This window comes from Oryctolagus cuniculus, chromosome 9 (genome assembly GCF_051225735.1).
Source record: "Oryctolagus cuniculus isolate XC-2025 breed Fujian yellow rabbit chromosome 9, ASM5122573v1, whole genome shotgun sequence".
Lineage (NCBI taxonomy): Eukaryota > Metazoa > Chordata > Mammalia > Lagomorpha > Leporidae > Oryctolagus > Oryctolagus cuniculus.
In genome coordinates this window covers 122,262,189-122,406,367 of record NC_142875.1, presented here as the reverse complement: position 1 = coordinate 122,406,367, position 144,179 = coordinate 122,262,189, and the positions used below count along the sequence as shown (strand labels likewise).

General features: G+C 40.8%; 1 protein-coding gene across 13 annotated transcripts; it reads left to right on the top strand.

Moving 5' to 3' along the window:
* Positions 1–37,738: 37,738 nt before the first annotated feature.
* Positions 37,739–114,808, top strand: LOC149124746 (uncharacterized). 13 transcript variants are annotated; one of them, XR_016213021.1, is made up of 4 exons: positions 37,739–38,397; positions 66,125–66,180; positions 67,156–67,275; positions 98,329–98,616. XR_016213021.1 is itself a non-coding variant. In XM_089303936.1 (4 exons), the coding sequence occupies exons 1-2, from the start codon at positions 38,081–38,083 to the stop codon at positions 66,098–66,100; spliced, it is 327 nt and encodes a 108-aa protein (XP_089160062.1). In that variant the 5' UTR covers positions 37,771–38,080; the 3' UTR covers positions 66,101–66,180; positions 67,156–67,275; positions 98,329–98,616. The 13 variants fall into 13 exon arrangements, 4 of the variants coding, with proteins under 4 accessions (XP_089160060.1, XP_089160062.1, XP_089160063.1 ...); XM_089303936.1 differs by having other exon boundaries at positions 37,771–38,397; positions 66,091–66,180; XR_016213018.1 differs by lacking the exons at positions 66,125–66,180; positions 98,329–98,616 and adding an exon at positions 88,963–89,270 and having other exon boundaries at positions 37,747–38,397.
* The last annotated feature ends 29,371 nt before the right edge of the window (positions 114,809–144,179 follow it).

Sequence of the window (144,179 nt, the reverse complement as noted above, 5' to 3'; positions counted from 1 at the left end):
GGATTCTGTCCCGGCTGCTCCTCTTCCAGGCCAGCTCTCTGCTGTGGCCCGGGAGTGCAGTGGAGGATGGCCCAGGTGCTGGGGCCCTGCACCCGCATGGGAGACTGGGAGGAAGCACCTGGCTCCTGCTTCAGATCGGTGCAGTGCGCCAGCCACAATGCAGCAGCCGTAGCAGCCACTTGGGGAGTGAACCAATGGAAAAAGGAAGACCTTTCCCTCTGTCTCTCTCTCACTGTCCACTCTGCCTATCAAAAAAAATTATCTGCTCTTAAAAAAAATGCTTATTTGAGATAGAGTGCTGTCACTGGCTGTTTCACTCCTTGAATGCCGCGCTTGGGCCAGACTGAAGCTGGGAGCTGGGAACTCAATCTGTGTCACCCACAAGGGTGGTGAGGGCCTGACTCCTTGGCCCATGACCTGCTACTTTCCAGGATGTTGATTGGCAGGAAGCTGGAGTTGGAAGCAGAGCCGGGCAACACACCCAGGCACTCCAACATGGGATGCAAGCATCCCAACTGGTATCGTAACTGCTAGGCCAAAGGCCTGCTCCTAATTAATTTTTTTTTGAGACTGTGTTTTAAAATCTATGATTGCAGCTCCTAGACTGATTTTGAAGTTATTAAATCATGCAAAGCGTGATTAATACACCAGCAGCAGCAGTGACCCTGGGTACTTTGTAGAAATGCATCATGTCAGGTCCTCGTAAGATCTAAGTCAGAATCTGTCTGCAAACGAGATGGTTCACCCACGTGTCCAAATTTGAAAGTGCTGATCTAAGAATTGGGCAGCCTAACAGAGCCAGGTCAGAGGAAAAACCACTAAGAAACTATGGTGAGATAAAGAAACAAGACTCATTTGAAAGCCAAGTTAGGTTTCTACCTAAGAAAATTCTGACATGGAAATGACTTTATATCCCTCTACTTAAGATAGCGTTGAATTTGCGCAAAACCCAACCTAGGCAAGTTGGGTTATGAAATCTTCCTCCTAAGTGGCTAAATTCTTCTGAGCTTTCTTCTGGCACTTCCCTTCAGTCTCAGTCTCTTGTGAGCAAGTCATCATGGTGGTCTGTGAAAAATTACCACACAAGAAATAACAGGAGACTCTTAATTAGTGAATTCCTGCACACTATTTATTCGTTGTATTTTGAGAGCCTCAGGGCGTATATACACAATTAGGAAGATCAACATGAGTCCCTGCCAAGTTGCAGCTGTTAAGTCTCTTGGAATACTAACCTAGATAAGTGCTGCCTTTTATATTAGAGTGAGTTTTCTGCCAGTGACGGTTGGTTGGCTGATGACTTGCCTCAATAACGGGGGCCCTCTTCAGAGGTGCCACAGGTGCAGTGCTGGACCCAGATGCGCCCTCTGAGCTATCCTTCTCCAGTTAGGAGTGCTCTCGTCTCCCTAGAATGTGGAATTAGGATCCTGAGACTCAAATCAGTCGGGTTTAACTACTACCAGATTCAAATGGGGATGCTTCAAAAAGTTCACAAAAAAAGAATTAAAAGATAAGTTTGGCAGCTGACACTTGGCTCAGGGATAAAGATGCCACTTGGAATACCTGTGTCTTATCAGAATGCCTCAGTCCTCTGCTTCTTATTAACATTCATGCTAATATGCACCCTCAGGAGGCAGCAAGTGATGGTTCAGGTCCTTGGGTCCCTACCATCCATGTGGGAAACCTGGATGGAGGTCTGGGCTCCTGGCTTTGGCCTCACCCAGCCCTGGCTGTTGCAGGTATTTGGAAATGATCCAGTGGTTGAAAGAGCTTTCTCGCTCGCTCGCTCACTCGCTCTCTCTCTGCCTTTCAAATAAAAGTCATAATTTTAAACAAAAAAAGCTTATTTGGTGCAACAGAAATTGAAATCGTGCATAGGTGTTTTGTGTGTGTTCCCATGTGTTTCTGTGGTTTTCATTTGTTTTTGGAGAGGCAGAGAGGGCAAGGGAGCTCCCGTCTTCTGATTCACTCCCCATGTACCTCCAACAGTCCAGTAGGAGCTGAGGCTGAGAGCCAGGAACGCAATCCAGGTCACCCACATGGGTAGCAGGGACCCAGTTACTTAACCCCTCGCTGCTGCCTGCCATGGTCTGCATTAACAGGAAGCTCAGTCAAGAGCCAGAGACAGAACTCAAGCCAGACACTGATACAGGGTGCGGGTGTTCCAACGTTGCTTTAATGACTAGGCTAAGTATCTGTATCATTCACAAACATCTGAACAGCCTTCATATGGATGAATTAAAAAAAAATTTTTGCATTAAATAATCTGTACTTTACACGAACTTTTTCACCTGTCCTTATAATGTGCAGAAACAGAATCGGGAATCCATGCATGCGTCCTCATAGGTAAGCAAGGGATTGTTCCATCAGTCTGGATTATATCTAAATCATCACAGATGTGAGGATTTTTTTCCTTCTTAACTGTCTCAGAAGTGGAACATGCATCTTTTCAGAAGATCTTTCTCACATCTAAACTGCTAAGAATTTTTTTCTCTCATTTCTAAACTCAATCATTTTCATATTGCATCTACAAATGAAGAAAAAGTGATTTTCCATGTAACTCCCATCTATTCAATTTAGTAATCCTCACTTCCCAGTGAACATCACTTCTAGATGGAATTCCAAGTTCTCTTGGTGACTTATTCTTTGTCATTAGTTCAAGGACCTACTCTCTTTTGTTTCAGGTTTGTTATGCCATTGGAAGTGATTTGGGATCTGTGCTCTTAACCTTATGCTCAATGCTCTCAGCTTCTCCCACCCTTCAGACTTCAGCAATGCACTTTAGTAACGTTCCAGTCACTAAGGAGGAATACAGTTCTCCCATGCAGCATTTTCCATGACTTAAACAAAAATTTTAATTAATTATTTGAGAGAAAGCCCCCACGTGCTGATTTAGTAGTCCCTTGGTTCCTCCAATGACCAGGGACAGGCCAGGACCCAAAGCCAGGAGCTGGGAACTCAATCCTGGCCTCCCACGTGAGTGACAAGGACCCAAGTACTTGAGTTATCGTGACAGCCTCCCCAGGGTCCACATTAGCAGGAAGCTGGAGTCAGGCGCTAGAGCAGGGAATTGAACTCAAGTTCTCCCGTGTGGGACAGGAGCATCCTAACTGGAGGCTCAGCCATCCCCAGATACCCACCGCCAGCAGTCATTTCGTCCTGGGCACAGTGCTCACTTTTCCCAGGCTGCTCTGCACCTCCTGGATAATCGGTTGTGATTCTTTCTCTGTGTCCTTTGCTTTTTAGCTGTAAGGGTGGCCTCTGTTGCCTCTAATCATCTTCATTTCAGGTACTTTCTCCAGTTTGCTGGCAAATATAATTTTGAGGATTAATTCTAACTTCCATATGTTCCTCTTGTCTCTGAAAGCAACTCTGGAGATACCCAGGATGAAACAAAGTGGAAACTCAAGGAGGTGTGTTGTAATGCTGAGCTCCAGGCTGGAGTCTGCCTCCCTCCCTGCCCCACTAGTTCTTGTTGGTGGCATGACCTTGAACCAAATAATTCCACTGAGAAGAAGGACTTGGGGCCGGCGCTGTGGCTCACTTGGTTAATCCTCCACCTGCAGTGCCCGCATCCCATATGGGTGCCGGGTTCTTAGTCCTGGCTGCTCCTCTTCCAGTCCAGCTCTCTGCTGTGGCCCGAGAAGGCAGTGGAGGATGGCCCAAGTGCTTAGGCCCTGCACCCGCATGGGAGACCAGGGGGAAGCACCTGGCTCCTGGCTTCGGATCGGCATAGCTCTGGCTGTGGCGGCCATTTGGGGGGTGAACCGATGGAAGGAAGACCTTTCTCTCTGTCTCTCTCTCTCTCTCACCGTCTAACTCTCTGTCAAATAAACAACAACGAAGAAGAAGAAGAAGAAGAAGAAGGAGGAGGAGGAGGAGGAGGAGGAGGAGGAGGAGGAAGGAAGAGGAAGGAAGAGGAAGGAAGAAGAAGGAAGAAGAAGAAGAAGAAGGAGGAGGAGGAGGAGGAGGAGGAGGAAGGAGGGGGAGGGGGAGGGGGGAGAGGGAGAGGGAGAAGGAGAAGGAGAAGAGCTTTAATTGTTTGACCTCTGAGGTCCCCTCCTTTATTAAGCTCCCTCAACTGTAAGAAATCTGTCACTCAGGGGCTTAGACTGTCAGTTCCAGGACCTTTTCCACCTCTCCGCTAAGTCATAATTTACCTCATTAAAAGTTCTCATGATTAACAGATATTTGTTCTTTTTTATCTAAAAATTAGTTTTTGTTAATACGTAATGTATGTACATTTTTGTAGGTTCAATGCAGTATTTGAACACATACGTATAGCACAAACTTATCCAGTCAGGCAGTTGGCATTTGCGTTTCCTTATCTTGGTGTTTGAGGCCTCCAGCTCCTGTCTTCTGGTTCCTAATACAGTACATATTACATTACTTTGCACTTCATTTGCCCCACTGTGCTACAGAATACTAGAACTTGTTACCGATACCAATTATGTTTTGGCACCCATTATGTGGCTTTCTTCTATCCTTCCACCACCACCCCCACCCTTCACTTCCCAGCCTCTACTAGTCTCCTTCTAAGCTCAGGACTTTTTCTTTAATTACTGTAAATGAAAGAGATCATGAGGTATTTGTCTTCCTGTGTCTGGCTTATTTTCATTTATTCATTTATTTTTGAAAATGTCAGGATTTCATTTTCTATGGCTGAATAATATTTCATTGTGCATATATGTGTACATTTGTAAGCCCCATCTTCTTTATTATTCCATCATTGGATACATAGATTGATTCCATATCTTGGCTGTTGTGAAGAGTACTACAATGAGCAGAGGAGTGCCGGAATCTCTTTGATAGGCTGACTTCATTTCCCTCATTGAATACCCAGATGCAGGGTAACTGGATGATGAGGTGGACCCCCATTTCAATGTTTGGGGAACCTCCATGCCATTTTCTACAATGGTTATATGAAGATGTGTGCTCATGAAAGAATTTGAAGTTAATTTTTTAAAGAGAAACTAATGAGAAAATCATACAAATCCGAAACAGTTTGATGATCAATACCTTTATCTTTCACCTTACAACTTCAGTAAAGTCTCACCTTCATGATGCAGTCCTCTGAATGTTCTCTTAACATTTGTAATCCTGTGCAGTATTGTCACTCAGTATTTACTGTAAACTTAAATCACAGTGTTACCCCTTTAGGGGTATTCAGTGCTTATCTCTAATAGTAAACTAAACAGGCTGTGTACACCTTGCATAGTCTTTTGGCAGATGGAAAAGATAAGGAAACATCACTTTCCAGTAGTAATAACTATGCTTGTGGAGCATATGCATACATTGTATCACATATGTAGCATCTACATGTGTTTCTCTATTGCCTGTGCTGTTTACTGCATATGTAGGACTCTAACAGTAAGCTCTAATTCCAACTTTGCTTTCCCATTTTGTATCTCTTTTTTTTTTTTCATTTGACAGATAGAGTTAGTGAGAGAGAAAGACAGACAGAGAGGTCTTCCTTCTGTTGGTTCACTCCCCAAATGGCTGCCATGGCCAGCGCTGTGCCGATCCGAAGCCAGGAGCCAGGAACCAGGTGCTTCCTCCTGGTCTCCCACACCGGTGCCGGCGCCCAAGCACCTGGGCCATCCTCCACTGCCTTCCCGGGCCACAGCAGGGAGCTGGAGTGGAAGAGGAGCAGCCGGGACTAGAACCCGGTGTTGATAGGGGATGCGGGCACCGCAGGCGAAGGATTAGCCAAGTGAGCCATGGCGCTGGCCCCCACTTTGCATCTCTTTAACTTCTTTGTTCCTAAGTTTCTCATTGGAAACTGAATATTGAACAATGGTGGAAACAAAAATGATAGATGCAGTAGAGACAACGAGTCACTGCTTTAAGTTCTGTGAGTTCCATAATGAATTGATTCTGTCAGAACATACATCAGTCATCATGTGAGCTGCAGCTGACAGTCCTATCCCCTAGAATGACACTTGAACGTCTCTCTGTCCATAGTGTTTCCAGTGTCCTCCTTGTCTTCTGTGTGAACCCTTTACCAGACTTCCTTTCCAACTTCGAGATTCTCACATACCTGGGGCTGCACCTCCCTCCAAGGCCTTCTGCACATGCTGTTCATTCTGCTCAGAGTGATCCCATCCTTCTCCCAGCGCTACTCATTTCTCCTCCTTCATCTCCCTGGAAGGTTCTTCTTGACCTTGTCTAGAGTAGTTCCCCACCTCCATTAGTCTCATCTCAGCACTCTCTTGGTTTTCCTCAACGCATGCATCACAGTTATAATTCTTTTATCTGCTTGTTTATCATTTCAGCAATTAAAATATAAGCTGTGTGTGGGCAGGCTTCTTTTTTGTCTTTTATTTAAAAATCCATTGCTTAGCATAGTTTTTAACTATAGCAGAGTTTCCTAAGTATTTTTGGAAGGAAAAGGGAAAGAATAAAAGAGAGGAAGGAAGGAAGGGCAAAAGAAACAGTGAAAATAGAAAATCAAACTGGCTTTCTTTATACATGAATCTGTTTTTATTATTTGATAATCAGTAAAAATCTCCCTTGACAATGGTTCCAAGTGTTTGCCACCTTGATTTCTATTGCATGATAAAATGGGATTTTTTTTTCCTTACCTTATTGGCTTGAAAAAGAATCTTGGCATTTTTCAAATCTTTCGAGAGATTTTTTTCTAGCACCAGTACTGGCATTCAACCATTTCTGAAGGGCAGTTGTAGGGTTTTCAACAACTTTTTACCTTGAGAAAGTCTGAGCACCATGGTGTTGGCTGTGTCACTCTGTGGTGGAAGGAATGATGATGGCAGAGTTTGTGCAAAAGGGAAAGATCAGTGGCAAGAAAGGAAGCCAGAGAGGGACCAGTATACTACAAAAACTGTGCGACAGCTTAAGAAATAGTCAAGAGTGAAGACATAGGCTGTGGAACGGGACAGAATACTTGCAAATGATTCATCTGACAAAGGATTAATATCCAGCACATATAAAGAACTCCCAAAAGCTCAACTAAAAATAGTTAAAAATAGACAAATGATATGACTGGACCTCTCACAAAGGGACATTCCAAACAGTCCACAAATTGATGAAAAAATGCTCACTACCATTAGCAGACAGAGAAATGCAAATCAGAACTACAGTGAAGGGCTGGTGTTGTGGCAGAGCAGGTTAAGCTGCCATGTGGGACCCTGGCATCGCATATGGGGAGTGCCGGTTCAGGTGCTGGCTGCTCTGCTTCACATCCGGCTTCCTGCTGCTAATGTGCCTGGGAAAGCAGCAGGTGATGGCCCATGTGCTTGGATCCCTAGGAGACCAGGCCCAAATTCCTGGCTCCTGGCTTTGGCTTGGCCCAGTCCTGGCTGCTGTGGCTATTTTGGGAATGAACCAAAGGATGGGACGTAGAAATCTCTCTTTCAAATAAATAACTAAAATATTAAAACTGCAATGAGAGATCTCCTTATGCTAGTTAGAATGGCTGTTATCAAAGAGGGAAACGTAACAAATGCTTATGAGGATGCAGAGAACCAATCTCCTGTGCACTGTTGGCAGGAATATAAATTAGTATAGGCATTACAGAGAGCAGTATGGAAGCTCCTTAAAAACTAAAAACAGGTCTGCCATGTAAAGTGACCTAGTATATATATACACATATTATATATATATACACACACACACACACACACGTCAGGGTCTCAAGCCCTAGGCTGGTCCCTGACCAGCAGGGGCCACTACAGACACTCCCCAACAAGGTGAACGGGAGAGGTGAGGTTGACGGGTGATGAACACACCACAAGCACCCGTGAGTTCTGTCGAAGCAGGAGCCGCTTTATTGAGGAAGTGTACAGGCTTATAAAGCTTACAAAGGACATGCTCAGTAGGGGAGCCAATCAGCAAAAAGGTCATGCAGGCATGGGTGGACCACGCACTGGGGCACCTTAAGTAAAGTATAGGGATCATGCACTGTCCACGTGTCCAGAACCAAAGCGGACCTATCCCTGCTGGTGGTCTGATCTTAGGTAGCTTGACCGCGGCAGCCGCAGACACGCCCCTCGAACATCCGCCAGGCGCCATATTGTAATGGAGGTTTTAGGCAATGCCCAACACATATACACATATATAATATATATATACTTCAAGGTATATATATATGTATATATAATATATATTGTATGTTATAATATATATACATCTCCAAAAGAAATGAGATCAGCAAATCAAAATGATACCTGCACTTTCATGTTTCTTACTGTGCTATTCACAATAGCTAAGATACGAAATCAACCTAGATTGATTTTACAGATAAGACCCCTGAAGCACAGGTGACAAAAGCAAAAAAAAGTGAAGGGATGAAGTGATAAAGAAAAGGTTATGCAGGCTGGCACTGTAGCGTAATGAGCTAAGCTTCTGCTTGCGGCACTGGCATCCCATATTGGAGCCGGTTTGTGTCCCGGCTGCTCCACTTCTGATCCAGCTCTCTGCTATGGCCTGGGAAAGCAGTAGAAGATGGCCCAAGTCCTTGGGCCCCTGCACCTGCATGGGAGAGCTGGAAGAAGCTCCTCGCTCCTGGCTTTGGATCAACTCAGCTCCAGCTGTTGTGGCCAGTGGATAGAAGACCTTTCTCTCTGTCCCTCTATTTGTCTGTAACTCTACTTCTCAAATAAATAAGTAAATCTTAAAAAATAAAAAGGTTTTGTTGATACACAATGGAATATTTAAAAAAAAAAACTGTGCAAGGTCCTTCTGAGGCCATGTCTCCAGTGGCCTCATGACCAATCCTTAGGCCCACCTCATTTTGATAAAAATTCATTTAGTTACTTGAAAGACAGCAGTGAGACAAGGAAAGAGAGACAAGAGGAGAGAGAGAAAAAGAGAGAGAGAGATCATCCATCCACTGACTTACCTCCCATAAATGCCAACAAGGCTGGGCCAGGCAAAAGTCAGGAACCAAGAACTCCATCCTAGTTTCCCACATGGGGAACAGGGACCCACGTACTTGGGCCATCATCCACTGCTTTCCCAGGCAAAGAAGCGAGATGCTGTATTGGAAGCAGAGTAGTCAGATTTCCCACCAGTCCTCCGATAGAGGACATTGGTGCTGTGCCACAATGTGGGCCCTTAGCATCCATCGTCCCCCTTCTCTCCACCGCCCCTTAAACCATACTTGGAACCAAGTGTTCATGAATCCTTGGGGGATACAGGTATCCAAACCACAGCACCATCTTTTTCCAGAAAGAGCCTGAGGTAGTTTAACAAGGACGAATGTAATACCATTAATATTAAATTAATTTTAAGAGTTTATCAAGGTTAAAAGCAGGTAATGAAAATAAGTTAATTTGGGGGGAAATTCAAAATTTCTAACCTTATTCTCTGCAAAACATGTCAACTCCTCAGAGACAGATTTCCTTAGTTAAAACAGTACTAGCTTCTCATGAGGGACAACCAAGGATATCTATGAGAGACACCATTGTATCATCTTTGTTGGGCAACAGTGAATATGACAAGTACAGATCTACGAAGTTAGCTCCTTACCTATATATTTACCTCATATTTGACCTTAAGCCTTATCGTACACCTTCAGGGTCACACCCATGTAGTTTACACTCTCACTGCTAAGTTCTCAAAATCACCAAACTGCATTGTATTGTTAGGCTCCTCTGGGTCCATCACAGGATAGTGTGGTCATAATCAGAGCTGTTCAGAAATATTCTGGTCTCCTCCTTCTGACACCCTGCTGTGATTTCCTGACCCCTTGAAGTGAGGGCCAATGACTTCCTTTAACCCCTGAAGTATGAGTAGAAGCATCTAGTTGGTGCTCCTCGCCTGCAAATTCCCCTTTCTCTGCTTCAGTGCTCACAGAGTCACCAGTTCCATGAAGCCCCTGCTGTCCTGAGTTCATCGGTGACTAAATTATTCAGGGCCCCTGCTTATCTGTGTTGGACATGTTGCATGACTAAGAAGAGAACCTGAACGGAGTCATCGAAAGTTGAGGGTTATTCATTATGGTAAGTTAACCCAGACTATCTTGGTTGGTATAGAAAACGAGAAATTTCTTATATACTTATTATTCGATCAAATCAAATTCTGTTCTTGAAGGTAGGTATGCCCATTTCTTCCCCTGAATGAGTGTGGAAAAGACTGTTGGCAGTATCTACAAAAGCATTTCCCCACCAATGTAGCGTTGAACTTAAACCTTGTTTGCTCTAAAAAGAAATCCACTCATGACATTCTACATACAAATGACAGTTGCAACACATTGAAGTTCTGGGAACGCTTCATGAGTAGTCCAGGGACAGCCAGTTCATTAGCTTAAGGAGAACAAAAGATGATTAAAATCCAATTCTAGAGGATTAAAGGAGTCGGGGTTCTATAGAGAGACAGAATCCTGGAAGGGGACTTACGACAGGACTTGGTTCATGTGGCTGTGGCAGCTGAGAAATCCCACCACAGCCACCTGTAGGCTGCTGCCCTGGATTGCCTGTAGCATGGCTCAGTCCAAGTCTGGGGGCCTCAGAACCAGGAAAGCTAAGGGTGTTAACTCTCATTCATGTCCAAAAGCCTGAGTACAGGCAGAAGGAGATGGGGGTGGGGAGGGAAGGGGGTGTGGTGCGTCAGGGTAAGCCCTGGAGTCCAGTAAGCCTGGAGTTCTGACATCCAAGGCAAGAGACCATACTGATCTGTATTGATTCTCCCCAGACCCCCAGGCATTTGAGGGTATTGCCCACATGGACGGCAGGTCTTCCCTATGTAGTCCACTCTGACTCACACGCTCACCTCATTTGGGAACACCCTCACAGACACACTGAGAATAATACTTTCCCAGCTTCCTCCGTATTCGTTCAGCCCAACTGACAGCTGAAATTAGCCATCACCAGGGGCGCGTTACAAAGTGGCCGGGACTCTGAGATGCAGGGAGGGTGGTGGTGTTTGAAGTTGGTGGGGACTGCTTTTCACATTTCACTCTTATGGTTTGGTTCACTCTTTAGTGACAAAAGAAAGCAAGGGAAAGGTACTCACGTGCACATTTTTAATTCTGTGTTAATTGGAGGAAATGGCAATTAAAGTGCCTAAAGGCCATATGCATATTCATAGATTGTCTTCAAAGGGTACAATTTCCAAAGCCAATGAAAAAGATTATGAGTTAATATTGCATTGTGATTTGGGGCGGAGGGGGCCGAGGCTTGCTCAGTTGTCTTCCTCCAAATAGCTGCTAAGGTTAATTTGTCTCCCTGGTTTGTATATGCTGATGTGTGGTGGTACAGCTTGCCAGAGAGTGTAGCACAATTGTCAAAGAAACACCTTCCACAGTGGGTGGTCATGGGCCATTTTCCTGATTGCTCTGGGTGTACAATACTCCTGAGAGGCAGGATGGATTTTTCTACCCACTCTAAAAGTTCAGATCATATTTTCCATGATATTCATGTCTAATATTATTTCCATCAGAAATAATTATTTCTGCTTGTGGTAAAGATTCAATACAATGTCCCCTTTGTAAATTTCCATGGGGACATGAAAACAATATGTATTTTTTAAAGCAGTAGCAAAATTTTCCTTCAGACCTACGAGAAAGAGTATGGAAAATAGATTTGGGATAGGATGGTGAAATCCTTTCTCTGCTGTGAAGAGTATTTTGACATTTAAGGTTTAATGTTCAAGTGACAATGCAGTAAGCTTAAGTTCAAATTCCACAAGACCTCCTGGATGAGAATTGCAGACACTTCTCTCCCTGTCTGGCTTTTGCCCTGGGGCTGAGGTCATTACAGGGTAAGAGGTAGGACAAAAAGCCGCACACATCTCCAGCACACCCCCTAAGTGCCTGCCGTTTTTTGTCACTATTTTTCTGCCACTTCAGATTCTGCGTTACCTGGTGAAGCACAGATGAACAGTGACCAAAGTTTGGAGGTTTCCCAAGATGAAAACTTTTTCAGTTACTTTGTAAGTTGGGCTCATCTGAAAGAGCCTTTTATTTTTTAAATCTATTTTTTAATTAATAGACTTTCTTTTTAAATGCTCTTTTAGGTTTATAGAGAGATTGAACAGAAGTTACTGACAGTCCCCTTCTAGGAGGATGCTTTAAAAAGTTTGTAGAAAACAAGCGGAAATAAAAATGGGTTTTATTTTGGTGTAAAAAGAATTTCGAAACCCACGCATACATACTTTCCTCCCACTCCCACCACCCCCACTCCACACACCTGGTCCCCCTGTTATTAACAGATTGCAATGATGTGGTACAGTTTTTATAAATGATGAACCAATACAATACATTATTGTTAAGTAAAGTCCAGTAGAAACGTAGCTTATGGTTTATACTAAGGTTCACTTTTTGTGCAGTATAGTTTTATGGGTTTTGACAAATGCATAATGTCATGTGTCCACCATTAAGTTCACTACCCTAACAATCTCCTGTAAGAGTCATTGACTTTTATAGCAATTTTTGAAATGTGTTGCTAGCCTCATTGCCCTGGGAACACAGTCTAGCTCAGATGTAGTGACAGGCTAGCAGTGAAATGGATGGGCCCTACAGTAGCAGTGCTCTGCCACCCCCAAGCCGGGGAGACGCTCTGTAAAATGGGGATAGGAATATTCACACCAAGTTTTAAGTGAGATGATACATGTAAAGAACTTGGAGCAGTACCAGGCAGATAGCAAGCACTAAATTTGCTTTTGCTCTAATTACTACTACTCAAAATCAATAAACAGAGATAGAACTAAATGCACACAAAACATATATGTAGGCCAAATGAGGGCCGGCTGAATAAGATGGGTAGTTACTATGCTATGATTTTGCAAAATGTACCCTTGGAGGATACTAGGCCAAGTCCACACAGGATCTCCCTGTATGATTACTTAGAGCTACGTGTGAATCTGTATTCTCTCAACAAAAATTTCAATGAATAACAAAGCCACAGTTGGGGGAGAGGTTGGAGGAGATTTACAAGGATGTTATAAATGAGCAATTGCTGGGTGAAGTCATCCATCGCACCCTGACTGGGATCCAAAACTTTTTTATACAGTTGGGGAAATTCGAATATGGAATGAGAGTTTAATGATCTTGAGGAAGTTTCTCCTCCATCTTCATTGGGAGTGGCCTAGGTGTTATGGTTATAGAAGATGGAAAAACTGTGTAGTTAGTACCTCAACTCTCCCATGCAAATCTGTGACAAGCTGACTGTGAGGGAATCCCCTTACACAGTGCATCACCTTATTTATTTATTTATTTTTTGACAGGCAGAGTTAGACAGTGAGAGAGGGAGACAAAGAGAAAGGTCTTCCTTCCATTGGTTCACCCCCCAAATGGCCGCTATGGCCAGCGCATTGCACTGTTCCGAGGCCAGGAGCCAGGTGCTTCCTCCTGGTCTCCCATGCGGGTGCAGGGCCCAAGCACTTGAGCCATCCTCTACTGCCCTCCTGGGCCACAGCAGAGAGCTGGACTGGAAGAGGAACAACTGGGATAGAATCCGGCGACCCAAATGGGACTAGAACCCGGGATGCCGGTGCCTCAGGCAGAGGACTAGACAAGTGAGCCGCAGTGCCGGCCAAGTGCATCACTTTAGAGTTGTAACCACAAACACAAGCTCAAGGTCTGCTCAGAATTTCTAGAAGAGAGGGTTAATCACCCAAAGTAGGCCATTATTTTGTCCAAGCCCTAAGCCTTTAGACACAGCATACAAAAAGTTTCTCTAAGACAATCCCCAGCTCTGCAGGACACATTCTCAATAAGAGCTTGAGAATGACATGACAAGAATACTTCAATGAGTTCATGGAAAAGTAAAATTAGAGGACAGATTTATTTTGGTATGAAAAATTTTTGAAATCTTCGCAGACAAGGAATCTTCAAAACCATGAAAAGTTGAGTATTGTAAATATAAACGCACGGATTTCAAACTCTTTTGCAATGAAATAAAAGTATCTTGCAATTTCATCTTTCATGAACTTTTGAAGGTCCATGTGTGTGCAGGATTTCTCCCCAAATGAGTTACCCAGATATAAAACATAACAAGAGGTCCTATTATTTCCTTGTTTCTAAATGCCACAGACCTATTTCCAACAGGAAAGGTGAATGAGTAATTATTACTCAACACTGCGATGGCCTGTATGTCTGAAACAATTTGCTTTCGTCTTACTTCAGCAGGCATATTTAATTTCCCTGTTTGTAAAACATTTTGTTCACATCAACAGCTGTATCCTGGGCACTTCCTCATTGTCCCACTTTCTACTTCTTACAAACCCAAGTGCTTTTCCAAGTATGACAGTTTGGGCAATGCCTTTTCACCTCCTGTAGATATTCATCCTGCTTAGAAGGCTTATATAAAGAACTGCTCCATCCCAGCTTCAAAGAATTGTAATAATACACGCGTTTCTCCTTTCTATAAAGAGCTTATGTCGACCAAGCTTCGCTCTCCTTGATCATTTCTGACAGACACGTTACCAGTCTGAACATGCTTGTGGTATTCCTGGAACGGCTCTGTGAAATCAAAGTTTTAGAGGTATTTTGAATTCAAATATTATGAGAATAAGCTCCTGTGGGAGCTTATTTACTAAGTATAAATATAAGAGTGCACTTCAAAACATTCATGGAAAAATGGAATGAAAATGTTTACTTTAGCATTTTTTTTCCCACAAATGCATAGTTTTTCCACAATATGCATGTTCCATGAACTTTCTAAATACCCCTAGAATGTACTTCTACTCATATGGTTAAAATTATAAAATTTGTTTGTAAGTATATAGTTCACAGGTCGAATATTTAGATTTGTACCACCTCCACAATATTAGCTGTTAAACATTTAGGGAATATTTCTAAATTGACAAAATTACACAGTGAAATGACAGAGGAGAATCTAAGGCCATGTAAACTTAATTTTCTTGCTTAATATTGTTTCTTCCAGCAGCTTTATCCATACATTCTGGATGATTTCTTGATTATTTTCAATGAGAATAGTGCCTCATGAATTCAAGTTGTTTTGTTTGTTTGTTTGTTTGTTTGTTTTCCCATGCAAGAATGAGAGGTAGTTGTTTAACTGACAATGTGACCATCAACAACAGTTCTCTCTTGCAAAAACCAGGGTAGGGGGAATGTGTTAGCAAGGGATCTGTGTCTCTCCTTCAGGCTCCCTAGTCTATGAATTCATGCACCATGGGCCCATTGCTCAGGGAGCCCATGGCATTTAATATCGGCCTTAAAATAATTTATGTTTTCCTAATTACACTTCCTAATTTGAAATGGCTGGGCTGGTTCATCTTCCCCCAGATTTAAATTTTTGTGGCACAAAATGATAGCTTTTGAGTGATTTTCACTTCCTTTGCTTTGCAACACATTGATGGCTTGAAGGTAGTTATTTTCAGATAAATAAAATGGCCATTTTTACCTATGAATAAACAGACATGAAAGTTAGTCTGAGAGGTGGAAAAGGTGGCTCTTATAATTACATTAAGTCCAAATTTGATGAATTCTTGAACAATAGTACCCTTATTTGGTATGCTAGAAAAATATGACTCTGAAAATAAATCTCCTTTTTTTGGAAGTTGAAGGTAAGGAAAGCTCTACAGTTTTCTCTTAGATCCTTCATTTTGTAAAAGATTTATTCATTTATTTTGGAAGTCGAAGTTACAGAAAGAGGGGGAGAGGCATACAGAGTGGGATCTTCTGTCTGCTGGTTAAGCTGAAGCCAGGAGCCAGGAATATATCCAGGTCTCCCACGTAGGTACAGGGGTTTGGGTCATCTTTGCAGGCACATTAGGAAGGAGCTGGATCTGAGTGGAGCAGCTGGGACAGGAACCAGCATCTATGTGGGGACGCTGGCATGGAAGGCAGTGACTTTACTCACTATGCCACAAGGCTGGCCCATCTTAGATCCTTTAGTTTGAGGGTCTTCCCTACATAGACATTCACACACACATACACATACACGCGCACTTCTTAATATTATTTAGAAACTAAAAATATTTGAATTAAAATGTATTTCTAGATAGATTCTAATAGAGTTTTGTTTATAGTTTTAAAACCAGGGGTCAGCTTGTGTTTAATACTATTTTATGGCTTTGTTGAACTGCTTAGTCTTATTTAGCATTTGTTATATAACAGTCATATATGAACTTTCTTAGGTAGGCCTCTGCCCCCTTGAAGTGTCACTTTAACTGAATTACTTTAGTTTGATTTTCGATGGAAACACCTGCAGGCTGGGGACCATACTTAGTACCACTATTGTTGAAGTTTGTCCCACAGTTCACCATTTTTGGCACATTTTGCTCTCTTCACAGAGTGAATCTGTCAGAACAGAGAATCAGTCCTTTATGGAGAAAGCTACCTTCTTTAATGTGGGGAAGGTGGTGAATACTGTCATAGAGGACAGTTTCTTCACAAGAGTTTAAATCAATGCTTTGTTTTTTAAAAAGATTTATTTTTTATTTACTTGAAAGGCAGAGTTACAGAGAGAGGAGGAGAGACAGAGAGAGGTCTTCCATTGGCTACTTCATTCCCCAAATAGCCCCAAGAAGCCAGGAGTCTGGAGATTTTTGTGGGTCTCCCATGTGGGTAGCAGGGGCCCAAGCGCTTGAGTCATTCTTTGTTGCTTTTCCCAGGTCATCAGCAGGGAGCTGGATCAGAAGTGGAGAAGCCAGGACTTGAACCTGTGCCCATATGGGATGCTGGCATCGAAGGCGAGGCTTAACCCACTACACCACAAGCTCCTAAATTAATGTTTTAGTCTGTAGCCTTTCCAGGCAACCTTCATTTTGCTTACTTTTTAATCTTGTTCTCGTTTTGACTTTTCTAAAATACTAGAATCTTCATGGCTTGAGGAGCTGTAGAGTACATTCCCAGATGAAAGGCACTACCTACCTCTTATTTAACTTTCAAAATGTGTCTTGTCTGCAGTGACTGGACAGGTCCTAAAGTCTGTTGGTTGCCAGCCTTGCTCCAGGTTATTCCTTATAACTGTGTGTGGGTTTTGTTTTTGAGGCCAATACAATTACTTTTTAGCTCCAAAGAGCCACTTAGACCATTTCTTCTTCCTATCTGAGCTTTGAGGTCTGACTTGTTTCTAACCAATATAAAGAAGTATTGTTTCTGAACCTGTTTTCACGCCTTTTGATCAGTGACTTCCCTCAACATCCTTTATCTTTAATGTTCTAGTCCTTGACATCAAGTTTCTGAGAGATTTTACTGTCCACTAAGCAGAAAATGGTCCTTTCCCCAAGAAAGTTATCATTTTGTATGGGAAAGAAGGAGAGGGAAAGGTCAGATAGGAGTTTATTAAGAGTGGACAGAATTAATTTGGAAATGCTTCCTAGATTCTGTGGGTTTATAGTTAGAATTTAAGACCATCTGGATGAAAAACTCTCCAGAGATTGCTGGCTTTCTTAGAAATATTAGAAGAGTTGTTAAGCCTATGTCTTATATTTATCAACCTTGACATTTTAATTCTAACATGGGAATGGAGATAACTGAACTGAGTATCTATTGCACACCAAGTGGATTAAGCCCCTGGTTCATAACCCCATGATCACCGTCCTGAAGCAGTCTTAATTCTGCTTTAATTTTATATATTTTTTTAAAATATTTATTTTATTTATTTGAAAGTCATAGTGACAGAGACAGAGAGGGAGAAATAGAGAAAGAGATCTTCTGTTCTCTGTTTACTCCCCAGATGGTTACAACAGCTAGGGCTGGGCCAGACCAAAGCTAGGAGACTGGAACTTCATCTGGGTCTCCCATGTGGGTGGCAGCAGCCCAAGTACTTAGGCCATCATCTGCTGCTTTCCTAGGTGCATTAGCAGGGAGTTGGAACAGAAGTGGAGCAGTCAGGACCTGCACCAGCACTCATATGGGAAGCCGGCACTGCAGGCTGGGGCTTAACCTGCTGTCCTACAGTGCCTGCCCATTCACCTTAATTTTTTAAATAAATAATTGGATCATGGAGGAGTTTATAAAACATTTCAGCTAAAAACTAGGAGCAGTGATTCATTTGTGGAAGCAGATGCATAGGACCCATGGGCTATTGTTAAGGAAGGATTAAGATTCCCCTTGATTACCAAGAAGTGTTGTTCATTGCTACAGTATAGCCACTGGCCCAGCTAATGTAGAAATGAATGAGAATTCATTTAAAATTGAAATACTATGTCATATAAATGGTTTCATTTATGAGTTTATTATTATTATTATTATTATTATTTTATTTGACAGGTAGAGTTATAAACAATGAGAGAGAGACAGAGAGAAAGGTCTTCCTTCCGTTGGTTCACCCCCCAAAATGGCCGCCACAACCGACGCTGTACCGATCTGAAGCCAGGAGCCAGGTGCTTCTTCCTGGTCTCCCATGTGGGTGCAGGGCCCAAGCACTTGGGTCATCCTCCACTGCCTTCCTGGGCCACAGCAGAGAGCTGGCCTGGAAGAGGAGCAACCGGGACTAGAACCTGGTGCCTATATGGGATGCTGGCGCTGCAGGCAGAAGATTAACCAAGTGAACCACAGCGCCGGCCCTCATTTTTATTATTTTTAAACTAAAGATATAGACACTAACTGGCAGGCTATCATGATACTTAAAGAAGGGGAAAAAAGCAAATTCTGAAGAACAGTGGGAAGAATCACTATATTCCTAAAGTTGTACTTATGAAACGCATGAAGTTTATATTCCTTAAATAAGGAAAAAAAGCCCATATGTGTGTGTGTGTGTGTGTGTGTGTATAAAAGCATGTTAATGTACTTCATATTTGATTCAATAATGCTTACACTCTAGGATGAAAGCAAGGGCAACTTGTCCAAAGAAAATGTCATCACCCATCTCCTTTGAAGCCAGCAATGATTAAATGCAAATGAACAGTATTCCTTGAGTTTAGTTAAAAGAAGCTGCAGTTGTTCTTGTTCTAAGAAGTGAAACGTTTACACCTGGACATAGGAGAGGAGCCTAGCAGTTAAGATGCTCCTGGGGATACCTGCATCCCCTATCTTAGTGCCTGGGATCAAATCCCACCTCCACCTTCTGACTCCAACTTCCTGCTAATGCACACTCTGGGAGAAAGTGATATGAGCTGAACTGATTGGGTTCCTGCCACCCAAATGGGAGACTAAGATTCAGTTCCCAGCTTCCAGCATCAGGCAAGCTGTTGCCAACATCTGGGGAGTGAACAATAAGAAGAGAGCTCTCTTTCTCTCCCCACCCCTCTTCTCAAATAAATAAATAAATAAATACATTTTTAGAATGAACATATATTTTTATTTGCTCACACATAGGAATTATATGCTCTGAATTCTCCCCTTTGTAGCTAGCTTTCAAGATAAGAGTGTTCTCTCTTATTGTTTCATTATGCAGTACTTAAGATATCTTAAAGTTGTTATTAAATCTTTTTAACTAGATGTGACAGTATGAAACATGCAATTTTTGTTGGTAGGTTTAATGTCCAGGCTCCATGTGCACACTATTCTGGAAGTACCTTCTATTTTTGAAATATTTAGTGAAAAATGTTTAGAAAGAAATATATCTTGCGGGGCCAGTGCTGTGTTACAGCAGTTGAAGCTGCCATTTGCTGGGCCTGCATACCATATGGGTGCTGGTTCCAGTCCCAGCTGCTCCCCTTCCAATCTTTCTCCCTACTAATGCATCTGAGAAAAGCACTGGAGGATGGCCCCAGTGCTTGGTCCTCCGCACCTATGTGGGAGGACCAGATGAAGCTCCTGGTTCCCGGCTTCAGCCTGGCTCAGCCTTGGCCATTGCATCCATTTGGGGAATGAACCAGCAGATGGATGATCTCTCTTACATGGTCGGTCTCTCTCTCTCTCTCTCTCTCTCTCTCTCTCCCCCTATCTCTGTGGTTCTGACTTTAAATAAATAAATAAACAAACAAACAAATAGGTCTTTAATAAAAAGAAATATATCTTGGAAATTCTTTACATGGATGCTTTGTACATTAAAGATCATAAGTAGATTTCAAATTGTTTTTAGTATAGGCATGGTTTTGTTCACTGTCTCCTGTGGTTATCATTATTTATACATATACTCTAAAATAACTATGGGAAATCTGGCATTTCCAAAGAGGACATAATTACCAACTAATTATCTGAGTACAAATTTAACTTGGCATTTTGAGTTCTTGGATTGTTTTTAAAGTCCATGGTACTGTGTGTCGGTTAGTATAGCATCCTGTTCCAAAAGGATGGGGTATACATTTAATCCTAACCTCACCTCTTCATTTTTTTTTTTATTTTTTTATTTTATTATTATTTTTTTTTTTGGACAGGCAGAGTGGACAGTGAGAGAGGGACAGAGAGAAAGGTCTTCCTTTTGCCATTGGTTCACCCTCCAATGGTCGCCGCGGCTGGCGCACTGCAGCCGGCACACCGCGCTGATCCGATGGCAGAAGCCAGGTGCTTCTCCTGGTCTCCCATGGGGTGCAGGGCCCAAGCACCTGGGCCATCCTCCACTGCACTCCCGGGCCACAGCAGAGAGCTGGCCTGGAAGAGGGGCAACCGGGACAGAATCCGGCGCCCCGACCGGGACTAGAACCCGGTGTGCCGGTGCCGCAAGGCGGAGGATTAGCCTAGTGAGCCGCGGCGCCGGCTTCACCTCTTCATTTTTAATAGGAAACCAGGGACAGAAAAGAATCCAAACTTACTTTAAAATTTTTATGAAATATGTAGTTTTTAAAGATTTATTTATGAAAGGGCCAGAGTTGTGACGCAGTGTGTTAAGATGCCGACAGAGGTGCCGGCATCCTGTATTGGAGCACTAGTGTGAGTTCTGGTTGCTTCAGTTCTGATCCAGCTCCCTGCCAATGCACCTGGGAAGGCAGCAAAACATGGCCCAGGTGCTTGGACCCCTGCCACCCATTTGGGAGACCTGGATGGAGTTCCTGGCTCCTGGCCATTTGGGGAGTAAACCAGCAGGTAGAAAATCTTTCTCTCTGTGTTGCTCTTTCTTTCTGTACCACTCTGCCTTTCAAATAAAATAAATTTTTAAAAAAAAACCTGATGGCATTACCATGTCTCTGTCATTTCCAAAAATAATTGTCTGGATGTGTGTTTGTTTAAAAATGGAGGGCATAGGGAAGTGAGTGAAGTTAGTAGTACCAAGGGTACATGATCCAGGAACCATCAATTCTTGCCTCAAGTGGCCCAAGGCAATGTTGCTATGACATTTTCTCAAAATGGACTTCTTTTTGCCTAATAAGAGTAAAATAATGTCAGAGGAGTCAGCTGAGGCAATTACTTTGTGCTTTGGCGCCTGAGAAAAGTCAGGTCCTCTTTCCAGAAATCAGGCAGTAATCATGCAACTTTCCATGATATTTGTTGCCTTTTCATTTTGTTCTTGCCAGACTCGCCACCTTCATCTAGTAGGCAAACGACAAACATTTGGCTATGACGAGGGCCAGGCTCTGCATAGCCTGGCAAGAGCCAGCAGCCAGAGATTCTCTGGTGGTCAAGTTGACAGGGCGACAAGATGTGGGAAACACGTACTGGGGTCCTGGCTTGTCTGTCAGCAACTCAGCATCATCTGTGTCCCCTCTGCTTTCATCTCTGCAAGGACAACACTGGAAATGTCATTGTGACAATCTCTTCCCGATCTTTTAATTTTATTTATTTGAGTGGAGAGAGAGAGAGAGAGAGAGAGAGAGAGAGAGAGAGAGAGGCGCTCATATCTTCTGGTTCACATCCCAAATGCCTGGAACAGCCAGGGCTGGGCCAAGCTGCAGGCAGGATCCAGGAACTCAGTCCTGATCTCCTATGTGGGTTGCAGGAACCCAATTAGTTTAGCCATCACACCTTCTTCCCAGGGTCTGCATTAACAGGAAGCTGAACTGAGGAGCCAGGACTGGGTGTCAAACCCAGGAGCTCCGATGTGGGATGTGAACATCTTAACCAATGTCATAACTACTGGACCAAATGCTCACCCCACTAACATGTTTCTGGGTTAGATCCTGCTCAGTGATAGACGTTTACACACAGTTTGAAAGATGCAGAAAGGGAGAGCCATCATTCTCCACTAACAGCCAAGATCATCCGTGGGGCGTCCCTTGGCTTCCAGGGTCCTACTAGGAGTTGCTTGCTGTGGTGCTACAGGTGGCCACTGGCCACCAGTGGGAGCTTTCTCAGAAGCCCTGTGCTTCCTTATGTCCTGAAAGCTGCAGTCTTTGCCTTCGCTCCTTCAGCCCATGCATGGGCACTGTAAGTCTAATGGATGCTGCTGGATGCGTTTTTCAGTATAGAGTGGTTCTGTTTTCCTAAATAAATACTTTTTATATCCAAAGTGTGTGTTCCTTCTACTAATCCTCTATTTATTCTGCTTAGGTTCAAAGAAGCTGCTGATCTTCGTGACCAGATTCATCCCGAGACAACTGATAGAAATCAGTGGTTGAAATGGAGGAGTGGATCCTACTACCATAAACTTCACTGTATGTCCACAGACATACACGGGACACTGACTGCCTTGACATTTACTACAGATTTCAGAACCTTGATTTAGGCACCAGCCTTGACAGAGAAATAAGGAATTATCTGTAACGTAATCACATTTCGAAGAAGGTAACTAATCACGTTGAATAGTTCTGTGTTGGGTTATATAAGTATCTAATTTGATAAATAGCTCCTGTTCTAATTTCTAATCTATTTACTTTCTTTGTTCGAAAAGCAGAGAGACAGAGAGAGGGAGATACACAGATCTTCCTTTGACTGATTGACTCTCCAAATGCCTGCAACAGTTAGGGCTGGGCTAGGCCAAAGCCAGGAGCTATAAACATAATCTGAGTCTCCCACATGGGATGGCAGAAACCCAAGTACGGGAGCCATCATTGCTGCCTGCTGCAGTGCCCATGGACAAGAAGCTGGAATCAAAAGTGGAGTGGGATTCAGCCCAAGCACTCCCTTGTGGGATGCAGGTGTCCCACGTGGAGTTAGCTGCTGCACCAAACACCCACTTCTGCTGTCCTAATTTCTGGCTGTTAATGAAGAAGAAGACTCCAAAATGATGCCCATGTGTCTGGCATGAAGCAGATGCTAAGTTTAGGAGTACAAGTAGTTTGTGGGCAGTGGGGGTGGGGAGTGCTTGTGAAAGGGGAGGGTTTAAAATTGGACAGGAGAGCTTCGGGCCATAATGTAATCTAAGGCAGCCAAATTGGGTGCTCTGGAGCTAAGATTTCCCACGACAGGAGTCTTGGCTGGGGCAGAAATGGACAAGCCTCTGTACCCCAGCCGTGCGTCTGTCTTTTCTGGGGGTTGTTCAGGAAGCTAATGGCCTGGACTGAAAAGTTGAGTGTGAGCATGGAGGTGGTAGGGCTGGAGCGCCTCAGCTGGGCGTGCTCTGTGGACGTGGCTGGAGATCTAAGTGGCTCGCCTGGGTGGCTGCCACCACTCTCCAGTTGTTTTCAAACGTCAGCTCTACAGCCGTTTTTGTCCCTTCATTCTCATACCTAGTTTTAATTTATTTGCAAATCTTTAAATATTTGGGGTGAGAGCCCTTGTTACATGGGATCTGCAGCAATCTGCAACTAAAGGAAAACATTTTCAGCCAGAACATTCATGGTCTCTTTAGTTGACAACACCAACAGCTTCTCAAATTTAACACTGAAGGCTGGCACTGCAGCTCACTAGGCTAATCCTTTGCGTGTGGCGCCGGTACACCGGGTTCTAGTCCCGGTTGGGGCGCCAGATTCTGTCCTGGTTGCTCCTCCTCCAGTCCAGCTCTCTGCTGTGGCCCGGGAAGGCAGTGGAGGATGACCCAAGTGCTTGGGCCCCGCACCTGCGTGAGAGACCAGAAGGAAGCACCTGGCTCCTGGCTTTGGATTGGCGTAGCACCGGCCGTGGCAGCCATTTGGGGGGTGAACCAACGGAAAAGGTAGACCTTTCTCTCTGTCTCTCTCTCTCACTGTCTAAGTCTGCCTGTCAAAAAAAAAAAAAAAAAAAAATTAACGCTGAGGAAACATCTTTCTGCATCTTCTAGAATCACGGTACTGCTGTTTTCCTCTACTTCTTAAGTAAGAAATTGCGAAACTATCTTGTTTCACACTATTTTTCGTTCTGTAACAATAAGAACAATACATGACGTTTACTGAGGCAGGACTGGGTGCTAGGTCTGTTTTTTGGGTACTTTTTTTTGCTAGTTTATTCCCTTTTACAGAAGAAGAAACTGAAATCCTGAATCGTTAAATCTTATCCAAGGTTTCACAGCCTGTAATTAGAGATGCTGAGATACAAACCCAATCATTCTGATGTTAGCCCCTGTAGGTATTATCATGTAGAATTTTTGAAAAAGTTTTATGTGCCTCTTAACAATTTAATTCATGTTGAGGCCGGCGCCATGGCTCACTTGGCTAATTCTCCGCCTGCGGCACCGGCATCCCATCTGGGCACTGAGTTCTAGTCCCGGCTGCTCTTCTTCCAGGCCTGCTCTCTGCTGTGGCCCGGGAAGGCAGTGGAGGATGGCCCAGGTGCTTGGGCCCTGCACCCGCATGGGAGACCAGGAGAAGGCACCTGGCTCCTGGCTTCGGATCAGTGCAGCGCCGGCCATAGCGGCCATCTGGGGGTGAACCAATGGAAGGAAGACCTTTCTCTCTGTCTCTCTCACTCTCTAACAAAAAATAAAAAAAATACTCTTCCCCCAAGTTTTAAAAAAATTTAATACATGTAATCCTCAGAACAGTCTAACAAGGCAATAACTATTATTCACCTCCTTTTAAAGAGTTAAATAATTTACAGATTAGCAAACTGATAACTACATAGAGGAGCATGAATTCAAGCTTGGGCGCTTTTAGCCACACTTCTGTAAAAGTCATTCAAAATCAATGAATTAATTTGGAGTGCCGAATGCGAGAGAGAAAGAGAGTGAGAGAGAGATCTTCCATCTGCTGGTTCACTTCCCAAATGCCTGCAGTGACCAGAGCTGGTCCAGGATGAAACCAACAGTGAAGATCTCCATCTGAGTCTCCCACAAGGGAGGAAGGAACCTGAGTACTCGAGCCACCATCTGCTGCCTTGGCCCAGGTGCATTAGCAGGAAGCTGGATCAGAACATGGGGACAGGACTCAATCCCAGCTGCTCCAATATGGGATGCAGGTGTCCTGAGTAGTGGCTTAACCTGCTGCACCATATACCTACCCATAACCATCCTTTCATTTTGTTAAAAAAATTATTTATTTATTTATACTTATTCGAAAGGGCCAAGTGACAAAGACAGAGCAATCTTCCATCTGCTGGTTCACTCTCCAAAAGCCTGCAACAGCTGAGGCTGGGCCACGGCAAAACCAGGAGTATGGAAGTCAGTCTGGGTCTCTCACATGGGTGACAGGGACCTAAATTCATGAAACAGCACCTGCTGCTTCCCAAGGTGCACGTTAGCAGGAAGCTAAGACTTGGAGCTAGGCATGTAGGCATCCCAGGTGACATCTTACATGAAATGCCAAAGCCCACCGCACTGTTAGTCATGCTCATTGGTGGCTACGTGAGAATTTAGGCTGCTCTCTTTGGGAGACGCTATGGTTTCCATGCTGAATGTCTCCCACCCACCCACCCCTCTCCTACAAAAAACCATATGTTAAAGGTCTGGTTCTCAGGGTGGTGCTGTTGTAGGCTGACGGAACCATTAGGAGGTGGGTCCTGATGGGAGATGGTTAGCTCATTAAGGGTGCCCTTGGAAGGTTGTTCTTGTGTGACCTCATGAGTTCCCTTAAGAGGGTTGTTATGAAAACCTGAATTCAGGTCCACCCACTCTGGTCGCTTCCTGGCTCTCTGTAGGATCTTTACTCTATATGCCCTCTCCCATCCACCATCCACCATAGACCTCTCACCAGAGCCAGAGCCAGAGCCAGAGCCTATACCATACCATCTAACCTCCTAGACTTGGACCTCCTAGACTGTGAGGTTAATAATGCTTTCTCTTTATAAGTTAGTCGCCTCAGATATCTTGTTGAACTAGCAAAAACTGACTACAACAGGTGCGTTTGTATTTTCATTTTTGAAAAAAGATTATTTATTTGTTTATTTGTTTATTTGAAAGGGCAGAGTGACAGAGAGACAGGGATGAGTGGGAGGAGACAGAGAGAGATCTTCCATCCACTGGTTCACTCCTCAAATGGCCACAATAGCCAGGGCTGTGCCAAGGTGAAGCCAGGAGCCAGGAACTCCAACCAGGACTCCCACTTGGATGGCAGGGACCCAGCACTTAGGCCTTCTTCCGCTGCCTTCCAGGCGTATTAGCAGTAATTTGAATAAGAAGTGAAGCAAGGAGGTCTCCAACCTGCATTCCAGTATAGAATGCTGGCATCACAAGTGGAGGCTTAACTTCCTGTGCCACGATGCTGGTCACCTTTTCATTTTTGCCAAATCTTTAAGCCAAACTTTGGTCATAACTAAACGATAGAACTTGAACTTTATCCATTGCCTCCATTATTCTGTAAGGCTGAAAAGAACAGCAAATCCACCTTTTTTGTTAGCCACATCAACCTCTAACATGGATTTGCCTTGTTAAATACCTGAAAAGGCAAAATATTTGCAGAATTTATTCAACCATGTTAGCTTAAAGGGCCATCCTAGTTTGCTTTGTTGGGACTTACCAAACCTTGTTTTATGTCACACTCTCTGGAAGGGCATTTCAATAATAACCATTCCCATTTTTTTTTCTTTGCTATTTGTTTATTTTGAACGTTAGAGTTACTGAGAGAAAGGGGAAGAGAGGGAGAGATCGATCATCCATCCTCATGTTCACTCCCCAGATGTCTGCAGTGACCAAGGTTGGGCCATTCTGAAGCCAGGAGCCAGGAGCTTCAAGCGGTCTCCCACGTGGTTGGCAGGGGCTCAAACACTTGAGCCACCTTCCACCTCTTTTCCCAGGCGGTTAGCAGGGAGCTGGATCAGACATGGAGCAGCTGACCCATGAGCCTGTGCCCATATAGGGTGACAGCATCACAGCTGGTGGCTTTACCTGCTACATCACAACACTGGCCCTGGCATCTGCATTTTTAACAAGCATGGCTGGTGACTGTTACATATTCAGTTAGGCTCTGATCGCCAAACAGCAATCTGAAGGCTCAGGTTTCAGCAGAGAGAAGTTTATTGGATGAGGGTCTATGGACCCTTGCTGCAAGCCTAACTGGTACATGCACTGACTTTCTGCTTGATCTTATTCAGTGAGGCTGTCGCTGTTTACAGATGGAGAGGCGGAGTGTGTGCTACTGCTCTACAGTGAGCAGTTCAAGGACTTGAAACATAAGAGAACTATACAGGGCAGATGTTTGGCTTAGTGGTTACGATACCAGTAAAGATGTCACATTCCCTATCAGAGTGAGGGGTTCGGTGCCTGACTCTACTCTGGATTCCAGCTTCCTGTTAACATGGACTCTGAGAGGCAGCAATGATTCTTTAAGTGATTGGATTCCTGTCCCCTGCTTGGGGTACTTGGATTGTGTTCCTGGCTCCAGCACATTTGTGGGATTGAACCAGCAGATGGGAGTGCACTCTCTCTCTCTTTCTGTCTCTTTCTGTCTCTCTTTCTCTCTCTCAAATAAATAATTCATTAAAATGTAAAAATGAAATGTTGAGGAACTCGTGTTGTGGCACAGTGGGTTAAGATGCCACTCACAATACCTGCTTACCGTATTGAAGTGACAGCTCACTTCCTGGTTGCTCCACTTCTGATCCAGATCCCTACTAATGCGCCTGATAAGGCAGCAGAAGATGACTCAAGTGCTGGGAGCCCTGTCATCCACAAGGGAGACCAGGACAGAGTTCCTGGCTCCTGGCTTCAACCTGGTCCACATCTGGTTGTTGCAGCCATTTGGGGATTGAATGAACAGATAAAAGGTCTCTCCTCTCTCTCTTTCTTCTTTGTCACTCTGCCTTTCAAATAAATAAATAAATAAATTTTAAAAAGAAGAAATGACAAGGAGATGGAAATGCTAATTATTCTGATTTTATCATTAAACATTGTGTCCATGTATTGAAATATAACATGGCACCCCAAAGATATGTTTAATTATTTAATATTAAGAAAAGAATTTAAAGAGTTGCACTACATTTTTTTAACCATTATGATTCTCTAATCTAGTACCTCTTCTCAGCTCTATTTATTTTCTTGTCAAACTCTCAGCAGCGTCACAAAGCTCTCAGTCTTTTGCTTCTCCTGCTCACCAGGATACTTCTTTCCATTGCAACCATAATCTTTTCATTCCATCTCTTCCTAATTCTACAGACAACTGGAATTGCACTGGAAACACCCCTAATTAACATATCACTCTGTACCTTTTTCTCAGCATGGAAGTCATTTCATGCATATAATTCCAAAATAGAAACACTGAAGAAAAAAAAACTCCTTAATTTTCCTTTGAATAAGTATTTGTGTATCTATATGCTTTGCTTGTGTTTTCTCTTTATATTAATATATTTGGTATACATAATTTGCTTAATATAATATTCAAAATCTGAGTCACGTGGCTTTGGAATCTGCAATCACTGTTTTAAAATAATGATTTCTGCTACTGAATGGAGCTAGAAGTTATTTTTTCTACATTTCATGATTATAGACTATGCTCTTAATATTTCATGTTGTAACTCTGGAGAATTTCTAAGGAGTATCTAGTAAATGAGAGTAGGCAATAGTAATCACAAATTTCTCAATATTCCTGAGATATGATTCAAAGCACACACTAATATCACATTCACCTAAAAAAGACACAGAAGTTTTCAAAATTTTTATATGGGCAAAATGGTATGAAAATGAAATACAATGTATGATAATATAAAACTATAGCTTGACATATATTTATATCACTTTCATATTGGCCAATATATCTCTGAGAAAAGTGCAATTGTCCTAACTTCTCAACTAGAGGCAGCTGTTGTCACACTCCCCTTCTTTGGACACAAAGTTAGGTGCTTTTTAACCCTCTACCTGGGAAGCACTGTGCGAAGCTCCTTATGTGCATTATCGTAAACCATCTTCAGTATGACTGTACGATGTAGCTGTCAATTATAATCCCATGCTATGGATAAAGCAGCCAAGGCCTTGAGATGTCAGGAAACTTCCACAAGGCTGTACTGCTAGGAAGCAGGAAAAGCTGTAGAAAACCTTAGCCAGCTGACTGTAGAAGCCAAGTGCCTACCATGAAGCTACTTTGCCCAGATCTCCAGCTCACCAGCCACACACTGGGTCTCTGTGATCCTTGGCCTTTGCCGATTCCCTTCTTTCAAACTTAAGGAGGTGGCAAGCTGTGGTGGGGTAAGCACTGCCTCTACCACTATTGCAGATACAGCAACTTGGGAAATATAAGAATTATTTCACCTCTATAAATCTTAAAATTTCTGAAAAAAATGAGCACATCAGCATTATGGGATTGCTGTGAAGATTAAATGAAATACTATGTAAGGAAACACTACATCCAGAGATTAGTCAAGGGTATTTGGGAAACATAAGCTCTCTACCTGCCTGTTTCCTCTTCTTATCTTTGCTATTAGCTCCATAAATGCAAGTAAACAGAAAGATACAAAAGCCATAAGGAGCTTTTTATTCTGTTTGCTGAGTGTCTGTAATTGAAGGTGTTCAAGGAAAGATTGTACGACTCTTTGATTGAATGATGTACTGGAATCCAAGCCATATAGGTGATTGGCTTAACAAATCCTTGACTCATCTTAATGCTCCAGTTCTATAATTCCATGGAAAGTCACTGATCAGAAAGTGTCATTTTATTTTTTAAAAGATTTAATTGCTAGGTGAATTTTCTCCTCCTCCTTTTTCTTTCACATCTTACAGTGTTGGAAATAGAGATGTGAAGCTGCATGACACTAACCCACCAGACAAATGTTGCAGTGAATGAACAATAGTGTACTTAACAGCCTGGGATTAAAGTGAGTGACATTAAATACGAAGTAGGAGCATTCCACATGTTCTGCCTTGGCTACTGTCCAGATGTGATCAATAACTCACCTAAAGGAGGTCTGTGTTGCAATAAATTCATTTAGCCTTATTTGAACTAATTTCTCTATCATTACACATGTAAGGTTTTATTAAAGAAAGATTTATTTATTTGAAAGGCAAAGTTATAGTGAGAGAGAGAGAGAGAGAGAGAGAGAAGGGGAGGGAGAGACAGAGAGAGAGAGAGAGATCTTCCATCCAATGGTTCACTCCCCAAATGATCACAATGGCTGCAGCTGGCCATCCAAAGCCAGGATCCAGGAGTTTCTTCCAGGTCTCCCACATGGATACAGAGGCTGAAGTACTTGGGCCATCTGCTGCTGCTTTTCAGATGCATTAGCAGGGAGCTGAATTGAAAGTAGAGTAGCCAGGACTTGAATCAGCATCCATGTAGGTGGCTTTAACTGCTATATCATAGCACAGACCCTTACACATTTAAGTTTTGTAGAAGGGTAGACTCTGCTGTACTTGGTCGAAATTAAAATGTCAGCACTTTACCCAGTAAACATTTATCTGTTGTTTATATGAAGCATAACGTATAGGTTCCTGGTCAGGGGGAATCTTCCAAGATAGCAAATTCAGGGAAATCCAAAGTCCTCCACGATATGACAGTTTTTGAGCCTGACATGACACAAAGTGGAAAATTCCACCTCTTACTCCATGTGACAGGTGACTGTCAAAATGCAAAGGCACAGTAAAAATATTGTGTACAGTCACCCTCAGGCTATGTGTATAAGGGGTGTGTGAAATGAATGAATTTTGTATTCAGATGTGGGTCCTAACCCCAAGATATCTCATTGTGGATTTGCAAATACTCCAATTCCAAAAGAATGAGAAATTAGAAGCACAAAAGGACCATTTCGAATAAGGGAACAACTGTGAGGTATACCCCACTTGGTGCACATTCTTCAACTTTTCCTTAGAATGCATTCAAGTGGAAATTTTGGGTCAGAGACTTACTCTAAGACATGTTGCAACCTTTTCGTATAGGCAAAATGCTATCCTGAAAACTGGATCCATTTCTTCTCCCACCTGTGTTGTACAATAGTACTCATTTCTCCAAATCCTAACCAACCAGTAGGCTCTTTCAGAACCTGAGTCTATTAGACTTACTTGTTGGCCTCTTTGACGGTAAATTGATACCTTTCTCCCAGGACTGGTGTAATTAAGTAACATTGTTATGAATGTGACTTATAAATTACAATCTTTGTACCTGTTGTAATTATTATTTTGAGCAGGAAATCTGAATAGACCTTGAGCAGTTGACTTGCATCTTCAACTCCTTTCAAAAGCTCAATGCCTGCCAGCACTGTGGCTCACTAAGCTAATCCTTCGCCTGTGGTGCCGGTACCCCGGGTTCTAGTCCCGGTCGGGGCACCGGTTCTGTCCCGGTTGCTCCTCTTCCAGTCCAGCTCTCTGCTGTGGCCCGGGAAGGCAGTGGAGGATGGCCCAGGTGCTTGGGCCCTGCACCCGCATGAGAGACCAGGAGGAAGTACCCGGCTCCTGGCTTTGAATCGGCGCAGCGCTGGCCGTAGTGGCCATTTGGGGAGTGAACCAACGGAAGGAAGACCTTTCTCTCTGTCTCTCTCTCACTATCTGACTCTGCCTGTCAAAAAAAAAAAAAAAAGAAAGAAAAAAAACTCAATGTCTTTAGTTTATTGCTAAATTGAAGAAATTTATAAAATGAGGCTGCTGTTTTCCAGAATGTATGCTCTTTCTAGCCCTCAGTGAGAGTGTATGTGGCCAGGGCAAACTTTTTTTCTATAGATTTCTCTTCCCCAGAGATTTTATTTTTTTACATTAATTAATAATTACTTAATTTTAGAGGCAGAGAGAGAGACAGAGATCTCCCATCCTTTGATTTACTCCGCAAATGCCTTCAATGGCTAGGTCTGGGCCAGGCTGAAGCTGAGAGCCAAAAACACAATCCAGATCTCCCACATGAGTGACAGGGACCCAAGTACTTGAGTCATCATGTGCTGCCCCCCATGTACATTAGCAGGAAGCTGGAATCAGAAGCAGAGTCGGAACTTGAACATAGGCACACTCAACTGCTGTGCCAAATGCCTGCCTTTCCTCCAGGAATTTTGAAGTAATGGGAAAAGGTTATCTACCAGTATGGACAAAGAATTATGCTGTCAGCCAAAAACTGCCTCCTATTTCTGGTTACCACCTGCATTTCCTGGTCAGGAGAGTGACGGAATTTAACATGGAGCAAGTCAGCTTGGCTGTCCACTGGTAGCCGCTCTTTTCGTCTTCTTTGGCTTAGTTAGGAAAAGCTGGCAGCATCCCGAGTTTGGTAGCTCATGTGTCTGCATTGCTGTTATAAATGAAATAAAACTGGAGACTGAATACAGATCAATAATACATAAATAGCATTGCTATAGGAAGGAAATAAAAAGAACTCATCACAAATGGCATTTTCGTGTTGTACGGTGGGCGAGAAAGGTGTCCACACGTTCTGGAACAATCAATGCTGAACCTCTTGGTAGCACAGAAATGAAACATCAGGCACTGACAGCATTCACTGAATGTGTGAGTGTGTGTTTGTATGTTTGAACGTGCACACTGATGACCAGGTGGCAGGTGCTGCAGCTTGGGACACTTGCATCCCTTATCAGAGTGTCAGGGAGGGAGTTCAGCCTCTGCTTCCTAGTTGGCTTCTACTGATGTGCACCCTGGGCAGCAGCAGATGATGGCTCAAGTACTTGGTTCCCTGCAACTCATGTGGGAGACCCAACTGGAGTTCCTGGTCCAGTCCAGACGCCGCTGTTGCAGGCATTTGGGGAGTGAACTGGAGGATGGTTCTCTGCCTTTTGATTAAATGAAAATTACTAAGCAAACATTTTTTATAAAAGTGAAAGTGTACAGACCCATTGCCTAAGACATATTAAACTTCTTTGGAATGTTCTTAAGAGATGGCCAATGTTACAAGCACCATCTGGCAGCTCTCCTCTTTCCTGTCCCAAACATGCTCATTTACCACTGCCCACAGACGGACTCACTGAAAGCCAGAGGCTCAACCATTGGGCTATTTGTACCAGTTTTTAATGAATGTGCTGTCATATCTGGTGATAGAACCTGCAAAATGTCTGTGTCCTAATTCCTGATTCCTGGATCCACTGTTACTTGACATGGACAAAGAGACTTTGCTTGTCTCATTAAGTATTTTTTTTTTTTTTTTTGACAGGCAGAGTGTACAGTGAGAGAGAGACAGAGAGAAAGGTCTTCCTTTTACCATTGGTTCACCCTCCAATGGCCGCCGCGGCTGGCGCCCTGCGCTGATCTGATGGGAAGAGCCAGGTACTTCTCCTGGTCTCCCATGGGGTGCAGGGCCCTAGCACTTGGGCCATCCTCCACTGCACTCCCTGGCCACAGCAGAGAGCTGGCCTGGAAGAGGGGCAACCGGGACAGAATCCGGCGCCCCGACCGGGACTAGAACCTGGTGTGCCGGTGCCGCAAGGCGGAGGATTAGCCTAGTGAGCTGCGGCGCCGGCCCTAATTAAGTCTTAGGACCTTGACAGGGGAACATTATCTTGGTTGCACTGGATGGACAGCTTAGCCTCATCACGTGAGTCCTTAAAAGCAGAGAAGCTGTCCCAGCTGAAGTCAGAATAGGAGGGAGACGTGACCATGAACGAGTCAGAGAGAGGCAATACGGTTGGTTTGGAAGATGAAGAAAGAATTCCATGAGCCAAGGAATGTGAGTGACCTATAAAAGCTGTGTGTTCTACAGATGAAAAAAATGCAAGAAACAGATCCTCACCTAGGAGAGAGCCCTGCCCTGCTGGCACCTTGATTTTAGAACAGAACCCAAATAAAAAGACATCTGTGTTGTTTTCACAGAGTTTGTGATACTTTGTTACAGCAGCCATAGAAAACTAATACAAATCCTCTCTTTAAAAGTCCTACTTCTAGAACCAGTTTCCCTTTATTTACCACATAGTTGTTTTGTTCTTGAACAATAGATGGTGCTAAGAATCCATGTTTCTAGTGCTGCCACCAGCTCTTCTAATTTAAAATAATTAGAACCATATGACAGTGGTTAAGACAATTTTTCATGAAAACCTATAAATCAGATTGCTACGGATTCAAAAAACCTGCATCAGAGTAGTGATGAACAATGGGAAGTTAGAGATTTTGTCACCATAATTCAAAAGTAGCCATTTACTAAAAACCCAAACGAACAAGGAAACCTATTTGCTGTTCACTGTATCAAATTGCTTGCATCTCTTAAAAATATGAAAATGTGGACTGCAACTGCCCTTCAAAAACACAATGTACCCTGAAGACACATGGCGTATGAAAGTGAATTGGAGATTAGAAACGACTACAGGGAAAAGATTCTGCACAAAAAAGTTCTGTGGCTGCTGTTTGTTTTTTTTTTTCACATGTGGTGTGGTGTAGCACTCTAAGGAAAGGCAGCAAAAGATGGTATTTATGTTCTTCTTGCAAATTATTCATGGTATGTTTTCCTATTAGTTACAACTTTCCACAAATGCAACATTATTTATATTTAGCTCCTAAGACACAAGGTTATGTCTGTTTGACTATTTTTAACAGTATAAAATATGTGTAGATGTTAAAATATTTGATTATTGTAGCTTTTAAAAGCATAATGTATACTATGATAGTATGAGGGTACTTTCAGAAGTTGGTGGAAAACAGAATTAAAAGATGAGTTTTTTTGTGTACAAAAACTTTGAAATCTATGTACACAGGAGTCTTCAGAAATTCATGGAAAATGCATATTTGAAAAAAAAACATGCACAAATTTCTTTTTCTATTTTTGTGACAAAATAAGCATCTTTAAATTCCACTTTTCAAAAATATTTGCAGGTACTCATTGTTTTTGACTATTGTTCTATTCTCAATTCTCTTCATCCAATTTAATGAAATGGGTGGTTGATATCTAGAGGTTGATGACTAGTGTTGTAGAATGTGGTATTTTGACGCTCAAGCAAATACATTACAGTAAAATGGGAAGATGGCACATACTGAGCATCTGGGGTGATATGTTTGCTAAGGCTTGGGAGCACTCAACGAGCTCAGTATCAGCACAACAACTACTATCACCCTTTCCTTTTCTAAACAGTACATTAACTACACTCATTTTCTGAACAAAAGCAAAACAGCCCTGAAGGATGAACATCTTTCAAATGACAGTGCAGGCAGGAAATAGATCTGTAGTCGGAAAAAGCACAAACTCATAGGAAGTGAACATTAAATTTTCCGAAACACTAAGACCAAGTAGAACATAGCCAATGACAGAAATGTCAAGGGGACAACACACAATGTCAAGCAGAACATCTCGTTTCTATCTTGGTAAATAACTTCTTAATCTCCTCTAAGCACATTTCAAGACTCTCTGGAAGGTCCCTCTGTCACTCAAGGGCCAGTTCCCAGAAGGCTTCACTCCTATAAGGTAACACGAAAGAATCAAAGGAGTGAGTACATTTACAGAGTGCCCCAAATCACTGTTTATTCTAGAACTTGGGTTCTTGGCTTAGTGACGTTTAAGAAATTTTTAAATCATGGGACTGAAGAGACACACACATTATTAAGTGCTACATGCAAGTAGAAATGTATTCTTTAAAAAATAAAACTAATCTCTAAAATCTATTTACAGAAGAAATAAGCCAGTGCTATTTTTTCCAGTTAAGGAATCAAGGAACTGGCAATTTTTTTTTTTTGCAGTGAGTCTATATTATTATTAATCTAGCCATGGGCAAAATATCTCCACAATCAAATATTAGGAATTTGTAGAAATTATTCCTATTGTATTTATGTTCTTTTTAGGAATTTGGTGAGGAATTTTGTGTGAGGGGGTAGGAGTGAAGCAGGGTGCATGAGAGTTAGGGTAAAGAAATAAGAGGTCATAAATATGAAAGTGGTTGATAAAAGAGTCTAAGAAATCAGTTTCACTTAAAATTGACTTAAATGACCACCAGAGGGACTCCAAAGTTCACTCATTGATACTATACTTCAGGGAAGCACTGTTTGAAAAGATTCAGGAGATTCATACATGGTCTATGAACACACCATCCGAAACAGTTAAAATGCAGATGAAATACAGCAATAGGGGTGAGCCATTAATTCAGAGAAAGAAACTTGGTTGCTTAAAATGGACAGCTTTCATGCAAAGCCAAGACACTATGGCAACAAATGACTAACATCAAAGATCTCTGTGAGTGAGACCCCGGTGGAAAGAAAGGACCGTCAAAGAAGGGAGGAGAGAAATTTCAGAGAGACCTCTGAAGGGAGGAGAGAACTTCTACTTTGATTATGGCCTTCTCTAGATAAGGTCGGAGTTTGTGGACTCAAGAGGCTTCCATAGCCGTGGCCCCTCATGACAAGAGCCTCAGGTGATCACTGACGTCATAAATAAGAGTGTCAATTGTTAAACCAACAACAGGAGTCACTGAATTTGCTCCTCATGTAGGACCTCTGTGCTTAATGTGTTGTACTATGAGAATTAATGGTAAAACTAGTCTTCAAATAGTACTTTATACTTTGTGTGTCTGTGTGGGTGCAAACTGTTGCAATCTTTACTTAGTACAGAGTTGATCTTCCGTATATAAAGATAATTAAAAAGAAATCTTAATGATGAAAAGTACTTACACAATTTATATTTATTAAATAAAAGCTTTCTATAAAAATAAATAAAATAAAAATGAGTTTCCAAAAAAAAAAATGACAGCTTTCAAAGATGAATGGGATGAAGTCAAAAAAGGCCCTGAGAGCTTATATGAGAGGTTTGTTAAACGTGTAAATGTAATGTGTCTTCCTCCTATTAGGCAGATGCTGTTGTATTTTTCTGGATGTTCAGTGTCTCTGTTCTGCCAGAAGGTGTTGCTCTGATATTGCTGGGTTTGTAGGACAAGGTTATGTGAAAGAAAATGTGGTCATATTGGATAAAAACGTGCACTGTATAAGTATATAGAATTCAGGCACAAAGCTATCCATTATATGGGGAAAAGAGGCCTTTACTGTAGTATGTCCCCACTATAAATAGTTCAGCAAAATGTAAACATGAAATATTTCCCTAGTGATATTTGCAGCCATATAAACAGTAGCTCTACTTTTCTTTTCATTAACTCTCATATTTTAAATAAAGGGACTTCTGTAGGGTGAAATTTGGGCAAATTAGAATGATCTTTAACTTTTTTTATAACAGGGTGTACCATACATGGAGTAAAATCTGGAATTTAAAATCAGTAGTTTTTTTTTTTAAATACACACAGCTTTGCTTTTATGTTTTAAATCCCATGTATTATAGAAATAAGCATAGTGGGTACATCAGGGGAGTCAAACTAACAAAGCATTAAAAAAACGGAAATACAGTCTTCTTTTTTAAAAAGTTAGAATTTATTTAGATTTTGGTAAACAAAGTTCAAACTGAATACTTGTTAAAAAATCGTGCAGTCATTCAAAATTTTCAGACTGGTTGTAAAAAAAAGAATATCTTTCAACTGAGTAAAAAAGTAATTTTACTCAGACTTAATGCACAATATATTAATTTTACTCTCAACGTTATTCAGACCAGGACAACAGATTTTTATTGTGAAGACCACAGAAAGGAAAATAAATCATCAGTTTTCAATGTGGAGCTACAGTTTACTCCAAGTTAACTGGACAAAGGAAAACCCATGAAGAGTAACCAAGACACACTGATGATCTAACCTCCTTTTAGCTACTAGGATCGACCTTCTACCTTTCTTTCTTTATTTTATTTTTACTACATTGGTAAAAAAGGATTGGCGGAATTTGTAAATGCCCTTCCCTTTTAGTTTTGTCCAGCTTGCGTTTCACTTGTATTGAACACTGGGCAGGTATGATTTTTCCCTGAACGTGTTCTCTGTCTCCTAGGAAGAACACTTCATTCGCATTAGAGTCCCCGCGCTTATATCCACCATAAGGCTTATTGTATTTACAGGCTGTGCCTCCCTGACTTGAAGTGTTTGGGACCAGAAGTGTTTTGTATTTGGGGTTTTGTCAGATTTTGCATATATGCGTATACAAAGGAGGCACCTTGGGAATGGGACCCAAGTCTAGACACAAAATTCTTTCATGTTTCTACACATAGCCTGAAGGTCGTTTTATACAAGCTGTTTCGTTCACCGGTTTTGTTTGTTCCCGGGTTGTGTCCCGTTTTCAAATGTTTACTGTGGACTACAAGGGAGGGACAACAGGAACCTTGGCGGTCAGGGGACGGCTAGAGCCCGCGGGTAACAATGGCGCAGCTGGGCACGCTGGGTTTGCTCCCAGCATCCCGCGGGGCACTGGGCGGTCCTTCCCATCGTCCCGCGCGCGGGGCAGTAGGGCGTGGGCTGGTGGACGAAGCGAATTCGGTGTCAGAGTCAGGGCGGGGTTACACGTTGGCGTCGGGGACTGACGTGCTGGGAGCCCTGGGCCGCTCACACACGTGGACTGGACGTGCAGGACGCGACAAGCAGTGGCTCCTCAGCTCAGGCGTTCCTGAGGGCAGTCTTGCGGCTCCCGGTCTCCTGGGGGCTTGCCCGAGAGTTTGCCCCGCCGCCCCTGACGTGAGGTAACTGTGCAATTTTATCAGGTTCAGAGAGTTTGGGATTTGGGAGCATTTTGGGTTTCTGATTTTCAGATTAGCGATGTTCCTTCCACCTGTGTGAGCAGCAGCCCGCCTCCCTGATGTAACGCTTAGCACCTGCCTGCAAGGTAGCTGGTGAAGAAACGTTCGTAGGTCAGAGCTACAGTGAAAGGAATTAAGCCTAGATAATCCACAAGTGCGTCAGTCTGTTCTCGGGCGATCGTTTTTGAGTTTCCTTCAATTACCAGCTGTACAGCTTGGTGGAAAATGGAGCATGCTGCTCCCTGCGCAAACTCCGCAAGGATGCACCTGGCCAAGGAAGTGTTGATCCGCTGTGCTGTGTTACCAATCAGGTAGCTGCAGAAGGACTTAGTAGGATTGCGCCGAGGGTTGGCAATCTCCTTAAAGGTGTCTTCTTCAAGGACCAGTAGAAGGTGGAAAGTGGTGAGGCTGATGTCCAGCTTTCAGAGTTCTGAGAGATCCGTGGAGGAACCGTGGAAGAGTGAGAAGAGCATGCTGAGAGTAAATTCATTCAAGTGTATGTCAGATATGTGAGTGACAGGAGGTAAAGGGGAAAACTGTGCTTTGAACTCTGTTCAGGAGTGTTAGTCAAAAATACACCAGGAAATTTTGATAACAGTTTTTGATTGGTTAGAAGAATGATGAGATTTCAGGACAATAATCTTTAAAATCGAAGTCACACGGGTAATTTATTGTCTTTAATGTTATTTCTCCATTTTTTTCCACTAATCTAAATTGTTTCTTTCCTATGTGCATTGGTTCAATAAGAAAATCCCTATTCCTGCGATCAGCTCCAATATGTATGGAAAGATTCTTGATTGAACCACCGAAAATTCTGGTCCAACTACCAACTCAGAAAGCATTTTGAAAAATATTTGTATCCCATTTTCTATTTTATAGGAAAGACTTAAAAGCTGGTATATAATCTCATGATAGCTTTCATTGATCCAAGAAGAAACTCGATAGTAGGTTTGATTGTGTTTGGGAATGAGTAAATTGCTTATTTTGTTTATTTCATAACCATTTCTAATCTGTAAGTTGTGGTGAACCAGTGGAAATGGAAATGATAAGCAAGTGATATTTTCCTTAGTGTCGAGCTTGACTCCTTAAACTGAGAAGCAGTCAGTAGAGCAGCTTTTCCAGAAATGGGAGATTAGGAAGTGGATACATCTGTGCTGTATATAGTGAAGTAGAGTTCACACCTGTGGACTTTATTTAATGGAAAACTCTCTTTAATAATTAAGATTGTGATGTGATTTGGTAGAACTTTATACTAATTGTACTAAGTGAAAAGCAGGCAGATTGACTGTTATTTTAGGCTTAGTGTATTTATTCAACAAATAAATATTAAATACCTACTATGTATTTATATTATGTATGTAGGCATGGTTCCGGGTACTAGGGATACATGAGTGAATCAAATAAAGTGAATGATCAGTAAAGTGATCAAATAAAAAATCAATAAAGTGAATCAAAAATACCTTTGTGGAGCTTCCATTCTAACAGAGGGGGCAGAGGGTAGAACCTCATGTTGCTAGAGCTGAGTGAATAAGGAGGAGGGAAACAGGAAATGAGATCAGAGAGGTCTGAGAGGGCCCAATCATGGGAGCTGGTAGGCCAGTGTTTGGACTTGATCTCAGCAAGATGAAAGCCACTGGAGTTTTGAGCAGTGGAGTGATGAGATCTGGCTTACTTCTGAAAAGGATCCTGTTGGTTGCTATACTGAGTGAGCATAGGCTGTACCTACTGATAGACCTTTTAGGAACCTATTTTCTAATCCACATGAAAGATACTGGTAGTTTAGATCAGGTGTAGATGTAGATAGTAAGAAATGTTTGGATTCTGGCTATATTTCAAAGGTAAAGTCAGTAGGATTTCCTGCCAGAATAGATAGGGAATATGTGAGAAAAAACAGGATAACTTGAAGGCTTTCATCATGATCAGCTGGAAATATGGAGATTATCAAGAATGGATAGAAGTGAGTTGGTAGCAATATGTGTGAACAACTCTTGGAGAGTGTTAATAAAGAGCAAAGTAATGGCATTCTAATCACAGAAGTCTGAAGGTCATGAGATTTTTCTTTTAGCTGGGAAAATAATAGCATATTAATAGACTGATGGGATGATCCAGTAGAAAGAGAAAATTTAAAGAAGGAAAGAATTTCTGCAGTGATGTCCTTAAGTAGAGTGATGGAGTCTGAGTGTCCAAAGGGAGGGTTTGGCTTTAATAAGAAACCACGCAGTTCATCTGAAGTAACTGGTGAGAAGGTAGCATATGTAACTGAGCTAGGACTGGAATTCAAATAAAAGTTGGACCTGGAGCTTAAGCTTTATCTGCTGTGGCATACATAGACAAGCAAAATCATGTATTACAAAGCATGGGAGTCAGAAGACTTCTTCTGACCCTCCATGGGGTGTGTGATTTATCATTTGTAAAGTAAAGATAATATTATCTCTAGTGCCCACATTCCAGAATTGTTTCGAGGATCAAAAGAAACAATATACATGAAAGTGGTCCAAGCTGTAAAGATCTATACACACGTACTTTAATACTCAAAGTATTAGCTGTTCCTAGTCCTTTGAACTTCTTGTTCCCTGTGCTGGGAATACTTCTCAACTGGTTCTTTACATATCTCCTTTTTATCATTCTTGTCTCAACTGAGAGAAATCGTCTTTGACTACTTTAAAGAGGTCCCCACTCAACATACTGATTCAGTCATCCTCATCCAATGACTGTCTTGTTATCTTCCTATCACTCATACCTATTTGAAACCATTTTGTGTAATTATTTGCCAGTTTTTACATTGGTTGGCTCTATTCCCCTGCTGAAATGTAGATAATTTTCTCCTCAGGGTATTGCATGTAGTGGATCTTCAATAAATATCTATTGAATGAATGATTGAATATTATTACTGTACTAATTAGAGAGAATGTTACAAAAATAATCAATTTTAGAGAAATAGTCAAAAATTGTTGCCATTTTAAATTTCATTACATGACTCTGTGCAGCAATAATGACTCTTATTCAGTGCAAACTTCCCAAAATACTTATCTAAGAATTTTCTTCTGTGATTTCCCTTAAGGATCTTATTTGATATATTTAACAACTGAATTAATTCATCACTGTGTCAAACATGAGAGAGTTGCAGTAAATTGCATGTCTTAAGAAACATTCAGTAAATACTAAGTAAAGAAGCATGTTAATGCCCCCCATCTCTTTTTTCTTCATTATCATAAAGAAATGCTGTAATTTAGGAGAAAATCTAAGAGAGAGATACTTAGTGCAAGATAAAGTAGCCCCCCCCCCCCTTCTGAAAGGGCTTTCTGGAGATAGTCTTTAGCTCTCCCTAATCCTTACCAGGAATTCACATGATTGTGGATGACTTCCACCATTTTATGTGAACTTAACTCTCCAGAATCAGAGAATTATGTGTGCTTGTTGTCAGGCCTTCGCTTGAAAAGATCCAGATGCTTTCCAGTAAGCATGTTCCACCCACTATAATTTGTCACAGAAAAATTAGCATATAAGTTTTGCTAATGGGTAGACAGGAAGGCAAGGTGAGAATTGACCTAGTATGTTTAGTAATAGGAGACTATCATGTGATGGAATAGATTTGTGGAAGGACTGCAGGCTAGCTTTTTCTCCTTATCGCTTTTTTTTTTTTGACAGGCAGAGTGGACAGTGAGAGAGAGAGACAGAGAGAAAGGTCTTCCTTTGCCGTTGGTTCACCCTCCAATGGCTGCCGCGACCGGCGTGCTGCGCTGATCCGATGGCAGGAGCCGGGTGCTTCTCCTGGTCTCACATAGGGTGCAGGGCCCAAGGACCTGGGCTATCCTCCACTGCACTCCCTGGCCACAGCAGAGAGCTGGCCTGGAAGAGGGGCAACCGGGACAGAATCCGTCGCCCCGACCAGGACTAGAACCCGGTGTGCCAGCGTCGCAAGGCGGATTAGCCTAGTGAGCCGCGGTGCCGGCCTTATCACTTTTTTAATTCCTATGCTGGTTGATGTTATGGGATTTGTGATTTTTTTTTTCAGCAGAAAAATAACATTCTAAATACTGTAACTTTCTTGCTTGCTTTCCTTCCTTCTTCCTTCCTCCCTCCTTTCTATTCTATCTCAAATTCTGTCTTTCTGCCTAGTGAGGCCTTCCAAGATGACTATAGTGTATCCATCCTGCTTAGAACTTGCCAAAAAAGCAGAATTAATCTAAAGTAGTAGAAAGTTCATCTTTCCTACATTTCTGTTAGAAAGAGATTTCCATCATCTGTTTGCTTCCCTGTGTGAGCATCCAGAGCCCTGTGTGCAGCTGCAGAGATAAGAACTGTGAGTTATGCTGTGGAGTTGACTCTGACCATGATGATGGCCCATCAGGCAGTCATGTGAGCAAAAATCCATCATTTTCCTTTTCTTCCCTACACTAGGGTATTAGAGTTTAAAAAGATAAAACTCTTACTGAGTTCTCTTAACTTACTGAGAAGATAGTTCCAAGGGCAGCCACGTGGTTTTGAAGCAGTGAAAATCAAGTTCATTTTCTCAAGGAACTATAAAATGCAGTTGCCTCATAATCCATCATCCATATTTCTAACCTTTTGTAACCCTATACCAGCCTTTATCTCTCTCATTGTAACTGTTTACCTGCCTTCCTCACTAGTTGGTGAGTTCTTAGTAGGCTGTCTTAGTTACTGTGAACCCCCAGGGCTGACATAGTATGGATTACGTAGTAAGTGGTAAGTAAATAGTTCAGCACTGACTGAATCATAGAGTTAAATCAGAACATACCTTCTATTGAATTCTGTGACTTTAAGCCATGGAATCTGTCACCATGTCCCAGGAAACGGCCTAGCCCACTACTTCCTCCGTGGATTGGCCTAGAAAACTCTTTACCATCTTTTAGCAGAAGGTGATATTTGAAAGGTACAAACTACACTCAGATTCACTCAAGTAGGCTTGCAAGAAACTTTAAGTCATGACCTGAAAAAGGCAGTGAAAAATTTCAGAAACAAAATTACAAGTACATATACATAGAACATTACTGTTTTTAAGCTTCTTTTCATTCAGAAAGAAAAATGTGGATGTTCAGGTGTCTGACAATATGAATGATATAATCATGCACAAACGTTGAGATTCTGGTCTCTTTGTCTTAGTTTTGAGAAGGAAAAGAACACTCAAATCTATATAATTTTTCCTGGTCCAGGCAGCTGTTGATGCGTTCAAACTAACAGAACATAGTTGAACATTGTTCAGTAGAGTTTACCATGTCAGCATTTCTAGTCATCCTCCGTATTTGAAAAGTCTCACTACTTGGTTTCCTAATGAAATGGAAGGTCTGTTGGAAGAAACCGATGGATGACTTGCAGTAGGGTAGCTGTGTTTTTCTTCTCATCAAATAATAGTGTTTGGATCCAGACTCTGTATCTTAAAAGAGGAGGGGACAAAAGCAATCTGGCACTAATTTATAACAGACTCACAGAACACACGTAATATGCTAATAAACTGTCCAATAGTTTGTTCTCTGACCTCAGTAATGGGAGTTGATCTGATTTCACCACTAAGCCCTCCACATTCAGAGGAGACAGGAGGTGGATACATTTATGGCTTTATAAGGAATGAAAGTAATGATGTTGGCTTTTTAAAAGACAATCTGTTGTAAACTGTTACTTCCTTGTTACTGTTGATAGAATATTTTGTTTATTTGCCATCCCCCTCCAAACAAAACAAAATCCAAGCCAGCGAGGATGAGGATGGCAGTCTTGTACAAACAGTACAGCTTTTCTTGAACTTCACTGGGGCAAAAGCAACTTAGAGCTTCATGCAAAATTAGTACTTAGGTTTCTCTCACAAAACTTAGAGAAGATCCTGATTTATATAAATGTGGATTATAAAATTCATTGAAGGATTATGAGTCTGGCACAGGGCATCCTGGGAAAGAGTTTAATAGAATTTGAATTTATAGCGCATGTTTAAGATTTAAAAATCACAGATAGGATGTCTAAATTCACTGGATCTATTGTAGAAATAGTGATTACACTTAATGATGTGTTCTTGAAAAATGCTGAGAGTACATGTATTTTCACCAAAAAATGAAAACTGTGTGAGGTAATACTTATGAATATGTTAATTAGCTAGGTTTAGTCATTTCATAATGTATATACTTCCAAATATCATGTGTCCATGGTAGATACATACCATTTTATCTGTCATTTTTTAAAAACAAAGTTAGAAATGAGCCACTAATCTCCTCTTATTCATTTTCCTTCTTTAATTTCACTTTGAAGTAACAGCAACAATATATAAATATTGTGTATAAACCCATATTTTCTGAGGACAAGTGATCAATAAGGGAAAGTGTCCAAATGCACATATTTAACCAGTTTGGATGCATCAAGTGTTTTTCATCTTTAGGCACAGCCTTGATTTTAATGGTAGTTTTGAAAGCAATGAGTACTGAAATCCACAGCAGAATAGTGACATACCTTGTGTTATATAGACTTCTTCAAATCAGATTTGCAAGGTCAAATGAGCCTTTGAAAGGAAGTTAATTTTAGGTTAATGTGACTCATATAGATACTGTTATCCAGGTTGCTGAATCTGACTTCCATTTTCTTTTGCATGAGAAGTAGGGCAAATTCTCCCTATTACGTGGTTTCCCTTGAGCCTTACGGTAAATGAGGTAACTAAGTGAACTAAACGTTCTCCAACCTGCAACTGCCAGATGCAGTTTTGTAGAACATGGCCGTGGTTTTCAGTTATGGTTAACTTCTAATTGGTCATGTGCATGGATAATATGGATTATTAAGGTTAGAATTATCATAGTAGGCATTTGGCGTAGAAGTTAAGATCCTGTTGAAGATGTCCATGTCCCATAACAAAGAGCCTGGGTTTTATACCTGGCTCAGCTACTGCATCTAGCTGCCTGTTTTTGTCGACCCTTGGAGGCAGTGGTGATGAATCAAGTCATCAGATCACTGCCATCCCATGGGAGATCTGAATTGAATTCCATTCTCCCAGCTTTGGCCTGACCCAGCTCCAGCCTTTGTGGGCATTTGGAGAGTGAACCATTAAATGTTGTCTCTCCCTCTGTCACTCTTGTGCTCTCTCTGTGTATCTGTCACTTCTCTTGATTTTCTTACTCTCAAATAAAAATTTAATGAAGGATTAGGATTATTTTATTTCATCTCATTCAAGAAGCTTAATCACAGGGAAGTAGATGGGAATGTAGAAGCATGGGCCAGAGTAGCTACCACAACTGAGAGAAGTTCTTGAATTTTTTTTATTCTGAATACATGAGAATTGTGCTTTCAAGTCTATATATGAAGGTGAGAGAGTAGGTAGAGTGAAGACCGAAAGGGGGAAATCCAGTGACGTTTGCATTATGAACTGCTTACTGTTGTGGGCCCATGGGACCCAACTCTCCAAGGTTTATTGTTTCTCAGAGTTGTTCTGCTGAAGGACATGGATCCAAGGCATTTATTCATCATTTCTTGTGGATTCTCCTCAGGGGCAGTAACTCTTCTACACTTCTAGGTCTGCCATACACACAGGCTAATCAGCTCTGAAGCGACCTCTTTGCATGGGAAAGGCCTTGACAGAGAAGTTAGCAGACATGGTGGACACTCAGACTATGATACTAATGGCTTTGAATGAGAACTACCCTTCACTGTTGTGGGTGAAATCCAAGATGAGTAGAGAAGTTGTATCATGAGCACCAAAAGCATGTACTTCATCCTCCTGTATAGAATTTTTGAGTCATATGTGAGTCAAATTTAAGATACTTTCTTCATGAAAATTTGAGTGAAATAGATGCTCCAGGAAGCATTTAACCTGCAGGCTTGAGTAGTCCTGGCATACTCATTTAGAAGCCTAGACACAGATCCTAACTGGGAAACTGCAGTGGGAGACAAGCAATTTTCCTAGGAGTTGTCCAGTGACATCAGCAACAGGCGACCTTCAGTGGTGCCAGAAGAAGAGGTAGCTTCAAACTTGTTTTAACCTGTTGCCTTAAACCTTCCCTAGCTTCCTCAGTTTATATTATCCCTCTCTTTCTGCTCCTGCTATAAAATTTATACTTTTCTTTGGTGATGTTATTGATGTTATGGGTGACTCTAGGTTACACAGCTCCTAAAAGAACAGAAGCCTGACTCAGGCTCTCTAATTCCAAGGCTGGTACATTTTCTGTAAACTAAGGTTACTCCAGGGAAACAAAGATTGGTTGAAAGGTGGAAAACTTTTATCCGAATGAAAGTTTGCTTGATCTAATAGTGTATTCCACACATTAAAATTTACGGTCTGGGGAGCTCCCTCAAGAATAAAGAGCCTGGGCAATGAGTCTGAAGAAGACAGTTTTGGTTTGCTTTCTATTGCTTAAGAATCCAGATAAAAACATATGCTGAGTACATGTTCTAAGAAACAGGTTAGCCTAGGCTTTTTCTAAGCAATTCATTCTTGTTATTTATAGTATTTTTTTTTTTTATAAACTTGCTGCAAACAATGAATTAGTGAGTGTTGAGCCACTGCTCCTTGGGGAAATTTGCTAGGTTCCTGAGCCCCCAGTCACAAGTAACTGACCAGTACATAACCTTGTTTTATGTATGTTTCTGTTTAAAGACACTTTATTTTGTATATATTATTGATTCATTCACATCACATTCCTGGTCAACAGCACTCTAACTCTTGCCTGAACAAAGCTTATTTAACACATATATTTTCTATATGGGCCTCTCATAGTCTCCCTGGACTTAGGATTGCTTCAGCACCATATCTGAGGGGACATTATAAGTAGTGACATCATCAACACAAGCCACAGAAATGCAAAAACCATGGCACTGTTTAGGACACATGCTCATAGTATGAGAGCCAAAAGAGGAAAAGAACCTCAGCTGAGAACATTAATGTCAAGTGATTCCCTCTGTCTCCTCTCTGGAAATGGCCACAAAGTCCCCACAAATATTGATTTGGGAGTTAGAAATAAATTATGCCAAGTATGAGAATTTGCAGACGGGGAATCCAAAAATAATGAAAATCAACTGTACAGATCTTATTTAATTACCACACAAACTCTGAGCACATACTTGCATTTCCCCCCAGTTAATAGGAGAAAAAGTGTTAACTAATATGTGTGCAATAGAAACACTTTATTTATGCTATTTTTTATTTTTTTATTTTAACTGTAAGTAATTCCATATGTTATAGATATTAATCCTTTTGAAAATATAAATGCATTACTTTTATCACACCTAGAGTAATTAGCAGTCTCTTAGTATAAAAAATTACTGAGATTTCTCCAAATGTTTCATAAAGTATTTTCTTAGAATTGGCTTCTCTAAGGTCCAATAAGATGCACAGATTTTTGATACTTTAATTAATGAGTTCTTAATTCTTTTAATCCATGAGTTCTACTTCTTTCTCTCCTACCCTCTTGTAATTTTTCATTGAAAAACCATCATTATTTTTTCTGTTTTCATTTTCCCCACAGAAACCACAGATCTCATAAAAAATTTGAGACTCAGTTTTAACAATTGTGAAAGATTTTAACATAGTTAACATAATGGATTTCTTTGCTGTTCTCATCTTTCTGTTCTAGTCTGACTGCTTCTGCATTGAATGTTTTTAACTCATTTACAATTTTAACCTGATTTAATGCTTATATTATTGTATGCCATCTCAGAAAATTTTTGCATGTACAATATATTCCTACAGCATACATAAACAGAAATAAAATTGAGTCCATGTGCCTCCAAAACCTAGGTTTTTGTATTTTACTTATTGTCTACCTTTGGGCTTTATTTTATATCCAAACTCATCTGGTAAATGGGATGCTAGTGTTACTTATTCTCCTCTCAGAATTGCATTTGGAAGAAATGTGAGACTGACACACATGGTTAAATAGTGTATGATTAATGATAACCTAAATGAATGATTAATTGGGAATGCTTCATAAACCGAAAGAGTTACATAAATGTTATTAGAAATTATAAATAATCAGATAAAATAGTCTGAATAGAGAAAAGCATTTTCTTTTCAGGCTGATTTTTTTGAAATTTTTAAAAAAATATTTATTTATTTGAAAGTCAGAGTTACACCGAGGAGAAGGAGAGGCAGAAAGAGAGAGAGAGAGAGACAAACTTCCATCCACTGGTTCACTCCCCAGTTGGCCTCAACAGCTGGAGCTGCGCAGGAAGCCAGGAGCCAGGAACTTCCTCTGGGTCTCACACACAATTGCAGGGGCTCAAGGACTTGAGCCATCTTCTACTGCTTTCCCAGGCCATAGCAGAGAGCTGGAGCAGTAGTGGAGCAGCTGGGACTTGAACCGCTGCCCATATGGGATGTCGTCAATGCAGGTGGTGGCTTTACCTGCTACACCACAGCGCTGGCCCCAGGCTAAGAATTTTTATAAGTTAAGATTAAGGGAATAGATTTCATCTATTTCATAGGTACAGTTCTAAGATGATAACCATACATTACTCCTTCCCCTCCCTCCTTTTTATTAACTTTTCAGACTTAATTTTAATATACTGCTAATCACAGGCTTAACTTCAACAACAACACAAATAGTCAACAAGTAAAAAGTAGGAACACCACAGTTCTACAGGAGTATAAACAAGGGCTAGAAACGACAGTCATCACAAGATGGCCATTTCATTCTTATAAATTTTTTTATATTCTATATTAACTGTCACTTATTGGTGAAACCATATGATATTTGTGTTTTGAGACTAGCATATTTCACTGAGCATAATTGTTTCAAGTTGCAACCATTGTGTTGCAAAACAAGATTTCATTCTTTTGTTTTACTGCTGAGTAGTATTTCATATTGTATATATACCACATTTTCTTAATCCATTCATCAGTTGATGGACATCTGGTTGATTGGTATCTTTGCTATTGTGAATTGAGCTGCAATAAACTGGGAGATGCAGATAACTCTTTCATTCACTGAATTAATTTCATTTAGGTAAATTCCCAGGAATGGGATGGCTGGGTCATATGGTATATCTATTTTCAGCTTTCTGAGGAATCTCCATTCCATTTTCTTTAATCGTGTACTGGCTTATATTCCCACCAACAGTGTATTAGGGTAGTTTTCCACCCATGTCTTTGCCAGCATTTATTGTTTTTTGATTTTTGGATGTTAACCATTCTAACTGGGTTGAGGTGAAACATTATGGTGGTTTTTATTTGCATTTCCCTGATTGCTAGTTATCCTGATCATTTTTTCATGTGTATGTTGGCCATTTGAATTTCATCCTTTGAAAATGCCTGCTCATGTCCTTTGCTTATTTCTTAACTGGATTATTTTGTTGTTGAGTTTCTTGAGCTCTTTATAAATCCTGGGTATTAATCCTTTATCCGTTGCCTAGTTAGCAAATACTTTCTCCCATTCTGTTGGTTTGCTCTTCATGTTGTTGAGTGTTTCTGTTTACAATGCAGAAACTTCTTAACTTGATATAATCCCATTTGTCTATTTGTGCCTATATTTTTGAGGTCTTTGTCAAAAAGTCTTTCTCTGCCAATGTCTTTCAGAGTTTCCACAATGTTTTTTCTTTAGTAATTTGATGATATCAGGTTGTAGATTTAGATCCTTGATCTGTTTTGAGTTGAATTTTGTTAAAGGTATAAGTCAGGGGGTCTTGTTTCATTCTTCAGCCTATGTAGATCCAATTTTTCCAGCATCATTTGTTGAAGAAACTGTCTTTTCTGCAGGAATTAATTTTAGCTATTTTGTCAAAGATTAGTTTTTGTGGATTAATTTCTGAGGTTTTTCTTCTGTTCATTGGTCTATATGTCTATTTTTTATGCCAATAACAGGCTGTTTTGATTATAACTGCTCTGTAGTATTGTGATAACTCTGTTGTGTAAGATTACTTTAGCTTTTTGGTATCTCTTGTGTTTTCACATGAGTTTTTTTTTTTTTTTTTTTTTTTTTTTTTCTGACAGGCAGAGTTAGTGTGAGAGAGAGACAGAGAGAAAGATCTTCATTCCGTTGGTTCACCCCCCAATGGCCACTATGGCTGGCACACTGTGCCGATCCAAAGCAAGGGGGCAGGTGCTTCCTCCTGGTCTCCCATGCGGGTGCAGGGCCCAAGCACTTGGGCCATCCCCCACTACCTTCCCAGGCCATAGCAGAGAGCTGGATTGGAAGAGGAGCAATTGGGACAGAATCTGGCACCCCGACTGGGACTAGAATCCCGGGGTGCTGGCGCTGCAGATGGAGGATTAGCCAAGTGAGCCGTGATGCCAGCCTTCACATGAGTTTTAGCATCATTTTTTTTCTAGAAGTGAGAAGAGTGCCATTGGCATTTTGATTGAGATCTCAATCTGTACATTGCTTTGAGGAGTATGGACATTTTGATGATATTAATTCTTCCAATCCATGAACATGGAAGACTTTTCCCATTTGTGTCTTCTTTGTTTAATGTTTTGTAATTTTAATTGTAGAGATCTTTGAGGTTCTTGGTTAAATTTGTTCCAAGGTGTTTGAATTTTTTTGTGGCTATTGTAAATGGTACTGATCATACAAGTTCTTTCAGTTCTTTCTCAGCCATGACATTGTTTGTGTATACCAAGGTTTTTGATTTTTGTATGTTGATTTTATACCTTGCAACTTTACTAAACTATTTTATGAATTCCAATAGACTGTTAGTGGAGTCTTTTGATACTCGAATATACAGGATCATGTCATCTGCAAACCTGGATAGTTTTTATCCCTTTTATTCCTTTTTCTTGCCTGATGGCTCTTGCCAAAACTTTCAGAACTATATTGAATAGCAATGGTGAAAGTGGACATCTTTGGTTCTCTGGTTCCTGATGTTATTGATAATCCCCCCCAGCTTTTCCCAATTAAGTATACTGCTTACTGTGGGCTTGTCAAACATTGCTTTGGTTTGTTGAAGAATATTCCTTCTATACCCAATCATGAAAGGATGTTGTGTTTTATCAAATGTTCTCACTGCATCTCCTGAGATAATGTATGGTTTTTATTCTTCAATTTGTTAATGTGATGTATCACATTTATTGATTTTCATATGTTGAACCTTCCCTCCAAACCAGAGATAAATCCCAGTTGGTCTGGGTGAATGATCTTTCTGATGTTTTGTTGGATTCAGTTAGCTGGTATTTTGTTCAGAATTTTTGCATGTATATTCATCAGGGATTTTTAAAAAAGATTTATTTATTTAAGAAGCAGACAGAGAGATTGATAGACTAACCATTGGTTAATTTCCCAAATGTCCTCAATGGCCAGGGGTGGGCCAGGATGAAGCCAGGAGTCCAGAGCTTCCTCTGGGTCTCCCACGTGGGTGCAGGGGCCCAAGGAATTAGGCCATCTTCCACTATTTTCCCAGGCACATTTGTAAGGAGCTGGATCACAAGTGGAGCAGCCAGAATACAAATCAGCACCGATATGGGATGCTGGCATTGCAGGCAGCAGCCTTACCTGCCACACTACAGTGCTGGTCCCTCATCAGGGATATTGATCTACAGTTCTCTTTCTTTGTTGTATTTTTTTTCTGGTTTTGGATTTAAGATGCTGTTGGCCTCATAGAAGAAATTTGGAAGGATTCCCTCCCTTTAAATTGTTTAGAATTTTTTTGAAAATAATTAGAATTCGTTTTTTAAAAGTTGGGCAGAATTCAGCAATGAAGTCATCTGGTCCTGAGCTTTTCTTTGTTGGGAGGATCCTTACTGATTCAGTCTCTTGTCTTGGTTGTTGGTCTACTTAGATTTTCTTTGTCTTCATGACTCAGTTCTGGTAGATTTTATGTGTCCAGAAATCTATATATTTCTTCTAGGTTTTCCAGTTTGTTGGCATGTAGTTTTTTTTTAGTAATTTTTGCTGATTCTTTATTTCTGTGTAACATCTCCTTTTTCATCTCTGATTTTATTAATTTGGGTTTTCTCCCCCCTCCTTTTTTGATTAGTTGAGCCAGTAGTATATTTATTTTGCTATGTTTTAAAAAAGATGTATTCATTTATTTGAGAGGCAGAGTTACAGAGAGAGAGGGAGAGACAGAGAGAACTTCATCTTTTGGTTCACTCCCCAAATGGCTGCAACAGCCAGGATGGGGCTAGGCTGAAGACAGGAGCCAGGAGTTTCCTCCAGGTCACCCACATGGGTGCAGGAGCCCAAGGACTTGGGTCATTTTTCCGCTGCTTTCCTAGGCACATTAACAGGGAGCTGGATCAGAAACGGAGCAGTTAGGACTCAGGGCTTGAATTGGCTCCTATATGGATGCCAGCATTATAGGCAGTGGCTTAATCCACTATGCCATAATGATTTCACTGGTCTTTTTTATCACTGGTGGTGTCCCCATTCTCGGCTGTCTTTTTGTATGGTCCACAGTGCTCCACAATATCTTCTTTCTATAGGGTTTCTACTGCCAACTTTTCTCCAACTCTCCACAGGGAATTCTTTTACTCCACTTTTCTTCTGTTATCTTTCCGTGGTCAAAATCAGAATGCCTTTTCCCTATTTGGCTATCTTGGATCATCTCCCAGGCTAGGGTTTTTATAGCTAACTTTATTAAGGAAGCAGAATTGATTAAGGTTTTAGATTTTTAACTTTCTCATCTATGTTTCTGATCATTTCCCTGCCTACTAATACCACCATGAAAGGAATAGTGGAGAAAGTAGGTTTCAGGTCAACTTCCCTTTTTCTTTAAGGATCTGAGAAGTTTTAAAAGGGAAAATGCATAAATTTATGGAGATAGTTGTTGCTGTCTTTGTATATTACTTCTGTCCTTCACACTAGAATATAAACTTCATGAGGGCAGAGGTTTTTGTTATTTTACTTATTGCTCTATTTTCTTATATAGAATAAAACCTGATTAATACATGCTGAAGGAAATTAGAATGGCACTCAAAATATATGCATCTTTGACAAAAATATTGTGAAGATGAAGGCACTTGAGAAGCAGTAGTTATCAAAAGGATCATCTGAGCTTTTTTTTTTTTTTTTTTTTAATGTATAGTAGCCATAACATTTCCTGTGAGAAGGGTAGGTGAGTAACTCTTTGGTGGTTAAGATTCTGCTTGGAGTGACTGCACCCCATATCAGGGTGCTTGGATTCAAGTCCCAGGTCTGCTTGCAATCCCAGATTCCTGCCAATGTGCTTGCTGCGAGGCAGCAAATGATGGCTGAAGTAATTGGTCCATTCCACCTACATGGAGAACTGAATTGAGTTCATGGCTTCTGGCTTTAGCCTGGCCCAGCCCTGGCTATTACAGGCATTTTGTGGAGTGAACCAGCAGATTTCTCTCTTTGTTTCTGTCTGTTTTTCAAACATATTGAGATATAACACAAATCCTGTGGGGAGCAACCCGGACTAGACTGTTACTGGAATTAAGACTTATTCTATGCATCTGCTCTCCCACAATATGGCGCTGGGAGAGGAGAAAACAGCTTCTACACAGCTGCCTCCAGTTCAACCAATAAACTGTAGGACCTGCTCCTGATTGGAGGAGAGCAGCGTACTCAGCATGTGGGTAGCAGAGTTGGGATTGGTGGAAGAGGACTATAAAGGAGGAGAGAGACAACATGCACCGGGAACATCTATCTGAAGGAACACCTGTGCAGCCCCCGAGAGAGCCGGCCGGCGGTGTGCCGCTCCCCCGCGGAAGTGGGGAATGTGGCAGGGGGAACCGCCCTTCCACGGAGGTGGAGGGACGGTAGCCAACCCGGGAAGAACCAGCAGCAAACCCGGGGAGGGCCGAGCAGACAAAAGAACAGCACAGGGTCCTGTGTTGTTCCTCCACGAAGACGGGGAACGACATAATGGTGCCGTGACTCGGATATGAAGCCTAGGCAGGATTCAGTGTCGTTCCTCCACAAAGAGGGGGAGCGACATAATGGTGCCGTGACTCAGATAGGAAGCCTAGGCAGGATTCAGTGTCGTTCCTCCACGAAGAGGGGGAGCGACAAAATCCTGTGAGAAAACGGCTCTCCATGTACCAGTGTGATAATATAACAGTCATTGCCAGTAACTGAGAATTGATGCTGCAGTGTGTGTATAATAAATAAACTGGCTTAAATAACCCGATCCTCCACTAGCTTTACACACTTCCATATTTCTCCTAGTGACTCTAATTAACCCATACTCCTTTGTCTTGTTATTTCTTTATAACACTTACCATTGTTTATTTAAAAAATATAAAAGCTTTCTGCTTTGGCCATTTTTTGAAGTTTCCAATCTTTTGAGAGTCCCCATGTACATGCAGATAGTAATAAGATTTGTGCACTTTTCTCCTGTTAATCTGTCTTGTGTTAATTTGATTGCTATACCCAAAGAACTAGGGTAGGTAGAAATAATCTATGAGAGGGCTTCAAAATCCTGATAGATTATGGATATTATGAAAAAAGCTATGTATGGACTACAAAATTTATTTGCAACAAAGGAAATTTAGCTTTTTTTTTTTCATTTTTCCTTGAACTTTTTGAGGTACCATCATATAGCCTCCTCTATGGTACTCAAAAATATTTGTTGGATTGAATTTCTAGGTATCACTGACAATGTTGATTTTAATTAAGTTTAGTTCAAGAATGTAATGGAGAGGATAGTCAGAGTGCCAGCCATGTCTGTCTCCTCTTCTAAAACAAGTTGTCATACCCAAGATTCCCATTGCTAAGAAAGACGCCTTGAGATTTTTTAAAGCAAAAATGGACATGTTATGTAACTTTTTAATATAAATAAATATTTATTTAAAAGAATTACACAGAAGGAGAGAGAGAGACAGAGAGAAATAAATTGGCCTCCCATCCAGTGTTTCACTCCCCAGTTGCTGGAGCGAGGCCAGGCAGAAGCCAGAAACCAGAAGTTTCTTCCATGTTTCCCAAGTGAGTGATGGGCCTGAGCACTTTAGCTACCTTCCACTGCTTTCCCCAGGCCATTTGCAGGGAGCTGGATCAGAAGTAAAGCAGCCAGGACTCAAACCAGTGCCCAAATGGGATGCTGACATTACAGGTGGTGACTTTACTCTATATGCCCACAACACCAGCACTGTATTTTGCACTTTTAATCTCCTCCATCTTCTGTCAAGGTGAACCATTTATAGAGGTATGTGAACCAAAATTAGCCAAATCCATAGCATTGCCAAAGATAACAACACGTAAAACAGAGAAAGGTGGAGTGACTCATGGCTAGGCTTTGATGAACCTCTGTGCCTTCAAAAATGTCTTAGGTTAGATTCCCTAGAGGCATATTGAAGTGAATGAGTGGGGACAGTGCTCTGGAAAATTAGCTGTAAGTAGAAAGGGAAAGCAGGATTAGACAGTGGGAGAGAGTGAACTCTGATGCAGAAGAGCTTTATGCAATCTATTCGGAATTCTCTGATTGAGATGGGCACCAAAGTGATACCTAAGTGAGACGGATATTGACCAGTCCTTGTATTTGAAATGCTTCCTACAAAGATGTGTAAACTCAAGCAAAGGCAACTTGCTTTAGCCAAGGAGATTCAAAAAGAGGGTCTCAATGACCAGGCACCAGCAGCCAACTTGCCCTCAGGAAGAGGGAGATAACCTCAGTCCTGAAAGGGAGTTCTGAGCATTAAACGGTGGTATCCATATCAAAGACAAAGTGATTCAATTTCTAGCCCTATCTTAGGTTCTTCTTATTTTTGAATTACGCCTCCATCTCTGCAAAGCCCAGATGCATAACTGTTTTCTGGAGCCCTAAGGATTCCTTTCTTGGTCTTTATATATATATGCGTAGTATAACTCTGCTTTTGTTTCTTCATTCTGTTATCTAACATGAGAAGAGAATCCAGTTTATCAAGCACTAAGGATAACAGTATGGACATTAAAAGGACTATTGCTAGAAAAATACAGTTAATATAATCAGCTTTAATGTTAATGGAACCACTAATGTTAAATTAATATTGAGCCTACCTATTTATGAATGAATTCACTGAAATGTATGCAGCTTGTACTTACATAATGAATATTGATTCTTTGTGAGATTTCAGAGTGGATAATATCCATGAGGGCAAGGTTTGGATTAATTTCTATGAGTAAAATATAATTCTAAGAAAATCACCAAGGACCTGAAGAAAAACAGACTGAAGTGACAAACTATTTTTAGGGGAAATCCGTTTCTGTGATCTATTGGTATAAGGATAACCTTTGGAACTGGAAGGCCCAGATGTGACCTCTGCTACTTTTGGCTATGTAGCCATGTTACCTTTGGCAAATCCCTAAACCACTATGAATTTTTGTTCTTTGTTTTTAAAATAAAGACTCAAGTCTACTTGAATCTCCTATGACAATACTCACAGTGTGTGTATCTGTGTGTGTGTGTGTGTGTGTAATTAGCTAGTCTAGTATCCATCCTTCTGTTTTTGTGATAGCCTGCTCTTACTGACTGCCTGGAATCCTTATTAGTCTTGCCTAGCAATTGTATGCAAAGAACACTCATGGATGTGTTACTTCCTTATCCAGCAGCCGGATTCCAAGAACTCTAGAGTTGCTTGGGAAACATATGGGAAAAAAACACCTACGTCCCAAATAGAATCCTTAAGTTAGTGAGAGCCTTTCTAGTAAATAATAGGGGCCCAGTAACTTCCACGCCTGGAGCAACCTATTGCACGTGGATCAGACCGAGTGCCTCAATTCTGGGAGGGTTTTGTGAATTTAGCATCTCTTATGGCATGTGATAAGTGTTCACTTCATGTTTTTCTCCTTTTTCCCTTTGGTCCATGTATATTCCTGAATTTTTCACAGTCTCAGTAAGATTCCTAGGAATTCACTGAACTCACAGGAAGTTCCTCAAAACACTATAGCAACAATTGAAGGAAATTTCAAAAATTGCCAGTTTCTTTGCTAGGCCCTTTAGGTGCTAAATTATTACAGTTCTGTAGTGAGAGCTGGATCTCAAGGAGGGTAAGATTTTGTCACAAGTTTAGCTCCAGGGAATAATCTTCCTTGTTTTAGGTCTGCCCTGTAACAAAAACTATAAAATCCCCAGCAGAATGTGGTGGCAAACCCCAACACTCTGGGGACCATTCCAATGGCCTGCATTCAAGTCTGTGGTCTCCTAGCACAAAAAAATAATCCTGAATTAGATGTGTTCTTATAATCTAGGGAAGGCCTTTAAAAAATGTTGGAACAAATAGTGTCCCAAATTGGTTCCGTAATTAAGGTATGCAGAGCTCAGCTTCAAAGATCCCTTATGTCTGTTTTAAGAGATGCTGTTAGTGAGCAAATAATTGTATATAGTAGCTGTAGCACCATTAGAGGAGCTTAATCTGTACGGAAAGCTTGGGATATTAGGTGCTTTTGGGACACTGCTTCTACGGTAATGTCTCATCTGCAGATATTACCCCAAATGTGCACTTTTCCCCATTATATTTTAGTTTTTAAAGCCAGAGAGTTTGCATTTGGGTACAGTTTTGTAACAGGATGAATAGGTACCCAAAAGATACTTTGATAGCTATGAAAGGTGAAAACATAATGAGAAAACTAATAAAGATTCCAAGGATACAATTCTTATGACCTGTTAAGCAGTGTGGGGTGGAGAAGCACTACCAGGGTGGGTCCAGAGAGGGAACATGATGTTGCGTGTAGCGTCACCCATTGGCCATGCACTGGTTTAGGCACTTTATCTTATCCTGGCTAAGTCAAGAGAGCAGAAAGTTCAAAGTCAAAATAAGTCTGGGAGTTTTGTTTTCCCTAAGGGTTTTGATAGAGAACAAATTAAACATGGGACTATGGCTAGGAGAAAAAAAATTGAGGACAATTGCCCCTTCTGGTCAGTCAGCCTCCAGGCTTACCAACTAAAAATCTTCCTGCCTCAGTTGTAATAAATATGCTGTTAATAAGTACCAATTCTCAAACAGCTGAAGAGTGAAACCAAATCACTGCTGGAGTGACAGGGTTAATGAGAAAAAGAATCCATATTCCTTGCTCAGCTACTTTAGTAAGGATTATTATTATTATTATTATCATTATCATTATTATTATTATCTTCTCATGTTCAACTCCCCCCCAAGCCCCCTCCTCTGCTACCCTTAACTTTTACAGTCTATTCCCTTGCATAATAGACCACATGCAAAGACTTGGTTAAAACCTCCTCCCAGCCTGTTGCAATATTTATAAAGCCCTTGCTTTTTAACACACTGTGAGAGAGGCTTAATAAAACAAAGGGCATCATAATTTATTGTTTTAAGGTTATTGATTCAATAAATTAACAATAATTTCCACGAAGGCTAGGAACCCTGGTGCCATAAAAGTTTATTTATTCCTTCTTTAACTAGCATTGATTAGAGTATTCACATTGTTCGTGTGCTCTGTAATCACTCTTTATAGGTGAAATGCCCTCCACTGAGCAGGAGACAGTAAAATAAACATTCAACCAGAAGCGACAATGGCTCCTTTAAAAACCAGAAACACTAGCTGTTTTTTCTTCAGAAGGAAAGGAATAGTTCAGGTAGTGCTTTTAATACATGCTGTGTGCATATTGGACCCTGGTCCCTGACATATTGCAAGAACAAAGTTTTAAGAGGTGATTGCAATTGTTAGCAAACAGGTAGGATTTAAAAGGTGATGTTTATATCCCATGCCTCAAACAAAGAGATATTTTTGCTGGTGGTGTTTGGGTTTAAAGTATCATTATATATTGCATTTAAGAACCAGGTGGATTTTTTGTTTTCACACATGTATTGTTTCAGCTTTTTTGTTCTTCAAGTGGTGACTGAACTTTCAAGGTGATTTGTTGAGAGCATTGTAAAACTGTTAATAATTTGAACAAGCAGGTACTGCGTTTTATTCCACAGCCACAGGGCCGATTAGTTTGAAGTAACCATCTGAAGAGATGAGAACAATGGACAGCATAAGCCTGCACTTGGGTTTCTCCTGTCTTTAGGGTTGATCTCTCTTTATAGCATACTAATATGATGGGCCGTCTTTGGCTTTCATACATTCACCCACACTCCTTTCCCTTCTCTCTTTGACTTCTGGGGAATGTGCTCTATTTTTGAGCCTGAATGCTGTATTTTCCAATGTGATTTCTTTTCTTTTCCACCACCAAGAATTCCCATGCTGAAATATGATTGAGAACCAAGCATTGCAGTAATTAATAAAATGAAACAAAAAAAAAAATACAATAAACCTCTTAGTAACCAAAGGCTTATGATTTACATAGGCTTTAAACGATTGTTTGTGTTAAATTGTTTCTTAGAATGCAACTCAAGAATTTGAAGTTGTCAGATTAACTGCTGTATTTACTGGTCTGTTTGATTAGGTGAGCATAGTTTATATTCCCTCTTGGAGACCTAAATAGCAACCATTTCCTACCAAAACAGCACTGAGAACAAAGGCCCCATTCACAGGGCAGTGGGCATTGCTCTATAGGCCTTTGTATCTGAAACAACATGGTTACTAAGCACCTCTAAAAGGAAAAGGTGCAGCTAATTTTTTAAATGTACACGTAACAGGCAGAAAAAGAATCAGATTGCATACCAAACAAATATGTTCCATCAAAAATGAATGGAGTGCTTTTTGTATTACTGGCCTTCTTTCCAAGGCTGCAATAAAAAAATGACTGTGGTCATTTTTGAAGGACATCAGACAACTGAAAAGCAATATTGGCAGGCATCATCTGGTCTCATCTCATCATTTTAGCTACTTGCACATACTTGGAATTGACAAACTGTTTTGTTTTGTTTTTGTCAATAAGCATCTTTTTGAAACCTTCCCTAGACCAGGCCGTGTACTGAGCTTTAGGGGCATAAAGACCAATAAGCCCTTTCGCTCCTCTGCTCCTTTGTTTGATAACTCACATTTTAGAGCTTGGACAGTGTCATGACATTGGTGATTTCCATGTTAACAATGGAGTACAGAGGAGGGATGGCTCATTCTTGGGGAAGATGACATCTAAACAGAGTCGTCAAAGCAAGGGCTGGGGCACTTCTACTTCTCAATAGAATCGATTACACCAGCAAAGATTGGTAATATTAGAGTCTGTACAGGAAGCTACAAGAGGTTTCTGTTGGTGAATCAAGTGTAGATTAGGATAGAAAGATGATAAAGTGAGAGAAAGCTGAATCTGCAGAGTTCCTCATATGCCATGCAAAGTAGCTTGGACTTGATCCTGTGGAAGCCTGCAAGCCTATGAAGGGTTTTAGAGGGTTAGGACAGCACATAAAGCCGGCAAGTCTGCACAATTCAAACTTCAAGGTGATTCATTGGTTCATTGTACGTTTGGGGTCCCAAAGCAGATCTCATCACAATGATAACATGCTTCATTGTCTACATTGTTTTAATTCACCAGATAGTAATTCAGTATTTTCACATTTCTTGGAAAGTTAATGCATCATTCATTAAGAGAAATCATTTGTCATCCACAAAGACACACAACAATTGTATTATGGAAGCATTTTCCTTTTTTTCTTTTAAGATTTATTTAATTTGAAAGAGTTATACAGAGAGAGGGAGATACTGATCTTCCATTCATTGGTTCACTCCCCAAATGGCCTCAATGGCAGGGGGCTGGGCAAGGTAGCAGCCAGGAGCTTCATCCAAGTCTCCATGTGGGTGCAGGTGCCCAAGCATTTGCAACATCCTCTGCTGCTTTCCTAGGCACACTATCAGGGAGCTGGATCAGAAGTGAAGCAGCTGTGACTTAAACTGATGCCCATATGGGGTACCTGCATCACAGGCAGCAGCTCAACCCACTGTGTTGCAATGCTAGTCCCAAAGGAAGAATTTTCAAAAGGATTAATGTGTGATAACTCCAGCTCTTTTGTTTCTGGAGAGTGGTAACCCTGGGATTTTAAAGGAAATTCAAAGGCATCCTCCAAGGGTAATGGGGTAATGGAAAATTATGCTATAAGAATTTCCAGAACTAGACAAGAACACTCTTACCTCTCCTATCTCAGCTGCCATATTCTTGCCATTATTTTTCCTTTAAAATGCATGAAGAAAAAGGGGCTATTTGGGAGAAGTGAATGTTTTCAGTTATATATATTAGAAAAACACTCTTTCTGCATATCTGGTGTATCATTTAGAAGTAAAGTATTTCAGTTTCGATCCCAAACTGATCACTTCAGCTAGTCTCGTGGGTTGGCAGGGACAGTTGTGTGTATTTGCCAAGACTCCAAGTTTTTAACCTCTCAAGTTGAATCATCATCTTATACTATATGTGAGTGTAGGTTAGAATGGGAAACTGGCATGTGCTTTGAATCTGGAGGCAATTACCCCTGTCCCATTGTTTCTGCTACTTATAGGAGAATAGGAATCTTTGTGGGTTCTTGCTGTTTGTGGAGATTACCAGGTATGTCCCATGTAAGTTTTGGTTCCATGAGTCTGTTTTGGGGTCCAGGAATTAGTCTTTGCTAAGTGCTCCAGGTGTTCCTGATCTTCAGGAAACGTTGGGAAACATTATGAAAATGATTAAGTAAACTGAGTAAAACAGCATTCTTCAACTTACCACATATGATTAAGCTTTAAATGGAGTACTGTAACATTGGACTTACTGAGCATCAAAATAATGAGGAAATAGTTTGGGGTTACACATTCTGTAATTTGCAAGCCACTTTAGTAGAAGGAATGATGGCAATATAAAAAGCAACTGTGCCAATTTTTTTTATTGGGTCTCCAGATTATTTTACTGAAGTAAGTACTGCCTATTAGGTTGAGGTTAAAAAAAATTGTGGGTCAGGCTATAATATTTTCCTTTCATTACAAAGTGAAATAAAATTTGTTATTGGACCTTCACTTAAGAAAAATAAATTCTTTGTTTCTTTCAAAGACACTTTATTGCCTGCTTATGATAGTAAATGTCATTGTTTGGTTCTATGGCACCTGCCATATAATCTTCCTCTTCACTATCACTCTATATTAGCCATTAAAAAGTTAAACTCATTAAAGATGCAAAAGCACACTTTCTAGCAAACTTTTCCTGCTTTTCAAAGTGTTTTTGTAACTGAACACTTTTTCAAAGACCCCAAGATAGAAATAGGTTAGACACCATTGTTAGCAGAAGTTGAGGTTGGGGGAAAGCATTGGGGCTGGGAGAGTTGTTGAAGTTCATTTAGAGTGGTATCCCAGCTTTGACAACACCGCTCAACTAAATCACCAACTTTCTACTTCACTAGAGTTACTGTGACAAGAGAGGAGAATTCAGGACATCACAATAGCAGGAAGTTGATGTTACATGAAAAACACAATGCTTTAGTAATCTCGAAACACCTCCATAGAATGGGCAGAACAGAGTTTGAAAGCCTTTGCTGGAGTTTTTTCCTCAAAGCCTTGCTTCACTCATATAGCACAGTGCCAGCTGCATGCTAGGTGCCTATAAAAGGTTTACTGTAGGGTGTTTTCAGAGTGTGCTATCATGGAATTTTTAGAGTTTATATTCTCTCACTAGAGTTATTGTTGTTCGAATAAAGCATGTGAGGTCTGTGGATGGAAATGGAAGAGAATGTTTCTGCTCAGCTGATAAAGTGTGCATGCACTTTCAGAATAGTGTCCCATCGGTGATGGTGATATCCTAACTTTGTGTGTGGGCAGCCTCCAGTGTGTAGCAAGATGGACTGGAATTAGAAGGCATGACTGTTTTTGTTTAACTTGCTTTGCACAGTGCTGTCTGCAGGTGGGCACTCAGCAGAAGCTGCCCGTCTTGGCATCCAGAGATGTGGTTGTGATCAGTCATCATATTATTAAATTATTTGTCTCATATTAAGTGACCACCATCTCAACATCAGCTTGTCTTGATGGATGTACAATTCATATAGGCTATTGGAACTATATTCAGCGCGTGCTGTGATTTCATTTGCAGAGCCACTCATAGTGGAAAAAATATGCCACACTTTTTTAAGCAAACAGGCTTCTTTTCACAGTGGACAGAGAATACTGTTAAACAGAGGAAACACAATATCCCTTTTCATAGCAAGAGATCAAATGTCTGCAGAAGAGTTTAATTTATACTTCTCCATGTGCCAGAGCCCAGTCTGAGACATAGCAGTATTTCAGTACTTTCAATCAGGTCATAGTTTCCACCCTGGATGACTTCATTCATTTTAAAATAGAATAAATGGAATTCCACATTATACTATGGGTAGGGATTATAGGAAATTAAAAGACATACCGTGTTCAACACGCTTAATAATTGTGACTTTGAGTTGGGAAAATAACACTTCTGTGGCAGGTACTTCTTGGGTGTTATTTGTCCAAAAGGTTTCACTCCAGCTTTCTAGAAGAGTGGAAGAGAAGTATTGCAGTGTGGGCCAGGAAGTAAATTGTACACTGTGCTTGCTTGAAATTTTCCCTGTTGAAAATACATGTAAGCACTAAGTTAGGTCAGGGTGTGGCTTGAGCTTATTGTCCACCAAACTTGTGATGGGGACCATGCTAGCTATTTGTTAATTACACCCATCTGGAGTTTGGGTTGGATGTAGTGTGAGGGTTTAGGAGGAATCTTGTTTAGCCCAAAGAAGGCTTTGAATTTAAAATACAGCAGCACACACTGTGAATGCCCTAAAATGTAATCCTCTTACTGCAGACATAGGCTGAATTATTATTATAAAAATTAGAGTTTGTTTTTTGTATATATAGAAATTACCTGGGAGCTATGATGGCCAAATAAGGGAGGGGTAGAAGATTGTTCTCTGGGTGACCCTTTCTTTGCAACTTGTGCATTGACTAACTTTTGACCTTATTTATATGGTTTTGTCTGTGAAGTAATTTGATGTGCTTCCTTAACAAATGAAGATACACACCAGACTTGCTTGCAATGGGTATATTACACATAAGCCTTTTGTTGATGAATGATGAAAATGCAATATTTTCATTCTGTTGTGCTCTCTTTACAATCACATTTGCAGCATTAAATGGTTGCAGTGTTGAGATTTGCACGCCTTTTAAAAAGAGCCCAGTGAGTAGGCCTTCCCTTTGGGAAGGTTACTGCCAGAAAAATGGGGGCTTTGAGAGAGAGTGAGTACAAATCCATTGCAGGTGAGCCAGCACAATTTAATCACATAATATATATTATAATATATCCCTAGGAATTCATGTTTGCTTTGAGTCTGCCTACCAGATTGGCCATAAGGAGACAGCAGTAGCATATAGTGGTTTCTAGTGCCTAGAGCTGAGTGTGTGCTGCATTTCTTTTCACACATAATCAACAAGAGAAGAGGAGGCAGTAGCCACTCAACGCAGTACTAGGGAGAGAGATGTGCAGGTGGGAGTTTTAAAATCTCGACATAATGATAAGATTTCAGCATGCCTTCAAAGCTTGTTCAAAAAAATGACCTACATTGCTAGTATTTCTTTGAAAATCCTAATCTGTTGCTAAAACAGAACAGTCCAAGTACTCTTTTGTGAACTTGAGTAAACACATTCTTCATCACCATCAAAGATTGTGGCAAGAAGAGGGAAAGACTTGCTTTTGTGATTCAAAAGTCCTCAACGTGAGTATTTTTGCACATATTTGTGGGTACAGTCATAACTTTCAAAGAACAACCCAAACTAAATACTTCTGGTAATCTCCAGGCTTTGAATAGCTGACAAAGAAGGGTAATGGGTTCAGGCATGTTAATTGGAACCTTTCTGTGGCATAATATCAGATCAATAGCTACATTTGCTTTTTTGGGACACCAGCTTATGGAAGGAGCTCAAAATATAGGCACAGTAAGCATTACACAAGCAGATGAAGAAACTAAAGTAATGAAAAGTGATTGATCTGGCCGAAGTCAGTAAGACTGGTCTGTAGAGGAGCAAGAGAGTAGGGAACTTGCGTTATTGAGCTTCTGGTAAAATGTCACTTACAGAGTGCTATGCATTTGAATTGGTGAAAAGGGTAATCTAAGTGAATCTTGAGGTCGTAGAGACTTATATACTCGATTGTAGAGAGCAGAGTCCTTCTGGTGACCCGAATCACAGTTGTTCTCACTCTGTGAATATTTGAGATAGGAAAAAATGAGACTCAGCCTTGTTAGTGGCTTCTATGGTATTCTTTGCAATTAAAAGCAAATGGGTTGGTGATGGAAACTATGTAAGAGAAAAAATAGAATATCTATAGATACTGATGTGGATCTATAGGTCTGTTTGCCTATTTCTATATAGTTTTCTATCAAGAGGTTTTAAATTTGTTTTAAAAATTAGAGTTATAGAGAGAGGGAGAGAAAGAGGCATCTTCCATATACTGGTTCAACTCCCCAGATGGCTGCAATGGTCAGTGCTGGGCCAGGCCGAAGCCAGGGATCCAGGAGCTTCATCTGGGTTTTCCAAGTGATGGCAGGGACCCAAACACCTGGGCCATCTTCCAGTGGTTTCCCCAGGTCATTAGCAGAGAATTAGGTTGAAAGTGGAGCAGCCGGGACACTGATAAGAGTGCATATGTAATGCTGGTGACACAGGTGCTGACTTTACCCACTGTGCTACAACACTAGCCCCAGAGAGGTGTATTTTAGGACTCATGAGATTGTGGAAGCTTGACAAGTCCAAAATCCATAGTATAGACTGTCAGCTGGAGACAAAGGGAAGATGTGATGATGCAACTTAAGTTGAAAGCATATTGCTGGCAGAATTCTCTCTTCTTCGGGGAGGTCCGTCTTTTTCTGTGAAGGTCTTCAGCTGATTGGATGAGGTCCACTAACATTATGGAGGGTGATCTACTTTACTCAGCAGTCTACTGATTTAAATGTTACTCTCATTAAAATTATTTTCACAGAAACATCTAGGATAATGTTCTACTCCATATCTAGGTACCATGGTCCAACCAAATTGACACACAAAAGCAACCTTCAGGGAAACTAAACAGGTAAATAGCTGGGGATGCTGGGTACTAAAGACTTGACTGTAGCAACAGCACACAACTTGTAGGCAAATATATTTCCTAGTGGCAACAGATAATTTTCATTTTTCATTGATTACAGTGATAAGTTGTCTGTATATACAAAAGAAAGTATTATCATGGAAGGAAGGAGCACTGGAAAATTACCATCAGAAATTGATCATGTACAATCACTTAGCATGCAAACATATATAAATCCACTAAGTGTTGGCCCCAAATTTAAAGTAAGCCATTTCCAAATAAAACCAATTGACTGAAGAAACTAAGTTCAAATAAACACTAACTCATGTTCAATAAAATCTACCAAACTTTTCAACACTATTTCAATGTTATAGATAGAAGGATTAACTTTGTTTTTTTTTTTTTTCTTTGACTTTTTTATTAAAAAGGTCCAGGATAGTTTCCTGGAGAAGAGGTTGGTCAATAGAAAAACAGATATTATGGTAAAAGAGCTTTTCAAGTGTGCTCCCTAGGTTACCCAAGAAGGATTAACTTTGGAAACCATCCTTTAAACAAATCTCATGGGTAGATAAGAGAGAGTTTCGAGTGTATGTATATGCTATATCTCTATTGTTTATATGTAAGAAAATTGCGCATGCCACAGACACTGTCTCATGAGTATGGATATGGGTAGTTACAAATTTTATGAACTTTTATTTTTCTCAGTTACATACACATACGTAAACAAATGCATGAGGATATGAACTTCATTTCTATTGTGATAATACTAAGCAATCAATAGGTATTTTTTAAAGATTTATTTTATTTATTTGAAAGACAGAGTTACAGAGAGAGAGGTCTTCCATCTGCTGATTCTGTCCCCAGAAGGCTGCAACGGCTGGAACTGCGCAAATCTGAACCCAGGAGCCAGGGGCTTCTTCTGGGTCTCCCACATGGGTGCAGGGGTCCAAGAACTTGGGCCATTTTCTACTGCTTTTCCAGGCCATAGCAGAGAGCTGGTTCTGAAGAGGAGCAGCTGGGACTAGAACCAGAGCCCATATAGGATGCCAGAGCTTCGGGCCAGGGCTTTAATCCACTGCGCCACAGCGCTGGCCCCAATCAGTAAGTATTTTTAAGTTCTGTATTCTAGCTCTTGTGTTACCCTGCAGGAATATAATAATGAGCATGATAATTTGTCAACTGGAATTCATATTCTGGTGAAGGAGACAAGTAATATAAGCACATAAATAAAAAAATTATGATTACTCTAGTGTTATAAAGTTAAGGGAAAGGGCCTTAAGAAAGAAAATAAAAGAAACCTACTTTAAATAGAAAAGTCGGGAAGACAGTTCCCAAGAAGTTGATGTTTAACCTGAAGCCTAGAGAGTGAGAGCATTCCAGAGGAGACAGTCACTTGAAGTATTTGTAGAAAGAGGCCTTGGGGGTGGGGTGATTGCATGCTTGCTTTTCACACCTGAGTGTCTTAGTTCAAGCCTGGCTCCTCTCCTTATTCCAGCTTTGGCTTATGCATACCCTGGGAGGCAGCAGGTGATCATTCAAGAGTGGGTTCCTGACATTGTTTGGGAATAAGAACTAATTCCCAGCTCCTGGGTTTGAACTGAACAAGCACTGACAGTTGCATTTATTTGAAGGGTAGACTAGTAAATGGAAGCTTTCTCTTTCTCACTGTTTCTGTGCCTCTCAAATAAATTGATACATAAGTCAATGAATCTTAAAAGATGATTTAAGAAAAAAGACTTAGTGTATTTTAAAACCTAAGATAGTAGAGTGGCATAAATTGATCAAGAGCAGGGCTAGTATGTTTTGAGACTGGGAAGGTGAACAAGACCTCATAGACTGTGCTAGAAGCTTTAGTTTTCTTGCAATGAAGACCTTGAAGCAGTGGAGTGACATTAGGCAAAGTTTACATTTTTATAAATTACTTTTTTAAAAGATTTATTTATTTGAAAGGCAGAGTTATAGGGTAGAGAGACACAGAGGATGAGAAAGAGAAAAAGCAAAAACCTTCCATCTGCTTATTCATTCCCTGCATGGTCACAATGGCAGGGATTGGTTCAGGTTGAAGCCAGGATCCTGGAGCTCCATCTGGTTCTCCCACAAGGGTGACAGGGGCTCAAGTACTCAAGCCATCTTCTGCTGCTTTCCCAGACACCTTAACAGGGATCTGAACTGGAAGTGGAGCATTTGGAACTCAAACCAGTGCTCATATGGGTTGCTGGTGCTGTTGGCTTAATGTGTTAGACCACAATTCCAGCCCCCAAATTCGTGTATTAATATGGTTATCACTGTTACATTGAGCATGGCTTGGTGAGGGGTAAGAATGGAAGAGACGAGAACATTTGAATTATTTTAAGTCCATGTAATGAGATGAATGTGAACTAGTCTAAGCTGATGGTAGAAGAGATACAGAAAAACACACAATCTGATTAGAATGAATTCTGAGCAGCTGAGTGGTTTGATGGTGCCATTTGCTGAGAAGAAATTTGCTGATGATGGAGGAGCAGGTTTGAGGAGAAAGTCAGAATTCCATTTTGGATTTATTAAGTCTGAAATGTTTGAGATCCTATTTATATAAAACAATGTTGCATGTGAGTATGGAGCTGAAAAGTGAGGTCAAGATTGGGGATAAAGACTTTGGAGCTAGCAGAAATAAAATGATGCTTAAGTTCATGGGAAGGATGAGATACCTGAATTCTTCATACAAAGCTTCCCATTTCAGCCCTGTGTTTTGCATAATGATTAGTTACAGGAGAAGAAACCAGAAGAGATTGAAAAGGAGCATCCAGTAAAGGAAAATGATAATATAAATACCAAGAAAAGGAAGATAATTTCAAGATGGAGAAAATGTTTACCTCTAACCAATACTGCTGCAAGATTATCTATATTGAAAGTAGAGAACTGACCATCGAGTTGGGAATCTTAGAGGTCATTGGTGGTGTTTACAAGTGGTCATACCCCTCTACTGAAAGTGATTGGGGTAGAAATCAGATAGAAGAAGATTAAAGTCCAAGTGGGAGGCAAGAAAGTGGAGAGTGATATACATAAATCATTCTTCGGAGAGATTCAGACATGATGGAGAACAGAAAAATGGAGTAACTGCAGGAGAGAGATCTGACTTCACTTTAAGTGATAGATCCTAAGAATGTATGTTTCCTGATGACCTTGATTTGTAATGCATAAGAAAGTATACCTAAAGAAACCAGGAAGCAAGTCTTGAGATTGAATAGGAGGTAGAATCAGAGTACATATGGATAAATTGGATGGCAGTTTGTAATATGAATCTTATGGAAAAAAACTATAATAAACTTTCTAATATACTTTTCCCCATTCTACCTCAAAGCCATTCTAAATACATTATTCAGGGTTTACTAGAATACCACAACTCATGAAATGACTTGATGTCATAATAGTGTAACCTTCCAGGGAAAGAGAGATCATTATTGAAGAAGTAATCCAAATTGTAGTATTTCTTAAAGATAAAATATAAATATCTTTTAAATTTCCTGATTCTTTTCTTCTGAATTTGAAATGTCCAGTTGATCTACATTGAAAGGCGTAGATGGAAGAAAAAATTTTCTCTATGTTCTGGAAAAAACCAGCCCACTGTCGCTTGTGGCATTCAGGACCTCAGGTCTCATGATTTCCTGTGCTAGTTTTCAAATAACCCCATATTAAATAAAATTTCAATCTCTAAGCTCAGTCTCAATCAATGTAACCTTCTTCATTTGTTTAAAAATGATCTTGATCCTTCATTTAGACAAAAGATAAAGACTTTTCAGTCAATACAGGGTTTCCTTAACTAGCTTTGGCATTGTTTTTCAAATCTGGTAGGATTTTTTAGTGTCAATATTTAGAGATGGAAATGGCCTGTGCTCTTCTCCTTGCAATGTATCCGTTTTGTCATCTGCTGGAGTGCCCTCATTGATATCCTGCCTTCAACCATCTTTCTACCTAGATTACTGCTATAAACTCATGGTCCCCTGTGGGTCCCTGAGATTTTTATGCCTATCTGAGTGTCTCTTGGATACTCCAGAAACATTTCACAGATCCTGAGAACTCCAGATTGCAGCAAACTCAGGACACTTATACAGGCCTTTTTTTTTTTTTTAAGATTTATTTTATTTATTTGAAAGGCAGAATACAGAGAGAAACAGGGAGAGACAGAAAGAGAAATATTCCATCTTCTGGTTCACTTCCCAAGTGGGAGCAACGGCCAGGGCTGGGCCAGATGGAAGCCAGGAGCTTCTGGGTCTCTCATGTGGGTGCAGGGGCCCAAGTATTTGAGCCATCCTCCACTGCATTCCCAGGCATATTAGCAGGGAGCTGGATTGGAAGTGGAGCAGCTGAGAATAGAACCGGCATCCATATGGGATGCTAGTGTCTCAGGTGGTGGCTTTACCTGCTATGCCACAGCACCAGCCCCTACACAGTCCTATTTTCACTCTGGAGTTAAGCTACAGGGAAGCAAGAGGAAGAATTCTTTTTATTCTTACTTCCCCAGTATCTATTCAGAAGTCTCTACCCACCATCTTCTTAGAGTCAGCTTGATGTCAGATAGGTGGACAAGCCAGGTACGCCTTTCTCTAGGACTCCTCTCTCATAAGCCTTGGGCCTAGGATTCCTCTCTTTCCTGAATCAGAAAAATATGTATTTAATATGAGTGGAGGATTGCATAGCATTTTATTTCTCTTCCAAATATGTAGTTTATAGCTAGATTTTAACTTTGTAACTTTTAAAAAACAATTTTATTGGGTTATAATTATGAAACTATATAACTCACTATTCAGTATATAATTCGATTTTTAGTATACTTGTATACTTATACAACTATCACAGTTTATTTTTACTTATTTTATTTGATTTAAAGATGACAGAGAGAGAGAGAGGGGTCTGCCATCTCCTGGTTTACTCCAGATGCTTGTGACAGCCTGGGTTAGAATAGTAAGCCAGGAGCTGGGAACTGAAGCTGCGTCTCCCACAGGGATGGCAATTCCAGCGGGAAGCTGGAATTGGGAGCACAGCCTGAAATCTAGCAAAGGCACTCCAGTACAGGATGCAGACATCCCAAGCTGTGTGTTAACTGCTGTGCCAAATGCTCATCCCGTCATCACAGTTTCTAATTTAAAGTTTTTTTTAAAGATTTATTTATTTATTTGAAAGTCAGAGTTACACAGAGAGAGGAGAGGCAGAGAGAGAGGTTTTTCATCCGATGGTTCACTCCCCAGATGGCCGCAATGGCTGGAGCTGTGCCGATCCGAAGCCAGGAGCCAGGAGCTTCCTCCAGGTCTCCTATGCAGGTGCACGGGCCCAAGGACTTGAGCCATCCTCCTCTGCTTTCCCAGGCCATAGCAGAGAGCTGGATTGGAAGAGGAGCAGCCGGGACTAGAACCAGCAATCATATGGAATGCTGGCACTGCAGTCCAGGGCGTTAACCCAGTGCGCCACAGTATCAGCCCCTAAACTTTTGAAATGTCTAAAGCCAAAGGATTGAATGATTTCTGTGTGTTACCTCTCCTGAGACATTGGAAAGATATCTGAAGGGGGAAAAAGGACAAGCAGTAAAGAATATGCATGTAGGGACCCTTAACTCTGTATGAAAATACGATACTGCCAACAGTGTACCATTCTCCAATTCCTAAGCCAGTCATGCAGGTCTTCTTCCCTGTGGCAGAACTGTCTGAAGTGATACGGGTGATGAGTGCTGTATAAACCATGATTTGGCTTATTTGCAGAAGATCTCCTTTGCCTCATTCCATCTTATTTAAATTTATGGGCTTCCCTTTGAAATGGGGTATCTCAGTTCAGAAAATGAAGATGCTTAGTGAAGTAGCATTTGATCATCTGTTCTATCTGCATTTTTATATAATATTAGTCTTAGTTTCATCTCATAGGGAATTTGTTCCAAATTCAATTTTAACCTATTTTTTCTTAAATATCTGAGTGTTGCCATCATATTGGAATAGCAGCACAGCTTAGGGTAAATTTCACCTCTTTGGGATGAATTTGTGGGGGTACCACTGGATCATAGTATTTCTGCCGAGATAATAATGGTTACCACCATTTGTTTAGGCTTGCAAATTGCTAGGCCTTATCATTTTTGCACTTGCAGTAAGACTTCAGGAGCTTATGAGCCAAGAACTCAACGACGTTTGTATGAAAGATATGCCCAAAAACTCCAACACGTTGTGTTCAACTGAGAAATTTCATATTATGGCATAATCATGACAAGTCATAGCAGGAGATCTTGACTTTTCCTCTATAATTTGTTAAGATTCATAGATGAGGGCAAAGTTGACTATGGATATAAACTATCTGGACCTCTTTATGGCCTAAAACTAAAGAACTGAAATCTTGTCACTATAGCTTGCTTACTGGGTTTTACATAACTCCCTGCTGTCCATTTCTGTGTGGCTAAAGAAGGGAAAAAAAAAAAAGAGCAACTTTCTTTTCCTGGAGCTCTGGCACTTACATTTTTCATTTTGCTTGAGAAAAGGAAATGTAGAAAGAAGTGAAAGGAAATATTGGAAAAAAAAGTGCCAGCCTAGTGATTAGCATTTTCTTGGATCCTAAGGAAACTCCTGGCCACATTCAGTTTTTTGTTTTTGTTTGTTTTGCTTTTGTCAAAGGTGAAGGCTAGTGTTGCAGGTAACATACTTTACTCTTTGTTTTGCCAATATTTATTCCTTATGCCTGTTGTGCCTTTCTGTCATATCTCAGGGTAGAAATTCCCTTATGAGCAACATGATTAGAAATGCAATGAGGACTATTAAATATATTTGAATACAGGCTGCAAAATTGCCATGCAACCCATCTCAGGAGACCATCCCAAAGTATTATGTGTGTGCATGAATGAATCCTGCTGATACACGCTCCCTTCATTTAGTCCCCTATTTCGTTCTTCCTTTCACGTCTAACTCCTTTAAATTTAGCCTCATAGTCCCCCAGCAATCTGACTCCTAGACTTATGCTAATACCAGGAAACAAGCATATATGTGAAAAGTAAAGTGATGAGGGGAAAGAAAGGAAGAGACTAAAAGGAGCAAATTCAAAACAAAAGGAAAGCTGAGATATGAAAGGCTTCTTTTCTGTGGTCTCTTTGGAGACAGACCTCCTACACATAATTGCTCTGTCACAGTGGTTCTGCCTGGGTGTTCATCTTGCACCAATGAAAATAATTGCTGGCGTACCTGTGGTTATTTGAAGATTATACATAATGTTTGGTGACCTTCAAATATGGGAAGCCAGGATTCCATTTTCTCAAGCCCCATGCAGTGGAAAAATTCAGATATTAAGTTAAACACTTCTCAAGAGCAATAATAGCTAACATTTATTGAGTGCTTACTGTGCTTTGTGCCAGAATATAATGGCCTTATAACTCTACTGTTATCTTATTTAATCCTTACTATGATCACATGAGGAATGCTTTATCATCAGCCTCATTTCCCAACTAAGAGCTAAGGCTCCTGGAGATGAAGTATTGTGCCTGAAGTCATACAGTAACTTAGAGGCGAGTGCCTATACTCTTTACTACTGGTCCCTCACCACTTTCTCTTCATGGCTAGCTGCTTCTCATTCTGAAGAATGATGGGGGGTGGGGGGGGATTAATCCACTGAGTCCAGATCCTTAGAGAATGAGTGGTATCAACTCCTAGAACAGAATTTTTTTTTAAAGGTTTATTTATTTATTTGAAAGTCAGAGTTGCACAAAAAGAGAAGGAGAGGCAGAGAGGGAGAGAGAAAAGTCTTCCAACTGCTGGTTCACTCCCCAGCTGACTGCAATGGTCAGAGCTGTGCTGATCCAAAGGCAGGAGCCAGGAACTTCTTCCAGGTCTCCCATGCTGGTGCAGGGGCCCAAGGACTTGGACTATCTTCTACTGCTTTCCCAAGCCATAACAGAGAGCTAGATTGGAAGTGGAGCAGCCGGGTCTCAAACTGGCGTCCATACGGGATGATGCAACTGCAGGTGGCGGCTTTACTTGCTGTGCAACAGCACCGGCCCCATGAATGTTTTTTAAAGCTCTCATTTAACTCTCAATTTATCGAACACTTGAATGCCCCCATGGAAATCCATGTGAATGGTTAACTCTATGTTTTGTTGGGAGAAGCAAGGGATCTCTTGTCCCACCTCCACCTGCCAGTCCCTCAGAGCCCCTCATGGTGCCATTAGAGCCAGAGGCAATCTTTCTGCAGCTGAAGAACTCTCTCTACCTATGCACACTCTTCTTGTAGGGTGTTAACAAACAACTCCTTGTAGTCCAGAATAGTTTCATTATTGATATAAGAATATTTTATTATTTTTTTCTTGTTGCCAGCAAAGTCACAGTTACTGGTGGCTTTCGGGAAGCTGAACAACTGAATATGTGTCTCCAAAGTTATTATAAAAATTTAGGTAACTGGAGTTGGAAATGTACACACATACAGTTTGCCTTATAAAAGTAATCTCTTAGAAATGTCAAATGATTTGTGACCAAGACAAGCAGCTGTGAAGGGGTATCTACAGCAGACAAAATTGAGGTGATTACAGTGGAAGCATGGATACATCTGTAGTGAAAACTGCTCAAACCACCTAAAAGTTCTGTTTTTTTCTTTTTATGAATGTATCATATACGTGGAGAAAAGTGTGTAAATCATGAATATTTAGCTTGACAAATTTTTGCAATGAACACATCACTGTAACAAGTACCCCGGTGAATAATGAAATCGTTACCAGGACCCCAGAAATCTCTCTTGTTCTGCTCCAGTCATTGCTCATCCCCGAGGTAATCAATCTCTTGTCTTGGAATCCATAGATTAATTTTTTCCGTATTTGAACTCACATAACCAGGATCATACAGTATGTGAACTTTTGTTAGCCTGTGTTTTTTGGCTCAACATTGCATCTGTGTATTTGCATATAACAATTGTTTATTCATTATCATTTTATAGTATTTTATTTCATAAATATACTTTAACTTATTTTTCAAGTCTATTGCTGAAAGACTCTTTGGAAAAATTTTTTTAACAATTTATTTATCTGAAAGAGTTACACAAAGAGAGGAGAGGCAGACAGGCAGAGAGGTTTTTCATTCACTGGTTCACTCCGCAATTGGCTGCAACGGCCAGAACTGTGCCAATCCGAAGCCAGGAGCCAGGAGCTTCTTCCAGGTCTCCCATGTGGCTGCAGGGGCCCAAGGACTTGGGCCATCTTCTACTGCTTTCTGAGGCCATAGCAGAGAGCTGGATCGGAAGTGGAGCAGCCGGAACTCGAACTGGCACCCATATGGGATGCCAGCACTACAGGTGGTGGCTTTACCCACTATGCCACAATGCCAGCCCCAGGAAAATTTGAGTTATGAACATTTTTTGTACATGTTTTTCATGAAGCGATTTCTCTTTTTGTTGAGGTAACATAGGTATCAAAATCAGATTCCTTACCTGCCTTATACCATCTTTTGGGTGATACCACTCCCCTGCATTTCTGACTCAATTGTTAAAGTGTTTCAGTTGCATGCTTTCCTTTTTAATCTTGCCTCTTTCTGAACTGTATTTCCCCTCTTCTTGAACATTCTTTCTTCCTAAAACAAAATTGACCTCAGACACTGGGAAAATCTAAAGTGCATAGCTCCAAGCTCATCATCTGAGGATGTAATAATGAGTGTGTTGTTGTAAATTGCTTTTCATCATGGTCCTTGCTGCCTTCAAAGGTCAAGACTTCATCCTTTGTGTGTTCTGTGGGAGTACTTGGGGGCATGTGATCAGAAGTAGTTTCCAACAAAATACAGAAAGATTTCTGATCTCCTGACAAAACTTTTTTCCTTTAAGGTAAAAGAATCTACATTTGATTCTCTGAATCTAGCTCATTTCAATATGAGCCAGTTTTGTATGCAAAGGAGTGCTGACACCAGCAAGTTTTATAGTACTGATTACTATGGAAACATTTATCTATAAATATAAAATCCTTTAAAGCTTAGCCTTTTATCTTTATAGAAAAAGGCTTGTTTATGTCACTTCTAAGATTCCAGCTTTAATGTAGACATGAGCTATTCTAATGCCAAACAAGATAACCTCTGTGTTAAAGCTGTGAGAGCTTTGAAAAGTGGAATTTGTGCAAAAACTATTATTTTTTGATAAAATATTAATAATGAAATAAAAATATTTAAAGAAGCTCATTTAAGCTTGGCTTGTTGAATTCCTTTCTTTGAGTTTAATGTTGTGAAAATGTCTCATACTTTTTCCCTTCTAATTGTTTTCTTCTATTCTTTGTATAAAGTTTGTGACTTTGTGTGTGTGTATAACCTGTAATGATGATCTACATGGAGATGATTTGTTCATTAACCGTTTTCATGGCTACATTTAAGCATTTTTCTTTTTAAAAGTAAAATCAGATATGATATAATATCTTTATATTACCCTTTTTTATTTTTTCTCTTTTATTGAAACATCACTTTAAATAATTAGGGCTTTAAAAGATACAGTGAAATAAGATGGAAGAGATTACCGTTTAGCGCGAGTCAGAACACATGATACTTTTCTGCTCAGTGGTGATAGGCAAATGAATTGAGATTAAGTGATAGGAATCAGCCATGGAATCTGTTTCCTTCTAGGCACATCTCTACCTGGACAGGGTAGCTTTTGCCCTCATAGTTTTATTTTATTTTATTATTTTTTTTTTTGACAGGCAGAATGAACAGTGAGAGAGAGAGAGAGAGAGAGAAAGGTCTTCCTTTGCTGTTGGTTCACCTTCCAATGGCTGCTGTGGCCGGCGCACTGCGGCCCGCACACTGCGGCCTGCGCACCGCGCTGATCCGAAGCCAGGAGCCAGGTGTTTCTCCTGGTCTCCCATGGGGGGCAGGGCCCAAGGACCTGGGCCATCCTCCACTGCCCTCCCTGGCCACAGCAGAGAGCTGGCTTGGAGGAGGAGCGATGGGGACAGAATCCGGTACCCCGACCGGTACTAGAACCTGGAGTACCAGTGCCGCAGGTGGAGGATTAGCCTATTGAGCCAAGTCCGGCCCCTCATAGTTAGTTTCTTTAATTTAAATTGGAAAATCCAGAAGTTCAGAATCTTGTACCATGACAACGTATGTCTTTACCGCCATACAAATATCAAAATGTCTTATTTTTCAGATGCCTTCATAGATGAAATTTGTCTCAAAGCCAACAATTTCAAGTTGCAGCCAAGTAACTACAGTGCTGTGGGTTCAGACCTCTGAGATTCTTCACATCCCCCTTCTCTAGCAGCACGACGGCATACATCCTTGGCACGCTTTGAAACAGTACCTTATCAATGCAGTCTCACAGAACCCTGAAAATGATAGAAATGAACAGGAAGACAGGGATGGGAGCAGGGCGTGTTCTGTGATCTTGTGTGCATACCAGTTGTCATTGAAGAGTTAAAGTGCTACATGACAAAGACCAGAGGAGCTGCTTCCCACCATTGCTTCCAGGATGAGAGTGAGGTGCCACGAAAGTGGGCCATCACAGCAGACCAAATTAACTTTTTAATTGCCAAATTCCCACTTAATTAATTACTTGCCAAATTCCCACTTAATTACTTGGAGGTGGAGAGATGGAGGTTCAGAATCAACAGTTTTGGCGCTTTAAATATTGTTAGATACACCTTCAGTCTGAAGGGAAGTAAGGGCCCATTGACAGAATACAGCAGAAATTAGTGGCAGTACAGAATCATAGACTCAGAGGATTGGAAGAAACCCAGAGACTTATCTCTTCTGACCACCCTTGTTAATGTTAAGACGTTTTATAGATGTGAAGAGAAAGAATATATACTAAATAATAAGGGCTATGGGTGAAGTATCTTCTCAACATTTTCCTCTGATCTACTATTTTCTATTTCTTTTGAGAAGCAGGAAAAGGATTCAATTGTGGTATACATGGTTAATGCTGTAGACAGCAGCAACCCGTGTGCACTGCTGTTAAGTGATATAGACAGGACTGATATAAGGAATGTTCACTGGCACACTCCTGTCCTCACCAGGTCTCTTTTTACCTTTCTCTCCACACTCCTTACCAACCCCTCTTTGCTTACTCCGCATCAAGATGTACCTCGTTGCTGGCACTGTGGTCCAGTGAGTGCCGTCTGTGGTACCCGCATTCCAAATGGGTGCCACTTTGATTCCTGCCTGCTCCACTTTTGAATCAGCTCCCTGATAATGCACCAGGGGAAGCACTGGAGGATGGCCTAATTGCTTGGGTTCCTGCACCCACATAGGGGACCCGAAAGAAGCTCCTGGCTTCAGCCAGGCTCAGTCCTGGCCATTGTAGCCATTTAGGGGGAATGAACCAGTGGATGTAAGATCTCTCTCTGCCTTTCCCTCTTTCTATCTGTAACTTTGTCTTTCAGATAAATGAATCTTTTTTTTTAAAAGATGTACTTCATACCAAGAATTAACCCACCCTTTATTTCCTCACCTATAATAGAAATAATAACTTTATACACTTTGTAGTACCAAGATTACATACAATAATTTCTCTGATGTCTTCAGTCCCATGTACAGCACATATTAAGGCCTCAGTAAATGATAGCTTTAATTATTTCTTCTATCTACGAAGAGTATAATTCATCCAAAGGTGTTTAGAATAAAAATGGTACCTGAAGATGGGAAACCCAATTAATGGGTGTGTTGACTATTTGCAAGTAGAGAGATGCCAATTTCACAATTATTTATTGAGAATTTGCTCAATATAGCCCTCTGGCCATGGGCTGGAAATAGATGATAAAAAAGCATTCATTTTTCTTAACCTCATAGAGAAGAACAGTCTAGTAGAGGAAACAAACTGTGAGCTATAACCACAGATATTTGTATAACTAAAATTGTTATACAATTTGAACAAAAGAAAAATAAAAGGGGCCTTCACAAAGATAATGGAAAATGATTGTTATGAAAGAACTACTGATAGTTTTTGAAATTTTTGTACCCAAGCAAACTTACCTCTCACATTAACTTTTGATGACCTTTTGATAGATTCTGATTCAGGAATCCATGTATAATATGAATTCTCATTTTAAAAGATCCATGGAGACCCTTTTGAGAATTTACATGTAAGTTGAGTTAGGCAAGACAGAGGTAAAGGGGAGGAGTAGGAAGCTCTTTGTGGCAGCAGAAATGGGTATGTCTCTGGAGAGGCTGGTACTGCGTAAGATGGGAGGAGTTGTAGAGAAAACTTGACCTGAGTGGGGAGACTGAATTCCTACTTCCTCTACCAGCCCCTGGAATTGTTGGCTCAACTGCCAGGAACTCATGTTTCCAGTTGGCAGGGGAAGCCACATTACAATAACTTCTCAGGTTGAATGGAAGAGGATTGGGCACTTCCTTTACTCTTCACAAAGCACATAGCCACTCCTTTTTTCATCCCTGCTTTGAAAGGCTCTGCATAAAACCCAACCTGTTGTCTCACTGTCCACCATCCCAAGTGTAGCTTCTGGGCCTCAGAAGCCAGGTTTGGTCTGAACACATCTTTTAATCTGAAACCATAAGACATTTCAAGGTTTACTACACCTGATATGGACCTGACAATTTTTTTTTTTTTTTTTTTTTTTTTTTTTTTACTCAACTGCGTACTGAACTTAAACTCTTTCAAGGAAAACCTAGGGAACTTGTTTGAGCCAGAACTAAGCTCAGGTGTTAAAAAAAAAAGCTAATAAGCTAGAACTAAATCAGAACATTGAAATATTTTACAACCTGAATGTAAACAATTATTTCATTTAGTTGGAGCACCTGTCCTGAAGAAGGAATAATAATTACAGGGCAATTGAAAGATTTTTATGTTTGTATTCATTTCATTCAGAATTGTGCTAATTTCAGATTTGTTTTTCCTGTTTCTGAAGAAGTTTTTTTGGCAAAGAATATGCATTTCTTGTTGTAAGCCTAAGCCTAATAATTCTAATTTCTCCCTGTAATTTGAACATGCCTCTAATTCCTGCAAGAACTAGAAAATTGAGATTTATGTGAAAGTTCAAAATAAAAATCGGGAATAGATATTGTTACACATTGGATTAAGCCCACATCCCATGTTGGAGAGCCTATGTTTCAGTCCTGTGTTCATTTCCGATCCAGCTTTTTTGCTAATGTGTACCGTGGAAGGCAGCAGATGGTGGCCCAAGTACTTGGGTTCCTGCTGCCCTTTAGGAACCCAGATGTAGCTCTTGACTCCTGGCTTTGGCCTGATTGTTGCAGGCATTTGGAGAGTGAACCAGCAGAAAAAAGGTCAGTCTTTTTCTCTCCCTGTCACATTGCCTTTCTAGCAAATAAAATTAAATAATAAACATTAAAATTAAAAATTTATTTCTTGGGGTTCCCTCTTTTCCATCATAATTATTTTAGTTTAGTAAGGGAAAAGGGGATTCAGGGATTTTATTTCTAATCAAGATTGTTTTATGTGAGGAGACATGGAAAAACCAGGTAACTGAAAGTGTAGTGTTATGCAAAAAAAAAATGTTGTCTGTAGATGAACGTGTTGTGTGGGGAGCAATCCGGACTAGACTGAGTTACTGGAATTAAGACTTATTCTATGCATCTGCTCTCCCACAATATGGCGCTGGGAGAGAAGTAAACAGCTTCCGCACAGCTGCCTCCAGTTCAACTAATAAACTGTAGGACTTGCTATTGATTGGAGGAGAGCAGCGTACTCGGCGTGTGGGCAGCCGAGTTAGGATTGGCGGAGGAGGACTATAAAGGAGGAGAGAGACGGCATGCACCAGGAACATCTATGGGGAACATCTAAGGGAACCCGTGCAGCCCCCGAGAAGAGCCGGCCGGCGGTGTGCCGCTCCCCTGCGGAAGTGGGGAATGTGGCCAGGGGGAACTGCCCTTCCACGGAGGTGGAAGGGATAGTAGCCAACCCGGGAAGAACCAGCAGCAAACCCGGGGAGGGCCGAGCAGACGAAAGAACAGCGCAGGGTCCTGTGTCGTTCCTCCACGAAGAGGGGGAGCGACATAATGGTGCCGTGACTCGGATATGAAGCCTAGGCAGGGCTTAGTATCGCTCCTCCATGAAGAGGGGGAGCGACATAATGGTGCCGTGACTCGGATAGGAAACCTAGGATGGATAGGAAACTTAGGAGGGAAGAAATGACTCGGATAGGAAACCTAGGACGGATATGAAACTTAGGAGGGAAGAAACGGGAAGAACTGGGAAAATACCGGAGAGAGAGACTAGCAAACAGCCTAGGGAAAAGCCGGACGAAAAGGGTGCCGGAAGAAGCTATTGAAAGCCTAGGCATAGATTCGGATACGGACTATGGGGGGAAGCTGGGAGAAATCTCTAAGGTTGAAAGCGAAAGTGAAAGCTAGAACAAACAGACTCGGATGCGGACTGTGGGGAGAGGCCAGGAGAAATGAGGGAGGAGTATTGTTGGAGGAAAGCTTGGGGAAATATACCGGGTAGAGAAAAATGTTAGGGAAAATGAAGCCGCGGGGGGCAGGCCAAGGCGGACACGAAAGCCACTTTGGGATTCTCAAGTTAGCCCGGGAATAGGGGGCGAAAAGTTGAAACCAGAAGCTGAAACGGAAGCCAGATCGTGGGGCGGAGACGTATGCTGGGTTGAATTCGCCAGGCTAGCCCGGGGAACTTAGATTGAATGCTAGTGGCGGACACGTAAGCTACGCTGTGTTACTCGCGGAAGCCGCCGCGTGCAGAGAGAGCACGGGGCGTGAATAGATAGGGAACGGGGCTGGCGTGAGGCCGTGGTGCAGACGCGAAGGGCGTGGAGACCGCGGAGCGCGCGAAGCCAAGCCGCGCAAAGCCGGGAAGCTGCGCAGATGAAAGAGGCGCGGGCTGAAGCGGCTCAGCCGGGAAGCCGCTGAGAAGTAGCCTCGGGGCGGGCAGCGGGAAGCTGCAGGGATAAGAGAAATAGAAGTTTAGAAGCAAAGTGAGAGAAATAGGAATGCTGGAAGACAGAAGTAAAATGGGAGAAATAGGAATGCCCGGAGATAGAGAAATAGAGAAATAGAAAGGCCTCCCTACAACACTGCAATGTGAGAGCTTGGATTCGGTCTGCCTGATTAAGTGAGGCGATGAGCACGATGAGCACCTGGGCGGCTAGCAGCTTATGCGCCGCAGGTCACCGAAGACAGGCACGAATTAACATCAGTAAGGCCTCCCCACAAAAAGGCAATGAGAAGGCTTGGATTCGGTTTGCCTGATAGAGCTTGTAAGCCCCTGCAGGCAGAGCAGAGCATGCGCTGCGGGGCACCGAACACAGGCACGCATCAGCGCCTAAAAACCTCCTCATAACATGGCGAAGAGAGGACCCGGATTCGGTTTGCCTGATTGTAAGAACCTGTGGCAACTCTAGCAAGTAGAGCAGAGTGTGTGCTGCGGGACACCGAAGACAGGCACGTATCAACGCCAAAAATAAAAAGAAAGGGGGATCTGTGGGGAGCAATCCGGACTAGACTGAGTTACTGGAATTAAGACTTATTCTATGCATCTGCTCTCCCACAATATGGCGCTGGGAGAGAAGTAAACAGCTTCCGCACAGCTGCCTCCAGTTCAACTAATAAACTGTAGGACTTGCTATTGATTGGAGGAGAGCAGCGTACTCGGCGTGTGGGCAGCCGAGTTAGGATTGGCGGAGGAGGACTATAAAGGAGGAGAGAGACGGCATGCACCAGGAACATCTATGGGGAACATCTAAGGGAACCCGTGCAGCCCCCGAGAAGAGCCGGCCGGCGGTGTGCCGCTCCCCTGCAGAAGTGGGGAATGTGGCCAGGGGGAACTGCCCTTCCACGGAGGTGGAAGGGATAGTAGCCAACCCGGGAAGAACCAGCAGCAAACCCGGGGAGGGCCGAGCAGACGAAAGAACAGCGCAGGGTCCTGTGTCGTTCCTCCACGAAGAGGGGGAGCGACAGTGTTGCATCAATTTGAGGAAACTATAACTTGACAGCACCTTGTATTAAATCGGCTGAAAGTGCTGGTCATATCAGCTTTACAAAGTCAGGGATTTTTCCCTCTAGGCTTCATCACTTGGCAGGTATTTCATAACTTGACTGAGTTCTGGACGCTGAATCTTAGGTAATCACTCACAATCTCCCTTTCATTTGAGCTCCAGCTGAACTGAGTCATATTGCTTAGTGATAACCTCCAAATTAGTAATGCTAATAAAAAACATTTAACTTTAGTTACTTTACATTCCTAATGACATGAACTAGTTTTTAACTTTTGAATATAAACAGAGTTCTGTGTAGTATCTTTTTTTCAGATAAGTTTGAATTCAATCATAAAGCAACAAATCCAGTATACAACACAAACCTCAGAAAAATGAGTTTTTCTGTGTATTAAGTCCAAAATATTTTTATATTTTATGATTTACTCATAATCATGTGATAACATGGGTCTTGTTATCCCAGTTTTTTAGATAAATGAACTGTACTTGGTTTGGACACAGTGACTCTGTATCACAAACCAGTAGTGGCAGAGCCAAGATTTGGCATGTTTTTACTTCTCTCCAGTTGATTTTCTATGATGTTATATACACTAAGTCTAATACAAAACAAATAGCATAGAAAGTCCTTGCTCAAAAGCTTGCCACCAATGCAACTGGTTCCTCCGTCTGTGTAGGAGGTGGTGGTTGCATTGCACCTTGTGTTGAGTTGGCTGAGAGTGATGCTCAATTGGAATTGGATGTCGTGTGTCATTGACTGTCCTAGAAAGGACTAGAAAGTGTAAAGAATAGGTAAAAACAATTTCCTCCCTATCTTCTAACTCTAGTATGAACTCTTGAACTGGTGATATGACACAAGAGGCGGATAATCAGATCGGAGCATCACTGTTATGAAGCAGGGAAGTCTGTGCCTTCTCTCCCTTTTGTCCCAAGTATCTTGAAATATGCCATCCGCTTGTTGTCTCACCTGATGAATCATCAGTTTCTGGTTCTCTTTTTCTTCAGCTTTTAAATGAGAGCCATACTTTCTAGGTCTTCTTGCACCTCAGAGAAGCAGTGAGCTTTAATTAGCTAAAATCTGCTAAGTCTATGAACATCTTAGGGAGAACAAAGTGCTAAACAAATCCAGCATTTTATATAAATATTAATACTACTCTAGGGAGTAAACAATTAAATGCAAATCTCTAATACAATGATCTCATGGCAATATTTGCTCACCCATGTTAATGAATAAAAATATTGGTATAGACTTAGCATTAATTTTGCAATTCTGAAATAAAATAAGTTTAACATTTGCATTTTCTGGTCTTTGTTACATTTTTAAAGTTCTCAGTCTTAGTTATGTTTTGGTTAAAATCTTCAGAGACTTTGAACTTACCACCTGCTTTAAATAAGTAAACTGGAAGGGCAAATTGGTATTTCTGCTATTATAATGGCAGCAATGTTTACATCAACCTTCTTGAAGGATTGTTCTAGAAATTATAAAGTGTTTAATATGAAGTATTTATAATATCTCTCAAATGATTTATCTATAGCTTATAATTTTTAAAAATCTGTTTTCATTTCATATAGCAGAGACAGATGGAGAGAAATTTTCCTCCTGCTGGTTCACTCCCCAAATATTCACAGTAGCTAGGGTTGGACCAGGCTAAAGCCAAAAGCCTGGAACTTAATCTGGGTCTCCCATGTGGGTGACAGAGTCTCAAGTATTTGGTCATCATCTACTGCCTCCCAGGGTGCACATTAACTGGAGGCTGGGACAGAAGCAGAGTAACTGGGTCTGGATATGAATTCAGGTGTTCCAGGCAGCAACTTTAACCACTGCGCTGAATGCCTGCTCCCATCGGTGGTGTCTGAACAGTACTTCTGAGATAATCAAGAGAGTGGGCCAGCATCCCCTGCTTTCTTTTGCATATTAATCCCAGTAGAATACTGAGGAGACGGAGCCCAGTAACTTAGGAAAAGGCGAGTGGTACAAGAGCATTGGCATTCCTTTGGTGTTGTCAGATATTTTTGCGATATCATATATCTATTAGAATCTATCCAAAGTACAGAGTTTAGTTTTTAAGGGTCAAATATTCTGAATTCTCATTTATACATCCTGTCACCTCCCCTTCATCTGACTTCTAAAGTTCAGAGATATGTGGTCATAAGACAGGAAAACAAAAACGATAGTGCTTTACATGTATCACATACTCGGTGAAAGTTTGTTAACTTAAATTGAATTAAACAGTGACCAAACTAATCCAGATTAAGACATTCCATCCTTTCCTTTAGCAGTTTCATTTTTCTGTTGTTGTTGATTTTGGATTCACTTCAGAGAAAAAGAACAAAGTATCCTTTTAGAATTTATTTTTTAAAGTCCTTTTTGGTTTATTTTAAATCAAATGAGGAGCCTAAGGGAGTCTCTGAAATTATGCTTTTATTGCCTTCAGCCCAACAAATGACAAATCACCTGATGAGAAATTTATCGAAACCAACAAAGAAAAAAATCCCCTCCTTTTATCATACTTCCTCTTTCCACATATTTCTCCCTCACTGCAGCATGTCTAGTCTTTCTGGAAAAGATGTTTTTTCTTTCGAGATACTTTAGGTAGTTTTGGCTTTAATATTAAGTAGAAGAAACACAAAATATTTTCTGAGGAAATTTTCTTAAGGAGATGAAAATAAAGAAGCAAAATGACTGGAATTGGTAATGTGCATAAAAAAAATGAGCCTCAGTTTCCTCATCTGTGAAAAGAAGAAGTTACAGTAAGGTCTGTTCCAGCCTTAGCATTCAGTGAGGTTAATTCAAGATTGTGAAACCCGAAAAGGCTGAAGTTCAAAGGCTCCCTGGGGAAAATAAGCCAGAGGAAATGCCACTTAGTATCCAGGAGCACCATACTAGTAGAAAGGAGCTTGCTGAGGTATTATTTATCATTGGAAAGATTCTGAGACTGTAGAAATATTCTACACACACTTTTTTTTTTTAATTGCAAGATTTTTTTTGTTAGTATGATTTTTTGTTATTTCATTGGTCTACTGCGCAATTGTAAATCTACTGTTCGGTTGAAATCCTCAACTTCCTAATGATTAGGTGCCTTTGTCTGGACACAGCCTTAGACCTGGCTAATTTAGATGTACTTTACACAAACAGGTAAACTTTTTGGTTTATCCTTCACACTGTGTCATGTAAGAATCTTAGACTGTAGGAGTTGGAATGTACCTTAGAGATTTATGCCAATCCTATCATTTTCTGGTTGAGGAAATTGTCAAGGAAGAGAAATAGAACTTAGATTTTTGTTTCACACCAGTTTTATACTTGATTTTGTAGATGATTCTGGCAACATGCCTTAAGTTTATGTGAATATAATAGTGGGAAGTTCTTGTATCTTCAAAACTGTCATATTTTTAAAAATAAACATCTATGCTTTGAAAAAATTGAAATAACCTTAGTGGGCTCTTTTAGTTGAAACATTCTAACATTTAGTTCTAGTAATTATCTCCCTATCTATCTGTCTATCTCACTTGGAAGAGTAAGTAGGATCACATATTTAAAGGGTATAACTGGTACTTAGTAGGCACTTTAATTCATGTAAGTTCTTTCTTTTCTGTAGTCCCATTCATCCCATCATGCCCAAATAAGTGTATGCCCTCCCAACCTTTTAAAAAATTGTTTCTTTTATTTGAGAGAAAGAGAGAAGGAGAGAGAGAGAAAGAGAATCTCCCATCTGCTACTGCAGTCCCCAAATGCCCACAACAGCCAGGGTAGGGTCATATCAAAGCCACAAGCTGCAAAATGCAACCCAGGTCTCCCATATGGGTGGTAGGCATCCAAGTGATTGAGTCATTATCCATTGCCTCAAGAGTGTGCAACAGAAGGAAACTAAAACCAGGAGCAGAGCCTGGACTTGAACCCAAGCATTCTGATAAAGGATGTGGGTGTCCCAAGCAGTGTCTTAACCATTACATCATACACCTGCATCCCAACCTCATTTGAAAACACAAGAGGTCTTCTAGCTTCAGTGGTAGCAGGCAGAGAATGACATTTGTGAATTGATCATTTTTCTCAGATACCTAGGGGCTTCATTTCATCTTTTGTTAATCTTCTACAGTGATGGTGGCTTACTCAAAGTTTAGCATGTATCTTTTGATTCAAATGAAGCATCATGTTTAATTGAGGAGCCTTAAATTATTGAGGAATAAATAAAACAGTTTTATTTTATCAAAGCTTCACTTGTGTTATAGCAATTGCTCTTCTCATCCCTAACAGCACCTTGGATGTAATGTATAATTTACCAGTCGCTAGTTAAAAATTAGTCAAGACTTCTTTAAAATGTGGATCTCATATCTAATTAAAAACTTTTGCCCTGCCTTCTTGTAGTCTGGATATATGTATTTAGGAGTTTGAAGTGGAGAAAGCAGCAAAGTGTGGCACTTAGAACAAGAAGGGAAGGAACCAACTTCCGTGCACAGTTCTTTCTATGAGTTTAACTGCCCATACTCTCCCTTCCTTATGTTGACCAAAGTGGGGAGGTCTGATATGTATCTATGGACTGAAGGGCACTTCTGCTCCTACCCTCATCTTGGAAACATGCTGTATTCTGAGCAACAGAAAAGTTCCTCCCACTCAGTATCTTTATGGTAGCAAAGTATTTCCAGAGAGAAATTCACATTTATATGTATATCCTGTGTGTGTACACGTTTATCTGTGTGTTTGTGGCATATTTTCTATAGGATGAAACAATGTAATTGAGAGGGGCTGGCACCATGGCGTAGCCAGTAAAGCTGCCTGTGGTGCTGGCATCCCATATGGGCGCTGGTTCAAGTCCTGGCTGCTTCATTGCTGCTCTAGCTCTCTGCTATGGCCTGGGAAAGCAGTGGAACATGGCCCAAGTCCTTGTGCCCCTGCAACTGCATGGGAGACCCAGAAGAAGCTCGTGGCTCCTGGCTTTGGATCAGCAGAGCTCAAGCCCTTGCAGCCATTTGGGGAGTGAACCAGAGGATGGAAGATCTCTCTGTCTCTCTCTCTGCTTCTCTGTAACGGTGCCTTTCAAATAAACAAATGGGGCCAGCGCTGTGGTGCAGTAGGTTAATCCTCTGTCTGTGGAGGTAAATCCTCCAGCTGTTGCTGCCACTGGGGAGTGAACCAATGGAAGGAAGACCTTTCTCTCTATCTCCCTCTCATTGTCTGTAACTCTGCCTCTCAAATAAATAAAATATTAAAAAAAAACACAAATCTTTTTTTCTTTAAATTTACTTGACAGGTAGAGTTATAGACAGAGAGACAGAAAGGTTCTCCTTCTGTTGGTTCACCCCCAAATGGCCGCAACAGCTGGAGCTACGCCAATCCGAAGCCAGGAGCAGGTGCTTCTTCCTGGTCTCCCATGTGGGTGCAGGTGCCCAAGCACTTGGGCCATCCTCCACTGCCTTCCCGGGCCACAGCAGAGAGCTGAACTGGAACAAGAACAACAGGGACTAGAACCCCGCACCCATATGGGATGTCAGCGCCGCAGGCGGAGGATTAACCAAGTGAGCCACGGTGTTGGCCCACAAATAAATCTTAAAGTGTAATTGGAGTTCAGTGGTCACGCCCCAGTGCAGCGGTGCCCAAGGGCCAAGGCAGAAGTGAGGCAGCCACCTGGCAGGGGGAAGGCCAGACAAGGGCGCGAGGTTGGCGGCTGGGGGGCACCAACCAGGAGGTGCGGGGACATAAAAAAAAAAAGTGTAATTGAGAATCTTTGATGAGACTTTGTCGCACTGTATAAGAAGGTAAAGTACAGAATCTGGCTATTCATTGGGTTTTTTAAGCATAGCATTTCCTGTAGTTCCTAGCCTTTGATTCCCAATCTCAATCTCTCCTCAAACCCTGCCTCCCCCCACTCTCATTCTAAAACTGTTCCTTCCTTCCTTGTTTTCTTTTTCAGGAGATTTTGCTGCTATACATTGTGAATGACCGTATCACAGGTTTTCAGTTATGCAGGAGGAACAAGATAATTGAATGGAAAAGGATGTCTGGGGCCATATGTGATACCCACTCTTTCCCGGTTTTGATTTCCTAAAGTCATTTGACTACAGTAGACAAGAGACCTCTAACATGTGGAATAATATGTGACACCTCTTATCTTCAACCATGTTTGTATTCAAGAAATAGGACAGGGGCGTCAAATCCAAAATACTGCAAAGTGATCCTTGGATGACAACTGTTACATATAGGTTCAGATAAGCCATTGATTAAGGAAACTTTGTGTTACTTTATTTTGGTAAAACAAACTATTAAAAGTAAAGTATGTGTTTAAGAGATTGTTTGAAAATAGAGCTCAATTTAATATATCCTTTCCTCTACCAAATGGAATTCACTTTGAATTAGCAAATATTTAGTAAAACCTTGTTTTTTATCTTTAAGAAAAATTAATAGATTTGAAAGAAAATTTTACAGACTTTTTTGATTGAAAGAAATATTTTTTTACATTTTGGTTGCAGAGAAATACAAAGATTTGTGTGATAAATTTTTCTAGCAATATTCTTCAAAATTTCAAAATAATACATTTTTTGTTAATAACTACTGTAAAAAAGTTGTGACTCATTTAGCAATTTTTTAAAAAAATTATATAATTATTTTGAAAGGCAGAGTTACAGAGAGGCAGAGGCAGAGAGAGTCTTCCATCTGCTTGTTCACTATACAAATGGCTGCAACTGTCAAAGCTGGGCCAATTAGAAGCCCGCAGCTAGGAGGTTCCTCTGGGCTTCCCATGTGTATGTAGGGGCCCAAAGACTTGGAACAGTTTCTACTGCTTTCCCAGGCCATAGAAGAGAGCTGGATCAGAAGTGGAACAGCTGAGTCTCGAACCAGTGGCCATATGGAATGCTGGCTCTGTAGGCTTTACCTGCTACGCCACATTGCCAGCCCCTTTTTAGCAATTTCTTTAAAAGATTTATGTATTTAGGGGCCAGCGCTGTGTCACAGCATGTTAACACCCTGGCCTGAAGCGCCAGCATCCCATATGGGCGCCAGTTCTAGTCCTGACTGCTCCTCTTCCCATCCAGCTCTCTGCTACAGCCTGGGAAAGCAGTAGAAGATGGCCCAAGTCCTTGGGCCCCTGCACCCACGTGGGAGACCTGGTTGAACCTCCTGGCTCCTGGCTTCGGATCGGCGCAGCTCCAGCTGTTGTGGCCAATTGTGGAGTGAACCAGCGGATGGAAGACCCCTCTCTCTCTCTCTGCCTCTCCTTTCTCTGTGTAACTCTCTGACTTTCAAGTAAATAAAAAATAAATCTTTATAAAATAAAAGATTTATGTATTTATTTGAATGGCAGAGTTACAGATAGGCAAAGGCAGAGAGAGAGAGGTCTTCCATCTACTAGTTCACTCCCCAGATGGCCACAAAGGCCAGAACTGCACCCATCCGAAGCCAGGATCCAGGAGCCCCTTTTGAGTCTCCCATGTGGGTGCAGGGGCCCAAGGACTTGAGCCATTTTCCACTGCTTTCCCAGGCCATAGCAGAAAGCTAGATGAGAAGTGGAGCCGCCAGGACTCAAACTGGTGCCCATATGGGATGCCGGCACTCCAGGCAGTAGCTTTACCTGATACAACACAGTGTCGGCCCTTTAGAAATTTTAATAATAGACTTCGTGAAGTTTTAGTATCTTAACTTTCTCAAAGTTTGGCTTCTTGAGACTAATCTTTCAGTCTCACTACCTTCAACTCCATTTTAAGAAATGAGATATTTCAGTTATTCAAGTTTACTGCACAACTCATTGATCAATATGTAGTTGAGATACAGCAGAGCAGTCTCGATCAATCTTACCTTCCACCACGGTTGCTGGATGATCTCTAGTGATCTGGAAGCAGATTGTTTTTGGTGATGATCCACTATCATTTTTCTTGTGCCTTTTATAATATTTCCCTACAGGTATGTCTAGTAGTCATACAGCATTCTGACTGCTAAAATCATATGGCATGTGCAGGCTAAATATTCCTCTTTCTTTTTCTGCCTCCCTTCACTTACCCTGCATAAATACATCACACTTCTTTTCTTTCTTGGTGATGATTCCAGCTAGGGAAACAGAGGAAATTGATTGATTACCTTCAAGTATGAATGACCACCAGTTGGCTTCATATATTCCATTGCTGGGATTACCATGATTATCAGTCACTTTTTTTTTTTCTAGTCCTCAAAAGATAAAGCTCAGTGATAGGGTCTCAGGCAATAGAACAAAAAAAGCTTTAAAACCAACTGTAAGAGAAGAACAAAAGGCTGATGTTGTACTGAAGTGGGTTAAGCTGTATCTTGCAAACTGGCATCCTGTATCATAGTGCTGGGTATGAGTCGCAGCTATTTTACTTCCAGTCCAGCTTCCTGCTAATGCCACCTGGGAAGTAGCAGAAAATGGTCCAAGTACTTTGGACCCTGTCACCTGTGTGGGAGTCGAAGATGGAGTTAGTGGTTCCTGGCTTTGGCCTGGTCCAGCTCTTGATATTGTGGGCCATTTGGGGAGTGACCTGTATGTGTCTCTTTCTGTCTCTGTTGCTCTGCCTTTGATATAAATAAATAGATGATTTTTTTTAAAAAGAAGAGCTATATCTCAATATTATCCTCCTCCTTGCCATGTTACGTACCTTCATGAAATGTTTCTTACATGTTTTTCCAAACAACAAAAAGAATAAAAAATATACACATAAAGTATATATTTATTAAAATTCTTAAGTCCCAACAGAAGGTTATAAATTTGTCTCATATCAGGAACCAAGAAAGGTGTGAGATTTTACTGTACCTACAAGATAACAAGTTAGCCTGTCACAGTTTGCTGGTAGAAGACACGTGACTCTTGGTTCAGAGACATAGGACAGTTTCTAACTCAAAGCAACAATAGTAACCAGGGAATCAACTCCCTGGGCTCTAATTCCCACAGGATGACACAAAGAGGGCCAGATAATATTTGAACATGTAGTAAATTTTGTTACATGAGAGGAACCTGCATATAGCAGACTGGTATCTTTTATAGTAAGCAGTCAATATGTATGCTTATCCTTTGCTCTGGAGACTGACTCTTTACTTAGTGTAGGGTTAACTTTATGGTCATTAAGTAAACTGAAAATAGATCTTTGTAAAAATTAAGAGTGGGAATAAGAGAGGGAGGAGGAAAAAGGGTTGGAGCATGGGTGGGAAGTGTCACCATGTTCCTAAACTTGCATAATTTAAATAATTTTTTTTAAAAAGAAAAGCATTGTCTTCACTATATTGAGCTCATAGCTCAACCAAGCAAATGTCCCCTGTTTTTGCTGTACCAAAAGCTTTTTATCAGCTAGCAAGAACAGAATCATTCCTATTTCACCTTTAGAGATGCCTTGACTCCACAGGCAAAAACATGCTACTTTACAGCTTGGATTGCAAAGTTTGATCTCTGTAGATGATTTAGGTTTAGCTTGAACAGCATCAAAGTCCTTTGAGAATATATCTTATTCTAGGGAACTTGCTGGATGTTATCATGAAATCATCTTAAGTTCTTTCCCAAATCCATCCTAAGGACTAGAAGAAATTTGCAGAGCAAAAAGATCACAAAAGTTTATGTAAATTTCTCTGAGTCAATTTCTCATTCTTCAGTGGGTTACCTTCCACAGAATTGTAGGTCCACACAGAGCAATAAGATCTCAAGTAGTCATGAACACCTCATCTCTGATTTCTCTTGAGAGTTTGTCTTAGAGAAATTTCCCTGAAAAGGCCAAAGTTCTCTTCTTTCACTCAAGACCTATTACCAAAAAGTCTAAAGTCCTTTCTTGTAATCTTCAAATAGATTTATGATTTGCATGATAGGAGAAATTAGCCATAAGATGGGCCTACTTTTTCCATTTTTTCCTTAAGAAGTATTGTATAGCCTGCCCTTCATCTCTTAAGAGTACCTGGTCAAGTTTTATTAATGTCTCAGGTTCTTACCTATATAGTCAAAACTTTCCCTCCTTTAAGATAGGCATATGTATCTCAGTAACACTCCTCAGATAGGGGACACACCTGGGATGAATCTTAGTACTGTATATAGACATCCTGATGCTAACCACCAGAGTGGAAAGGAAGTGTCTTCCCCTCACTCCCAACTGGCAGCAGGTTTACAACCATCAGAACAGCATTTGAGCTGATCTTTGAACCTATTTCATAGTATTCAGCACCTTCCATATGACTTCACATTAACAGGCAATAGCGAGGAGAAACATTTATTGCCCAGTACACTGTATAATTGACCAACATATTCAGTACTGATTTGTGTGGATTACCCTCAGGTACCTTTAATTGGCTTCTGAATCCCTCATCCTTCCTGTTCTATACAGCCATGTCTCTTTCAGCATCCCATCCTTATCTGTAAAACTGCAAAGCACTGGCAATAGATTCTACCATAAGCCAAGTTAGCATGGGAGGAGACACAGACTCCTATGGCAGAGACAAAGAATAACTTATTAATTACATCAATAAACTAGAGAATGAGCATTTTTGAGCCAGTTCCTTGAGATCCAGTTTGCTTAGCGTGATGTGAAGAGGGCCCAATGATACCTACACACATAATGGGACATGGTAAAAGGAGAGGAAATATGAGCTTAGGGGACCAAAGCATTTAATAATGATCAGTATGCACACTGCTCTTTGTTCTAGAGGGAGACACTATTTCCAGCTTCCAAAAGCTTAAGAAAACTTGTTCTTTGCTCTGGACAGAGTCACTGTCTCTATAGTCAAAGGCTATGATACGAACTTGCTTGAAAAGATGACGTGGAATAAAGATGGATGATTCTCTTTCAGATGTGTGGAAATAAAACAGGCCTCCCCACCCCACAGAGAACTGTTTCCCTATATCTGCAACCACAGGCAGCCCTTGTTGTATAAGAGCTCATCTGAGAGCAGTAATACTGTGAAAACAACTTTGGAAGTATTAATGAGAGTTTTGAGGTTTTTATTTTTTGATAGCTGAAAAGTGCATTTCAGTGGACAGCATTTTTAGCAGTTTATCAAATGTTATATTAAGATTACATGTTTAGGGCCGGCGCCGTGGCTCAATAGGCTAATCCTCCGCCTTGCGGCGCCTGCACACCGGGTTCTAGTCCTGGTCGGGGCGCCGGATTCTGTCCCGGTTGCCCCTCTTCCAGGCCAGCTCTCTGCTATGGCCCGGGAGTGCAGTGGAGGATGGCCCAAGTCCTTGGGCCCTGCACCCCATGGGAGACCAGATTAAGTACCTGGCTCCTGGCTTCGGATCAGCGCGATGCGCCGGCCGCAGTGCGCCGGCCGCGGCGGCCATTGGAGGGTGAACCAATGGCAAAAAGGAAGACCTTTCTCTCTGTCCCTCTCTCTCACTGTCCACTCTGCCTGTCAAAAAAAAAAAAAAAAGATTTCATGTTTATAGAAGACGTACACTGAGATTTCCTTTGTAAGTTCTCATGAACTGTCATACTTCCTAATAACATGATCACAGTATTTTAGTGAATGGATCAGGACTTATCCTATCTTACGGTATTTATTAGATTGTAAAAAGCCATTGAACTTCACAACAAAAGTGGAATCTGTAGATGTTTTGCATTGGAAATATGAAATTGGGTCTGCAGGACAGTGGTCCCAGACTGGCAGCTTAATTTTCCTATTTAGAAACATGGGATGGTTTTATCTTACTAATAACTAGAAGCAACACCTCTTTTCTCATTCTAAGACCTCACGTGTATGTTTCCATTCTGATGCATCTTCCCAACAGGTGAAAAAGTTGCAGAAGGTTCAGATAATGACTGAATGTGGACAAGTTGCTATCTGCCTATATAGATTTCTTTTCCTTTTTTTTTTTTTTTTTTTTTTGACAGAGTGGACAGTGAGAGAGAGAGAGACAGGGAGAAAGATCCTCCTTTACCATTGGTTCACCCTCCAATGGCCACTGCAGCCGGCACACCACGCTGATCTGAAGCCAGGAGCCAGGTGCTTCTCCTGGTCTGCCATGCAGGTGCAGGGCCCAAGCACTTGGGCCATCCTCCACTGCCTTCCTGGGCCACAGCGGAGAGCTGGAGTGGAAGAGGGGCAACTGGGACAGAATCTGGCACTCCAACCGGGACTAGAACTCGGTGTGCCAGCGCCACAGGCGGAGGATTAGCCTCTTGAGCCACGGCACCTTCCCTATATAGATTTCATTCATCCACTACCTTTTCTGGTAATTTTCTTTTTTGGGGTAAACTGAGTTATTCTCAAGTACTAATTGGCTTTAGTGCTTTCAAATTCTGGCACTCCTAGTTACTGTGGAAACTTAGACAATGCATTTAATGTATGAGGTTAGGTTTTTCACTCTAAAAATAGGAGATATGGGCCAGCATAAGGGCACTGGTTCATATCCTGGCTACACGACTTCTAACCCAGCTCTCTGCTAATGGCCTGGAAAAAGTAGCAGGATAAGGCCCAAATGTTTGGGCCCCTGCCACCTATGTCAGAGACACAGATGAAGCTCCTTGTTTTGGCCTGCCCCAGCCCTGGCATTTGTGCCCCTTTGGTGAGTAAACCAGTAGATGGAAGACCCCTCTCTCTCTGCCTCTCTCCCTCCCCCTCTCCCTCTCTGTATTTCTGACTTTCAAATAGAGAAATAAATCTTTTTTAAAAAGGAGATATAAAATTCTCTTATTAAACTTATTGGGCCTACTGAAATAAAAATAAGGTGTCTAAAAAACTATATATTTCACAGAACACAGTAAGTTCTCACAATAAGGTCTGTCCACTTCTTTCCTATATGATTTCATTATATATAGATAGAAAGTTCTCATTGTTCATTGTAATGTTTTTCTTTTTTTTCCAGTAAAATTCTTTTATTCGGATTCAACCTAAAATAATTTATTCAATCTGTCTTTGACGTGGAAATGAAATCTCTAACTCCATAGAGTATAATAGAGAAGTACTAAATTTGCATATTTCCAGGAAAAGATTCTGCTTCATGCTTTGGGAATCTACCACAGTCATCCAGAAGACCACTGTCATGTTTTTCATTGATTCACATATTCTTCTGTCTTCTAGGAACAGAAATTAGTCATCTCAGAAGCATCTGAGGATTTATTTTATTTAAGGATTTTAAGGATTCATTTTATTTATTTGAAAGGTAGAGTGGGGGGGGAGACAGAGAGAGAAAGAGAGAGAGAGAGAGAGGTCTTCCATCTGCTAGTTCACTACACGAGGGGCTGGGCACTTGGACCATCTTTCACTGCTTTCCCAGGCACATCGTCAGGGAGCTGGATTAGAAGTAGAGCAGCTGATACTGAAGTGTACTCATATGGGATGCCAGCATCACAGGTAGCGGCTTAACCTTCTGCACCACAATGCTAACCCCAGGACCTTGCCTTTAATCCCGGAGAAGAAACTCCTCAGACTGCTTACTCAATACCCTTGTTTATGCTGACCCCAGGATTATGTCCGTATCGACTAATGAAGACTATATAGAGACCACATGAATCTTGAGATGTGATTCCATGTGAGAGTTCCTGATACAAGGGAGTGTGTTAAAAAGCTAAAGAACAGATTTGCAATATCTAAAATCCTTAGAATCTCAGCTTCAAATCCTGGCAGGATTGAATTAGCTTTTTTTTTTTCTCTGGAATAGTTAAACTTAGTTTCATGTGTTTTGTCTGAGTACTGTGTGTGGGAGTGGGAATCTATATCATTCAGATGGAAGCTTTCATCTGTTTCAAGCCTGTATGTATATTAAAACAGCCATGAAATTTTATATGTGTTCAAAACCTAAAAATATCAGCACAGACCTTAAGAAAATCAGACAGTGGGCTGAAGAAAGATTTAATATTCAGTATTTTTCCTTATTGTTTCTTTTTGTATTTTCATAAAGAGTTGGGCTGACAGGAGCTTGAAAAATGCACTTTGAAAACTGAGCAGTTGTCCATTTAAGATGAGAATTTCAGACACTGTAAAATAAAACAAAACCACAACATGATGTTCAGTAGCTGAATTTTAGGGCCCACATTGCCCAAGTAACAGTCTTAAACTTCCTCTTTGTTATCTTTTTATTTTTCTGACAAAAAAAAAAAAAAGCAGTAGTGTTGCCAACATAATCTTGAGTTCTCTTAGATTAGGCACACAGGGGACAAGATGAGGAAATAAGGATGCCTTATTTTCATGAATGGCATCAAATGGATGGATGGGAGTCAATTCTGAAAGTGGAATCCTTGGATATTAAACTGAGGTCATAGCTGATAGTTCCCATGGTTTTGTATTGTTGTTTTTAAAATAATTTATCAAGTGCAGAGCTAAAAAGCAGTGTTTGCTAAAGAGCAAGTGTCAATGTTTGTCAAGCTAGTAAAGCAGTAAGGGATTCTCTAATAAGTAGAGCTGAACGCATCTCTGTGCCAGATCAGGATCTAAGTACACCAGAGAGCCATGTTTACCCCTGTCCCAGACGTTCTATAGCCATCTGCAGACTCACCTTGGGCTTTCAAGCCAATACTTCAATGGCCGAGGAATAGTAGGTAAGTAATTAGACTTACCCAACTTTGCTCCATGAGCTGGAGAACAACACACCTTTACTACCCTTGACTCCATGGCCCCACATCCTCCCCTTCTACCCACTCCTCCACATGAAAGTCAGAGCTTGAGCGTATGAGTGCCTATTTTTGGTAAATGCCATGGTTTTTCACATCACTGAGTAAGCATGAAAATTTCTCTGTAAATATTTGAATCATTTCATTTATAGTCAAGGACACTTTCTCAAAATGAACATTTTACAGCCAACAAATTTGACTACACATCTGGGTTTGAAACCAAGAGAGGCAGAAATTCTATAGTTAATCGAACTAATTTGTATTACTATTCTTATCCAGTGGTCTCACTTTGAGGAAACCACAGAGATGCCACTTGGGAAGTGTCACCTTTAGGGGTGGGGCTGAGTTGAAGTGTTGGATCTTTAGGTGATCAATGATTATGTTAAGATACAATATAAAATTAGGAAAAAAAGTCAACGAGCATTTTTTGGAGTAGCAATTTTTGAATTGCAATTTTGTGTAGCAAATTTTTGGAGTAGCAAATTTTGAATTAGGAAAGAATATATGCTGTATGACATCATGCAAGGAGTAAATCGCTCAGTTAAGGGTTAACAAAAGACTGAATCATAGTCTGCCTATTGCATTATTTAATTTTGTTGGGTTGGACAAGTTATATACTCATATTGTCTCAGTTCCGTCTTTATAAAATAAGAAATTGGTTCAGATCAGAGTTCTAAAAATTTCTACTTTATACATGTGAAAATATCTGCAAAAATAAAATTGATTCTGTGATAAAATGTTTCCAGGCAAATGCTGTAGGCTAAGCCTCTGCCTGAAGTGCTGGCATACCGTATGGGCACCAGTTCATGTCTCGGCTGATCCTGCTCTCTGCTTGCGGCCTGGGAAAGTAGTGGAAGATGGCCCAAGTGATTGGGCCCATGCACCTGCATGGCAGACCTGAAAGAAACTCCTGGCTCCTTGCTTCAGATCGGCTCACCTCCAGCCATTTCAGCCATTTGGGAAGTGAACCAGCTAATGGAAGATGTTTCTCTCTCTCTCCCTCTCTTTGTCTGTAACTCTACCTCTCAAATGAATAAATAAATAAATAAATAAATTTTTTTATTAAAAAAGCTGCATACTACATGTTCCAAAAGTACATTTGCATACTAATGTCTGAAAGGTTCTGTGGTGAAGAATCTTGGCTTAATTTTAATACAGGATAAGGGTATTTTTAAAAAGTTCATGGAAAATAGAATTAAAAGATAAATTTATTTTGATGCAAGGAAACTTTGAAAGCCGTGCATAGTTTTTTCATAATACATATTTTCCATCAACTTTTTGAAGTCGCCTTATATATTCCAAAAATATCTCTTGGGAATAAACTATTGCAGATATCTTTACGATAGCCTGGGTTCAATGAGCTCTCTTTAGGGAATGTTCAGTTACACTGATTACTCTGTTTTTGTTATATTTTGTTAAAAGAGAAATTTTCTCTGCTGAGTTTTTTGTAACTTCTCAGGTAAAGAATAACAAGAGGTGGAGGGCCGGCGCCGCGGCTCACTAGGCTAATCTTCCACCTAGCGGCGCCGGCACACCGGGTTCTAGTCCCGGTTGGGGCGCCGGATTCTGTCCCGGTTGCCCCTCTTCCAGGCCAGCTCTCTGCTGTGGCCAGGGAGTGCAGTGGAGGATGGCCCAAGTCCTTGGGCCCTGCACCCCATGGGAGACCTGGAGAAGCACCTGGCTCCTGCCTTCAGATCAGCGCAGTGCACCGGCCGCAGCGCGCCAGCCGTGGCGGCCATTGGAGGGTGAACCAACGGTAAAGGAAGACCTTTCTCTCTGTCTCTCTCTCTCACTATCCACTCTGCCTGTAAAAAAAAAAAAAAAAAAAAAAAAAAAAAAAAAAAAAAAAGAGGTGGAATAGTTTAACTGCCAAAGAATTCATTAGAATGAGTCATTGATTTCTTGATCTTATTTAAGGTACTTTCCATTATTGAAATTTATGATTCTAACATTCTAATTGGAGATTGGAGACAATTATTCCTATAAGAAATTGTGTTTTCTTAACCTTCTAGAAAGACTTTTGCTGTTTTATTTGTCAATTAGCCTGCAAAAAATGTCTGTATTTTCCCCCAGCTTCCTGTTTTTACATAATGACAGCTTTATCTGTAAGCAATAGAGGCATTTTATAGCCATGGTTAGGACTTGGGATGTTTCTGAAAAATCATGATTCTCATCATGTAATATCTTTAATTAAATTTTAAGCAATGAGTTGGTATAGGTTCATACAAACATTCAAATTTTTGATTATTATTTAGGACACTATATCAGAATATATGTATTATTGATTTTATTTAATCATGCTTTTTTCTTAAAAATATACATACTTCAGAGAAATGCAAGAGAAAGTACATGCTTGTATCTTGAAGTAGATGTTCAAGTTTGTTTTTGAAGATTTTTTCTTCAAATCATTAAACCTCATTATATGTTCTATTTCTTTCATCAAAAAGGTTCAAGATATATTTTATTTTGATTTAAAAATGCCTCCAATGAGTCCACTGTCAAAAAACAAATACCATGTGTTTTATTCACCATAAGGAAAAGTTTAAAAATTTTCCCAATTACTCACTCTTTAATCGGTCATTCTTTATTTAGAGAAGATATTGAGAATGGTAAAATACTCCCAGCACCCACAAGGTGGCATGGCCTTCTTGTTCAATTCAGTTTCATTAGGTTAGTTCTGTTCTACTGGCTACTATATTCTAGATTCTACTCTACTAGAGTTTTTAATTTTACTTTTTGGTTTCATTTTTCCTCTCTTGAAGTAAATAAACAGTATGTATATTTCTAGAAACAGACATATTTTTCACAGAAATATTCAAGTATAGTTTACCTCTTCTATTTTTTCAGCACACTTTGGAGCTGAATTTAAATTATTTGACTTTGTATACAGCTTAGTACTTGCAGTCACTACTTAGGAGGCCTAGTAAGTACTGGTACTCAATAAATGTTTACTATAGAATTTCAAGTTATCTTACTGAAAAGAAGTATTGAAATACTCAGTATTATTAGAACAATTTATGGATACTTTGTTTTATTATACTTTCTGGTGAAACAGCTCTGCTTCCATTGTCCAGAAAATACTATTATCTTCAGTATTAGAAAAATATCTCATGTATTAGGCTAAAATTTCTATCCTATCTCAATTATAAGAAAGAATGTTATCCCTTTACTCTTTAATTTAGTAAACATTTGTGAACCATCTCTCTATAACTGTATATATACACTGTATAAGCTGCATATAATGATAATAGTGTAATATTCAACAAATATTTATTATGGGAACAAATGGTGTAGATGGTGGATAGTGTATTAAATGGATAGATATATATTAGGATAGGCATTAGGATAGAAATACAATAATCTTCATTAGGATAGACATAAAATCTTACATTAGGATAGACATACAATAAACTAGATAAATAATCAAAATAAAAATATATAAGATGCTTGCTAGTGATAGGTACTAAGGAGAAAGAAATAAAGCAGAGAATGGAGAGACGACTCATGGGACCCAGTAGGGAGACTAATGCTTTTAATCTGGGTCATAAGAGAAGGCCTGTTTAGAATGGCAGCAGGGGCAGAAATGGCGTGGGCTCTAAGGTGGGAAGGGGTGCTAATCTGTTTGACTTGCTATAACAAAATACCATAACCTGTGTAACTTAAAGAGCGGACATTCATTTCTCACAGTTCTAGAGGCTGGGGTATTCAAGATCGTGGCAGATTCTGTGTCTAGTGACAGCCCACTTCCTGGTTCGTATACAGTGATTTCTTGTAATGTTACTTGATGGAAGGAAGGCGGTCTCTCTCTCGGGTCTCTTTTTAAAGGCATCAACCCCATTTATAAGTGCTGTGCTCTCATTATGTAATTGCTACTAAAGGCCTCACCTCCTAATACAATCACCTTGGCAGTAAGCATTTCAACGTATGAAGTGTGAGAGAACGTAAACACTGAACCATAGAGTTACTTTAATGTGCACTACCATAGGCTTTTATGTAAAATAAAATGAGAGGAAGGGGCGTGCACCTGTGCCTTGACAGGTAAATGCACACACACTTACAAGCTGAGTCCTGTGACCTGGAACAAACAGATGAGTGTTTCTAGATATTATTAACCGTCACACTTATAAACATGGCACACTTCAAATCCAGTCCTATTCTTTCTCTAAAAAGAAATACACTAGAGAGGATTTTGCTGAGGAAGGAAAATTTACCCAGGACTAAATGAGAAGGACACTCTGGGTGGCAAGAACCGTAGGAGTAAAAACACAAAACAGGAAAGTCAGAGATGTATTTGTGTCGGAATCCAAAAGAAAGGCTGTAAGCAGGAACAGCACGCACTACATGTACACTCCTTTTTATATCCACGTGGTAGGAAAAACAGTGATTTTAGCAAACTAATTTTTGTTTTAAAGTAAATACTTGTCTTCTTTGAACTTATTTATTTTTAAAGAATAATTAATTATTTGAAAGGCAGAATTAAAGAGAGAAAAAGAGAGAGTTATTTTACATCCGCTAGTTCACTCCTCAAATGGCCGCAATGGTCAGGACTGGACCAAGTCAAAGCCAAGGGTCTCCACATGGGTACGGGGCACATGCACCTGGGCCATCCTCTCCTACCTTCTCAGGCACATTAGCAGGTAGCTGTATTGAAAGTGGAACAGCTGTGAATCCAACTGGCACTCATACAGGCGATGGCTTTCCACACTGCACCAGAATGCCAGGCCGTAGTAGGCTAATTTGGAGAGAGAGAGAGAAATATCTCAGAATTTTAACTGAGGCAAATCATGAAATAAAATGAATAGACAGTATATGTGCCTGGTAATTTGTAATTTCAATCTGTTTTCCTTTCCAAATATGTTCTTTGTCATGGAGATTACAAACTTTTGACTTGAGGATGCTTGAGAGTCGGAAAGTAAATCTTGTATTTTCTGGACACCAGTGCTCCTTTTGAGATAAGGACCCCAGGATGCAGTGTCTACCTTGGAATATGCTACATTTTAGGTATGTGAGATCTCTGCAGTAGATAGAATCAATCTCTTTCTGAGAGGTTTTGCCAGAGGGAGAGCTCAAGTGAATGAATCTGATGGCTTTTTCTGGGTTTTAAACCTTTAGTGAGGGTCAGATAAGGGGATAGGAAAATATCCCTTGATTGTTTTAGAGAAAATAGAAAATGACCCTTCAAAAGTTAACTACTAAGGTTCTAAATGAATGTATACATTTGCTGCTGCCATTTTATTTCCTCATTTGTTTTTCAAGGCCATATAATAGGTTGCAGTATCAGGCTACCATTTCACATGTATAAGCTACCATTTATTTTTCTAAAATTCAACTGTCTGTTTTCAGACATCATTCTACTGGCACACCAAAAACTTTTAAGTATCAGAACTCTTAATGGACTTATACTTTCTAGAAGTTGCATTGCTTGAAAATTCTGATTCAGGCCAAGGCCTTATGTGAGTGAGATCTCCTCCACACAGATTGCCACAGAGAAATTGTCAACCATCTGCCATCTGTCCATATGGAACCTTCAGGCCTGTGGCTTTCCTGTTGGTTCTGTGATGCCTGTGGTAGCAGGAATGTGCTGCTGCTTCCTTGGCATTCTTGGGAGATGGGAATCTTCGCAAAGCCACCATTCATCCCATACACCTGAATGCTAATTATCTTCCCGAGCTCCTGTTACGTCTCCTGTGTCCTGCTCTAGACATTTTCAGCCACTCTTCTTTTTCCCTCCTTCCCCAAACCCAGAAAGAATGGTTTTGAACTCTATATGGCTGATAACCTGAATCATTAATGAATCTTCCAAGAGTTAACACTCAATAAACATAATGGTATATGCATACAGACTGTGTTCATAGTAATATGGGCATCTCTGTTTTTTAGGGCACTCATTTGTATGTGTGAATGTCCCTTGTGGGAAGACAGGTTACTGCTGTTTGGAGCAATCTAAGGCAACTTCTTTAATGTTTTAGAGTTTTATTCTCCTGATAAACAAACAATTGACACTAATCTTGCAATTCCTAATGGAAAGATTTTGAGGATTACATGAGGTAATTGTATAAACATGATCATTATTAGAATATACATATATGGTGCTTTACCAGCACCACAAATATATTTTTTGCAAAAAAATAAAATAAAATAAATGAAGTTTCTTCTGAATCTCAAAGGATCTGTGTGTTCAAAAGTGTTAAATTCAGTGACAAAAATTACTGCATTTATTAAATAGAAGGGTAGTTCTGTGGTTTGGATATTAGTTTGGGTGTGCAATGTCTTAAAAAAGCCCAGGTGATAAAGACTTGATCCCCAAACTCTTAGGTTAATGGTACAAAGAGAGTGGAAGCTTAATTCATTTATGGTATTGGAAGTTTCAGCCTTTGGGAGGTGATTGAAATGTATTGAGTTGCTAGGGTAGAGACTCCATGACTGCACCATGGTGGCTTTATAGAGAAAGACGTAGGCTTACGCACCGCCTCTTACCATGTGATTCTCTGGGCCACTTCAAGACTGCCAGCAAGAATGCCCTCATTAGATGCCCAACTGGTGGAGCTGCCCAAGGTTGGACTCTGAACTTCCAGAACCACGAGCAAAAATGAACATTTTATCTTTATAAAGTTAGCTTCTCTCAGGTATTTCATTGTGGTTATGACAAGCTAATAGACAGGTAAGGAATCTCATTATCATTGTAGATCTTACTCTTTTCCCCAAACTATAAATCTCTTCCATTCTACTCGTTTCCCACTTAACCTAAGTAGCAACTTCACCAGGGCATTATTATGTCCACACCCCTGAAATACTGTTGTAGCAAACTCAGAGCTAAAGTGTGAGATGATAAGCAAAGTGTCTCGGCCAACTCAGGTGGAATGAGGAGATGGAACCAGGGGCCTATACCTGCCTTGAGATTTAGCATTCCTGAAGTCTAGCATTCCCGAAATGATAGGATAGCAGGGGTAAAGATCAGGACATCTGAATAGGTGACCTCACACAGGGGCAGATACCTAGGATATGGCATTGCAAACATGACAGCTTCCCATCCCTAGCTGGCTCTAACCTTGTTTTCACTGCGCCTGCCCCCAGCAAGCACACATGCACATATGTGAGTGGAGTCATATGACCTTGAACACGTAGATAAATGTTTTCAGATATTGTTAACCTGCACACTGAGAAATATGGCACATTTTGATTCTAGTCTTATTTTCTTTTTTCTTGTTCTACTTAATTATTTCTCCTTTACATCATTTTACTGAGACAGAATTAAAGTTTAATTTAGAGTTTTTTTAAGCAAGGAGGAATAATTAGCACCATTTATTAAAAAATTTATATTTCCCTAATACTGTGCTGAGCACTTTAGATTCATTGTGTCATTTAATCCCCACAACAAACCTTTGAGGTTAGAATCATTATTACTTTGTTATCTTACTCAGAGAGGAAGAAACAAGTTTAGCAAGCTAAGTGGCTTGGTTTTCCCCTAGATCACACAGTGGATAGCAAAACTGAGATCTGAACTCAGACAGTTCATGCCTTAAACACAGCAGTATATGGAAAAGAAAACTGAGATGCAAAAAGATTCCAGGAACTCATTCAAAGTTCCAGAGTAAAGATCTGATCCTATGAAGTTTTTCCTGACTTCATACCGGTATTCTACCTCATCATCTTTGGTTGAATTCGAATGCAAACTGAGCAGGAAGGACCAGCTCCGTTTAGGAGCACTGTTGACACAATCCCTTTCCGTTAGCATGTGCAGCTCTGGTTTCTCAGTACTGAAGTAGGATTCACTGCAAAGTTTGCCTGATCAAGTGCCTCTACTCTGTCTACCTATTGACCTGCAGGGGTAGGTCCAAGTTCCTTGCGATCTAACACTTAAACATTTTGGAGTGACCACCTTAAAACACACACATATGAATACAAAATCATTTATTTAACTAGAATTAGAAATGTTGTCATATCAAATGACAGTTATCAGAAAGCTAACAACTACCGCATATATCTTAAAATTCTTGGAAATATTTTTCTTAATAAACTGCCTACCTCTTTCTCATTGTTTTTCCCTATGTAATTTTTTTGATTAACTCTTCATGTAACAACCAAAAAGTAAGTCACTTATTTCTTTACAATAGTTCATGTATTTTTATTTAATTGATGAAATGCGTAACATCAGCGCAGGTATACTTGCTTTGGGTAGTGTGGCTGCAGGTCTGTGCTATACATAGGAATTCTGACAAATTTTGTTTCATGAAATATCTAACAAAAAAATGGTGTAAGTATTGAGGAGGAGGCAGCTCCCTACCTATATTAATATGTTACAGAAGCACTATTCACAGATAAAATTTTGGTTCCATTCATATACCCACATACTCCAAGTGCTGAGTATTGTGGGACATGTTACATCACAGTACAACCTCTGACCCTTATGAGGCTAAAATTAAGGTGTCAGCAGAGTTGCATTTCTTCTGGAGGCTCCAAGGAAGGATTCCTTTCCTTGACTTTTCCAGATTCTAAAGGCCTTGCTGCTTTTCTTTGCCCATGGCCTCTTCACCTCTCTCCAAGACACATCAGTCCAACTTCGGAGTCCCCTGTTCCATTCCTTTATCTGGCTCTGATGAGACTTGGCAAGTGTGAAGTTGGCTCTTGCCCCTCTCTTAAAAGGACCCTTATAATTATATTGAGTCCACTCAGATAATCCAGAATAACCTCCCTGTTTCAAGAACCTTAACTTAATCACACTTGCCAAGTCTCCTTTGCTACATAAAGATATTCAGAGGTTCTGGGGGTGAAGTTGTAGACCTCGCTGGGCACCAATGCTCTCTGTAAGACATCATTCACAGGATATTTGCTTTAGGGAACAAATGATGGGACCCATACTGAGATCAGACCTTCTGACATCTGAGCTCCTGTTTCTTCATGAAACAATACTTTTACTAGAGTAGACATTTTTCCAAAGCATTTTGTGGCCAGAAATATTTACTGGACATAAAGACCACAAAAAGGCCTATATTCATATCAAGAAGTAGTATATATGTTGGGGAAATTGGCTCTCTTTATTTTAGCAACTTATGATCTGAATGAATGGACATATCATAAATATTTGATCAGTTTCTTCCTATGGCCTTTCATTTCTGGGAGATACTCAGTGTGCACCTGAGTGGAGACTGAGTCACTTTTCTCTTGCCTTGCCCCTTTTCTCTATGAGTTACAAAGAAACTAACTTGGCTTCAATGACAAGATTAAGATATTTGTTTAATGATGCTTCTCAGAGAGCTGACGACAACCTAATTAAGGAGGGCCTGTGATAACAACTAAAAACATTTTCAGAAGAAAATAGGTTGCAGATTGCCTCAATATGAATTGATAGGCAACAGAATCCCTGACACATTCTAGGTGCTCAATAAGTATTTGTTGAACTAATTACACATTTATAGATAATGAGTTTAGAAGGAGGATAGTTTTGCTTCCATAGAGCAGATTGCTTTATTGATGTCCTGGCTGGGATATAGCAATGACTCTGAAAGCACAAACTCCACAATCAAATGATGAAAAACTGGAAACAAGAAGGAAAAGGTCTTGGGATCTCATAAGCACCTTCTGGTCAATAGATATGAAAAAATGTTAGCAACTTGATGTCTACCATTGCACATTGAAGCCTCATAGCACTAGTTCTTAGGCCTGACTCAACAAAGTGCCATCTCTGAGTCATCTGACCACTTCCTGGGCTTTCCCCTCAAAGTCTTCACACCCAGGGTCTGCTTGCACCCCACCCTGCTGGAGGATGATCTCAGCAGGGTTCATTAACCAAAGCCTGGACAGAGCCTGCCTATGTAATAGTCCCTATGGAAGCCAGGATCCCATCTCTGGAGACTGAAGTTGAAGAGGGCTTCAACAACGACAATTAGTTGGGAATTTTCTCCTAAGTGTCATCTGTGAGAACCATCTGACCTTCCAAGCAAGACTGTCTCTGATGAGAAAGGGTGGTGTATGTCTTACAGGAAATTCAAAAATGACTTCAGGGCATTACATACATGATTAGCCAAAGGGTAAAGTATAGCACTGGAATCTTGCTTCTGATTTTTAGAGTAGACAGAAAACTGAGGGTGGAAGTGGGGAAGAGAAGGTCACTGGGGAAGGGTAGGCTTGATGATATAGTCCAAGGGGGAAAGTGTTCCCATGAAATTAGTCACTTGGCAAATATTTACTGGGCACTTAGTATGGAGTAGCCACTGTAATGGCCCTTGCTCCTCCTCACCTCTGTTTCCCCCTCTCTTGCCAGTTCTCATGTTGTTATTCCCAATTTGAATATTTTTCATAGTCAGAGCTGTACATATTTCATCACCTGATTCTTTGATCTAGGGACAATAGCAGCCCTTTGATAGCAGGATAGGAATATTTGTTTCATAATTTCACCTTTTTTAGAAACTTTGTAACCATGTCAGAAAAATTTAAAGTGTTCCCATGGCCTAACCACACCCTGACCTCCTTTTGGTCGTCCTAACTCCTTTTCATACTGTTTTTATTTTTTACTCAATTTGGTCACATTCTTTTGAGGCTAATTATATACTGGCCTTGCAATCTTCACAAGATTTGCACATGACAAGTTCTGATTTGCTTGTTAGTCAGTGAAGGCAATCTTCAAAATGAAGCTTCATAAATAACCAAAAGGAAGATTTTATACTCAACAGTAAAGCTAATTTATACTTACAGGGATTTTTCCATGATGCATTATACAGTGTTAGGCATAATATTTTAATCTCCTACTCTTTAACACCCATTTCAGCCATCCTGACTTTGATTGACCTATGGCGTCTGGAGGCTTCATAATGTATGGTAGGACACAGCACTACATCATCTTATGGGCTGCAGTGTGTTATGATGCAATATCTAAGGACTCTGTTCCTCCTTGCTTTCTTACACACACACACACACACACACACACACACACAGTTTTAATGATTCCCAAATTTAAATGATACTTCTCTCTCTTCTGTTACACTCTAGTTACTTTCTGTTAGCTCAAGGAAAGCAATTCTGAGAGACTCCAAGTATGTGTTTATGTAGATAACAGCACATGTCAACAACCTAAATATAGACTAACTTTTTTCCCTAGGATTCTCAGCACTCATCATAAAGTACTATCAATGATATGACCAATAAATAACCTATCAAGAGAAAATCTGTTGTGATAAACAAGGTGTATGGAGATATAGGTTCTAGAAATTCTTCAACTACTAATTAGCATTGTGACCTTCAGAAAAATCATACTTTTCTGAGCCTCTTTAACAGACCATCTACTTCTTGGGTTAAGAGGGCAAAATAGGATAATGCATGTGAAAGCAGCTTGAACAGTTTAATTTTTTACACAGTGTTTAAACTTAACTGTAACTAAGTTTGTAGAGTTGTTTTAGAATGGAATTTTTTTCTGTTCTTAAGTATATCCGTTGTGAAACTATTTTTAAAACAAGGATTGATTAAGACAACAAACCACATTTGTTAAGAGACTATGCACCAGTAATTAGGCACTACAAAATCCTCTTCTTTATATTCCAACATTCAAATTCAGGCCCCTTCTGTGGCGCTCAAACTCTTCACCTCTAAATCTGATCAGACTCAGACACTTTACCAGATCCTGACAACTTTTGATGGCTATAAGTATAGCTCTCTGTCAAAAATCCAGGTGGACAGAGACTTAGCTTTTCATCTGATTTTGTATATAAACAACCAATTAAGAGATTAAAAGGACACACCAGTTTTACAATGTGTTATTCACTGACATTGGCAGTGTGTTGGCACAGTGTTTTGACTGCACTGACAGGAGCGTATTTATAGGGAAGAATTCCACCTAGATTCCTTTTGTTCAGCTCATTACAATTGAGTTGTTACTACTCTAAACTCAGGGTTATTATAATAATTAGTACACACATTAATGTAACGAAATAGCATTTGTTCAGCTGAAGTCATATTCAGATGCAAGCCTGGTTTTCTCTTCTGTTCACTGGAGTCATCCTAACACTGTGAGACTGAGGAGATTCCTTTACTTTTATTTTTTTATTTTTTATTTTTGGTTTCCCTGTTAAATATTTCCAGGTCACAGTCCCATGTAGTTTGCATAATTCAGTGCCAATGAAGTGACAAACACTATCACATCAGTCAAAGGCAGGATTTGAAGAGTGCAGGTGTTCAGAAGATTGCACACCGTGTGCTGTTTTACTGTGGGATGCATTACAGCCTATGGGAGGATAGCAACACTTGATGGACTCCAATGACAGAAACACTTTTGCAGCTTGCTGCCAAGCCATACAGATGTGGAGGGAATGTTCAGAATCATCTAATAGAAACATGTTCAAGACCACCTGAGCCTCCTCAGTGGCACTTGTCCCTGGTTTGTTAGAGCCACAGGCTCACACACCTGCCGGGAAGTGTGAACACCCCTGTAGGTCTTTGTAAAATGCATCTGTGTGTAACTTTTGATAGCTTTTACAAAACATGCAATTACTGTTCAGAGTGAATTCCCTTCAGCTGCTTTCTAGTCAAGGGTAGAAGGTGTAAACATTTCTTGGTGCGCTGGAATTCCAAATGTCACTTGGGTCCTGGGCTTTGGGCCTTTTTATGTTGTCTGCACATATATTCCAGGCATGTCCAAGCTGAGAGGTTCAGGGTTCAAAGGGCATGTAGTCTGGAGAAATCACAGGTCTCTGCTGAAAACTCACCTTTGTAATAAAGTTGGGAGTGGCTATTTGAAGTAAATAGTAATTAATCCTTCAGCTGTGGTAAACAGAATGTGGCAGTGTGCTTTGGCATTCACGTTCAGCAATATTGATTGCGTTTTGGTGTTAAAAGTCATGAGAAAGAGATTTGAGGGGAGCTGGAATGACACATTCAGTCGCAGACTCCTTAGTGCTTGGCTTTTGAGATGAAGGAAAATGTTGTTGTTTGAGATGAAGGAAAATGTTGCAGCAACCTTGGGATGAAAAAGATGACCGAGCTTAAAGCAAGCTTTGTCACATTGCCCAAGACCCTATAACCTGAGCCGTCACTGGCTCCTGTGAGCCAGGCCCTCCCAGCTCAGGGACTCTGAGGTTTCACAGTTTCAGAGACTTCGGAGTTGCAAATCAGATTCTTCCCATAGGGGCCATATCAGGAACACCCACCTTCTTTGGAAAAGTTGAACAGGAACAATGACAGCTGTTTTTCATTCATTTATTTTGTCTGTGGTTTAATTCTCTACCGGCTTCATTTAGCACTGGAGGCTTTTGGTCCTGGATCTTCGGGTGTGTTGCATGAACTCTCTCTTCTTCCTCTACTGCACGCCCACTTCCCCACCTGCAGGATCTTTGCCTTGGAAGTCTCCTGTGGGTCCTCCTTCCCTGCGGGAGCTACTCTGTGGTGTCCACAGAGTGACATTTGTACTTAGGCCAGAGAGTGTAACGTTCTTTATTAAAGCTCTGGCCTTGCAGTTTCTCCTCCGCCCCTCCTAGGAAGTCAACCTCCCAGCGTCCCCTCAGGGCAGCTTTCCTAAGTCGCACTCCCTGAGGTGCTGAAGAATAGTGCCGGTGCCAACTGTGTACACTATGACTGTGTACACTATGTGCACTGAGTGACACTGTGACTCAGAAAGTCCATTCCATTCCCTCCTTTTGTATTCCTTCTTTGGTTTGTTCCTTCTTTCCAAAATGTTGACTAAGTGACTATTGTGTATGGGTAGGTCAGAAAATAGATGGCACATTTAAATGCTATGGTTTGCATAGTGCTTAATAGATGGGCAATTTCAAAGGTATGGGATGAAATAAGAAAGAGAACAAGCTGTGGTAGAAACCTGTGGATCTCAGGAACAGTGAGGAGCCATCGTCACCACTAGGCTTGAAGAGGAAATGATCAGAAGAGTTCACTACAAACCCAGAGGAAATGTGCATGGCAGTGGTCTCCTGAGATGAGCCATGGCCTTAACAAGTGAGTGGGACAGAGCCAAGTCCCGGTACTATGCCTCATTTCCAGACCTTATTCCCTTCGTGCCTGCAAGTCTCCAGCCAGGGCCTCCTATAGGCCTACAGATCTGGAAGCGGAATACCCAGGAGGCTGCAGTCCCCCCAGCCAAGGCAGCCTAATGAGGAGGAGGGTAAAAGGTGGATGAGGGGGAATAGGCAGAGTGTCCAGACCTCCTGGTGCCATAGACACAGCAGTGGCAAGCCCACCACTCAGAAATCTTGCCTCCTTGGTGGTGGCAATGAAAAACAAATGAAGGATTGCCACATATGGGCACAGAGAAGAGAGGATATTGACACTGAGGGGGAAAGGGGGAAGGGAAAAGGCTGGGGAGCATTGTCACCAAAGGCTTCTCTCAGGAGGCATGGCCTCAGTTGGCTGTTAAGTAGGATGTAGCTAGATGGAATGGAGAACTTTGAGCAGATGGAGTAGCATGTATAAAGTTCCAACACTGAGAGACTGACTACATGTTGCTAAAACTGGGTCACATGATAGAAAGGCCATGTAGCTAGAGATGAGGCTGCAATAGAGAAAAAGAGCCAGACTCTAGACAGATAGACTTGGGAGGTTGCTTTATAGACAATAGATATCCACCAAGATATTTTTAGTAGGCAAGAGTCATGACCAAATGTTACATGAGAAGATTACACCAAGGATGGTGAAGCAGTATCCCTGCCAGTGGGAGGGAAGGTAAGATTGAAGCCTAGGGATGAGGCAAGGCAGTGGAATACAAAGGGCTGTCCAAAGGTCTAAGTCCAGGCGCACCCATTCTGGCTTCCCCTCGGGGTCCAGGGTCCTCACAGTGTGTACAGTCCCTCCCATTCCCATTGCTGACCCACGCTAAGGGCCAGTGTGTCTTTCCATCTCCAAAATTTGCTCAACTGTGTTCTTTGTGCTTTCATTATGCCTCTTCTTCTAAGGGCATAGTGGAGGCTTTTCTCTAAGCTCCCAAAGGATTCAGACAACACCTATATTCCAACACTTGTTGTGCTATAATGAAATGATCTTTTTTTGTTTCCATTTCACCTGCTGAAATGTGATGTTCATGGATGTGGGGCCTCATCTCAGCCACCTTGACATCTGCAGTGCCTGGGTCACAGCAAATTCAGTACATATTTACTGAATTGAATTCAGCTGAATTTCAGACCTTCTGGTCTTAGCTTCCAGATTTTGGAAGGATGGAGTTGTAGAGAAAAGGAGCATCACATCGTCTTGACCAACCAGACTTACTGATTCAACGTGAGGCTCAAGGGTGAAAGATAGTACATTCAGGTCACTATCACATCCAAGTACCCAGCCAGATGTCTAGGTTCTCTAAAATTTCCTTTACCCCCCTCCCCCCAGTTATTTTTTCTTTTCTTTCTTTTTTTTTTTGGACAGGCAGAGTGGACAGTGAGAGAGTATTTTTTTATCTTGTAAAGACTCAAGAGCAACATCAAGTGAAATGATATTTTGGAGACATTAACTGTAAGGAGACATACAGCATTAATTTCCTGTGCATTTGGCTATGTTTAACAGTTAATTTCTTACATACCTTGCAAAAATCAGATGAACATAAGAAATACTAAAAAATAATAATAATTGAGATCAAGCAGAGTTTCTAGTAAATCTGAAGATTAAGGGTACAGAACTTTCACACGTTTTCATCTAGGAATCCTTGAAAGAGAAAAAAGAAGAAGGAAGTGAAATGGGAGGGATTGCTGCTGGCCTGCAATCCTAAGAGACAGTGGTGGAAGGGAGTGTCACAAGGAGACAATTGCTAGGAGGGCAAAGGGAAATTCTGACAATTACAATTTATTAGGTCTATGTTTTGGGGCCAGATTATCTACACAACCTTTAATACTCAGGCAGAACAGATATAATCTTTATTCCCATTTTACAGATGGACGCCCTGAAGTTCAAAGCAGTTCTTTCATTCAGCAGACACGGTGCCTCTGCTACATGCCTGAGGGCCGTGCTAATTCAGTGTCTTTTGCCAGAAGTCAGTCAACAGAACTGGATTGTGAACACTAATCCGTCTGAGATGAAAGACAATCTTTCCAGGACACAGTTTTCCTCTTTAGCCCACTTGGTTGTAGCTTTGCAGCACCATTTCTTTTATTCCATGACAGTAACATGATGACACTTGTTAGGGACACTGTGTGCTGTAGTGTTGTCAGACTTGCAGGGTTCAGATAGCATCTACCTACAGATTCCAGAAGTGTAACAGTTAGTGTGCAGAGGCTGCCCGCTGTCTAGTTCAGTCTTGACTGCTGTTCTCCGTGAGTGCAGAGTGCATCTGTAGAGGGTTCATGGGAGACTTAATTTTCAACACTTATGTTGTTTCTGGGAATTTGATGTGTCCTGGTTTTTGATAGAGTGATTATAAAATGCATGTTGGTTATTTCTGTGACAAATACAGGCTCCATAGATGCCTGAAAAACTTTACTCTCCTTTATGTTATATTAAGCTCAACTCTCCTCTTCATGGCTGCCTGTGGCCTACTAAGAGCAATTAAGAAGAAAAATGTCTTCTCGTCTCACATTTCCCATGTTTTTATTTGAGTGGGACTCCCATGGCTGGTGGCCACTAGCTTCAGCATTGCTCTCTGTAGTGGAGTAGGAGAGTAAGTTCAGTATGGCCACCAGTGTATGTCCAGTAATAAATGTGGCCAGAACACCTGTGAGCCCTTTAAAAAGAACAATAGGAGCCAGTGCTGTGGTGTAGTGGGTAAAGCCACCACCTGCAGTGCCAGCATCCCATATGGGCGCTGGTTCAAGTTCTGGCTGCTCCACTTCCGATCCAGCTCTCTGCTATGGCTGAAAAATAGAAGATGGCTCAAGTCCCTGAGCCCCTGCACCCACGTGGGAGACCTGGAGGAAACCTCTGGTTCCTGGCTTCAGATCGGTGTAGCTGTGGCCGTTGCGGCCATCTTGAGAGTGAACTAGCAGACAGGAGACTTCTTTCTCTCTGCCTCTGCCTCTCTGTAACTCTGCCTTTCAAATAAATAAATAAATAAATAAATAAATATTTTTTTAAAAGAAAGTTCATCCTACATCAGAGTGCCTGTGTTCGATTTCCAGCTTTGTCCAGCTTTGTCTCCTGATCGCAGCTTCCTTCTCCAGGCAACAGAGATGACACAAACAGTTGTGTTCCTGCCAGTCACCTGAGAGACCTGGATTGAATTTCTGGCTCCTGAAATCACCCTGCCCAGGGCAGTCATTGTATACATTTGGGTAGTAAACCAGCAAATGGGAGCTCTATGTCTCTTCTTCTCAAATAAATAAATAAATAACTTTTTAAGAAAATGGTAACCTTCCTGAGAGTGAAACACTGAGTTGATGGAATCAAAAGAAGATATTTCTCCTTCTCCTTCATCCGTATCTTTCCCTACCTTGTTTCCACCATCAAAAATATCTCTCTGTGAATGAAGTAGTCTTTCTTGAAGCCATAATGGTATAATTGGATTAATAATTAGTTTGCATTTATTTAGAAACTGATGGGAGATTAAGGACTGGTTGTCAGGAAAACTGAGAAGTTGACAGAATTTGTCATTAGCAACCACTTTCCTAAGATGTACCTTACTTCAGACATCATTTTAGTGAATTAATTTCCTGGGCTAGTGCTTCAGGAATTCCATATCTTTCTTTACTTTTTCTTCTTTTTATCTTCCTTTCCAATATGATCTTCTATTTTGTTGTGAAAATTACTTATTCTCAAGTTGACACCTTTAAGTTTCCACATTTTTCTTTGGTTTTATTTGGCAAAGAGATAAGTCTATTTATAAAAGTAAGAGCTGATATTTGTTGATGTTGAGTATTTTTGAATGCTTCCATGTGCCAGAAAGAGTGCTAAACAACTTACACAGCATTTCTTTGATTCCTCTCAATATCCTATATCATAACAAAATCCATTTGTTAATTCAATCGATCAATCGCTCAGAAATTATGTTCCCAGTGTCTACTATATGTGGGAGAACGTTCTGTGTACTAACAATGTACTATAAGTACATTGTTGAACAACATGCAGGTCTAATAAGGCTTAAAGTCTAGTCAAGGAAACATTAAATATAATCATTCTGGCTCATAAAAATTGGCGTAAAGAAAGTTAAGCAGGACAGTGTAATTAAGGTTGACATTAAATAGAGTGATCAGAGAAGATCTCTTTGTGATTGTGACAGACTTAAATGATAGGAAAAAGTCAGACATCCAAATACCTAAGAGAAGACAACTCTGGGAAAAGGGACAGTGAGTATAACAGTTTTAGAACTGTAAATAAATTAAGAAAAGCAATGTGGCTGGACCGTAGTTAGGAAAGGGAAGAGTATTAGGCACTGCCAGCACCTGCATTATAGGTAATGGAAATGGGTTTAGATTATGTATATACTCAGGACAGGAGAGTTGAGGTGGAGCAAGATAACAGCTGGGTAAGATTCTTCAGGCATTGATCATCTCCCTGGGAGACACCAATTTGGATAGCTACTCATGCCCCAAGCAACCTTCACAAGATATAACCAAGTCAAGGGAGAGACCACAGTGCCTGGTTTTACTACAATAATAAGAAAGACATATCAAAGCAACCAAGAAGAAAGGAGATGCCTGTGTCACTCCTCTCCTCAGCCCCACTTAGTGCAGCATGGAGATACCTCCCTTGCCTCTCACTTGGAGGAGGGAGAAAAAATAAGCCCAGAGCTTACACATGGAACCGATTGCCAGGCCTGCCATAGTGAGACCCAGCATCTGATAAAGCTAAAAAGCCCCTACTCCTAGGCCAGTGCTCACACATGGGGTCTGTATACCAGCCCTGACATCAGGTGACACCTGTGCCATGGTGGGATGGATTCTTTGGGCCAGTATCACTGCCAGCCTCTTGGAGATCTGGTGGGCACTCAGAGACTGTCCAGGGCATGGTAACTATGAGACCCAGTGTGGGGAGCAACCGAGACTAGACTAAATTACTGGAACTGCTAAGACTAACACTATGCATCTGCTCTCCCACCATATGGCGCTGAGAGGGAGTAAACAACTTCCACACAGCTGCCTCACCAATTCGACTAATAAGCTGCAGGAGCTGATCCTGCTCCTGATTGGAGGAGAGCAGCGTGCTCGGCATGTGGGCAGCAGAGCACGGATTGGTGGAAGAGGACTATAAAGGAGGAGAGAGACAACATGCACTGGGGAACATCTGAGCAACCCCTGAGAGAGCTGTGGCGGGGGTGCTGCTCCTCCGCGGGGGGTGGCAGCAAACCCGGGACGGCGTCGTTCCTCCGCGAGTGGGGGAGCGGCAGCAAACCTGGGAAGGGCCAGGCAAAGAGAACAGCGCAGGGTCCGGTGTCGTTCCTCTGCGAGTGGGGGAACGACAACCCAGGTGTGAGTCAGCCGCATACCAGCCTGGGAAACAGGGACTGCGTTTATCACTCTTCCCCAAGCTCTGACAGCATCTGGGGAAGAAGACAGGAAATTGAATGTAGGACTTTGCCTTAAAGCTCAGTGCCGGGCCTGTCACTTTGAGAGCTGGCTCCTGATAAATCCCACAGGCCTCTATCCCCCAGCCAGTGCTCACAGATGGGTCCTCTAGATTTGTTTTAGCAGCAGGTAGGGACCAGGAAGTTGCATAGAGTGTCTTCCTAGGCAAGTTCCTGCAGATGGAGCTGCTAGACCTGTCCTGGTGCTAAATAGAGACCTGCATTCCCAATCAGCTGGACTTACAGCCTGGTCAGCAATGCCTATGGCTTATTGCAGCCCACCTCATCAGCAGGCATCCCGCTGCAGTGTGGGCATTGGTCCTAGCCCCTTGCTGCAGCAGTGTCAGCAGCCTGTGGACTCCAGGCATGATCTAGCATTGCAGCTTAGGTGGTCATCGGACTGCCTGCTCCTACTTCTCCCAGTGCCAGTCAACACCACCAAGGTACGGTGCTCAGAAAGTGCAAAGATCCTGTACTGGTCCTTCCATAGTGAGGAGCTAGGCAGAATCTTACGGTGCTTGAATATAGCCTGGTGACTGGATGAGGCATCTGGCCTCTTTACATTTCATAAAGCATTGTATCATATATTCTCCCATTTGGTCTCTACAGTAATCCAGTACATTAGAAATAGTTCTGATATGCCAAGAAGTCATATCAGAATGGCATCATTTGAGATTTTTAAAAAAGATTTATTGGCCGGCGCCGCGGCTCAATAGGGTAATCCTCCACCTAGCGGCGCCGGCACACCGGGTACTAGTCCCGGTCAGGGTGCCGGATTCTGTCCCGGTTGCCCCTCTTCCAGGCCAGCTCTCTGCTGTGGCCTGGGAGTGCAGTGGAGGATGGCCCAAGTGCTTAGGCCCTGCATCCCATGGGAGACCAGGAGAAGCACCTGGCTCCTGCCATCGGATCAGCGTGGTGTGCCGGCTGCGGCGGCCATTGGAGGGTGAACCAACAGTAAAGGAAGACCTTTCTCTCTGTCTCTCTCTCTCACTGTCCACTCTGCCTGTAAAAAAAAAAAATATTTTTTGAGAGGCTTAGTTACAGAGAGAGAGGTCTTCCATCAGTTAGTTCACTCTCCAAATGGCCACAACAACCAGAGCTACACTGATCTGAAGCCAGGAGATAGAAGCCTCCTCTGGGTCTTCCCATGTAGGTGCAGGGGTCCAAGGACCTGGGCCATCTTCTCCTGCTTCTCCAGGCCACAGAAGAGAGCTGGATCGGAAGTGGAGCAGCCAGGTCTTGAACCAGCTTCCATATGGGATGTTGGCACTGCAGGCGGCAGCTTTACCCGCTGTGCCACAGCACCGGCCCCCAGCCATCTTCTGCTTTCCCAGGCCATCAGCAGCAAGCTGGATCAGAAGTGGAGCAGCCGGGACTCAAGCTGGCACCCGTAGGGGATGATGCTACCTCAGACAGACGCAAAACCTGCTACGCTGCAGCACTGGCCCCATCATTTGAGATTAATTCATGGTTTTTTGTTTTTTGTTTTTTGTCTCAGTCAGCAAAGCTAGCTTGACCTCTGTCTTCATATGTGTGAATGTTTAAAAACCCTGTTTTTTAAAAACCTTTTTTTTTAATATTTACTTATTTATTTGAAAGGCAGAGCTACAGGGAAAGGAGAGACATAGACAGGGATAGCTTCTGTCTGCTGATTGACTCTTCAATTGGTTGCAACAGCTAGGTATGGGCCAAGCTGAAGCCAGGAGCCAGGAACTCCATCCTGATTTCCTACAAGGATGGCAGGGCCCATGGACTTGAACCATCTTCTGCTGTCTTACCAGGCACATTAACAGGAAGCTGGGTGGGAAATGGAATAGCTGAGGCTTGAACCGGCACTCTGATATGGGCTGCTAGGTAGCAAGTGGCAGCTTGATCTTCTGTGCCATCATGCTGGCCCGAACCCTGTACTATTATACCATGCATCCACCCACCCACCCACTCATTGATCCCTCAGAACTGCACCGCATGCGTTGGAATTTTATCATCAAATCATGATTCTTACGCTTGGGAAACTTGTTTGTTGAAATGAAAAAAAATCACAAAAATACATAAGGCCAGCATTTGCAGTGATCAACACAAAAAACTGTATTGTGCCTCACAGTGCCAGAAATGATGCATAAAGAAACTTGCTGGTTGGAAGAAGTATTATAGGACCCAAAGAAGGAATCATTCCATTTGTTCTTAATAAGGAAAATGAATTCACAGCAATATTATCAGGTTGGCCTGATGGATTCGAAAGCAAATGGGTATAAACAGGGAAGAGGAAAGGTTCAAGAGAGTTAGGAGAGATTCTTCAGCAGGAGTGACATGATTCAGGGCATAGAAGCATCAAACAATACTGGTGTGCTGTGTACTTGTAATTAGCTTATTAACCTGACTCAGCACAGGCTGGAGATTGAGAGTGGGTCAAATGATCGATGAGATTAGACAGGAATTAGTAGTTGCTAATGATTACACTCACAAATTATTTTATTGGAACATCAGTCTAACCCAGTAAGATCCATGCTAATATTATTATTCCTTTTTTACATATATGGAAATTGAGCCATTGAAATTTTAAGTAAATTGCTGTAGTTGACAAAGTTGTTAGGCTACTGCTGTGATTTGAATATGGTTTGTTCTTTCCAAAACTCATGTTGAGGCTTGGCTCTCAATGTAATAGTGCTGAGACTTACTGGGGCCATTAAAATGGATTAGTGCTTCTCTCTTTGGAGTGAGCTCTCGCCCTCTGAGGACTGGTTGCTATGAAGCAAGTCTGGCACCACCCCGTAATTTGTCATATACTGCCCACTCATTTTTAAAACTATTTATTTATTTATTATTTATTTATTTAGAAAAGGAGAGACCAAGAGGAAGAGGGAGGGCAAAGGAAGGTGAGAGACAGAAAGAGAGGCATGTTATATCCACTGGTTCACTCCCCAAATCCTCCTAATAGCTAGGCCAGGCCAAAGCCAAGAGCTAGAAACTTTATCCAGATCTCCCACATGGTGGCAGGAACCCCAAGAACTATCCAGTGCCTCCCAGGATCACATTAGAAGGAAGTTGGATAAAATGCAGAGTATCTGGGACTCAAAGCAGGCACTCCTATAAGGGATGTAGGCATTTCAAGTGATGATTTAACTGGCTGTGCCACAAGACCTACCCCAGTTGCCCACTCTTGCATGTGCTCTCACATGTGATGGTATCTACCATGTTGTAATGCAGCTGGGAGACCCTCACCAGATGCAACCACTTTTTTTTTAAAGATTTATTTATTTATTTGAAAGCATTATACAGAGAGAGGAGAGGCAGAGAGAGAGGTTTTCCATCTGATGGTTCACTCCCCAATTGGCCGCAATGGCTGAAGCTGCGCCGATCCAAAGCCAGGAACTTCTTCCAGATCTCCCATGTAGGTGCAGGGGCCCAAGGACTTGGGTCATCTTCTACTGCTTTCCCAGGCCATAGTAGAGAGCTGGATCAGAAGTGGAGCAGCTGGGTCTTGAACTGGTGCCCATATGGGATGCCGGTGCTTCAGGCCGGAGCGTTAACCCACTACACCACAGCGCCGGCCCCACAACCACTTTTGAGCCTCCAGAACTATGAGTCAGATGAACCGCTTGTCTTGTTAAGTTTACCCAGTCTTCTGGTACAGCACCACAAAATGAACTAAGACAGTAGTAGAACTGGCTACACTGATCACCCAGCAAACTGGCTTTGGTGCCCTATCCCACAAATACCATATGAGGGCCTTTAATTCAGTTTTAAGAAGTTTGGGAAATGGAGCTCTGGATAAACTTTAAATGTTGTTCCCATAGAATCTCATTATTTCTTGGTTAAAATTTAGGGATTCTCTGAATAGACTTCAGGATATCTGTGAGTTTGGGTGAAAAAATTACTACCTCTTTATGCAAATGTTTAATTGAATTGTAGTATTTCCTTACATTATGGATTTAGGTTAAAATTATCAGTAGTATTCACGATACTTGTACCTGAGATGTTTTCACATCACATCAAATTTGTTTCAGGTATCTTGAAATAGCATTTATATACTCATTGCTACTCAAAATTACATTATTTATTATAGTTGTTGCTCAGTCTTATTTAATGTGGTAATAAAGACATACATATTACAGAATAAATTTGATTTTTAAATTTTTAAAACTGTCTTTCAATGTAATTGATCTCTTTTGTAATTCTCTACATTTAAAATCTCTATTAGGAGCTAGGCATCCAGCCTAGTAGCCAACACACAGGCTAATGGGACCATATTGGAGTGCCTAGGCTTGATTTCCAGCTCCAGATACTGACTCCAGCTTCCTTACTGCTAATGCAGTCCCTGAGGCAGCATTAATGGCTGAGGTCACTGGGTTTCTGTCACCCATGTGGGAGTCATGGATTGAGTTCCTAGTTCTCAGTTTTTGTCCTGCCCTGCTCTAGCCTTTGCAGGCATTTGGTATGTAAAGCAGCCAGTGGGGGCTCACTGTCTTTGTGTGTGTGTGTGTGTGTGTGTTTGTCCCTCAAGTAAGTACATGAATAAAAATGTTTAAAAAATAATAAAATTATTATTAGTATAAGAGATCTATGGATTTCTCCACATATATGATAGATTACAAGCTCCTGGTACAGTCCAGATTCCTATGTAATATATACATCTTCTTGGCTCTATTCCTTGGAGTCAACTGTGTAAAATTAGTTTAATGTTGGGGCGTTCACTGTCTAATAAATGAACACTTTCTGTTTCATTAAAGCCCACAGTTTTTAAAAAAAAAAAAAAAAAACCTGTTTTTTACATTGGAAGTTAAAACTGCATAGCTAAACTTACTCTCCCGTCTCACTGTTTAGAACTGCCCCTCCCTCTTGAGCTGCATTCCTTTAAAAAATATGTGAACAATTTCTGTCTGGTTTCTTTGAAATGTGTTTTCCCAAAGACCAGGTTTATCTTTTTGACTCTTCCCAAAATTCCCACCCCTCATGGCTACAAATCTCCAAAATATAGGGTAATCATCTCATGTCGCCATCTCCTTCCCTGAAATTCGTTAATTTGAGTTACAGTTCCCCTTAGTGCATCTTCTTTCATCCGAGAGATGAAACTATTAGTAAAGCCAGTCAAGAATGTACCAGATACATGCTTTTAGCAGAATGAAACTTTCAACGGCTGTCTAGATAAAGCCCCAGTCCTCCCAGCCCACCTTCTGGATCCCATTTCCATGTCAGCGTTATTGGCTGTTTTCAGAAAACACCATGCATCTCCTCTCTTTGGCTATTTAGTGCTAAGCTACCTCCATGACAATATCCATTCTGTTTCTCTCTTTATTATCATCCAAATGGTCACTGTATTTCTGTCCTTTTTTTCATGAATTTTCATACAGGTGCATACCTTCCTAAGAAATTAAATCTATTTCTTTAAAAAAAAGTTTGTCTTTCCACTGCCATCTTCCAGTTGGCAATCATCTCCTTCTCATCATGTCACAGTGGTTTCTGTTTTCCTTGGCGGCCCCTGTAGATATGCAGCAAGGAAAGAATTCACAGTTGCTGGGGACTATCTATGCTGCCTTGAGTGTAGCTGCAGAGTTAGAAAGGACTGCTACAGGCACCACTCAAAGGAAACTTGGCAACAGAAACCTCCTTCCCATCACCTTACCACAGCTGTGAATGCCATTGTCAGGCAATTTATGTTGAACTCTAAAAAAGTGTTTCAAGACAGAAAACTGTAGTGGGAGTTGGTACAGGCAGTGCTGTTTTAACACTTCTCATTTTCTCTTTGGTGTCTACGATAGAAGTTTACTCAAAAAAAGAAAGTTAAGAACGAGTTTTACTCCAAATGCCAAAAGAATAGCATTCTTATTTTCTGACTACAGAGGACTTAGAATATTATATAAAAGGAATTTATCAATACATTTTCTCTCCTTTTCTCAGATGTTTTGTTTCTCTTTTTAGTTTATTGACAAAATGTCTCGGAGAAATGAAAATGAATGGTAAAGAAGCAAGGTACCTAGTTCTGTAGTCTCTCACCCTAGGAATATATATTTCATATTTTTCATAGTATTAATAATATTTCCTAGTATTTTTGAAGTTATATTTACAGGGAACAAATTCATTCATAGCATAGTCTCTTTGGCTTATGCGTTTTTGTGTAGAGATTGGAATATAACGAGTACAACATAAAAGAAGTTATGTGCCCAAAGCAGTAACACTTTCTGTGGCTGAGATTGGCCAGATGGTTAGGGTGTTTGAGCCTAGAAGATAAGCAGAGATGCTGCATTGCTTGCTGTCACGACTGGATAAAATTGTGTGATAGCCTATCTGAAAGGCAGTGGGAGGTAGAAGCCCAGTAATAATCCTAGAAAATAAGCTCTTTACTCAGATATAGTGAAAGACATTCAGACATAAGTTTAAGGAGTTGGAGATTTTAAACATGTTCCTGTTCATCCTCCGCATTGAATGGGTGAGAATTGTCAGGCCATAAAGCTTGGTGGATACTAAGTAGGCAAGGATCCCAATCAGTATCTTAAAGAAGTGAAAGCCTTGATACTATTAATTACTCTCCTCTCTTAGAGCCTCCACAACGCCATTCCTTCTTGGCTTTCATCTTGTCATCTGACCATTCCTTCTAAATCTCAAGTCATTGCTTCTTCAGCCATATGTTCCTGCTGATTACTTGTTCAGATTCCCCAAAGCTCCACTTTTTGTTTGTTTCTGTTTTCAATTGACATGGTCTTCCTGGGCGTACTTGTGTCCTGCCAATACTTCTTTTACTATGGAAGAAGGAGAGTCAGCAACAGTGTTGAAGGAAATTACCTAAAACATTCAGCAGAAGGGGAGTTATTTATCACCAAATTTAAATAAAGTGGTGGGCCAGGTGATGCAGAGGTTAAGGAGAAGAGAGGGGGGCAAACATAGGCTACTTTTAATGTGGGGAAATTTGAAAAAGAGAAGAATTCATAAATGACACTGAGGAACCAGTTGAAGTTGGAAAGAAATTTGTAATGGTTTGGGATTGGCGCTGTGATGCAGCGGGTTAATGCCCTGGCCTGAAGCGTCAGTATCCCATGTGGATGCTGGTTCTAGTCCTGGCTGCTCTTCTTCCATTCCAGCTCTCTGATATGGCCTGGGATAGCAGTGGAAGATGGCTCAAGTCTGGCCTTTGTGGCCATCTGGGGGAGTGAACCAGCGGATGGGAGACCTCTCTTTCTGTCTCTACCACTCTCTTTAACTCTGTCTTTCAAATAAATAAAATAAATTTTTTAAAAAAATTAAGAAATTTGTAATGGTTCAAATATGCCTGGTGATTTTTTTCTTCAATGGTGTTTATTGAGTAGATATAGGGTAATGAAATTGAAATTGTTGATCCAGTGTTTTCCTAAAAGTAACTCAGTGCAAAGAAAGTTTATTAAAAGAGACAGAAATTTAAAGGATCCAAGATCACCCAAGGAATAGAAACATTAGAGGAGTTGAAGATATTTACATGCAGTGGAGTTGATCCTTTTATATATTTTATAGTTTGACAAGTTTTCCAAATGCTCCTACTCAGGTAATCTTCACTACAGTCAAGGTATAGAACACTTATGTCACCACAAGAAATGGTGGTTGTTTTTCAATATTTACTCACGTATCTGTTACTAATAGCACTCTTTATTACTTTGGGTAGATAAGTTTTCATATGACATTATTTTCCATCCATTTAAAGAATTACCTTTAGTTAACATTTCTTGTAGTGAGGATTTATTGATGACAAATTCTCCCAAGTTTTGGCTTTTCTGAAAAAAAAATTATTTTACCTTCTCTTTTTTACTTCTTTTAAAAATATTTCTTTTTGTTTGACAACCAAAGAGAGAGATTTCCTGTCTGCTGATTGACTCCTCAAATGCCTACAACAGCTGGAGCTGGGTCATGCTGAAGCCAGGAGCCCAGTGTTCAGTCTAGTTCTCCCATATGTGTGGTACAAACCTGAGTACTTGAGCCACCATCTACTGCCTCCCAAGGTGCACATTAGGAGGAAGCTGGAATCAGGAGCAGAGTCCAGACTCAAACCCAGACTCTTACATAGGACGCAGGTTTCCCAAGCAGTGTCTCAACTGCTGAGCCAAACCCCTGTCCTGCCTTTATTTATTGAAGAGTATTTTTTCTGGTTGTAGAATTTTGGAGAGGGAAATACTTTTGTTGCTTTTTTCCTTTTAACACTATATAGATTCTATTTCATTGTCTTCTAGCTTACAAAGTTCTACCAAAAAATCCATGGTCAGTCTTACCTTTACTTATTTATTTATTCAAAATGATTTGATAGCAGAAGATGCAAGTAGTGTATCTCTTTCTTTAACCATATTAAAGATTGATCTTCTGTACATAAAGAGAATTAAAAATGAATCTTAATGAAGAGCGGGATGGGAGAGGGAGTAGGAGGTGGGAGGGTGGTTATGGGGAGAATAACCGCTATAATCGAAAAGTTGTGCCTCTGAAATTTATATTTATTAAATAAAAGCTTCCTATAAAAATAAAAATTAAAAAATAAAATTAAAAAATTTTCCCTTCAATCCTAGGCTTCAGCAGTTTGATTGTGATGTGCCTTGGTATACTTTGCTATGCATTTGTAACGCCTGGGGATTTGTAAACTTCCCAGCTTGGTTATTAAACAGATGTGAAAATTTTTCAGTAATTCTGTCTTCAAATATTTTTCTGCCCACCACTCCCAGATATATGCATACTTCTACTGATGTTCCAATTGTACATGTGTTATACCACATCCTGTAAGTTTCTGAGGCTCTTTTTCAGTGTTTTTTTTTTTAAATTTAGTTTGTGTGTGTGTGTGTGTGCATTTCATTTTGAATCATTTCTATTGATATCCCTTCATGCTTACTGAACTTTTTTTCTACAGTGTCTAACCTGTTTTTAAGCTTTACCAGTAAACTTCATTCCATATATTAGATTTTCCATCTCTAGAGATTTTATTTGATTCTTTTGGAATCATTCATTTCCATACTTAAATTTTTGTTTAAACATTTTAACATTTAATCATAATAACTTTGTTGTAGCTGGCATTGTGGCACTGTAATTAAGTTTCTGCCTGTGATGCCAGAATCCCATATGAATGCCAGTTCTAGTCCCAGCTGTTTCACTTCTGATCTAGCTCCCTGCTAATACTCTTGGGAAAGCAGCAGAAGATGGCCCAAGTGCTTGGGCCCCCACTCCCCACATGGAACCGCTGGATGGAAGTTCAGGCTCCTGGCTTCAGCTTGGCCCAGCCACAGGCGTTGCTGCCATGTGGATGGTGAACCAGCAGATGAAGATTATCTTTCTGTTTCTCCATCTCTCTGTAACTCTACCTTTTCAAATGAAGTAAATAAATCTTTTAAAAAAGATAAAACTCTTGCCTGCTAATTTCATCATGTTGACAAATTCTAGGAATGTTTCTATAGACTGTTTTTCTGGTTATGATCACATTTTCCTATTTAGCCAGTATTTTTTTTATTGGATGGTGGATATTTTGAGTTTTATATTATAGTGAAGATTCTAGAGTCTTTTTTTTTCTTAAAAAAGAGTATTAGCCTTTGTTCTGTCAAACAGTTTCTTACTTATCAACTTGATCATTTCAAACTTTAATCTTTATCTCTAAGGTTTTTATTTTTATTTATTTGAAAGAGAGATAGAGAGAAAATCGTCCATCTGTTGGGTTACTTTCCAAATGCCTACAGCAGCCAGGCCTGAAGCCACAGGGTGGGAACTCAGTCTGATTCTCCCATGTAGGTGGCAGGAAATCAAGTACTTGAGCCATCACCTGCTGCTTCCCAGGGTGTGTATTAGCAGAAAGCTAGAATTGAAAGCAGAGTAGAGACTTGAACCCAGCAAATGTGATATGGGATGCAGATGTCCCAAGTAGCTTCTTAATGTCTATACCAAATGTCCACTCCAAACTTCACCTTTTAAAGTATGCAGTTAAGTGATTTTCAGTTTATTCACAATGTTGTGCCAGTATCACCACTATCTAACTACAGAGAATTTTCTTAACCCCAAAAGGAAAACTCATTTGTTAGTAAACACTTCTTATTTCTGCTTCCCCCGCTAGCCCCTACAAAGTAGTAGTTGTCTTTCTGTATCTGTGTCTTTGCCAGGTCTGAACTTTGCAGATAAATAGAATCATACAACCTATGGTTTCTATGTATTGTCTTCTTCTGTCTGGCTTCCTTCACTTAGCACATTTTCAAGGTTTCTCTGTATTATAACATGTATCAGTACGTCATTCTATTTTATGACTGAATTGTCTTCTATTATATGGATATATGATATTTTGTTTATCCAGTCATCAGTTGATGAACATTTGGATTGTTTCCACTTTCTCTGTTTAGTATGAATAATCCTGCTGTAAATATTCATGTACAGGTTTCTGTGTGAACATATGTTCCGTTCTCTTGAATAGATACCTAGGAGTGGAAATGCTAAATTATATGGTAACTGTAATTTTTTGAGGAACTTCCAAAGTATTTTCCAGAGTGTTTACATTCCCTCCAGAAATGTGTGAGTGTCCCAGTTTCTCCACATCTTCACCAACATGTATCATTGCCTATCTTTCTGGTTATAGCTATCCTAGTGGTATGAAGCAGTGTTTCATTATGTTTCCTTTTTTTTTTTTAAACAGATTTATTTATTTGAAAGAGAAGGAGGCAGAGAGAGACACAGAGATCTCTTCCATCGACAAATTCACTCCCAAATGGCCTCAACAACCAGGCTGGGCCAGGCTGAAGCCAGGAGCCAAGAGGTTCATCCAGGTTGCCCATATGGGTGCAAGGACCCAAGAATTGGGCTGTCCTCTGCTGCTTTCCCGGGAGCACTAGCCAGGAGCTGGACGGGAAGTGGAGCAACTAGGATCTCAACTGCCACCCATATGAAATGCTAGCTCTGTAAGTGGGAGGCTTAACCTACTGCTCCACAGTGCTGACTCCTTTAAGTTTTTGCTTCTCATTATTTACTAATGACTGATAACAGTGAGAATCTCTCTATTTGTCATTTGTTTCTCTTCTTTGGAGAAATGTCTATTCAAATCCTTTATTCTTCGTGAAATTGATTTATTTGTGTTGTTAATTTGTAAGAATACTTTACTTTCATTATCTGATAAATAATTTGGTTTCTCCCAGTCTGTGAGTTGTCTTTACTTTTTGACTCTCTCTTTTTGAAGTGCAAAAGATTTTAATTCTGACGACATCTAATTTATCTTTTGGGGTGTACGTGTATGTGTGTGTGTGTGTGTGTGTGTGTGTGTGTGTGTTGGTGTCTTATCTGAGAACTTAATGTGTGAAGCTGGTGCTGTGGCACCACCAGTTAAAACCCCAGCCCACAGTGCCTGCCTCCCATATGCGTGCCGGTTTGAGTGCCTGCTGCTCCGCTTCTGATCCAGCTCTCTGCTAAGGCACCTGGGAGAGCAGCAGAGGATGGCTCAAGTCCTTGAGACTCTAATCTACATAGAAGACCCAGAAGAAGTTCCTGGCTTTGGATCAGCTCAGCTCCGGCTCAGTTGTTGCGGGCGTTTAAGGAACGAATCAGTGGATCAAAGACCTTTCTCTGTTTCTACCTTTTGCTGTAACTCAGTCTTCTGAATAAATAAAATAAATCTTTAAAAAATTTTTTTAAAAACCTAATGTATAACCCAGAGTCATGAAGATTTGTGCCTTTTTTTTCTTCTAAGAGTATCATGCTTTTAGCTCTTATGTTTTGGCTTATTGATATAGTTTTAGTTCCTTTAAATATGGTATGAGGTATTTTTTAAAGTGTTGTGATTGATAAACATTGCTGTATTTTGAGTGGTTTTCATCTTAAATTTTCTAATTTCTCTCATGAAGTTTAAAAGTTGCTTGATTTTCATTAATATATAGATCTCTCCATCTGAAAATCACTGTTTTTCTTTTAAAGATAGAGAACAGACAACTCTGTTTTTTAAACTCTCTCTTTTTGGGCATTTTTCACATGGGGGTATAGATAAGATAGTCTGCCCTTAATGTGCTTTTTACTCTCAAGTATGGGAAATGCTCAATTACATTCCATGTATATGTCTTAATATCTTCTTGGAAGACAGATATGATAATATTTTTAGAACTCTACCCTAGAAGATTGTAGCACCTTTTATTCTGGATGTAAAGGTTATTTGTATTTGTATTGTATTTATATTGTATAGAAGTCAAATAATTAAACTGGAAACCTCCAAACTCCTCTAATCAGGCAGATGTTAGGATGAATAGGGTCATTAATATCTGCTTTAGACAGTACTTGGATATTTAAAAACTGAGTTATCCTATATTTGCTGTTTTACCATCACCACATCAAAATGGCTTTGTGGAAATATCCTCCTTTAGCAATAAGACTTTCTCAAAATGTGTTTTATGAAGATCGTTTTAAGTGACTGTGTGGATGGATACACCATCTTATAGTAATTATTTTCTTTGTGATTTAAAATTCTATCCTTTAGATGGGTTGTAAATTGATTTATCTTATCTATTTGAATATACCTAGTATTTAGATTAGCTCTAGCCCAATTTATTGGCTAGAGCTGCAAAAATGTATTGTCTCTCTCTTGTGGTCAATTTGTGGTGCACTTTGTAGTAAGTAACTATTACAAACTCAAATGACATTCAGTTGTATTAAAATACCCATTTATAAAATTTGTTGTTTTTCTAAATGTAAGTTTCTATATGGGTTCTTTTAAATCATTTGTATTCCTGCTTTCCAAAGTAAGGGAACCACATGGAGAATTTTTATTAAAAATGGGCCTTTTACCATAAAAGAACAATAAGTGATTTGAGTACTTGGCAAAAGAACATAGAAATATTGTTTATCTGGACAAGGCAGCAACTGGTAAATGTAAAATAATGATTTTTTTTTGGAAAATTTCACCTTCCTGTGACATTGACCTTCACACTGGTCTGTGCTGTATAATGCAAATTGTAGATGCAGGGGTAGATTGCCATATGAAACTATTCCAAGAGAAAGAAAGCAATGCAAATGCATAATACGCAGAAAGGAAAGAGTAAAGAAGTACTCAAGTTCTCCATATAAAATATGCAGGACATTTGCTTATTTGCTTTGTCAATATTAGAGTATTTCTTGTCACAGGATATTAGCTGAGGTTGAGAGGCCTTAAAAGGCTAAAGTAAGATATTAAAAACAGTTAACATTTAAGAATCATTAAGAGTCCTTTTCTCTATTTTTCAAGCCATATGCTAATCATCAGTTGGACTCAGGTATTTCCTCTCCTGGAGTACTATTCCATAGTTTAGTAAAAGATAGAGTTTCCTTTGAAGTATATGATCACTGCATGTTACAGTGGAACTGACAAGGAGGGGCCTTCTTTTTTTTTTTTTTCTGTATTTTTAAACATATAAAAACTTGGTTTAGTGGTTCGCAAGAATGACATTTGTTTCAAGCTATTGTGTTGATCATAGTATATTGCTAGGAATGTATTTTTCATTTGCTCTTAGTATAGTATCCATTCTGTTTAATCACTCAGCTCATTTATTTAACTCACATGTTCTCATTCACTCAGTTAATTGGTCCATCAAGGACTTAACCATGTAGTAACCAGCATCAGGCACTGTGATCTGTGTTACTTTCTAGGAGAGAGACCCTTGGGTTATATTTGGGCTTTACACACAAATGGGAGGTGGATACAAAGGGCCCACTGTAGTCAAAATGTAGAATTGCATGAACTTGCGACACAGTCTATACTGCATTTATCTTTGTGTCTCCTGTTATATTATAGACACTTAATTATGTTGTTGTTGAATTAAATTGAATAGAATCCTAGAGTGTTTGACTTGGAAAAGTGCACCAGAGCTCATCTAGTCCAGTTCTAGTCCAAGAGGTTCACAGAGGTACCCTCAGAGATTTCCAAAGATAAGATTTCTGGGAATTCCCAACTTTGATTTGAACTAGAGTAGCCGCCTTTTTACTTATTAAGTTTCTGTATAAGGTCTTTTTTTTTTTTTTTAAAGTATGTACTGCTAAAATATATAATACAAAACCATTGATATTTCAGTTGCTTCATTTTACAAATGAGGCAAATCTATTTTTCAACAATCTATATCAGGTGCACATTATTCAATCTTTATAAACAACAGATAGATTTCAGATCATGTATTCTGCCTCAATTACACCTCTTCCTCCCTGCAGCACGTTTTTTTTTTTTTTTTTTCCGGTTGTTCAAAAAAGAAAGGAGGTGACAGCCTAAAAATATTTTTATCAAGAAATGATGAAGCAATAAAGTACAAAAGCCTTTGAAGATCTCCAGTAAGCTCTGTCAGTGTCTGTAATGTGAAACTGCTTGAGGTCTCTCCAGTGCTGTGTGCCCTCACACTGGGAATGAATTCATTAAAACAATGCAGAATTCAGCTGGGGCCGGAAAATAAGGAAACTAATTTTTAAATTACTAAGGACTGAGTATAAGATTCTCTCATAATTTCCCTGACCTAATGGAGAACACATACATATTCTATCAGCACTTTTCTATCATTATATACGTTAGGAATGAGAACATGCACAATCATATCAAAGATTTGTCGGTTAAAAAATCAACCCAAGAAATATGTTTTGGGGATGATTGAAGCTATCAGCAACCACCAAAGGTGAAAGGAGATCCAGACAGCCAAGTATTAGTTAATGTTGAGATCTTTGTTGTGAAGCAAAGCAAAATTACCTCTTCCAGGCGACTTGGTGTTGATATCTGCTGAAAGAAAGTACTTCCAGATGACCAATCTGATTATGTGTCATACACTTAAACCTGGGCATTCAAGCCTTGAGTCAACAAGACTGGTTCAGGAACTTGGGGGTTATGAAATGACAGCACTAAGTATCCTGACTGAGAGGTGTATGTCTTCCTTTCCTAACAGGAAATTATAGAAAGCATTGAAGTAAACATTTTTCTTACAACTGGGATTATGGAACTTTTGTTTAACTTCAGAGAATGGTATGCCACTGCCTTATAGACTTTCTTCTTCAACTTTCAGAAGTGTTTAATACAACTGAAAGTTTCAAAGGCAAAGTCAAGCATAAAAGTTACTTAAAAATTCCAGAAGTCTAGAGAGAGCGGGAAAGGGGAGGGTTGCAGGTGGGAGGGAAGTCATTGGGGGGGGGGGGGAGCCAATGTAGTCCATAAGCTGTACTTTGGAAATCTATATTCATTAAATAAAAGTTAAAAAAAATTCCAGAAGTCTGTAAACTTCTTTCTGTACAAAATGGCCATATTGTCCTCAACTGAGTATTTTGAGTTTGTGGTGTCTATCAAATATGTACATAGAATTTCTAAGCAACTGGCCGAGGACACATGATTGCTGAAAGACACTGTGCAAAAGTAAAGAAATGTCTTCACTTGTGCAGTAACAGACCAACAAAGCCACTATAGTATTAAAAGATCAGAATGATGATGCAAACATAAAACATCATTGGTCTTCCATGGAAATAAGGAAAATGATTGTGAAGGTGACAATGAAGAGTGGACAAAGAATAGCAAGTTGCAGAAGTAGACCTAAAGAGTTGTTAAGACAGGAAGGGGAGTAACGGAGGTGACGAATGGATGCATGACCAATACAGAGAAATTTAATTATGAAATACGGGATGAGAACATGAAAGATGAAGCATTTATTAAGATGGATTTGAGTAACACAAGTAATAAGGTAACAGGAGACTGGGATGGGTTGGACTAAACCCTTTCATTACTCTTAGTGATGCATCATGGTAGAAGATAAAATGATATGAGTGAGTTTTCTATATAATGAAAAATAAATGATCACTCATGCATCATACTCATTTGCTGAATGTCTTAAAACGTGTATTGTCCAGGTCTCCATAATAAGGTGTGGCTCTAGGCTAATCCTCCGCCTAGCGGCGCCGGCACACCGGGTTCTAGTCCCGGTCGGGGCGCCGGATTCTGTCCCGGTTGCCCCTCTTCCAGGCCAGCTCTCTGCTATGGCCCGGGAGTGCAGTGGAGGATGGCCCAGGTGCTTGGGCCCCGCACCCCATGGGAGACCAGGAAAAGCACCTGGCTCCTGGCTCCTGCCATCGGATCAGCGCGGTGCGCCGGCCGCTGCGCGCCGGCCGCGGCGGCCATTGGAGGGTGAACCAACGGGTGAACCAACGGCAAAGGAAGACCTTTCTCTCTGTCTCTCTCTCTCACTGTCCACTCTGCCTGTCAAAAAAAAAAAAAAAAAAAAAAGGTGTGGCTTTGGGCCGACACTGTGGCATAGTGGGTTAAGCTGCTGTCTGCAGCGCCTGCTTCCTATGAGCGCACCGGTTTGAGTCCTCGTTTCTCCACCTCTGGTCCAGATCCCTGGTGATGTGCCCAGGAAAGCAGTGGAGGATGGCCTCAGTCCTTGGGCCCCTGTACCCACGTGGGAGACCTGAAAGAAGCTCCTGATTCCTGGCTTCAGATCAGCCCAGGTCTGTCCATTGCACGCATTTGGAGAGTGAACCAGCAGATTGAAGAACTCTCTCTCTCTCCCTCTCTCTCTCTAACCCTGCCTTTCAAATAAACAAATTAAAAAAAAAAGTATGTCTTGTCTTTATCACATAAGTATGTTATAATTCTATTTGTATTTACTGTTTAAATTCCTTACAGGATAATTCACCTTCGGTTGCAGAGACAAAAATTTTTGAATTTCTCATTAACAATTTTGTAATCATTTTGAAAATAAATGTTTAATTTTTGTCAAAACGAAGTGTTTGTGTACGTTTAAAAAGTCATATGGGGTTATAACAAAGCTTAAAATAAAACTAAGCAAAACAGAGTTGACTGTATTCTTTCAAACTGTTTATTACAAGGCATCTTTGTTCAGCTGTTTTCCAAATACTGTTCCTGTATGCCATTGTATTTCTGCTCTGCACCCCAACATGTTTCCCTAGAATGGGAATGGGCAGTTTTTCCCATATGAATTACAGACTTGCCTTTAAAGTTCTCAGTGGTGTTCTGCTCAATAGCTTGTGCACTTTTCTCATTCCTGCAAGTGTTCTCATGATATGTGGCACTGGCCAGAGCAGTTCAAAAAATCAGTTTTAGCAGAATATGAGGCTCACAGACCTGGACCTAGACTCAGTCTGTAGCTTTCTGGGAGAAATTGTAGATACTATTTGCTAATTTGGATGGCATTATTGTTATTCAGAGTTCATCCATCTAATTTGAGTCACATCTGTGACTGCTTAGCTGAACTGGGAGCCTCAGCATTAAGCTCTATCTTCATTTGCTCAGGGGACACATGGTGTGTGTAGGAGCCATCATGCTTTGTTTTTACAAATCAAACTCTTAATTAATTACTGAACATACTGCAATTCACTAATCAAGCTGTATTTTTTGAGACATTTCTGACTGATAAATATCTAGTCATCTGGCTTCGCAATATATCCTCTTGTCCTTGCTTTAGACAAAAATGGTGATAGTCCTCGGAAATGTTTCTCTTCATATGTGATTTGTTCATCATTTTTTCACCATTCATGAATTTGGAAGAAAGCAACTTCCAATTAACTATCTGTATTCCTCTGGCCTGTGTTGACAGGCAGTGTTTTCAAGTCAGAGCAAGTACTAAACGTAAAATCATTAAGACTTAGATTCAAATTCTGACTTTGCCATTTCCAGCCAATTGAACATTAAATCTAAATTTCCTGTATATAAAATTTGTTTTGAATTAAATGAGAAAAACACACAAAGTTTAGCATCTAGCATTTTTAATCATTTGTTTGTTCATGCCAGTAGTATTTATAGAGTACCTATGTTTTTCTAGACAGTTCAATGTGGAGGAAACAGTTGTGGGCCAGATAGATGTTACACTTATTCACACAGGCTTATGCTTGGGGTGAGAAAGTGGGTGTTCCTAATGAACCAGAGTAAGTCAATAAGGTAAATATCAGTGTTCCTTATAATCACTTTCTATTTTGTCTAATAGGTAAACATACACTTATTTCCATGTAGATGGAAAGCTTTGTGAGGGCAGGATCATATACCCTCTTCTATATTAAAATCACTACCGTACATGTTAGGAAATAGGTTCATTGAATAAATAAATAAACAAATGTAATAAAATTTCTAGGCTCTTTATATATTTTGGTAAGAATATCAATTACAAAATTTAAAAACATTCTTGGAATTCTTAAGCAGTATAGTGCAAAAGTTAAGAAGAATTAGTTTGGCATGGTAGGTTAAGCCACTGCTGTCTGCAGCACTGGCATCCCATGTGGGTGCTGGTTTGAGTCCCGGCTACTCCACTTTGATTCAACTCCCTGTTAATGCACCTGGGAAAGCAGTGGAGGGTGGCTCAAGCACTTGGGCCCCCGCAGTCACATGACTCCTGGTTTTGGCCTTGCCTAGCCCTAGCCATTGCACTGTTTGGGGAGTTAATCAGCAGATGGAAGACCTCTCTCTCTGTCTTTCCCTCATTCTCTGTCCCTGTCTCTCTCCCTCTCTCTCTGATTCTGCCTTTCAAATAATTTTTTTTAAAAAAATGAATAGTGGAGTGGGACTGGTGTCATGGCATAGGAGGTAGAGCTGCCAGCTGTGATGCCAGCATCCCACATGGGCACTGCTCTATGTCCCAGCTGCTCCACTTCCAATCCAGTTACCTGCTAATGGCCTGGGAAAACCAACGGAATATGGCCCAAGTGTTTGGGCCCCTGCCACCCATGTGGTGGACCCAGATGAAGTTCCTGGCTCTTGGCTTTGGCCTGGCTCAGCCCTGGCTATTGCAGCCATCTGGGGAGTTAATCAGTGGATGAAAGTTCTCTCTCTGTATGTAACTATAACTTTTAAATAAATAAATAAATCTTAAAAAATACAAAACCAAACAAAAAAAACAGTGAGTGCCATGCTCCCAGACTTCCTGGATTCAGATCGCAGTGTGGCCATTTGCTGGCTTTGTGAACTAACCTTTCTGTGCCTCAGTTCCCCTATGAGGAAAATGTGTTTAAAAGACTCAGTGCACTGTTCTCAAGCGGATTCAAAGAATTACCTCATGCAGAGTACTAGGAACGATTGGCACTTGGGGAGCATTTAATAAAAGTTAGCTGCTTGTTTTTTAACTAGAGAGCAATTTTTCAACCAAGATTGTGTAACCAAATGGAAGTTCTGTCAGATATACTCACAGTCTTCTGTTTTGTATACAGCTTAAAAGAACATTTATTTATTTGAAAAGCAGAGTTACAGAGAGAGGAAGAGACACAGAGAGAGAGATCCTTCATCTGCTCGTTCCTTCTCCCAAATGGCTGCAACAGCTGGGGCTGAGTAAAGCCAAAGCCAGGGGCCAGGAGTTTGTTCTGAGTCTCCCACATGGGTGCAAGAGCCCAAGTACTTGGGCCATCTTCCACTGCTTTTCCCAAGTGGCCACAAGTGCGTGGCTGGATCAAGCCAAAGCCAGGTGCCCAGAATTCCATCTGGATCTTCTACATGGGTGGCAGGGGCCCAAGCATTCCTGCACTCTTCCACTGTTTTTCCAAGTGCATTAAAGGGAGCTGAATGGAAAGTGGAGCAGCTGGGACTTGAACTGGCGCGCAGATGGAATGCTGGTGTTGCAAACAACTGCTTAACAGGCTGTGCCACAATGTTGATCCCTGATGAAAAATTTTGAAACATTAAAATTAGCTTATTTTGAAATATCTGTCAGGTAGTTTCAGAGCCCATATTCATACTTGCAACTAAAAGTTGATTGGGTGAACTACTGACAGTGTTTAACTTTTAGCTTCTCAAACTAGGTTTTGATTTATTCTCAGGTATTTAAAATTTCTCAAGATTGATAAATACTACTTTGGAGCAGCAAATGTACTTATACCATGGGTCATAATAGACATGTTCACCATGGAATAGTTATCTGTCATTCAACGCATATTTATTGCTGGTGTCATTAGTGCTGTCTTCCAAGTCTTTTGGGCTCTCTGTCTTTAAGCACACGATTGGATTTCACTTCTTGGCCTTCTTTGGGCTTGGTTATTGGGGAGCCCAGAGGATGAGGTGGGGATGAGTGGTGAGCGGATTTCACATGTGTTATTTGTACCAGTGTGTTTAATTGCTGGTGGAAGACCTTCTCGAATGCACTTTTCAGATTTTTGCTATTCATTGGCTACAACCCTGAGCTTCCCTACCAACTTATGGTGGATTTGCTACATGTATGAGAAATAATGCATTTGCTGGGTGAAGCTGCTGACATTTGTGTGTTGTTTTCAACGTTGCATCCTGGCTAGTATATACCTGTATTTCACCTATTGTGTCCAAAACATGATGATATTTGATACATAAATCAGAAGTAATCCAGTTTTCCAGGTGAGCCTTTTTCTTTCAGTTTATGCCATTTTAAATGATATTCCGAAGGCTGAGGTAACATGAACCCCACATTATCTTGAACCTCTACTTAACATATGATTCATGAGATTTGTGTTATTTACTTAGATCAGTGAGGCAAATAGTAAAACACCCATGGTCGCTACCCTTCTCATCAGATGACGAGTAAACAATAAGGATCTACACGTTGTTCCTCCCAACAGAAAGAGAGAGCTGACACACAACAAGGTGAATATAACCTGAGAAGATCGTCTCCCTCACCTCATGCTGTATGTCTTACTCCAGCCGGGATCTCTGAAGTCTTCCCTCGGAGAGGTTCACAGAGCAGCTTGAGGCATATCAAGAGCAGTAGTTTCTGTTAGTAGTGGTTCCTTGTTGCCCAGTTTCCTGGTCATGATTCTCAGCACTCGTTCAGAAGTCCTGTCTGCCTGTGTTAATCTCAGTCACAAAACCTCGCTGAGTCTCCTGGAGGCGGTCTGATGCTTGTTAAAAGAACAGATCTTTCAGACAATTGCCTATTGAGTTGCTCTGGCAACAAGCTTAGGTCCAGTTGAGCTAATGAGAAAATAAATAGTCTTCTTGCTTTTATTCTCATGCAATCTAATAACATCTCTGCTCTTCTAAAAAATGAAACACGGGCCCAATATCCTACAAGTTTTTCCTTGTCCCTGAGATCATTGACCAAATGCTTCAGAAATATCCTTGGAGGAATATGGAGTTTATATTCTCAGATTTTGTCATGGAAGGACCTGAACTCAAAGAATGAAATTTAACCACAAGCAGAAAACCTACTTCATAAATCCCACTAGTCGCATAAAATCAGTCTGGATTAGGTACTTTGAAATTCTTCCCCCAATTCATAAAAAACAATTAGTTCATATATAAAACTCTAAAGGTGAAAGTGAAATGATTTCTCATTTGGCAATTTTTAGACTTTATGCAACATTAATTAATACATTCAAGAAATTTTTTCTGGAGGCGCTGGTATAAGCAGTTAAACTAACGTGTTACGTAAAAGTGAAGAAATAGGAAACAGTAAGGCAGAAAGTTTTATATGGCATGATCATGAAGGACTTTATGGACATTTCAGCCAGTTTGAATTTTTCCTGAAATCAAGCATTAAAATATTTGGAAGTCCAGGGACGGCACTGTGGCGCAGCAGGTTAACGCCCTGGCCTGAAGCGCCAGCATCCCATATAGGCGCCAGTTTGAGACCTGGCTGCTCCACTTCTGATTCAGCTATCTGCTATGGCCTGGGAAAGCAGTAGAAGATGGCCCAAGTCCTTGGGCCCCTGCATCCACATGGGAGACCCAGGTGAAGCTCCTGGCTCCTGGTTTTGGATCAACGCAGCTCTGGCCATTGGGGCCAACTGGGGAGTGAACCAGCCGATTTAAGACCTCTCTCTCTCTCTCTCTCTCTGCCTCTCCTCTGTGTAACTCTGGCTTTCAAATAAATAAATCTTTAAAAAAATAAAATATTTGGAATGGACAACATAGAATAATTTCATTTTTTAACAATCACTCTGGCTACATGCAAAACGGTGGGTTCAAGATTGAGGTAAAGGTAGAAGTAAAGAGCGTTCAGACAAGAGGGAGTGGTAGCTTTGAGTTGAAGATCAGGAGGGAAATTTGGTATGGAGGTACTAATTAGGAGTCAGCACGCAAGTGATGTTGCATCTACATGAGTGTTTGAAATACTGCAATGATATACAGGGAGAATAGGCTCAAAAGTGAATCCAAAGGCTTTTCAATCTCTAAGGACTTGGCAGGAAAAAACAAAAAACCTGGTGACAGAAAGTAAGAAGTATCAGACAACAGGTATACCAGGACAGTTTGATACTCTAGAGTTGAGGGAAGAAAGTATTTTAAAAAGCAACGTTCTGAAAAGTTTACATATGTTAGGAACCAAAACCATTCTATTGGATTTAATAAGCAATAGAGGTTCTCTACTAGAAATCAAAAAGGTTTCTATTGGAGCAAGCAGTAATGAATCATAGTAGAAATATCATGTTTCAGTAGGTTAATTAGTAAAAGAAGAGTGAAAAATTGAAGAAAGAAAATGTAATAACTTTTTCAAGAAACTTTGCTGTGAAATAAAGGAGAGAAAGGTAAACTGGAAAGAGACTCAACGAAATTTTCTTTTGATGTCTGCTGGTTTTAAGGAAACTGTGGATTGGCAGAGATGCAAAGTCTAGGGAAAGCAGAAGGAAGAATCTTCTACAGGGAGTATGTGTCGTGGAATCCACAGTATAGGTGGAGAGATTAGTTGTATACGTTCGAGACTGTATCTCTTTAACTGTGACTGGAGGGAGGCAAAAAGCATAGCTGTGGATATTGCTGACTTTCTAGGTTTGGATGCAGGTAGTTAAGAGGGTTCTCCTTTCACAGCATTTTTTATTTGGAGTAGGCAGTGAGATGATCTGTTGAGACTGAGTGCTGATGTTGAAGAAGGAAGATTAGGGAGGGTGGAGATTCTTAGGAATGACTGCTGTAAAGAACTGAGGAGTGAGTTAATGATGCAAATATAAAAAGCTTCCTTTCTTCCTTGGGGATGATTATAACTTGTTCACATTTGGGATGTTAAGTGAGGGAATATACAGTATGTTATACATGATTAGACAAAACTCAATAAATAGCATTTTTTTAATCAACATCATCGTTGTTTACCTACTATTTACACAGCACCAATTCTAGCTTTTATTTATTTATTTATTTATTTATTTTTGTTTTGTTTTTGACAGGCAGAGTGGACAGTGAGAGAGAGAGACAGAGAGAAAGGTCTTCCTTTGCCGTTGGTTCACCCTCCAATGGCTGCCACGGCTGGCGCGCTGCGGCCAGCGCACCGTGCTGATCCGAAGGCAGGAGCCAGGTGCTTCTCCTGGTCTCCCATAGGGTGCAGGGCCCAAGCACTTGGGCCATCCTCCACGGCACTCCCTGGCCACAGCAGAGAGCTGGCCTGGAAGAGGGGCAACTGGGACAGAATCTGGCGCCCCGACTGGGACTAGAACCCGGTGTGCCAGCGCCGCTAGGTGGAGGATTAGCCTAGTGAGCCCCGGAGCCGGCCCTCTAGCTTTTATTTTTAGCTCTACCCCTTCCTTTCAGTTTCACTGAGGGACTTCTCTCAGTCTCCTCCTGAGCTTTTACTTTTGTTCTTCTTCCCCAGTTTGGAGGTTTTACATAACACATTCTTGATTTTGTCTGATCTAATATGGTCTGTTCACCAGTGAATCTGCTTCCAACTCATTTTCTACAGGGCTCTTTCTCAGCACTCTCCTGTTTAGAAACCAAACAATATTGAGTCTAGGAAAATCCATGAGAATTTTGTAGTTCACCAAATCTTATTTGCAAATTAAATCCTAATATGGTCCCTGATTCCAATAATGTAATTCTATGAAAATAATCAAGTAGGGGTTCAGGTTTAATAATTTATAACGCTCTAAACTAGCCATGTTTATGGTTCTAATGTGGAAAATGAGGTATTTATTATGTCTTTCACATTTGTAACTGTCAAGCCATATCTTTGGTCAGTCTGTCTTTTTTTAAAACCTCTATTTTGTGACGAAACAAAAATGATCACAATTTTCCTTCTGTGACTGATCTGTCAGAGAAACTTCTGCATCCCTCCCTCCCTCCCTCCCTTCCTTCCTTCCTTCCTTCCTTCCTTCCTTCCTTCCTTCCTTTCTTTCTTTTTTTGGAACCTTTCATTTAATGAGTACAAATTTCATAAGTACAACTTTAGGAATATAGTGATTCTTCCCACCATACTTCCCCTCCACTCTCCTTCTTACCCCATTTCCTCCTCCCTCTCCCGTTCTCAATCCCATTATCCACTGATTCATTTTCAGTTAACTTTATATATAGAAGACCAACTGTATACTAAGTAAAGATTTCAACAATTTGTACACACACACACACAAAATACAAAAAAACTGAGAACAATTTTTGCAGCTAATTCTCATAGCAAAACTCATTGAAGACAGAGGTTGTGCAAGGGGAGTAAGTGCACAGTGACTCCTGTTGTTAATTTAACAATTCATACTCTTATGTATGATGTCAATGATCACCTGAGGCTCTTGACAAGAGCTGCCAAGGCTATGGAAGCCTTTTGTGACTACAGACTCTGTCAGTATTTCAACAAGACCATAAGCAAAGTGGAAGTTCTCTCCTTCCTTCAGAGAAAAGTTCATCCTTCTTTGATGGCCCCCTTCTTTCCACTGGGGTCTCACTCACAGAGATCCTTCATGTAGGAGGTTTTTTGTTTGTTTGTTTGTTTTTTGCCACAGTGTCTTGGCTTTCCATGCCTGAAACTGCATCTTTCTCTTGTGCCTTTCTTCCTGCTGTTGCCCCTAGCTTTGGCTCATAACCTGTTCTCCATGCTGTGTAACTGGAACCCTGGCCTCATGGCTCTGACATCTACCTATAGTTCGTGGTCAGAGAGCCTGAAATAATCATCCTGCCTCCTGTCAGTGCTTTCTTCTCCTTTATTATCATAAGCAAGCTTTTTTTCCCCTAAGATGTGTTTATTTATTTGAAAGGCACAGTAACAGAGAGAGGGGGAAGACAGACAGACACACACACACGCACACACACGCACACACACAAAGAGAGAAAGAGAGAGAGAGAGAGAGAGAGAGATTCCATCTATTGGTTTACTTCCCAAATGGCCTCAACAGCCCGATCTGGAGTAGGCTGAAGTTAGGAGCCAAGAACTCCATCCTGGTCTCCCATGTGGGTGGTAGGGGCCCACGTACTTGGGCCAACTTCTACTAGATTCCCAGGCTCTTTCCCAGGCTTAATCCATTGCACCACAATACTGGTAGGTCTTGAGCTTTTGCCATCTCCCAAAGTGCCAGCACCCACCCATGTCCTGTTCTTTTCACCTATTGCCACTTACAGGAGAATGGTATGAAACTAACCACTTAATAAGTGGGTGATAGAGTGAAAAATCCCAAAATAGATAATTATCAAGTACCTCAGAAAAACTAAGCTACCTGTTCAGTAAATGATAAGCCCTTTTTATTGATTAGTGATTGAAAACTGTATATCATGAGATTGTCCATGTATATATCAAGTCCTCAAACTGTTGCAGCTTGTACCATGGTTGCATTTTCAGGGGTATCTGGACTGTGTCTCAATTCAGTTGTTAAGGCAGGTGAAACTTTATCAGTTCTCACTGCATAGAAAGTCATATGAAATCTTATTACAGCTTTATAAGTACACAAGGGATATCTCTGAAGCCTGGCAGAGGCACATGTAGACATACCAGAAGCATCATCAGGTGCTCTCTTCCAGTGAAGTTTGTTTGAAAGAAACTGAGGAAGCAGGTACAAAATGGCTGAGTGATTTTTTTTCTGACCAACAGAGCTGCTCGTTAGCAACTTGAAAGGACGCCTAGATCCAAAATAGTATTAAACAAGTGTTTCTTCAATATGAGATCATTATGTTTCTCTTCTAAATCCAAATACTAATTGCAACCTTGCTGTGAGCATACAATATTAAGGCCATCATAGCCATGGCAACAGAATGCAGCATGAAGTGGAATCCTATCATCTGCACAGCGTTGTTAGTGGTTGGGTGGCAGATGAGCACTTTCTTACAACATCTCTAATGTCCAACTCCAAAGAGGGGCTTGCATTGCATACCTTTAGGCAATTTTGCCACACAGGTTCTCTTACCTTTGAACATTTTATATATCTCTGTAATTAATTTCAATACAGCATGGCTTGTTAATCCATAGACACAAATACAAGCACAAATTAAAATTTCAACAGGCACTTTACAATGGCCATTTACATTTCAAAATTAAACCCATAATAAAAACTTTTGTGTACTTATAATTGGACTGATTTTTAACACCCAATGATAAACATCTATGTAAATAGCCTCCCAAAGATTCTGCACTTAAGAAAAAAAGCACTTTAAATGAGCTGCTTAAAAGTCACCTTCTCTGCTTTGCATGATAATTGTAATGCAAAATAATAAACAGCACTACAACACTTCTAGGATGATAGGGGTGTCATTTATATGAAGATAATTAGGCATTTAAAACCTACCAATACCAATTTAAAAACCTACCAATTAAAAAAAAAAAGCAGTGTGCTTACAGTAAACTCATTGAAATAAATTTCCATTTGCCTTTCATTGCAAATATGTCCACAGCTTGTGTAGCTGCAAGAACTCTGTTTTTGTGTGTAGGAAGTGAGGTGCAGATTAAGAGTTCATAGCCCAACCTTTCTACAAAAAAACAAATAATGTTTGGACTTGCTGTAAACATATGAACCATATGCCATTGTTAAAAAGAAAGGAAACAGTTGTGTTGGCATAAAGACTTGTTACTATTAGGATGATACAGAACTCCATGCTCATTTTCTTCTAGGTAACGCTAGGAAGAGCAAGGGAGATAGTGAGGATCTGCCATTAGCATTCAGAGATAAATGCATTGGCCTTTGCTTTCTTAGCTAATGAAATAATTCACCTTCTCAAGAATTTATCTTTTTGTAAGGGTTTTATTTATTTATCTGAAATGTAGAGTTGCAGAGAGTAAGAGGGAGACACAGAGAGAAAGGTCTTCCATCTGTTGGTTCACTCCCCAAATGGCCACAATAGCCAGAGCTGAGCCCATCTGAAGCCAAGAACAAGAAACTTCCTCTGGGTCTCCCATGGGGTGCAAGGGCCCAAGCACTTGAGCCATCTTCCACTGCTTTCCCAGGCCATAGCAGAGAGCTGGAGCAGAAGAGGAGCAGCCAGGACTCGAACTGGTGTCCATATGGGATGCTGGCACCACAGGCAGAGGATTAACCTGCTGCGCCACAGTGCCGGCCACGAGAATTTATCTTGAGATTGACAATGAAGTCTGTGTAAAAGCAGTGAGGAGGTTGTGTAGCTTTCACAGATATGTAAAACATGAGTATCATTTG

Coding starts and splice junctions, on each gene's coding strand:
- LOC149124746 (XM_089303934.1), top strand. CDS start 38,081: ATGGCGCAGCTGGGCACGCTGGGTTTGCTCCCAGCATCCCGCGGGGCA. Junction 38,398..114,612: donor CCCGCCGCCCCTGACGTGAG/GTAACTGTGCAA, acceptor TTCGATTTCCAG/CTTTGTCCAGCTTTGTCTCC.